The 128356-nt window shown below is 54.1% G+C and overlaps 1 long non-coding RNA gene across 2 annotated transcripts; it reads left to right on the forward strand.

The window, feature by feature from the left end:
• The first annotated feature begins 276 nt into the window (after positions 1–276).
• On the forward strand, positions 277–107585 carry LOC113969789. 2 transcript variants are annotated; one of them, XR_003534932.1, is made up of 5 exons: positions 277–389; positions 1059–1152; positions 30576–30634; positions 106887–107020; positions 107149–107585. It is a non-coding gene; the product is annotated as an uncharacterized LOC113969789 (long non-coding RNA). The 2 variants fall into 2 exon arrangements; XR_003534931.1 differs by lacking the exon at positions 30576–30634.
• Positions 107586–128356: the final 20771 nt, after the last annotated feature.

The following is a 128356-nucleotide window of genomic DNA, read 5'->3' on the forward strand; positions in this document are numbered from 1 at the left end:
GCGCGCTCCCGCCCGCCCCGCCCACCCCCGCTCCGGCACCGCCCCCGCCCCCCCCCCCGAGCCCGCCCGTACCTGTCGCGCACGGGGCACTGAGCGCCCGCCCGCGCGGCCCCCGCCTTTTATACCGCCGCGCCGGGCCCCTGCGCTCCGCCCCGCCCGGCGGGCGCGGCCAATGGGCAGGCGGGAAGAGGCTTGACGGGCGGGCGGCGCGGCCAATGGGGGCGAGGCGGGCGCCTCGCGCCGTTCAAACGGTGGCGGGCGCGGCGCGGCGCGGGAGGGCGGAGGGGGATCGGGGTGAGGGTCCCGGCGGGTACCGGGGGCGCCGGGGGTCCCGCCGGAGCGGCGGTGGGGCCGCGGCGGTGCCTCCCCCCTCCCCTCCCCTCGCACAGGTGAGCGGGGGGCGGTGCCGGCCCCGGTGGGCGGCCCCCGAGCGGCCGTGGGGGCGGGGGCGCGGCACGGTCCACCCCGCCCCGCTCTTCGGGTACCCCACGCCCCGCTCTGTGACACCCCTGTCCCCAGCGGGACCCCCGGTGGTACCGGCATCCTCAGCGCCCTCTGCGAATGCCCTCTCCGGGGTTGCTGGAGGCTGCCCCGCTCCGCTTTGGGCTGCCCCAGCCCCGGGCGTTCCAGGTTCAGGTGTTGGGGACACCTCAGCCTGGCCGGGTGGCCCCTCGGTGATACCCCCTTCTCCCGCTTGGAGAGCCGTCATCGTGACTCTCTCCGAGAGTCAGGGCTTTCCCCCGATGTAGGGGCAGGACCGCGCATCAGTCACTGCTCACAAAGTGCCCCAATCACACCTGATTTCCCCCAGCTGGACCTTTCACGGGTTGTTGCTAATTAAGGGCTCACCTGAATTAATTAAGAGCCCACTTTAGCACCTCCCATCCCACACAGCTGTGTTGGCTCTGCAGGGCAGTGCAACCTCTCCTCCCCCTCACAAGGGGATGTGATGGGAGGGGGCTAGGCTGGCTCCTGTGGGGTTAAGGGGTGCAGAAGCTCAGGGATGAATTTAGGGGGGTGCAAGGGCTAAGGGCTGTCCCCACGTTTGTTGCTGAAAGGATCTGGTCACAGAGACACCCAGCTGCCTGCCCGGGGAGTAGCGGCACTTGGGGAAGCTCACGTCACTGCAGAGCAGCAGCCCTTGGCCAGCAGGTGAGTTCTGGGGGTTCTGGGGGCAGGGGCTGCAGTGTTTGGGTGGGAGAAGGGACCATGAGCTGGGGAGCCAGGAAAGGACTGCAGTGCTGGGACAACGGGAACTACTTATGGAACAGCATTTTGTGTAGAAAGCAGAAGGCAGGGGATAGAGGAGGGGGTTTCCCCCTGGCTGCAGAGGTCCCCCAGGCTGGGTGCCTGCCCTGGGGCACGCGCTGGTGTACATACCTGAGCGGTGGCTACAGGCAGCCTCCTGTCTGCAGGTTGCAGAGAGCCCAGTGGAAAAAAAACCTCTGAAGCCCTTTCTCCTGCTGGTGCAGCCCAACCTCTAAACCACAGGGGCAGGGATACAAAGGGGTCACTTGGATCATCAGCAGTGGGCGAGGGCACTGTGCCAAGCCTGTGCTGTGGGGGGATTCTCAGAGGGCTTTCCTTGCTTCCTGGCTTGGCTGGACTCTGCTACCTTAGCTTGACCATGTCTTCCCCCCAAGGGAATGGGAGCAGACCCAGCACCACAGAGGATTTTGTCCCTGTGGAAGGGCAGTTGGGGCAGCTTGTTGTCCCCTGAGCAGCAGCTGGCTAAGTCCTTCTTGCTCATAGAGGAACCTTCTCCACAGTTTGCCTTCAGCCACGCAAATGGGGGTGAATGACACTGTGCATTCCCAAGCTCTTAAAGGATGCTCTTGACCTGCTTTCCTTGCTTGTAATGTGGGAAGTGATCACAGCCCTGTCCAGAGGGGCGGCTGTAGCTCCAGGCAGTGGGTACAGGCAGTGTTAGAGATGGAGGATTGTGCTGTGTCCTTCTTCTCTCCTCCACCAGTCTCTCTCCCTTGCAGTTCTTCTTGGCTGCAGGTTGGCTTTTCCAAGGCTGTGGCTGCATAGCAGTTGGAGGTCCAGGAGGCGATAACTGGAACTGGTCTGTGCAGATGCTATGGGGTGCAGCATGACTGGGGTTTGGCCACGTCACACAGACCAGTGCTGAGCTTTGGGTGCTTTGGTAGCTGGAGCCAGGCCTTGCTCCTGCCCAGCAACATCCAAGGCTCTGCCATCATGGAGTGTTGGGGTTGGTGCTTGTGGACTGAGCCCCAGCTGCGGCTCTGCAGCATTATCTGTGGCCTCATGAGCACTGGGGAACCAGGGCAGTGAGCGCTGCTGCTGCCAGTCTGTGCCACATCCTCCACCCAGCCAGCGCAGGCAGCGATTGCCTCTCTTGCTCAGCTGGCATTTGCTGCTCTCTGGCCTACCTCCAGCTGTAAAACTACAGCCTAGGTGGTCAAGATTAAGAGCCTGAATTGCCCATTGGCCAGCTGAGGTGGGGTGGCTGGAGGGCAGATAGTGCCAGCCACAAAGACACCCTCTGCCTCGAGCTCCTGCTCACCATCCCACCTCTGACTCGCAGCATGGCCTCAGGACACTGCCCAGTACCATCCCTCTGCTCTTTAATTGTCATCTGGCCCCACTGGCCTCAGGTCATGCCTTTCAGTGAAGGGTCAGGTGGACTTTGCAGGGCCCTGCTTGAAGCAGTGCCGGGTTTAGGGATGTGCAGAGGGTGGTGCGTCCTCGGGGCCGGCTGGGCATCACGGGGCAGCCCTGATGTGGGAGCTGCTGCTGTCTCTGGCTGTCAGAGAAGTGCCCTCTGCTGTAACTGCCTGAGAAGCTTCGTGGCACCAGGAAAAACCCGAGAGCACAGCAGGAGCCTCTAGGAGATGAAGACGGAATTAAAACTTTAATCTTATTTAGATTCTGGGTAATTAATATAAAGGCTATAAAACTTGGGCCTGATCCTCACTCTGACTGCTGGGCACTGTGCTCTGGATGGTGAGGCTGTGGCAGCTGCAGGCTGGCTCTCCTCCCCGACTGGCTCTCCTGGCAGGTGCCAGTGTTTTGTTTGCAGACACGGTGGCTTTAATCCCGGAGTTGGGACGGGCTGTGCACTGTGAGAGCTGCGCTGCTTCAGTTTGGCCCATGGACTCCAAAATCTCCCAGAGACAGGAATCTGGCTGATACCTGTCTTGGCACATGGCTGCAAGCTCTGCTTTTCTAAAGAGGATAACGAGTCCTGTCCATTTTCTGGCTCTGCAGCAGCAAGCTGGGGCAGGGTGGGTTTGGTGCCTTGCCTTTCACAGGAACACCGCTGTGTTCTGTCCAGCGCCCCTATTCCCTGGTCTCTGCTGGGGTTCACGTGCCCTTCCCATGGAAAGGGCCCTAAGGACCCTATTGCTGTAGTGGACAGTTCATGTAAAACCATCTCAGTTAAATGTAATTGCAGCTTTTAACTGGCCTTTAAATGGTGAGAACCATTACTTCCCCAAAGGAGAAGAGAGTGGGCCCAGGATTTGCTCTCTGGAGGGCTGTAGCTGCACATTTTCTGGTGTAGATGATGCTGGTCCTGTGATGTGGGGCTGGCCCTGGGCTGGGCATGGTGCAGCTGTACCACAGCTGGTCCAGCCCTGCTCGTGTCCTGGTGCCAGGGCTGGTTTCGCAGCCGTCGATCCTGCAGTGGGCTCCAGCAGCAAAACCTGGCGGTCCCCTGCTCTCAGCAGCAGAGTAAACAAGCTGGCAAGAGAAACCATTTTGCTTCAGCTAGTAGGAGAAACCCTTTTTAGGTAGCACTTCCAACTGGCAATGCTCTCCTTCATTAACCCCCTCCTTCCCTTTCCAATGAAACGTGAATTTGCAGCAATTGGAGATCAGGCACTTGCCAGTGCAGCTTTGCCACCCAGAGCAACGAACACAGACGTGAATTTACTGCTTGATCTCATAATTTCAGTGCAATTAGACTGGCTGCTATAAAGCAATTTCCCCTTGAGCCTCGGAGTCCTGGGCCTGGGCACTGCCCAGCTTTTCTCAGACGAGGAAGCAGAGGCCTTTGGGTATTGACTGAAACACGGGTTTTTTTGGGTGCACCTGGAACTTGACTCCCTGGAGACGCGTCTATGAGCTGGAGCTGCGGGTGCCTGGCATGTCTGAAAAGGAGCCTGCTTTTCAGGCTTACTTATTACAAGTCAGGCACCCAAAGCTAGTGGGAAAACAAGCCAGAACAAGGTTTTCAGGCTGAGCTCTGGGAGCAGGGCTGGCCTCTGCCACCCCCTCCTGTGTGCTGGGCAAGTGCAATGTTGCCTGGACCCCCAAGCTACTCCCCATCTTGGGGGGACCTGTAGGATAGACCCACAGGTTCTGTTGCAGCACATGGGGAAGGGGGCATGTTGGCTCTGGGAGCCAGCAGCCCTCGGAGCAGCAGATCCATCTGTATTGATCGAGTGGGCTGTGGGTAAGGCTGTCACCTCGCTGTCATAGCTGTTAGCTCTTTCTCACAGCTCTGGTATCACAGTCAAATACTTTGTATAAAATCCTGGAGAAAATAGGGATGTAACCATACTGAAAAATCACCCATTTAATTATTTTCTTCTCCATGCTTTTAGCCGGGGAGACGTGTAATGCCCCCTAAGCATCACCGTGGCACTGGGCATGGATGAAACGCTCAGTACTTCGATCTGGTCTGCTCCTACCTAAACTCACTGACTCATTTCCTACATTTCTTGTACCCTGGGCACTGCTGTGCAGGGTATGGGTGCTTCCATGAGCATCCCTGCCATTACTCCATGGCCTCTCACTTCTGCCTGGCCAAGCACTTGTGCCCAAGGTGTTGCTTACAAACTCTCCCGGTGCCTCCTTCCCAAAGTGTTGGGAGGTCCCCTTGGGTGGGAATTGCATGATTCTTGTTTTGACTAATGCTGGGAAGGTGGAATCCAGGAGGTGATTGCTACCAGGATCTTACTGCTAATTCTCTCTTCAATGGGCTCCACTTATCCTGCCATGAGCAGGCAAATGCTGGTGACGTGGCCCAAAGGAGAAGGGGGTCTCTGCCTGTGCCAACGTATTTCAGCCCTTTGCTGATTTGCTGTGCCCACAGATTGATCTGCAGTAGCAGATCTGTTCCTAGAGCTGGGTGGGGGGATGAGCTGCTGATGGTGTGAGCAGAGCTGTGGGTGTTCATGGGGAGAATGCAGTGTCCTAGTTGGTCTTGGTGTGATTAGTGTGGCTCGCCTGGCACCCAGAGCTGCTGGAGTGATGCTCTGTGGGGGCAGCACAGTAAAGCTCCTGGCACAGGTCTTTAGCAAGCCTGTCCTACTGTGCTGGTCTCTGCTGGTGCCTTGTCTCCTGGTTTCTGGCATTTGGAGGACACTGATTTCCTGCAAAACCATTGCAGGATGCTAAAGCTGCAAGATAAACTGGGTGCAGCAAGCTCAGGAGCTGCTTTTCTGGGGAGAGGGGATGAAGATGGTGTCAACTACCTCCTGGTCTGGGTGCTGCCTCCCCAGAGCATCACTTCCAGGAGCAATGAGATGACCTGGGCACCCAGGGCTCTTTGCTGGGATGTGGTATCTGATAGAGACCCTATTTAATTCCTGGGTCAGCTATCCCGATGTCTTTAGTGCCGTGTAGCCACGGGTTGATCCCTGGGCTTGGTCTGACCCTGGGTTATAGCTGTAAATGTGGCTGTGCTGGAGCACAGACCCAACCCAAACTGGGAAGTCTGTCTCCAGCAGCAGTGTGAATGAGAGACGTTACCTGCAAATCCCGTTCCTGTCTGTCCTGGGTGGAGCAGGACAGGACTTGCTGGGGACTGAGTGGGATTTGTAGTCATGCTCCCTGCTGGCAATGGGAGCAGGAGGCTCCCAGAGGAGGTTGGGCAGCAAGATGTTAAAGGGTGCTGGGAGGGTGAGGAGACCAGGCACTTGTGATCTAGGGCTAATCCTGTCTCTCTGCCTCTGTTTCCCCTCCCACCTCCCTTGTCCCGTGGTTTCTAGATATTCATCTGCGCAGGGCAGGGCCTGTCTTGGGTGACTCCTGTGACAGGCACTGCCCATCTCCAGGCCTTGTGGTGCCAGGTGATGTTTGGCATTGAGGGCAGGTCCTTCCCTGCTCCCTGTGCTTGCCCTGTCCCTGTGCTGCTGCAGGGAGGGCAGTTGGGGCAAAAATTACAGTAAAGTTGAAGCTGTGACTCCAGTGGGAATGAACGCTGGGATGGAGCATGGGAGCTGCCTGGGCTCCACGGTGGGGTCCCAGTGGGATCCCCCTCCCTGCTGAAAGTGCCCCCAGGGTGTGTAATCAGTGCTGACAGAGAGTGCGGGGCTCCGAAAGGGTTAAAGGCTGCTCGTCTGCCATGGAACACGCAGCCTTTCCCGAGCAGAGCCCCTCCGGCTGGAGCAGCGTGGCCTTACGGTGCCCAGCGGACGGACGGACGGATGGACGGATGGCGGGAGGACTACAACCCCCGGCAGGGAGCAAACCCCCGGGGCGTGCCGGGACTGGTAGTCCGGGGCCTGGCGTGGGGGTCCCCGCTGCCACTCGTGGCTGGGGCGGGGGGACCCGGAGGGAATGTGCCGGCTCGGGGAGGAGCCAGCGTGTTCACCCACTTTGTTGTTAAATACCTTAAAGGAGCAGTGGCTGTGCCCGAGCGAGCTCCCTAGCGGAGCCGCGCAACCCGGGCTGTGGGCTTTTTAAAGATAAAAATCGCTCGCGTGGCCTCCCTTATTAACGACATCTCCCGCTCCCAGTAACTCCTTCGGCGCCTGGGCAGCGCCAGCCGGCGCGGGGATGGGCCCGCCTGCCGCGGGGCTGCTGCGCGGCGCTGGACCGCTCTGGTCCTGCATCCCTGCCAGAGCATCCTCCTCCCGGCGCTCTCCGCCTGGGAGCCCAGTGCGGCCGGGGGGTGGGTGCCGAACCCCCCAGCGCTCTCCGTACCACGGAAAAATCTGTTTCCTCGCAGGGGAGACGTCCCCGCCCATGGTCGCCGCAGATAAAGAGCTCTGGAGAGGAGTGGGGAGTAGCGACGGCGTGGGCAGCGCGGCAGATTTCTCATGCCACTGTGGCACAGCCGTGACCTGGAGATTTCTTCCTCCCTCCGGCATAATTCAGTCTGGCACCCGGTGCCTCCAGCTAAACACCCTGGCCCGGCCCTGGCATGTGCCCAGCAGACACCCACATCAAAGCCACGGCGGCTCGCCTGGCCCCTCGCCAGCAGCTACCTCTAGACAGCTTGTGCAAACCTGGAGGGAGATGACAGCGGAGCATCCAGCCCCCAGCAGCTCCTGCCTGCTGCTGTGGAGCAGCCGGGGCTGGCTTGGGTGCATGGTGGGAGCCACAACTGGGTGACCCTGCACTGGGATGGTGATGGGGGTGCCCATGAAACCTCTGCCTCAGTGAGGCTGGCACTGTCTGCTTCTGATTGCTTTGTCTCTGCTTCCCTTTGCTTGTGGTCGTTGCCTCCATGCCCCTCTTAGCCTCGGTGTAGGGGGATGAAATCCCTCTGGCAGATGACCGTGCTGGAGAGGGGCTGTTGGAGTACAGCACAGGAACCTCGCTGACTGGAAAAGCAGGAACAACCACCAAAATGCAACTGGTGGGGAGGGCTGTGACACTGCAGGGAGCTGCAGCTGAGCTGGCTGGTGCTGGGTGATGCTCTGGGGCAGGTGGCCCAGGCCTGCCGGTGCTGTGACCCTGCCCAGGGTCACACACTGTGGCTGTCATTGGTGTGAAGGCAAGGGGAGGGCTTGGGTGGCAGGGCTGGGCCCGGTGCTCTTGGCTGAGCCTTTCACTCCTGGGCTGTTGGGTGCAGCTCAGCCTCCTCACAGCCCAAGGGCTGGCTGTTTACCTGCTGAGGGGCTGCACTTGATCCTTTTTCCTTCCTGGGTGTAGGTGTTAGAGAGAGCATCGGGTACCTGTGCTCCTGCCCGGAACTGGGCTCCAGCTGGTCCGTGCTTCCTGCCTGGTGCCTGGTCTGGCATGGCTGGCAGCGGGCAGAGCTGCTGGTCTTGCTTGGTTTTGGAGCTGTCTGGGTGAAATCCTTATCCAGAGCAGAGGAACTCTTCCCTGGGGTGCAGAAAGCTCCTGGTGCCTGAGTGGCGTGGTGGGAACAGGAGGGCTGAAGCCCATCAGAGCTCATGTCTGTGGAGGGACCTGCGGTGCCAGGACCCCTCTGCCCTGTGTGCAGGGACTCGTGTGGTTGGATGCTGGAGCATGACCTGTGCAGCTGTGACCTCCTGGGAACACTGAGGGCAGCAGAAAGACCCTTCTGGGCTGCAGCAGAGTCTGCATCATGTCCTTTTCTGAGCAGAAGGAAGCAGTGGAGTGGGAGAGGCTGCCTGTGGTGAGCTGCTGGCTGCTGCATCCAGCAAGGAGCCCAGGCTGCAGGGAGCCCACGCTGTGGATGCAGCCGGCCTGCTGCCTCAGGGATGCTGGAACAAGCAGCCTGAGGGGTCCTTTCCTGCCTGTGGCCAGTCCACAGCAGTGTGTGGGAGGACAGAGTGACCTCAGTGCATCCTTTGTAGTGAGGTGTGAACAGAGACGTTGTGGGCTGCAGGGAAGAGGGTGGGGGCTCAGTCTAAAACCTCCTGCTGTGCCTGGCTCCTCTCCAGAGTCTGTTCAGGGGCCAGGTGAGGTGGTGGGTGCTGTATGCTGGGCTGGACAGCTCAGCCCACAGCCATGCTGCCTCAGCTTGGTCCAGTCACTTACTCCCACTGCTCCTTGTGCTCCTTGGTGCTGCAGTGCTGACAAGTTGCCACCTTGCAAACAGCTCCTGTACATGTGTGTGTCATGCCTAGGCCAGTGGGGACCTGCCTGTGAGGCTGTGTGAGCCCTGATACAGCATTTGTGGGGGATTCATGGGCTGCATGGAGACCCAGTGAAGCTCTCCAGTGGAGAAGAGCACAGGAAAGCTCCCCTATAGGCCTGCCTAGCCCTGTTGCTTATTTCTTTTTGCTTTCTGTCCCTTGCCTGCCATTTGGGAGCCTTGTACCAGCAGCCTCATGGCTGCCTAGTGTGTTGTGATCGTTGTGTCGCAGCAGGTGCCTCAAGGAGCCCTGCACTGAGGCTGCTGAGGTGCACACCCCACCACAGCCCCTGAGCTGATTGCTTCTGACACAGTCCTGGTCGGACCCAGGCCGAGCTGGAACCCTTCCTGACGTGATATTGGAGCAGAAGCCCCAAAGGGTGAAACACAGCTGCTGGAGGAGGCAGCAGGATCTGTGGGTTGGGGGTCCTGGAGGTGAAGCTGTTTGCAAACAGCTGCTGGGTGCAGCAGTGCTTTGAGCACGGCGTGACTTTCCCACGTGCACAGGGATCCCCAAGGCCGAAGGGAACTTCGGCTCCGGCAAGGGTAGGAATGAAACGTGGATAACAACGCTAGGCTAGCGTTGCTAGAGGAATTAAGAGCCAAGCAACTGCATCCATAGGAACCTCAGTTCTTCCCTTATCCCCTTGCACATCGAAGTTAATTGCATTTCCAACTGACACATCAAGCTGCCCTGCCACGGTCGTCTGTGGCAAAGTCAGCGCATCGTGGTCGCTCTGGGACATAAACCTCACCTCTGGTGTCTCGCTCTCTTGGGGGATAACGTCTTTCCCAGGGCTGTTTGTGCTATGGTCAGGTCTTAGGAGCCCAGGGCTCAAGCTGAGTTGTCTTGTCAGGTCTTTACGGGTATCTCTTGAAGGTGAGACTTGTCAGGCTTAACCAATGGATGAAATTTTTTTAATGGGTGTTCAGCAGCCGCTGTGGAGATGCTTAAGGGCATAAATTTTTTAAGAGCATAATGGTTGTTAAGCTCTCAAAAATAAATCCTAAGTCTCTCCAGCCTGTGTTTCCCAAGGTACTGGCAGCTTAAAATGAGAGAGCAAGAGAAATGAAATAAAAGGCTTTTAGATGGTGCAGATCATCAGTGTTGAGCTTCTGCTTTCTTTGTGTGTCTGAATTAGCACTCAGATCTTTGGGATGCTGAGGGTCAGGACAGCAAGGTCTTAATCCCTGGTGGGTGTTTTGAGGTCCCACATCGGAGAGTAGAGTTAAGGGAGTTTTCCCTACATCAGTAAGATGGATTGGGCAGGGTGAGCAGGTGAAGGCTCTAAAATCTCCTGCCCAGAAGACTTGCCCAGATGGCAACCAGAAATTCTGGTCCAAAATTGCATGGAGGGTCTCCTGGTGAAGCACAGCCAGCAGAGTCTGGGTTTGGGAGATGGGCTGGTGCCTCCAGCAAGGGGCAGGAACACCTGGACAGAACAGCTCTGCCCAAACCATTCTGGGGAGATGATGACAAAGCTGGGAAGTGCCAGGGCCTCCTCTTCCACCCTGAATAGATGAGCTTTTCCCAGGGAAGTAACAGCCCTGTGTGGGGGTTTCCTCCGGTCCTTGTTGCACCAGGAAGGAGATGCTCCCTGCAGCACCCCAGGGCTGGGAAATGGGGAGGAACTGGCTTCATCCTTCTTCAGCCACTGTTACCCTGGGGCTGGGAAGCAGAGCCACTCCTTCTTTCTCTCCAGACTCAGCAATGGGAAGAGGTGGGAGCACGCTGTGCTGGCATGGGCAGCACTGCCAAGGGTGCCAGGAACCGACAGCCCGAGACTTGTTTGATGCTGTTTTCTTCTCCCACCAACAGAGGAGGGAGGACAGCGACTCCAGGAGCATGGAGCTGCTGCTTGTCTCCTCCTGCCCAGGGAGGCTGGTTTGGAGAAAGTGTGTGAGCAGCCCCGATCCCGTGCACAACCCCGGGAGGTGGCGGGTGAATGTGAGTCCTGGTGTCCTGCAGTGCTGCACCCTTGCATTGCTCCTGCCAGCTTCCCTCCCAAGGCTGGCTGGAAACGCTCCTGCATTCCCTGTGAGGTCAGCTCTGCTGTGGCTCTGCTCTCTGAGGTCAACTTGTACCTGCTGAGGGCTCAGCCCCATTTTATAGAGCTTTTCCATGAGGTGTGCCCTGTGAATGCCCTCCCCTGGGCTGTGGTGCTTGGAGATGAGCAATGCTGGTGCCTTCGGGAGCCTGAGGAAATTGGGGTGCTGAATGACTTGTGCCCAGACTTTCTGCCCCTTGCTTGCGTTTTGGGGCAGGTGTTGACCCTCTCTGAGGTGACAGGTCCTGAAGCATCAAGTCGTGAGTGCCTCGCTGGCAGGAAGAAGTAAGAGAAGTGGAATTTGGGAATGATCAGGGAAGAATTCCTCCTTGAAGCATGGGTTGATGCAGAAATGTTACCTGCTGCTTCTCTAGTTCAGCCTAACCCTGTGCCTCAGTCCTGGTAGTGATTGGTGTGTAACTATGGAAATTGGAAAAACGTATTTTTCTGATATGGACTGGATGTGCTCAAAGGGCTGTTTCTTATGGAGCCTGCCTGCCTTCCTTCACCCCAAAGGCATCCCTGGATTCTGTGTCCACATTGCTCCTGAGACTTGGGTGGCCATCACAGCTAAGCCGAGGGACAAAAGGCTCTGTCTTCCCCTTCTCCCTGAAAACTGTGACAATCAGGGCTCCTGCTGCTTCTCGAAAACACAAGGTGTGGCTGCACCAAGAGCCTCTGGCAGGAGGCTGGCAAGCCATGTGGCTCCTTTGCTCTGTTTTGCACATCCAGATTTTCTTTCCTGCTTCTCCATCCCTCTCCAAGCACCGCTCACCCCTGCTCAGGCTGGGAGAGTGTTTCTGGGTTATTGCTGCTCGAGTGACTGGAGGTGGGAGAACACCCTCCCACCCAGTACAAGTTTGCAAGTTCTCTGGGCTCCCAGCTGCTCTGGCTGCTGCTGCTGCCTCTTGGGGGAGGACAGGAGGGACTGAGCAGGGGGTCTCTGCTCCTTGGCACAGCTGCACCGGGGCTCTCTGTGGCTCCCAGGAACCAGGCATGGCAGCTCTTCCCCAGATGGAGGACAGGACCCTGGGGGTATTGGCCGTCTGCTACTTTGCTGCCCCAAAAAAGCCTGAAGGCTGTTTTGTGCTGCTGCTCTGCTGTTCTGCATTGAATTGCACCAAAAGCCGTGCTCCCCTCTGTTATCCCTGAAGATGGATGCAGATGACTCCCCTCCTGACATGTGCGTGATCTGTGCGCGCTTGGCTCTCCTCTTTTCCCGGGCAGCTGGCAGGTTATTTTTGGTCCTGGAGCGGCCCAGATCTGGTTTCTGCTGGGGCGAGTCCCTGCCCAGCGCACCTCTTGCATCCCCTGGGACTGTGGGAGGTGAGGAGCCCTGTCTTCCCTCGTGGATGTGTTGGCTGGAGCCGGTGGAGCTGCTCCGGTGCTCACCTGCTGAAGGGCTGGTCTGGCCTCTCTCTGTGGAATGGCTGAGGGAAGGGGGTGTTGCCAGGTCTATGGGGACTCACCTGGATGTAGCGGCCCAGGAAACCTGATCTGTGGGCCTCTTTGGGAGGAGAGGGATGGGCAGGAGCAGCTGGTGCTGTCGCAGGGCTTGGAAACCCAAGCCAACACCTAGTCACGTGTGTCCCTCTTGGCTCACAGGCTGGGGGAACAGCAGCCCCCTTCCCTCAGTTCCTGGCCTCCTGCCCACGTCCTGCAGTGAAAACCCCTTTGGAAGGACATTGAGGGGGGCAAAGGGTTTGCTGGGAACAGCCCTGGGGAGATGCTGGGACCTCCTGCCCTGTCCGTGTGCCTTGGGAAGGGCTCAGAGTGAGAAATAGGGATGCTGCTATGTAGCTACCTCACTTGCAAGGATGTTCCTCCTCTCATGTCCCCCTGTAACTCCAGGATGTTTGAGCCCTTTCTTAAAATCAAGGTTCATCCCAGCAATCCTGCAGCAGAGCTTATTCCACTGCAACAGGGTGCTGCTCAAAGCATTCTTTCCATATCTGCCTGGTGGGGTGCTCAGGGGTCCCCACTCACCTGGAGGTGGAGCAGAGGGCAAATACAATCAGAAAAGGGGTTTCACCATGATAGACACAGGTTAAATATTTTCTAGGCACCATGGGCTGTATGGGAAAGTGTGGCTGCTTGTTTCTCTGTGCCCAAATGTCTCTGTGGGCTGGTGGAGTTGAGGACCTTGCTGGAGGTGAACACCTTGGTGGAGCTGAGCCCAGAGGAGGTATTTTGAGAGCAGGTACCTGCAGTGGGTGGGTGTCACCAACTGTGTTGCTGCCACTGTATTCAAAAATCATTATTCAAGGCTTTTAGTAGTCTGGTGTCCTGTTTATTCCTGTATTTGATCCTGTGTTCTGTGCAGATGCTCAAGAGCCTGTGTGCCTGGCAGTGGAGGCGGGATAAGAGCCCATTCCCAGGCAGTGCTGGCCACCATGGATAAGGACACTGCATCCAAACAATGCCAAGGGGAGTGGGACTAAAATCGTGGTGCACATACTTGCAAGGTGGTAGCTGGCAGAACTATGCTGCCAAAGATTCTGAGGGTCAACCTGTGTGTCAGAGCTGCCCTGATGTACCCTGGGCGTCATGGGAGGCTGCAGCACTCCCTGTCCAGTGCTCCCCATCCTCACCAGTGCAGCTACCGAGCCAGGACGGTGTTTTCTCACTGAAAGCTGTGCCCTTTCCTCTGGGGAAGGAGCATCAACACATCCTCCCACGCTCCTGCTCATCCCCTTTCAACAAAATGCCGCTCTGACGTTTCTCTCTGCTCCTGGCAGGGAGTGAAGCTGTTTCCAATCTCTGACTGTGGGGCTCGTGGTGTAGGCTCACAGGTTTGGGCTCCCTGCTCCAAGCATCCTCGTTTTCCTCTCAGTGTGGGGTTTCTGACTCACCTCTCAGGACCAGCCTGGCTCCTAACTCTGCAGGGCTGGCTCCTGCCAGTTCTTCTGTGGGAGAGCTCATCTCCACATGAAGCCTGAGGGTCTCATGCCACCGAAAACAGAACCAAATCAACTGTGAATAGGCTTTAACTTACTATTCAGGAGTACAATAGAAAATCAAAGATAAGTTACATCTCCTTCAACTGTCTGGTTGTGCCTGGTTTTCTTTGTTGCAGGTGACTGAGGGAAAGAAAATAGGTTTGTTATGAAAGCACCAGGTCCAAACTGCCCTGCTCTGGTAATCTGGAAACCAGGAGATGTGAAGGAGGAGGTTTGTGTGGACCAGGGCTGCTGTGGGTGGGAACAACATGGGAATGAAGTTGCTGGCTCAGTTGCCCCAGGTTGGCTCTGCAGTGTACAGAGAGCACCCAAGCTCTGCACAGCACAGCAGGTTTGGTGTGGGTGGCTTTGTCCAGCTGTTCATCCCTGCCCGAGCCCTTGCAGGGGACAGGCTGCTGCCTTGTGCCTCCTGGTTTTTGGCTGTACAACACCGAGAACATCTTGTGCCTCTTTCTTTGTCTTGTGCTTCTTCCTTTTTCCAGCCAATCTGTTGGGGTGGGCACAGTCTTTGGCAAAAATCAACCAGACCAAGAGTGGAATTCAAATGCACAAGGCAAAATGTTTGGTGTGAAGCATCCCAGGGCTGTTCTGTGCCACTGAGATGTCTCATGGGACATGTGGCAGGGCAACATTGTGCCACAGAGCTGCTGTCAGGGATGTAAGGTGAGCAGGGAGTAGGTAAGGGGTTCCCTCTCCTTCCTGCAGGGCCGATTTGCAGGAGTTCTGCTTTTGGAGTTGGCTTGTTGCCAGGGGGCTGAATCCCAGCCCCACAACCCCCTGAAAAGGGCTCCATGTCCAAACCCTCTTCTCATCTTTGGCTTAGCTGGTGCACCAAGCCATGGATGGACAAATGGACATCTCCCACTGAACCAGGCTCAGAAGGGGAGGCAGCAGGGTGGTCACATCCTTTGGGAGTGCCGAACCTCCCCCGGGAGCTCCTGCCAGCCCCGGGTGTGGGTGTGGGCAGCAGCCTGTGGTGAGGCAGCGCGTTGGACATGAATGCGATGTGAGCTCAGGCTTCCCTTTTGAAGTCTGACACCCGGGATTTTCCCCACCCGCCAGGAGGACTGAAGACAAAAAAGAGCAGGGAAGAAAAAGGGGGTGGAGGGGGGAAGCCCTCTTTAAACTGCTGGTGAGGGCACGTCAAGGAGGCAGAAGCTGAAGGGGCTGTGGGGGAGGGCTTGGTGTGGGTCTGTCTGGCCGGCCAGCTCTGACTCACCCACATGTGCAGGTACAGCCCTGCTGCAGTTTTGGGTTGAGCCTTGCTCGCCTGGAGATGCCGAGAGGGGTTTGCAGAGGTAGGAGGGAGCAGAGGAAAGGGAAGAGCTGTCACAGCTTGGTGGTGTGTGATGGCCCTGAATTGTGTCCCCTCTCTTGGCCCTTGCAGTCATCCCCCCTTCCCAGCTGCCTTGGAGGAATTAAGGAGGGCCCAACCTTGGGGGAAATCAAGAGAGCTGGGATCTGGCCCCACTGATGTGAAGGTTGCAGGATTAGGCTGCCTTAAACAACAAAGCTTTGCTCCGCCTGTCAGACAGATACCCCAGGGGCAGACTGGAAGGGTGTGGAGTGGAGGATCCTCTTTGCAGAGGTAGGATGGGAATGTTTTCTGGTCCTGCCTGTCTGGTTTAACACTCCCAGCTGGGGCTTGGACGATCCAAAAGGGAGCTTGATCTGAGATGGAAGGCTATGACTTATTATTATTTAAAACTTCTAAAGCGTGAAGCTGCAAAGCTGTAACTTAGGCCCAGATTCACTTGATAGACCTGATCTACTGGGGATGGAGCACTGGACAAAGGCTGGATATGATGCCTGTTTGTGGAGGGTTGTGCTGGTGCAGCTCCAAATGAGATCTGCTAAAGCACCAGTGGGATCCCACCCTGCCCCTCTCCTCCACCCATCTCTGAGCCTCAGCTTTTGGTTAGAAGTCAAAACTTTAGGGAGTTGAAGGTGGCTGTCTTTGGCAAACCCAAACCCAGGCTTGACTCGCACACACCGTGTGCTTATCTCTCTGGAAAGAAATGGATGTTTTGTGTGGCTAAGTGTGACCAGGTGGGTCCTGTCTGTGATGAAGGATCCATGCAGGATCTGGACTCCACCAGAGCCCTGAGCAATGTCTGCACCCTTGCAAAGTGACACTTGGTCCTGCTTGTCCTTCAGCACTATGAAAAGAGGCAAACAAGTGAAATTCCAGTCCCCAACATCATCCTTTAGCCCATCCTGGGGGGTGGGAGGGGAAGGTGCTCTTGCCAGAGTTGTTCTCACTGTGAGTGAACGATGGGAGCGTGTGGAGGAGAGGGTTTGTGACCCGATGATGAGATGTCCCAGTGTGAGCTCACAGCAGCTCAGAACAGCCATCCTTTCTGTGGTTGCCCCGTAAGGTTAAGCTTTGTGGGGTGTCACAGGGAATACTTTCAACTCCTAGAGCTGCAAGGAGCTCCTGATGTATTCTATTCCTCAGGATAAATAGCTGGGGCATTGCCCATGACAGTGGTGTCAGGACCATGCCAAGCTCTGTATCTCGGTGGTCTCTATTTGGCAAGGTGAGCCCTCCCATCCATGGCAGGAGGAGAAGGGCTTTGTAGTCTTGAGGCTGTTGGAGCTTGGATCCCTTCATCTTCCCTCCTTCCTGGCTGTGCATGGCCACCAGAAGACCCTCCTGTTGCAGACTGTGGGGTTCAACCTCATGATTTTGCCCCTCCAATGTCGGGGTCCACTTATCCTTTGGAAACTTGTAACCTGCTGCACAACAGAGCAACTGCCTGGTTCTGTCTGAAAGTGTCCTGCCCTTGGTGACACAGCTGTGCCAGATGCTGAGGTCTGGAGAGCAACACTGAAATCACTTTTTCAGCTGGAGCTGCTTGCTCCTGCCCTCATGGGAGGGATGCCATGTGCCAAGTGCTGTCTGCAGGAGTGCACGGCCGAAGGAGAGAGCTGCTGGGATGCCCACCAAAGGGGAAAAACAAATCAGAGAATAACAGAGGGAGGGAGGTGACCATTCCACCAATGGAATACAATAAATGTGCCTGTTAGACACCCCTAGTTTGCACATTTCCATGTGGTATGTAGGCAACTGCTGTCTCTGTGCCATGGGTGCGTTGCTGTAGGTGGAGAGGAACTGGGTCCATGCTCCTGGAACGCTGTGGAATAGGGGAACTGATCTGGGGAAAGCTGCCTGCACTTGGCAGGTGGGTTGAAATGGAAGTCTCTTCCAAGACAGCCCTTGATGGAAATTAGCCTTGCACAGCTCTGGAGGTGGGCTGTGAGGGTGAAGGGTTGGGAGATGAGGCACACGGTGGCTGCTAAATTTAGGAGGACACCATTTTGTTGGTTATCTCCTTGCCTGGTGAGCTAGATCCTATCCATGGCTCATAGCCTGGTCCTAACAGTACTTATGAGCTCTGTGGTGCCTGTGTCTATGGTAGGAGATTGTTTCCTTCCACCATCCCTTGCATCCTTGGGACTTTTAATCTTTCTTGCTGTCTAAACCAAGCCCCTTGGGAAAGAAGATGGTTAATTAGCTCCTTCTCCCCCCATTCCTCTCTGCCCATGTTTTGCAGACCCCACTGGCTGGTGACCCCCTCTGCAATGTGGGTGTGAAGCTTGTTATCTGCCCTGTAGAGATTTCTCTGGCAGGAAGGGGAGGAGATGCTGCAGAGACTCCAACTGCCCTCGGGAGTGTTTGCCAAGGTGTGGGGGGCTCATCCCAGTGTGGCCCAGCTTGTGAAGGTGTTGGGGATGCACCCTGGGCCCAGATCCCAGATAAACTGGGAGGACATTGTCCCTGAATAGCGTGTGTCTTGAGAGAGTACAGGACCTGGAGGGGATGCTCCTCTTCAGAGTGGAAGGGAGGGAGGGAGACATCCCTCACTACGGTGTCACTGGCACTTACAGATGAGGCAGGATCCTTAAGAGCTGGGCTGTTTTAGGGTTTTCCCTCCATTTCCCTGGGGGATGCTGACTCTTCTCTGTCCTCATCTACTGCCCTGAGAAGATTCAGCTTATTGGAGTTGGGCCTTACCTGAAGCTAATCCCAATAAGGGATCCCCTCACTTACCCCTCCCAGCTGGCCTTGTGCCAGAGGGGCATTGAGGAGATGCTGCTTGCCTTGTTGAGGTTGTAACAGGAGATGGGGAAGGAAGAAGGGACTGTATCTGCAGGCAGGGGAGTACCCAGGCTCTGCAGTGCGTGGGACCCTCTGATCCTGCCAACGGGCCGTCACCATCTCCCGTGCGTGTTCCTCCCAGTGCTGTGGGGCTGCCTGTGTGTGCATGTAGTGGGGCAGCCCTGTCTCTCCATGTGTGATGCATGGGGAAACAAGCTCTGCTCTCCCTAGGCAAGGCATTGTCAGGCTCCAATGTGGAGAATGGGGTGCTGGGGAGAGGGGTGCTGCTGGTGGGCTGCTCCTCCTCCACACCAGGGTTAACCACCTCCAGCGGCGTCTCACGTGGCTGGGACAGATCTGCCTCCTGCAGCTGGGGTAGGGGAGGGAAGGAGGAAGCTGGTTGTGCAGTTGTTCGTGGAAATCAAATGTGAAAGGAGTGGAAATGCTGTGGCACAGAGGAGGGCATCTTGAGGGGGACCTGTGTGCTACCTTTGCAGGGTCCCTCAGCCTTCTCCTGGTTCAGATGCTGATCTCGGCACTGCTGAGACACAGGGAATGCTGTCCCTTGGACCCCCCTCCTTCTCCCCACACGGCGTGGTTGAGGGTTTGCAGCAAAACCAAAAAACGCCTCGTCCTAGAACTGTGCCTTCTGCCAACTTCTCTTATCAGACCCCGCGCGTTCGCCTAAAGCCAGTAGCTGTAGGGCTGGGGCTGGGGAACAGCCTGCTGTTAACGCTGCTCTCTCGCCTGCAGCCTGTTTGCATTCATGATTGCATCCGTGCATTAAAGTGCTTTGAGCTCCTCGTTACCAAAGTGCAGAGTCTGAGTTTTAACGAGCCACCCGTGGGAGCTGGGACTGGGAGAGACGAGCCGCCGTCCTGCTGAACCGCGGCAGAGCTTGACAACAGGCACCGCTGCCTGGAAACGGTGGGCAAAGGCTTTATTGACCACTGGAGGTCACTTTTTCAATAATGCAGTACAATCCAACTTTATTTTGTCAGTACCTTTCATGCAGGCTGCTTCCGAGCTGCTCAGCAGACCCAGTGCAAAGGGAGGGAGAGGAAAGGCTTCTCCCGGAGCTGGGGAGGTGGAGGCTGCTCAGCAGCACAGGGTGCAGGGAAGGCTCTCGTGCCTCAGCAAGGAGCCAGAAGAGGAGGAGGAGAGCAGAAAACGAAGCAGCCTGAACGCTGTTCCCCTGTGCTGTAGATGCACCTTCAGGCTCTTCATCAGTGAATGAGTGTTTGGTGCTGGGGGGCTGGAAGAGGGGTGGGGGAAGCAGGAGGGTGCCAGGGGGGTGGCAGGTCGGTGCAGGTGAATTTGGGTGTTGTGTGAGGAAGGTCAGCCGGTGTTTCTCTGCCAGACAGGCAGTTGTTGGGAAATGAAGGCCCTACAGCAGCATGGTCAGGGATCCAGCTTGCTGCAGCTGTTTGCTCTCCTAGAGTGAAGGAGCTTCAGAAACCCTGTGATTTCAGCTCGAGAGAGAGGTTGGATGAGGGCAGGCTCAGGCCATTTCTGAGCCAGAAATTGTGCCTGAATCATGTTCCTTTGCTCCCTGTGTGGTGCTGAGCTGTTCCTGGGAGGGGACTGTGACCTCCTGCCTGCACTGCCTGCCTGTTCCAGGCATCGAGGTGAGATTTCTGCCCAGGCTGACATCCCATAAGAGCTTGGTTAGGTGCCTGCTCCCAGCCCTAAATGTTGTCCTTGGACAGGAGGAGCTGTGGGGGACTAAGAGAGTGCCTTTTGTCACCCTGAAATCCCATGCAGGAGTGAGGAGGGGTATCCTGACACTCTCTGACAGCAACTGCTTTTGTGAAAGAACTGGGGAAGTTTCTGTGCTGGGGAGGAGCAGAGTCCCTGAACACAGAAAGGTATGGAGATTGGAGGTGGAAAACCCAGCAAAAAGCCTTTGCTAAAGAGTTAACAGCAATGGCTGGCTGTTAGCTGGCTGTCAGGCTGTGTGTTACCCTTGCGTGGTGACACAAGGTTTCCAGACCTGCTGCTTGTGCTGGGTGGCTTTGGGTGCTGGACGTGCCTGTCTTGGATGTGACCTGCAGGAAAGGCACCACTTGTGCAGCAAACCCTTCTGGTAGTTTTCTGCCTCCTCTTGAATTCACAGCTTTGGCTGTGCCACAGGCCAGGCTGAGCCCCATTTGCAGAGAAGGTCCTTGTCCTTCAGCCCAGGGTTGGAGCTGTGGTGGTGGATGCAGGGAACAGGCTTGTTTGCTTTGTGTGTCCCTCTGCCCTCCTTCCCATTGTCTCCCGTTGCTTCCATGCTGCCTGTCCTCTCTTACCTGAATCCTTGTTCTTTGCCCTTTTTCCAGCAGGAATGCGAGTGCTAACCTGCCTCTCCTGTGTCTTGGGATCTCCTTGCTCTGTGCCTCCAGCATCTTCTTGGTGCCCAGGCTGAAATTCTCCCCTTCTGCCCCAGGAAGTGGAGGTCTCCTCCACCTCGTCTGAGCCTGTTGGAGATGCTTGAAAGGATCGTGGAGTTTCAGCAGGACTCTGTAAAGCCCAGAGGCATCCGGCCTGGCACTGGAGGAATTCAGTCTTCTCATGTTTCTTTTTGCCATGCAGGAAGTCAGTTGGGAAGCTTGTGCCAGATCTGCCATGTGGGAACCACTTTTCCCTGCTGCCCTTTGGGAACCCGGAGTTCAGGCTCACTCAGGGCCACGAGTGGCCAGAGGTGGCCTGGTGGGTCCTTGGGTCCAGGCTGCAGACCCCCAGGACAGAGAGCAGGGTTGCCTCTTGTGATGATGTTTGTTCAATTCCCCATCCCCTGACTCTTTATTCTGGACTGGCTGGTTTAGACGGAAATGTTTCCATCATCACCAAAACGAGCAGATCTGGGTGGTTTTTTTTTTACTGACTTGACATTATCATTCCTCTTTGAGAGGTGGGAAAGGAATAACTGGTTTTCACATCTGTTTCTTTTACAGCTCAGGGAGGAAGGGGTTGGGTTTGCGTGGTAATGTCAGAGTTGTGCTCGGAGACCCTGGGTCTGGGCAGGGAATCTCTGCTGTCCCACAGCCACCCTCCCCAAACTGCTGCAGTACCTGGACATATGTGAGGACTGTGAGCGTTTAACTGCCACGGCAGATGGGACTCAAGACACGTCAGAGCAAATATTTAAAGATCCATTTTTATAAAGCTGCTTTTTGGCCTGTAAACCACCCTCCCCACAGCTCCCAGTGCCCATTGCTGTGAACTCCACTGTTCACTGCTCCTGCTGCTCAGCCCTGCTGCCAACTGGCAGGACCCAGCCAACGTGCTGCCTTGGGTTAGTGCCGGATTTTTCTCCTTTCCCCCAAACCCAGGGTTTTATTTTATTTGTTTGTTTGTTTTATTTATGGAAGGGATTTTCCTGCTCTTGGCAGAGTGGAACAGGAAGCGATTGCTCTAACAAGGGAGGGTGTATCTCGCTTGCTGCCCAGCCCCATCCCTCTCTCCCTGCTCATGCAACAGTTTTTACTGTCTTGGCTGTTGCTGGAGCAGCAACAGAATCTCTTCTGCTGGAGACAGGAGCTATTTCCCAGCCCCTGTTCTAGGACAACTTGGAAGATGGGGACAGGGGATGTTGCTGGAGGGGAACTCTGTGTCTCCCTTTTCTCCTGTGTTACCACCTGAAGGGGTTTCTGGGATCAGATAGACACCAAGGCTCAATCACACATGGCCAGATCCTGGTGGATGTCTTCCTGCTGCCTCAAATTCTTTTTGCAAAAGGCTGAACTGAGGAATGTGTGTCTCCACAGGGTGGCAAGGCTGGGATCTTGTGTCCCCTTTAGCTCCAGAATACATCAGGCACAGGTGCCAGATACCCAGAAATGATCCCTGACTCTTTTACACAACCATGGAGCGCTCTCCAGTTTGCTCTTCCCTTTACTGCTTCATCTTTCAGCCTGGGCCCCATGGAGCCAAGAACTTATGTGGCTGCTAACACGGGCAGCTCTGCTCCTGAATGAGCAAAAGAAAAATAAATAGCATCTCAAATTGCAGCTTGTGTGCAACGGGCCAGATTCCTGCTCTCTTTCCAGCCCTGTGACTTGGGGTAGTTACCTCTGACTTGCCTCTGCAGTGAAAGTAGGATGGTGGCTGGGCCCAGGGATGTTTTGGGATAGACCCAATTTAATCTCCCAGTGCTTTAATTTCTGCCTTGTGTTAAAAGCTGCTCAAACTCTCTGAGGAGAGCTGCTAACATAACTCACTGGTGTCTCTGCAGTGCTTGGAGATCCTCAGATGCGAGCGGTTAATGGTTGGACTTGATGATCTTACAGGTCTTTTCCAACCTAAACGATTCTATGATTCTATGGTTACAGAAGCTTTTAATAGCACTTAACTCCTCTGGAACGAAGTCCAAAGCAAGAGGAAAATCACAGCTGATAAGAAAAGCCATGTTGGTGCACTGGGTTAAACCCAGCATTGTGCCCTCTAATTATGCAGCGGTGGCCTGGGCTGCCGGAGTAACCGGCGAAGACGGGATGGTTGTGCTCGGCTGGAGGGAGCCAGGGCTTGATTTAGTGCCTGTTGAGATCAAGGGGCCTTTGATTTCAATAGGTATTGAATCAGGCACTGCAATATCAAATAGGCTAATCAGATAATAACTTCAGATCATCTGACATGGATTCGTGTCCCAGAGTTGGGGCAGGCGGAGTAAATTGGGCAGCCAGCTGGGCAGGGCTGTGTGAGCCACGGGCTGAGGCCCGTCCCTAATGAATGGGATGTTCAGTAACTGGTGGCAAAGATGGTCTGGTAGCTGGGATGGGGTATGGGCCAGGCACTGTCCTGCCAGGACAGGAGATCCAGCACCGGCCTGTGCCCCTCTCTCAGCTTGTTCCTGGGTGGGAGTTAATGTGGGGGCACAGCTGCCTCGCCATGGTCTTCCCCACAAGGCTGCAGGGAAATCTACTCCAGAGCACCTCCTCCCCCTCCTTCACTGACCTTGGGGTCTGCAGAGCTGTTCTCTCACATATTCTCCCTCCTCTCTTTGGCTGCAGTTGCTCTGGTTTTTTTGTTGGACTTTTTATCCCCTTCTTAAACATGTTATCCCAGTGGTGCTGCACCACAGGTCTGTCTTGGAGCTGGCTGGCATTGGCTCTGTTGGTGATAGGTGAAGCTTCCAGCAGCTTCTAGCAGCTTCTCAGAGAAGCACCCTTGCCATGCAAACCCAATACAGTGCTCCTCAGGCATGTTAGGTCTCCAGGATGCCTATTTGTGCGGTTGTTGCCCTGAGGCTTGAACTTTCTGACCCTGAATCTGTGTTGGCAGGAAACCTGCTCTGTAGCAAGGGGCATGATCCCTTTCCCAGGATGCCCAGGGAATTGTACCCTGCTCCTGTAGGAACATGAGATGTTTGTAATGTTCCTGATCTCTCCTGTGCTGTGTTTTTCTCGGTTGTTTTCATTTAGCAGTGCCTGGGAAGGTGTGTGGTGGTGAGCAGGGCAGGGGGCAGTACTCTGGGTGTCGGGTATGTGTCTAGAGTGATTGTAGCATTACCCACCTCTCCCCTGGTGGACCTCTGCTACCAGTGCTGTGGCTGCTCTGCTGGGAAACCCATGGCTGCTGTGATGTGGCAGCTCAGAAACAGCCCCTCCAGCTGTCGCCTGAAGCCTGGGGTCTCACATCGCTCCTGGCCTTGTAGATGAAAGGCTTTGGATGTGCTGCTTTGCAGGGGTTGGAGCCTGCAAAGCCCAGTTCCTCTGGCTTTGGGTTTTAAATCCAAAGGTCTCATTCTGAAAGCTTGTTCTGTTTTGTTTCTCTGTGGTTGGGAAAAAAATCTTCGTGTCCTGCTCTGTGTGCGTTATACGATGTCTAAGCCGAGTTTGAGCCCCAGCTTGTCCCACGATCTCTGTGGCTGCAGGAATGTTATCTCTGAGGTCTGCACCTGCCCCGACAGACTTGGCTGGAAGTGGGTCAGTAGGTTTAAAAGTTCTGGGAAGATATGTTGTGATCGTATCAGCGTCACACCATAAAAGAAACAGGCTGAAGTCAAATTCAAGGCAACAACAAAAACTCGGAGAGGAACGGAGAGAAGAGGCAGCGGATCAGCAGATGCAGAAATCCCTCTGGGTCCTATCAAGTGTTTTGCCAGTGTTAAATGCTGAGTAAAATATAGTGTCTGAGAGATCAGATCACTGGGTATTCCCTCTGGATGGGGAGATCCTGGGTTGAATATCTCCTTGGTGAATCATCTTCTGGAGCTGTCAGAGCAGAGACCTGGCATGGGGTTATCGCTGTGTCCAACTGGCTGCTGGAGGTGACGTTGCTTCCAGGCTATTTGGGCAATACTACTTGAGGAAGACACATAAATAGCATCATCCTGCTCTCTACTACTAAAGCTCTATTTCCTGAATGCTTGGATTCAGCAACAGCAAACAAAACCCTTCTGGGATGGCCTGAGCTGGGGTTTACAGGGCAAGGGGCAACCAGAGGGGTTTTGGCAGGAGTGTGCTCTGCTGCTGTTGCTTCCAGCAGGGCTTGGAAAAGACCAGCCCACAAAGCTTGCTTAACAAAAACATCTCCTGAATTTGCAAGGCCCATTGAAGGGCTTTTCCAGGTCTTCAGCAGCGTATGGCTGTTTTTCTAGCTCCTTCTCTGTGAGTTGAGGGGTGGGTCACTGGCAGCCAAAAACATAAGAGATCTATAGAGGGGAAAGAAGCAATGGCTAAATGACCTTCATGAAAGATATTGAAGAGCCTCTGTGGCACAGGGAGGTGTCAGGCCCATGTGAGAGAAATTCTACATGGAAAGCCTGTGAAAGGGGTGGTCTGGTTAGATTTTTTTTTTCTTGTCTTTTTACTTTAATCAATGGCAGAGACTCTTCCAAAGTGGGGTTTGGCTGTGAAAAAACTGTCTAATGTTGTATGAAGAACATGGTGGGAGGGAGAGGACTGTGCAGCCTTCATGACACTGTGGTGATGGGTTGTCGTCTCCAAGGCTGGTCTGGGGATATGCTGTGAGGAACCTGTGAGGTATCTGCTGCCCTTCTCCCTTGTTTTGGGGAGTTGTGTGAGCTGTAGCTGGTCTTGGGGACTGGTTGTCTGCATTCTTCATTTGGGATCATTTGAGACAGCCCATGTGGACAGCATAAGAGTTGCAGATGCTCCATTGGAAAAGCTGTGGGATTACTGGGAGGGGGAGTGGGTTTAAATTGTATCTCCTGCAACAAACAGGAGATCACAGGCTGGGCCTCCCTGCCCCTATGGGGGCATATGTTTGAGGGAGAATCCCAACACTCTCTGCTTTACTGGTCCCTGTTCATGTCTACCCAGCCTTGCACCAGGACAGCTGCTATTTAAACACCAAGAGCATTGTCTGAAGCGCTCAGTAAAGCTGGGCTTGGCTGTGCTGGGCTGCTCTGCAACTTCGCTGCTCTGAGTACAGACAGCAAGCTGTTCCTGCGCGTGGGCTACCGGCGCTGCCAGGAAAGCTATTCTCATTCAGGAGAGAGAAATGAGCTGTGCAAAAAGGAGGCACATCTCGTATCGACAGGCATCGCCTGCCAGTTCGACCAGTACATGATGGTACTGCTGCATGGAGCTGGCTCGGGAGGTCTGGTGGGGATGTATTTGATGCAGGTGACCCCTTGGATTGTGCCAGTATTGACAGAGGGTTGTCCTGGCTGCTGTGGCTAAATTGGTATGGCTGGCCCTGGGTTGGATGCTGTAGTGATTCCTTGCAACAGGGACAGAGTGAGACACTGTGATGTGACACAGTAGAGGACACAGTCCCTTGTGTGTCACGTGGGTGTTCAAAGCCGTGCCCCGCTGCTGCTCACAAGGCATTCTCACCTCTTCTGGCCCAGAAAGAACATTGGCGTAGAGATGCCTTGGGCTGCCTTTTGAGCTTCTGTAGTCGCTTTAACGTGTTTCCTCGGGTGGTGTTTGAAGCTTGCTGAGGATGCTGCCCTCACGCTGCACAAGGAAGGGATTTATTTCAGCCCTTTGCTTGCATCTTTCAGGAGGAAATTGCTGGGAGTTTACAAAGAAACGCCGACACAGTCCTTCCTTTTGGAAAAATTTCAGCTCCTGGTGGAGGTGTCTGTGTGTCGAGCAGAGTCCTTGAAGGGTTGGGCGGAGGGTGCTGGAGCCTCTCCACGCTGTAGCTCGAGGGCTCTGATTTTGGGCAGTGCTGGGCTGGCAGGGCGCCGAGCGCAGGGAGGCTCCCTGGGTGCTGGTATCTCCTGCAGATCTGGGATCTGCTCAAGTGTGTCTGCCCCGACGCCAGCCCGCGCTCGGGTCTGCTCTTGGCTGCTCTGATGGTTTGTGTGTCTGTGTGTGTGCCTGCCCTGCGATCCCTTGGCCTGTTTAAGTGTCGGGAGGTTTAACTGTGGGATTGGTTTCACCCCCAGTTCAGCATTGGGGAACAAGATAAGGGGAGCTGGCTCGGGAAGCAGAGAGATTTCAAGCCGTGTCTCTGAAGTGAGAGAGGAAAGCTCAACTTCTGCGTGTCTCATTATGCTGTATTCCCCTTTTCTTCTCCTGAAAAAGCCCCCAAAAGCCATGCAAGGAAGCGCCAGCCATGTCTCACCCTGTAAGCTCCCCATGACAGCCCTGGAGAGGGAGGATACCCCAACTTGGCTCTGCTTTGTGGGACACAACCTCCCTTCCCTCCCCTTTCGGGGGGCTGTGGGGTGCCTTGAGCCAGGGGCTGGCATCCCCCCTGGCCATGGTGGAGGCCCCCGGACCCTGCCGGATGTCAGGGAGCCAGACGGGCTGCCCCGGCCGTCGCAGCTGAGCTCCCGCCCCGAACAATGGGGCCATTGAGGGGCTGGAGCTGGGGGTGAGGCCCGGCCGGGCTGTGGGCTGCGGACAGGGAGGACAGCTGAGCCCGCTTGTTCCACCGCAGCCGAGCTACAGCCCAAAATAGGCACCTGGTGGCCATTTGGAGGCTGGGCCTCTTTGTCCAGAGGCCACGGCTTGTTTGCGCGTGGGGATTTTGTGGAGTATTTATGGCTTGGAGAGGGGGAAGGAAGGAGGGAGCTTGGCAGTTGTGTGACCTTATTTTTATTTGTTTTTTGGTGTTAAAAAGGCAGGACTGCTGGTATTTTTGTCCCCACCTCACACCTTCCCGTAGGTGCTTAGGCTTCCTTGCAAGCCAGGCACCTCTGTCCCGGTGCAAGGGCAAGAGGGTCATTCTGCTGACTGCCGTGATGACTGGGCAATGGGGACAAGGGACAGAGAGGAGAAGAACCTCATGGTGAGGTCGTAGTGCTCCCAAAAGCCCTCGACCATAGCGGGTAAGAGGGATGAGAGATGCCATCAACAGCTGGTGAAGCCACTAACGTGTTTGCCCATCTTCATGTGCCGTCCCAGGTTCCTCTGTGGCTGCCAGAGCCACCTCCTGCCCCATGGAGTGCACGTGGGTGTCTGCAGAGAGCAATTCCCCGTCCTTCCTTGCCAGACCCCCTCTGATCCTCTTTCATGTCACTGAAATGTACTCTGCCTGGCTCTCATAGACACTGAGCATCTGCTGTGCCCAGTGACTCTGAAAATTGTACCTCTTTGTACCCATGCATGGATTTAAGGGCTCGACGTGAGATGTCTGAAGAGGTGGTTGTGGTTTGAGCCCGCTTTGGGTTGTGCTGCTGAAAGCAGGGGTTATGTCTGAGTTGGGAAGGGTGTAAAATTAATGCAATGTTTGGATCAGCTCATTAACTAACTGTGCTGGTCCAAATCTTGCCCTTGGAGGCATGTGTGCTGCTGCCAGAGCCATCAACATAAAGCCTCTCCCCAGCGCAGCCGAGGATAGGATTTGGCCTGTTTATATTCACGGTGCAAAAAGAACCGAAGGATTAATGGCTGATTACTTCTTGGGCCAGCGGGAGCCCTGGGTACCCATCCAGTCTGCAGATAAAATGCAGGGCAGACCAAGACAAAGCTTTGCAACAGAATCCTCCCAATTACCTCACCGATCTCCCCGCGCGCCGTAAAATGCACCGTCAGCTCTGCAGCCAGCTCTGAGCCCGGAGATGAAACGCTCCCAACACTGCTCTGAGCTGCTCTCTGAGGCTCTGTGAGAAAAGCCTCCATCGTTCCCCCTTTGCCTCATCCTCTCCCTGACCTGGGCATCGTTTGGGGGTGGTTGGCGGAGCCTTGGCTGGTCCCTACCTGCCTGTGCATGTGTCTGAGCATCCTATCGGCCCCCCCAGCGGAGCCTGCGCGTTGGATGCAGTTTCTATGGTTACTGCAGCTCCCGGGCCCGGGAAGAGCAGTTGGATGCTGGAGCTGGCAGGACCGACGTCTCCCTCTGGATCAGCCAGAAACTTGACAGGGAGTCGGGTGTGTGCAAGAGAGACAGAGAGGAGGAGAGAAGGAACCCAGGGAAAAAACCCTTGTGTCTTCTGGGTACAGGGGTTGCCCCCAACAGGCTGTCCTCCAAACAAGCTTCAACACAGGGAGGGTGGGGGAAAAAAATAAAAGGGATGATGAGAAAATTGCAGTTCTGGTGCTCACATGAAGGTGACATTTGTTGTAGCATCTCTAACCATCGATTCGGGGATCTAAACACATGGAAGTTTTAACTGCTGCCAGAGCCTGATTATTCTACCCACATTTGTTTTCTCCCAGCCCTTCTTTCCTCTTATTTAATTCTTTTAGGGCTTTTTATCCTGATATTTCCCTCCCTACACACACAGTTTTCCTTCCTGTATCTATATATTTCCCTCCTGCTGGTTAGGCTAGAAGTTCAAGGCATGTTTAGCCCTCACCACACGTGATGTTGGTGGCACTTGGGAATCAACGGGAGTTTTTTGGACAACCCTGCTCCACCATTTCACCAACCCTGCCCCAAATACTCATGGTGCCTACCAAACTGGATTCAAACTTGCAGGCTGCACTTGCAAAGCCCTTTCCAACTCGGCCACTTCACCTCCTCTGAACTGCTGGCAGACAGGGCAGAGCCTCCGAAACGCGTGTGCTGTTTTAGGCATCTCCATCCCTACTGTTATGGGCAGGGTGTGGGGACAGGAATGAAAATAATTAAGCCAAAGGCTTGGGCAATGAAGGGCTCTCGTCCTGACCTGCTTGGGAGGTAACTGGGAGCACAGGTCTCCCTGGGCTTCCCAGGTGAGGAAGGCTGCTCGCCCAGGGAGCTCTCGGTGAGGCCTGAGCCGGTCAGACTGGCTCTCCCATCTCCCCAGGGCAGCTCCAAACACTGGGGCTCTGTCAGGCGAGGGGTTGCAATAGGTTATGGCCATCCCTGACTCAGAGAGGAGAGGGCAGGCAGGCAGGGGAAGGGTTTGCAGAGTTCTGGCAGTTTCCAGGGCTGGCAAGCTGGAAAAAAAAACAACCCCTGTAATGCCAGGAAACTGCACCCTGCCCTGTGCACCAGGGCATTTGTAACTCTGGATGGAGAAAGGATGGAGCATGAGCTGAGCAGCTCTCCTGGGTTTGCATCGAGGACTCTTCCTGCCTCAAAGCAACACTGCCTGGCCCTGCCCACCTTGTGTGTGGGGCCAGCAGCTCCCAGGACTGCAGGGGTGGCAAGTCTCCTCCTCACTCAGGGCCAGCCCAGCTCCTTGCAGAGGGGAGAGGCAGCCGTGCCTGGGGAGACGTTGCATGACTCCTCCTGAGTGTGGCCTAATTTTGAGGGAGCCACTGCCCTTCCCTGACTGTCCAGCCCTTTCCCCTCACCTGTCCCACGCGCTCACATCGCCTCTCACATTCCTGCCCTATGCTGGGCTGAGACCTCACTCACCCAGGCAGAATATTCTGGACTGGTTGGATGGGCAGGTTCCCAGGTCTCAGGCAAGGTTAGGGATGCTTTTCCAGTGAGGTGGTTGCAGTTGGAAAGGCTCTTTCCTCCCTGTGTCTGAAGCTGGATGGGGACCAAGCACTTGTGGTCCTGAGCCTTTCTGTCTGGAGCCCTTGCAAAGCCTGAGCTGGATGCAGTGGGGCTCAGCTCCAGCTTGGGTTTTCCCCATCCCAATAAGGGATCTGAAGGTGATATCTGTGAGACCACTGGGCACTGTGCAAGAACCTCATGTCAACAGTCATCAGCTCACATACCAAAAGCCTTCAGCCACCTTCTGGAGCAAAATAATCTTTTTTTCTTAATTTACCATGATTTTCTTTGAGTTGTGGGAAAGCTGATGGAAGGAAAGGCAGAAATGAGATTCCACCTAATTGAGATTTGTCTCTTTTTTTCAAGGGTGAGAAGGCTGTTGATGTTGGGACGAATTGGTGGCAAAGGCTGCTGAGCAGAGAGGCTTAGGAGGTAGTGTGGTCCCATGGAGCAGAGTAACACCAAGAAAGGTGGAGTCATGTCTGGGGCTATAATATGACTGTGTTTCTGCAGGGGAAACACTGTGGATGTTCCCAAGGGGAGGTCACAGCATCGCTGGCAGCGCTGGATGCTTTGTTGGTACCAATGCTCTGCCTTGCTCCTCTGGGATCCTCTGGGAGGTGGTGAAGCAGAGCAAGAAGGAGCAATTTACCCTAGACCCTGCAGTGTAGACTCCCTGTCCTGCCTTTGCTGGGCTAGCGACAGATGCTGTGGCCCCATCAGCTGTGGAACCATTGCTGGTTCCTGCCAGCAATTCCCTGGCTGCTGCCACCACCGGAGATGTCGGTGGGAGGCAGAGAACAGGGTGTCTGCAGGCCCCCAGCTCTCTGAATCACCTGCTCAGCCCTTTGGTTGCCGGGACTTGCAGCTGCCTAAGCTGTGTTTACCCTTCCCCAATCCCTTTTCTCCCTTTTCCCCAGGCAGACTGAAGCCAGACAAGAAAGGGCAGATGCGTCTCCCCCTCGACAAGTCGCTGCAGGTGAGGCAGGAGCTGCTTGGCACGAACACCTGAGCCACCTGGCCCTGCTGCCGGGTTCACCATTCCGTGCGGGCAGGCAGGAGCAGCGCTGCAGCGGCGCTGGGCAGCTCGCCAGGGAATGCGTGGGAGCAGGGGCTGGGGGATGCTCCGGGGAGAGGGAACGGCCCCACCGAGGATCCTCTTCCCGCGGCTGCAGGCGTCGAGTCGGGACACTCCCAGTCTGGATCAGTGGCTCACGGGCGGCCTTTGGAAACGCGGCATCAGGCCCATAGTTTTCATATTTCCCCTCCTCCTGCCTTACTCCTCGCAGAAGGGAGCCTCTGGAGAACCGGGTCCGTCTGGGAGCAGGGGACAGCAGGGAATAGTGTTTTGCATCGCTGGGGCTGGGCAAGACAGGCCAGGTCTGCTCCTGGCCCAGTAGGTTGAATGGCTCGTGTCTCCTCAGCTGAGCTGGACCCAGACTGGTCCCTCTAAGAGGTGTGTCCTGGCTTGACGTTGAAACTGGCCTCCCCAGAGGGCATCACGTTCCCTGAACGGGATTACACCAGCAACCCATCCACGTGCTTTCTGTGGGTTTCAGTGCACCTGCCTGGGTGGCAGCAGGAGCAACCTCTTGGAGCTGGGTGCAGGAATCCATCTTCAGGAAAGCTGCCTGGAAAGTAGCCTGGTTTTCTGAAAGAACAAAAGCTTTGCTGAAAATAAGATTTTCCCTCCAATCTATTTTCCTTGTCATGAAGGAGCGACCGTGACTTCTGTTGAAGGAAACGAAACCTAGTTTTAGTTCCATGTTCTGAGAAATGTTTGAAATACAATGGAGAATGTCTCTGGATTGGTTTTGAGCCCAGGTAAAGGGCAAAAGCTCTTGACTGATTTATATTTCAAACCTCTCTCGCCCTACTCGTCTGCCTGGAGTTCCAAACCTCAAAGTGCCCAGTTCCAAAGAAGGGAGTATTTGGCACAGGGGCTCATTTGGATTAAATTCAAGGCTGTTCTTATCTGTTTCGGGCAAATGTCATTGGGATCCTTTTGGTGTCACTTTACTGTTCCCAAGTAGGTTCCTCGAGAAACAGTAGGAAGCTGAACATGTACATACATCTCTGAAGCACTCGGGTATTTCCAAGTGATGCAACTTCAGATTCCTTTCCCACCTCCCCCCCTTCCCCTTTGCTTCAAAGCCCTTTTTTTGGCCTCAAAGATCAGCTTGGGTTTGGGGTTTTTTTTGTTACTGTTTTAGACTTCTTGAAGCAGAGCCTTACCTGGGAGGAGGAGGTGGGCAGCCTGGACTGAGGGTGGTGGAGGCAGGGTGGCTGGGGAGATTCTGACCCTTTGGGGAGACCTTGTTCTAGCCTGTAGGTCCATCTGTAACTCTGGCCTGACTGTGAAGTCCTCCCATGGCCAGGATACATCAGTAGGTGAGAAATAACACTAGCTATTTGCATGCAAGCTAAACCCATGGATCAGGCTGTGTAATGTGCTGTTTCATGCGTGAGACCTGTTGCCTTTCCACAAGAAGAACTCCTGATCTGTGTGTTAAAACAACAATTTAAGTCATTTTCTGTTTGGATGCTCCCTAAAACATGGGGTTTGGCCATTGCTCACTGGAAGATCCTGGCTTTCTACATGGCCATCACTTGAAATTGTGTGTGTCAGTGTGACAGTGCAATGTGACTTCTATCTGCCCGGTGTGTGGATGCTCTGGTGCGAGGTTTTGTTTGCTGAGGCTTTCACACAGGCTGCTCTCCCCAAAACCTGCCCTGTCACTGAACATGTGCCAATAAACCAGCCTGGGGAGGGACCATTCCAGTTTCGCTCATCCTCCAGACCTGTAACCAGCTGGCAGCGATGTCAAACATGACTTGTCCCTGCAGACAAAGTCATGCTCAACATCACTGTAATTAATCTGATTCCTCGAGGTCGTGGTTCGAACACAACCTAATTGTCTTTGGGAGGCAACACCCTCTGGGTCACGCGGTGTCTCCTCGCAGGGGTAGGTACTGTGTGAAACCTGGGGAGCAGCTGAGCTCAGAGAGGGCTCCTGACCCTGAGTTCTCCCCCCCAGTGCTGAGGACTCCAAGTGAAGGGTTGGGAGCTGCAGGGGAGCCTTGGTTTTATGTGGGGACCTGCCTTTCTGCTGCCCACCTGCCTTTGCAGCTCAGTGTCCCCAGGAAGGAAAAATGGAGTGAAAACTTTTTTGCTGCTGGGAGAAGAGGCAAACAGCAAGGCTGTGTCCTGTGGTTTACTCCAGCAGGGAAGGAGAAATGTTTTCCCATCTACAAAAATCTTCTGAAAAAAAAAGAAAAATCCTGCCCTCCTGCTGCATAGGACAAACCCTTCTGAAATAACCTGTCAGAAATTTCCAGTGGGGCTCAGGCTTTCTGAGACCTTTTCGGGAATAACCAGAGACAGTGTCTCTAGCCTTTGTGGGCTAAGGGGACCCGCATTTCTCCCCCTTGATGCTCCATATGGGACTGACATGATTTGCTTGCCCTGAAGGCTCCATCCTTCACAGGACAGACTGTGGTGGACTTTTCCTAGGGTCCCACTGTTCCCCATGAAAGCTCTTGTTTTCATTGTGCTGTAACAAGGCCATTGGGGTCATGTTCCCACCAGCTCTGCCCTGTGAAGAGGCAAGTGTGGTGGAAGAGATGGGGAACTCCACTGTCTTGGTTCTCTATTTCCTCTGCTTGGAGACAGCTCAGTTTTTATTTCCTGAGCGGCTACAGTTCATCGCACGGCGCTTTGAGCCTTTGGACTGATTTTGCACACCAGGGTAGGGCCCCAACCTCACAGTTCCTCCTGCTGCCACACTCCTAAAACCCTCTGGGGGGAAGGAGTTTGGGCTCCCTATTTGCAGGGAACAAGAGTCCCGGTGGTGAGGCTGGGATGTGGAACAAGCCGAGCGTTTTGTTTCGTAGCTCCGTACATGGCAGCGTGGCTAAACGCGGAGGCAGATTTCAAGGCACGGTCGTTTAACTACACTGGGAACGTCTGATTCCAGGCATGCTTATTTCACAGATTTTAGTTGCACATTTCCTGGGCAACAGTTTTGCAAATGTAATTCTGCAGGTAGGCTTTGGGGGGCTGAGGGCAGCGGATGCAGCTGGGCGAACGCTCGCTAGCGAAGGAACACGAAAGCCTCTTCCCCCTGTGCCTTGTGGGTTTGGTGTTGTTTTGTTTTCCCCCTTCAAATGAACAGTTGGAAAACATCTGAGACCAATACTGGGATAGAGTGGGAGGAAAGGGAGGTTTTTAAAGTCCTGGTCAAGTTAATGGGAGCAGTTTCCTTTATGGATTATGAATTTGCTTTTGTAGCTTGGCTCTGGTTTCTTTGCAGGGAGCATGGTTTGGCTCCCACTGTCCTCAGCAGAAGCAAAGCTGGACCAAAGTGGCCCTTGGTGCAAGACAAACTTGGGATTCAGGTTTATCTTTCAAGGGGCCTGTTTTGTTGCCTGTTAGTGGGTCAAATTTTGTAGCTCTGACTCAGCCTGAACTTTCAGTGGCTTTTGCACCTGGAGATTTAAATATCTATCTGCAGGGGAGGTGAGCACCAAACAGCATCCCTGGCTGCAACTCCTTAAGACGTTACTTCCCCCTTTACCCCCTCCAGCTGTTTATTATTTCCCTCCTGCTGCTGCTTACCACCTCCACGGTGAGTCAGAAGAATGGGACATGAATGCTCCCACCTCAGCCGCTTCAGCACAAAGTCTGGCAGCGGCTTCCTTCCAGCTGCTGGGGAAAGGGGGTTTAGGCAGAGCTGCCAGCCTTTGCCCAGGAGCCTTGGAGGAGAGTGCGAGAGCTGTTCCACCGGCGCTGCGCCGGCAGCGGGAGCCTCCGGCACAAGGGAGCAGATGAACAAGCTGCCGGGGGTGGCAGCGGTGGTGATAACATCTGGACCCACCCGAGGAGAGCACATCTCCCGATGCTGTAAGTGCAGGGTTGGGACCTTTCGCCGCTGAGCAGCCTCTGCTCCCACTGAGTTCAGCAAGAGTTCGGGGTGCTCAGCCTCTCGCAGGAGCGGGGTCGTGCAAGCCGCTGGCACTGGGTTTGATAGGAGCTGCACCTGAGGGAGCGCGCTGGGACTGCTGCCTGCCGGGCTGGGCGAGTCCCTTTGGGATGGCTCCTGCCAAGTTCGCAGACAAAATGCAAGAGGGAGTCCACTGGAGCCAGCTGTTGACTGGAATGGAATAGTTTTAAAAAGAGAATTGCTGTAGAAGCCAGGAGTCCCAGGGGAGCTGGAGCCTCTCCCCACCTCCCTTTGCTGGCTGGCGGGGGGCTGCGAGCAAAGCACCCCCATCGCTCCGCGCAGGGCTCCGCGGTACAGGCAGCCTTGTTGCCTTGCCGCAGCCAGGGAGGCATCGCTGCTCTGTCAGCCCCCTCTTCCCTCCCTTTCATCCCTCTCCTCCTCCCGTGTCCCCCCGAGTCCCCCCTCCAGCCTCAACCCGACTTGAAAAATCTCAAGGCAAATCCTGCTAAATAGGGAGATTTCGCCCGGCTGCGTCCCTGCCCTCCCTGGTCTCTCGCTCCCTTTGCCGTTTCTGGCCTGCTGGGTTTTGTGTTTCAGTTGTTATAAATAAAGCTCCAGGCACTGATTTGGGTATACAATGACACCTTGTGTTATTAGACAGCACAGGACAGACTTTGCAAGGGGAGCCTGCTCGCCCGCCCTCCCTCTCCTCTGCTGCCTGCGGTCTGCGGGCAGCCTCCGCGGGCTCCGGGGCGGTGGCAGCAGGTGCTTCTGCCTCCCTGTCGCTGCCTAAAATCACAGCCCCCCAGGAAAAAAACCCACCCCAGAGGATCCTGGCCCCTGCTTGGACCGGGTTGGGTTTAAATATAGGCGGCGGTGGTGGAAATTTCTGCACTTAAAGAAGGGAGTGTGGCAGAGAGTGATGCGGACAGTCTGCGCTTCCCCAGTTTTGTGCCTCCAAAAAAGTGGGTGGGAAGTGTTTGCAGGGGTTAAGCCAGGGATGTCATTGTCACCCCTCACCTCAGCCCTGCTGGGGGTGACCTGAGCTCACCCTAAATGCCCAGTGCCGTGGTGCTGGGCAGGATTTCACCCTGCAGCTGTGTCACCCGGCTCCTTCCCTGCCTGGCTGTTGGGTGCCTGGCAGAGGTGGGGGCTGAGCATCCTTCCACCCCAGGCTCACCCCATCCCCACATCGCATCCTCAGCCCCCAGGAAGGGCTTTGTGAAAGCCACCTCATGCCAGCCACCCTCTTGTCTCTTGTTCCCTTGGGCACTAGCACTGGCTGGAGTGGGAGAAACTGAGGCAGATGTTGAGTCACACGTGCCTGTTTTTTTGCTCTCCCTCGGTATTTCCTCCCTCACTTCGACACTGAGATTTGGGGACAGGACCCTGGGGCAGCTTTTTTGAGTGATATCCTGTGTTTCACTGGTCATCTCTCTGCAGGGAAACAGCGAGAGTCTTTAGGTGCCCATGTTGTGGAAAATTTGAGGCAGCAATTTAAAGGCTGAGAAATAAAAGTCCAGCCTGCAGAGTTAGGAAGCCTCCCATCGGGGCTAAGTTGACTTATCCAGATTATTTTAATTCTTTCAAAGACTTTTGGAAGGGGAGCTTTTGGGCACATTGCTAAGGAGTTCTGGTTATTGCAGTTTTACTGACAGTTTTGGGCACTATTTGAAGTCAATGAAATATCAAAGATGAATAATTTCCCCTTGAAAACTATTTCTGTGGGTTTTTTTGTTTGGTTGTTTTTTTTGTTGTTGTTTTTGTTTTAGTTGTTTGGGGTTTTTTTTCCCTTCTTTCCTGTCACCCCTGGATTTCTGCTGTGAAGAAAGGGTATCCCAAAACCTCTTTCTAGCTGGACGAATGGTGCTTTGCACTTGCTGGCCATGTCACCATGGCCATAAAAGCAGGCTGGGATTGCTGTTTACAAATTTCTCCTGAGTAAAAACATGGGATGGGGTTGGTGCCCGGATTACTGCTGGTCTTCCCCTTCCTCCCCACCTCTTGTAAAAGAAAGAACATGTAGCACATGGGGGTTTATTTTTGTGGTCTTTGTTCATTGGACTGGGGAGATGCAGACCTAAGGAGAAGGTACTAAAATACCCTCTTTTCATGGTTTGGATGCCCATGTTACTTTATAAGGTAAATAACCCAAACTATCCAATAAAATTCCAACACTGTGCATTAATAGAGTAATGGAGATATTTAACGTATGCAGTAAAGCTGCTATTCCAGAGCCCTAGGCCTGCTTTAGTAGCTATAACAGGAGTGAATAAGATCTTTTCCTGCTTTTATTTATACACATATAATATCAAATATTACTGAGTTGTTGCTTGTTAATGTTAGCCAAAGGGGTTAAGAGAAATAAAAAGGGATTTTGGAACCATATCAGGGGAGAAAGAGCAAAAGTAGGCCCATTAATAAATGAGGGAGCTGAATTCAGCAATGATATTGAAGTGACTAAGTTACTGAGCTGCTTTTAAAATCAGTCTCTGGTAAAATCAGTGGAGACAATTAGGAGACCTTGTCAGATACAATCAAGGGCTCCCAAACAGAAGAGCAGCCCATGAGGAAATAGAGAGGCCATGAGGAATAGGGGAATGAAGCCAGTGCCTGTTGAAGTCAGAGGAAAGGCTGATGCTGAGTCTGTGTGGCTGTCACAGGAATGTTGTGCTGACAGGTCAGAGATGTCCCTGCTGTGGGATGGGAGCTCACCTCTCACCTAGGGCATAGGAGAAATGTGGGATGGGGTAGGAAAGCCTGGGGCAAGGGGGATGAAGGGAGAAATATACATTGGACCAGGCACTTTCCATCTGTCCACGTGGTAGAATTCTCTAGTGAAGGAGCAGGGTTGGCAGCAGGAGAAAGTCGGTGTTTAACACTTCCAGCAATGCACCTGAAGTTGAAAATTTGCTCCTATGTTGTCTGAGCTGGTGCTGTTGGAGGTGTCAGGACTGTGGGAAGGAGCATGGCATGGCACATGAAGGGCTTATTGGGGGTCAGAGCAGCCCAAGGGAACTTAATGGACACAACACTCCATGGCTGGTTCTGTCCAGGGCCTCCAAACCTCTCACTGGAGACACAGAGCCATGGGTTGAAACGCTGCAGTGAGTTCCTGCAAGTGAAAGATGTAGGTGACCAGATATAGACCGAATGATGGGAGCACCCAGCACCCATTTGAGGGTCACATCCTCCATCATGGGCTTTTTTTCAGGATGGTCCAGGTCACTGTTTACATCCTTCTCCTACATCATAGTGAAAGTTTTCATTAGATGCAGAAAGGCAGTGAAGTCGAGGAGGAAAGGAAAAGCCTGGGAAGGCTTGCTCTAGGAGGGCAGAAATAACCATGCCACCTGGAAAATGCCAAGTGGATGTAACTGCAACAGAGATCCAGAGGGAAAGAACTTCTTACAGAACAGCTGAAGAAGGCTTGGAATAAATATCACCCCAGGACTGGAGAGCACTGGTCTAAATGATGTTCTTGAGGACCCAGCTCTGAAGCTGGCTGTGGTCTCACAAAGGCTAAAACCTTCTGTTGTGTACATCTTGTGTAAGTGCAAGATCTGCCTTTTGATATTTTTGGGGCAACAGATGCTGAGGCCACGTGTCAGACAGCCCTGGAGACTCTACCCTGGTTCCTTCTCTCTTGCTTGTGTTCACAGCACTTTTCCAGTGTCCAAGTCTGGGCTCTGCAATGACATCCAAGTGTAAACCCACTGGGAAGGGATTTGGAGTAAAGCACTGCAATGACACGGAGCAGGGGTGTCCAGGATGCAAGAGAACAACTGCAGCCCTGGGTGCAGTCCTTGGTGAATTGATGGATGGCAGAGACTGTAGTTGTTCTTTATAAAAGAAGGGTGTAAAAGCAAAGAAAGAGGCTTGGGGATACCCAGCCTTTAAAATGTCAAGTGAAGGTGGGAGTGGTAGGACTGAATCACACAAAGAAAAATGGAGACTGAATAGTGGTTAAAAACCCAGCAAATGAGGCAGCAGCAAGAGAGCAGCTCTCAAACAACAGGCTGGCAGTGCCAGCTTTGACTTGTTTTAGGCACAGTTATGAGAAGCTCTCAGATTTAGAGGTGTTTTGCAGGAATGTGGTGAAGGGGTAGGTTTGCTCCAGCCTTTTCTCATTCAATTGCCCTGAATTCCTTTGGCTAAACTTGTTGTCATGAGAGGAACTGGTTCTTGTGGAGCTCAGCCAGGGCTTGCAGCTGTGTGGAGGGTGGGAAAGCTCCCGTGGAGTTCCCCAGCTCCTCCTCGATGGGAGGCAGGTTGGGTGGTTGGTTTGTTTGTTTATTTTGGCGCAGAAGGATGAGATTTGGGGATCTGAGTTTGATTCCTAGCTTGTGGGCTGTTAAGTAAATAACAAAATCTCTGTTCCTTGGCTTTCCCAGCTCTGTAATGGGGTTAAGGACCTTCCCCCTCCCTGCTTTGTTGTCCCGTGGTCTCATCCAGTGCCCACTCCAAGTGCTGGGATGGCTCCTGCTTCCCTGGTCATGAGTTAGATTGACCTCCAGGTTAGAAACTCTGAGAGGAGAAAAACTAGGACAGTGCAGCCCAGATCTCTCTAAAATCTGTGTTCCTACTAACTGCCCAAAATCACCTGTTGAAGAATGCTGGATAAGCAGCTTCTGAGTGTTATGTGCTTTATTTGTTACAAAATATGAAGGAGGGGAATTGCTGGTGGGGTTTGAAGAGATTCCCCTGGAAACGTAAAATCATAATTTCTTGATTATTTTTTTTAATGATTTTGGGACTAAGAGGATCGTTGGAACAACAGCAAGACAAGCAATCCTTTCTCTGAAGGTATGAGACACAATTACGATTCCCATGTGGCTGAGAGCCCGTCTAGTCAATGAAGGGGTGAACACTAGAGAAGTGTCCACAGTGTTGGGGAGATGCATCAGCTCCAGCTCTGCTGGCTTTTACTGGAGTCTCATAGAGGTTGCAATTCCACACTCAGCCCTTCCCTCTGCTTTATCCCATCCGTGTTCCTCTTTCCTCTTTCTCTTCAGCTATTTAGTCTAGAAAAAATCCTAATGCATTTTTTAATGTGGCTTCCCTGCATGCAGATTTCCTTTCTCTTCTCTGTGCAGACACTTTTCATCCTCTCAGTGTCCCTGAGCTGTGCCCTGTGTCCCACAGCCCACACTGGCCATGGTGGCTTTGCCCTCCGTGCTGGAATGCCGACAGCCAGCGCTTTCCTCACACGTCACTTCTGAGCCTCAGTGCCTTTCCTTCCCCATCACGTGACTAGAGTTTGTGGGAATCTGTTCTGGTTTAAGTCGAAAATATGCATTTGAGACAGAGAGGGTGGGAGAGAGGCATGCAGACCTCACCCCTCAAAGCCCAGCCCATCCACACTCCCAGACTCCTTCCAAAAGGAAAGTCAGAGAAGAACCACCTGATCCCTGTTTCTTCCAATTCTCATAATTTACAATCAGCCTTTTGGGCTGCTCTTTGATGAGGGGCTGCCCCATGGGGCTAAAATTCTGTAGGACAACAATTTTCAGTGGTTTGTACACCTTGCCTCCTCCCTGGAGCTGTGGGAGCAGCTCATGGAGGACAACGGCATGTTGGCCTCAGTGGCACCAGACACACTCAGTCTCATGTGTGCCCATTTTACTGGTTGGAAACATCAAATAATGAGCTTTGTCTCTGCATGGGTGACCTGCCTGCAGTGCCTGTGTTCCTGGCGTTGTCTCCTCTTTCTGGGTGGCCCTGTGTGGGTGGACAGCTGGGGAAGCCACCCACCTCTGTGAGGTGATAAATCCTGGACTTGCAGAGCCACTAGCACGTGGCTGAATTTTGCCAGATTTGGTCCCTTTTCTCTTGGCTGGGTGTATGTGTGACCTGAAAATGTCCCCAGGAGAAAGTGTCCAGCTCCCCTACAAAGGAGTGCGTCGCTCTTTATGTCTCAGTTCACTTTCCTATTTAAACACCCCTCGCTGCCAGGGCTGACAAATTCCCTGGGTGACCCCAAAGGAGGTGGCTGCCCGGTGTCACCGTGGGGGGTACCCGTTCAGGACACCCAGCAGGAGCCCAGAGCCTGCCCAATCTGCCACCCCGTGCTGCTCCCTGCTCCAGCCCGGCTCAGCCGGGAGCTGGCTGGTGAGCCAGGGAAAAAAGAGGCTGCAGCAAAAGATGGAACAAACAGAATTTTTTTTTGCATCTAGAGGGGGAAGCACAGAGCTAAAAATAAAACGGGAAGATCAGTATCTGTCAGGCTGACGGCGGATTGGCTCTGTGGAAATGCATGTAATTACCAGGCTGTAGGTAGACATTTGCATGGAGCGAATAGCAAGCTACCGAGACAAGGTTACGCTTTAACCTTTAAGTCCTGAATCTGCTGGAAAACTAAGACAGAACTGCGGGAAATTAACTTAAATTAATCGAGTCGCTGTGGCTGAGCCACATGTTACTTCAGTGTGTGTCACTTCATGGCACACAGTGTCTTGCTGCCCCTGTGCCCTGGCTCCCGGAGGAGGGAGATGCTTTGGAAGCAAGTTTGGCATGCGTGGATCTCTCCCTTGCTTGGGGATTCAACTTGACTGGGAAGGGGAGCTGTGGATTTTTGTGGTCCGTGTGCCTCCTTTATTAGCATCCTTTGAGCTGGCAGTCTCCAAGTGGGTTGAAGGAATTTGGGCAAAGGGATCTGTCCTAGGGGATGCTGAAGGATTGAGTGGTGGGTGCAGGTAAAATGCAGCCATGCTGCTCCACGGAGGGCCAGGGAGGGGATTTGGTTGAGGGGATAGATATTCTGTTGAGTGCCTAGAGCCTGAGCTCTGTGTGCAGAACTCTGCAGGCACCATTCAGTGCTGAAATTGTACGGATTAGAGCAAAGATGGTTCTTTTGTGCGTGTTTGTGGGTGTGCAGCGCCTAACACAGTGAGTGCAGAACTGATCCGGTGAAAAACACACAGAGCAATGAAAACCATGCTTGCAATGCTCCCACTCTGAGTTCCCATTGATGTTCCTGGTGCTTTTGGGTTCCATGTTACCTGCTTCCCCTCTCTTGCTGCGGGCCATCATCCCCAGGTCAGACAGCACTGTAGGGCAGGAGCAGTCTGGGGATGTGTGATGGGAGGAGGGAGACTCCTTAAAGGAGGAAAGATGGAGATGCCATGGGTATATTTCTCATTCCCAGCTGGCACAACCACTAGTGCTGCTGCTGCTGTGGGATGCAGGTATGAACAGCTGAGTCAAGCTGAGGATGGAGGGGAAGTGGGCTGAAAAACACGCGGCTTTGAAGCCTGCGGTGACACTTTGCCTTCTGTTGTCATCATGCTGCCTTGAACTGTGGATGTGGTTTGGAGAATCCCAGTTTTTCCAGCCTCTTTGCCTCTTTGTTGGCCAGGCAATGCTTGTTTCCAAAAATGCTGCCTTCTTCCCTCTAGCTTGGGGACAATCTTGTCCAGTGTATCGAAGCCATTGCTTGGCTCACTCTGGTTGTGCTTCTGTGCTGTGTAGCAGAAGCTGAAAGTAGAAACAGTGTGGTGGGACCAGCTGGTGCAGAGCACGACCACTCACCTCCCCAAAGGGCTGGGCCACAGGGAGCTCAAGCTGCTCTGTTGGCTCCCCATCAGCTTCTGAATCCAATTTAAGGTTCTGGCCCTAATCTTCAAAGCAACTAATGGAGGAAGTGCCAATGGCATCAAAGGCTGAATTTTGTTCTGTCAGCAGCACAGGCAGCTCCTCTGAGACACTGCAGAGCATGAAGGCTGGGATGAAACCTGGGAGAGCAGTCGCAGCTGGCCAGGATGTGGCAAGGGTGGCCAGTGGTCAGGGCTCTTGGCCCAGATTCTGGGATTTTGAAGTTGATTCTTTGCTCTGTGTGACACTGGCCTGAGGTTCAGGTGCCTGAACACCATGAAATCCTCAAACCTGATGCTTTGAGGAGTTTATGCAGAGGGAAGCTGGGGCTTTGTCTCTCTGCCTCTAGTGACCCATCTGTGAAACACAGATAAGTGCTGCCTCATTTCTTGGGGTGGTCAAAGGATAAGCACCTTGGAGACTGCAAGACCTGTGAATTGGTGACATCCTAGGATGTACTTTAGGCATGAGAGGGAGCAGTCTTCTGGGTGAGTCTGGGCAAATCTGCACAGTCCTTATCGTTAGGGAACAACTCATCCTTTTGCTCTTTCATCCAAATGAGACCTTCATCCCCCAGCCAGCAGGTATCTTGTCCCCAAAGGCAACACTGCTAGAGACTGCACAAAGCCTGGAGGATGCTGTGGCATCTTATGGAAGGTACTTGTGCTCCAGCAATGACCTGGGATAAAGCCCACAGACTTTCTGCCTGGCTGTTGGGAGGTGGAGGATCAAATTGTGGTGATCAAGGTGCAAGGTTTGGCTCTCTGTGTGTTGAGTCCCTTTCTTGCCTTTATCTGCTGACAAAAAAGAGTTAATATAGATGTACATTAGCTCAGGGGAAGTTTTGCTTCGTGACTTCTTCAAATGAGAGTGTGGTGTAAAAGGGATATGAGGTTCAGATCTGCCATTGTCCTTTGTTCTGAAATCCAGCTGTCCTCTGCCTACTGTGTTGGAGGGATGGGGGAACTGAGGCAGCTTCACCCATTGACAATATCATTGTCTTAGAGTTGTCCTGGAGTCAGATCTTGGAAAACTTTCCCTTCCCAAAGAGCACCAAGCTCCTTGGAAATCTTGCTTTGATAGTTTCTTCCCCCCTTTTTTGGAAATCCCTCTCCTAGATGCCTTCCTGTTTGAACTCACTGTTTTTTCCAGCCCTTCAGCCAGTGGTGTTTTTAACTCAGGGTGCAGCCTAGGGAAAAAACCTGGAACACCCTGTCTGAACTACAAGCTTCCCCTGTGTGCAGGAGACAGACCTTGAAGGAAGCCAGTTGTGCCCAAAATTCACCCTCTTGTTTTTCTGGCTCTGTCAGTTGTCCTGATAAAAGCTAAGGCCTCTCCCTTCTCCCTCTCCCTGACTGCCTTCGATCCATGCTCTTTTCTTTGGATGTTGGTTCCTCATCAGTAAGCAGCAAGCAGGAGCCCTTCCCTCGTTACAGCAGCACAAGGCGGAATTTAAGGCAGCCGGATCTTTTGCAGGAGAAGGGGAGTCTGGAACAGTTTTTGGAGAGGGAGGTGCTGACAGTGGGAATGACCACCAGCCTTCCAGCATGCCTTTGTTGAGCATGTATGAGGAAAGGTTTGTCCCTGTCACTTGTCCCTCTGTGGTAACAGGCTGCTTGTTCCCACAGGCTTTACCATCATTTTGTCACCTCCTTCCTGGGTTCCTGCTCTTGTCGATTGTTCGTGAAGTCCTGTGGGAATTTAATTGTCCCTGGAGTCCCAGCCACAAGACAGTGCCTTGGGGCATGGGGGGACAGCAGAGGAGGCTCCTGCTATGTTCTCTCCATGGCTGCTCACATGCAGAGGGATGAACCGCTCATGATGCATCTCTGGAAACTGCTGTTCATGGTGCACTGGTCTGGGGCACCTTCCAGTTGACTTTTAAATGCCGGGCTGCCAGCTTGGTGTGGGGAAATCCTTTGGTCTGGTGTGCCCATATCTGCCTGAACTAGCTTTAAATTAGTCTGAGTAGCAGGGCATAAAGGACTGGGTGTCTTAGTTAAGACCAGGTTTACCAAGCTCTGTCCCTCTCTGAGTGAGCACGAGCTCTACCCCTGGCCTTGCTGCAGCTGTGCCAGGCAGTGCTCTGGAGGTACCCATTGCTAGGTGTACCCATCATTAGATCAAACTAGTCACCAGGATCACATTCCAGTGCTTTAAACCTGTGCCTTGACAAGCCTGGGAAAGCTGGAGTGCTGTGGAAGCACAGCTGGCTTGGTCTGAAGCACCCAGCTCTCAGTCCAGTCTCGTGTTGGGCGTCCTTGCGGCTTTGACGCAATGCTACATCTTTGTTTTTGTGGAAATGAATCAAAAGAATGAGGGGAAGTGCTTACAGACCCATTTTTAATGAAGATCCTGATGTGCAGGCTGATCCTTTGTCCAGATACGAACGTATTTATGCCGGTGGCACCTTGCCATTCATACAGCAACTTACACATTTTGTAATGTGATAGCAGTGTGTACAAGTGAGGCTGGAGCACAAAAGACTGAGGGATCAGGGTTTGGCCTTTCCTTCCCCTGTTCTTTGTGGGGCTACACGGGTTGATACCAGTTGGGGAGAGGGTGCCTTTACTTTTCCTAGACTTGTTTTAGAGGAACACTAAGTTCCAGTATTTGGTGTTGGTTGTACCCCCACAGTATCGTTGTGTTAGGGGTGCCTGTTGTGATGAAACCCTGAGCTTCACTGCAGCTGAGATGCTGGAAAGAGGTTGAAAATCCCAGCTTTCATCTTTTGTCACAAATAGTATCTGAAGGAATTTGGACTATTTTTGTTGTTTGTTTTTGTTTCTCCCCTCCCCTTTTAACTATGCACCTTAGCATTTTCTGTGGGCCCCGTCACTGGGATAGCTCCACTTGGACTTTGAAACAGATGACTCAGCTTCATGGTTATTTAGAATAGTTTTAAGTTATTTTTGCTATCCAGCCCCATTTTCTATCATCATGCTGCAATTACTGAAGTTCCAGCTCTGCAGGGGAACACTTACTTCTTTTAAACAAATGGTTTCCTTTGGAATTAAAAAACTTCGTTTATGGAAACATTTCTGTGGGCTTTTGATTATTAATTTATTATGAAGGGCCTAATTCTATTTTATTAAAAATACAAAATCTCAATTTTAGCAAACCTAAATTTGGAAGCGCCTTTTGAACCAAGGCAGCTCCTTCAACATGGATTTGGTGCATGTGTGTGTGTGTGTTTCTTTTTAAATGGTAAGTCTGCCTTCCGCTGGCGCTGCGATATGTGGTTAATCCTGTTGGGCTTGATCTGATCGGGCTGGAGCTGGAGCTGAGCAGAGCTGAGTATCGGCGTGGGAGATCCCATCTCTGCTGGGAGGGCAGCCTGGCCTGGGGCTGGCTGACACCCCCTGCCCCTGAGCTGCTCGCTCTGCCTGCCAAAGCCACAGGCTCAGCCCTGGGTTTCAGTGATCCTACCTGTGCTGGGAAGGGCTTTGTCTATAAAAAAAAAGGAAAAGTGTTTGCTGTCTTGTTGTGATCCATAAATGTGATTTTTAAGCTGTGGCAACTGTGTGTGGAGACTGCTCAGACCAAGTTGATTTCAAGTGGGGTGGCACAGGCATTTTTAGTCCTTTCACATGGGGTGATGTAACACCTGGTTGCTGTTTTCTCAGAGGTGAATGTGCTGGTACTGGCTCTGGAGGTGACGTGCCACCTCCTGCCCCAGCTCTTGGGGACTGATGTGCTGGTTGTGCCTTGTGTGGGAGAACAGAGCCCAGATCTCTCCAGGGGGTCAAGAGATCAGGAGATCAAGAGAAACCAGGCTGAGAAAGGGGCTGGGGAGAGCCAGGACAGCTGAGCTTTCTCAGTGCACCCCAAGGCTGCCAGCTGGCTCTTGATGGGTGAAAGCACCCGTGTGCAAGTCCTGCCTCTGAGTCGTGGGGGGATCCACACTGAGAGACCTGGGATCCAAACCTCATCCTGAGGAATTCCTCCTCTGCCGATGCTGATGAGAAACCCTCCTCACCACCATGATTTCAAAGGCTGTGAATGGAGGGACTTAACGTGCCCCCTCTCTGGGGTGCAGAATAAACCTGGCCAGGCTGTGGCTATCCCGGGGTCCCCCACGGGACCCTGCTGAAACCATTGTCCAGGGTGTGGGGCTGTGAATGGCAGGGGACATCTGACTCTGCGGAGCCTGGGGCTGTGCTGGCTGCCGGGAGCTCTGGTGGCTTTTGGCAAGCACTGAGGATGGTCCCCTGCCTCTCCATCAGGCCATGGGAAGGGGAAGAGAAGGGCTGCGTTCCCAGGGATTTTTTAGGGTATCGCTGTGATTTTTTTTTTTTTTTTTTTAGGGAGGGACGGGTGCTGCATTTAGATGCTTGGCCTTAGGGTGGATTCCTCTCTTCCCACTGTCTCTGGGCTCTCGAGGAGCCTCTTGGCCATAGCAAGGAAGGGGTTAAGGCTTCCTCGCCGGCCTGGGAGCTGCTGCTGGCTGCCTGTTGCCCTTCCGGGGCTGCCGGGCTGAGGTTTGCTGGTATGTGTGCAATGCGGCGCTGGCCGGCCAAGAGCACCCAGCCCTTGCCCCAGCGCTGTGAAATTCCCGGCACAGCCTCCCCTGGCTCGCTCCTTCAGTGCTGAGTGATGGGGCTGGGGATCAGGGACCTGCTGGGAGAGCAAAGACAGGGGCTGGAAGAGTCCAGCTGGAAAAGAGTCGAGCTGCAAAGCAGCAGCCTGCGCTCCACTGAGACTGCTCTTGCACAGGGGAGCGTCTCTGGACACGTCTTTGTGCCGGCCCAAGGTTTTGTAGCTTGTCCGTGCTCATGTCTTCACCTTCACAATGCCGTGGGCTGGGTGTGGGAGGGTGGCAAAGTGCTTTGGCCGCTCCCGTGGGATTAGACCCGATGGGGAGTTGAATTTCCAGCAGGCTTTTGCTTCCTGGGGCAGGGGAGAGGGCTTAGTGCCGACGCAGGCAGGAGCTGAAAAACTGCAGCAACAGCAGTAGAGTTCAAGCCGAAACAGGGTGAGAAGCCTTGGAGGGAGATGCAGACTGAGGGAGATGCAGATTGCCTGGAGTTCTCTCTGCAACAAAAATTTATGTCCCTTATATAACTGGGGAAAAGCAAACAAAGAAACTTGTCTCCAAGTGGGAACATGGTGTCACTGGGAGAAATCCCGCAGCAAGAGCAAGGACTCTGCTTCGCTCCCAGGGCTGTTAACTCTTTGGCAGGAGAACAACGCTTTTAGTGCTGAATTTTCAGCTAAATGACTCTTGAATATTCCTGAAGAATTGCACGAATTGCCTGATTTAAGCAAATCACGGGAATAATTTTTTGCTCTGGTGCTTTTTGGGGTTCAGTGGGGCTTCTTCTGCCCAGGGCAGGGGTTGCTGCTGGCTTGCTGTGCTGCCCCCACGCTCTCCCACCAGCCAAAATGTTTGCAGTCGCTGAAGGACTGTGCTTTTCCTTTGATCTTCTGCAGCACCGCCATTGACATTGGCAGGAACCATCCTGCAGACCAAGGCTGTTATATGGTGCTAATTTTGTAGTCTCAGATAACACAGCCTCTCTAAAAATGTCATTTGGGGCCATTTGCGGGGTGAGTTTGACACCGCTGAGTTCTGCTGGGATGAGTGTCCTGCGGGAGGACCTGCACACGTGGGAGGTGGCACTCGGTGTCACTGGGGAGGCTTGTGGACAAGTTTTTCGGCAAAAGAATTTCCATTTCTCTACTGCCTCCTGAACTAGTCCAAAATGACAAATAAAGGACTTGGTTGCTCCAGGCTCTCAGGCCAATGCCAAAATGAAATCAGTCAAAAAAAAGAATAAATGAGGGGGGGAGATTTTTGGATTATGGTTACACCATAACTTCCCTGTTAACTCAGATTAAGTTTAAAAAGGAAATTAATTTAACCAAGGAAGGTGTTTCAGATGCCAGTGGCAACAGACTTGATTGTGGTTTTTTTCTTTTTCTGCACAGGCAATTATCAAATTAATTGCTTTTGATATGAGCCTAATATCAAACTAATCACTAACATATTTATATTTGCCCACTGACAGTTATTCAATAGGTTGTTTTTCTGTTGTTTTGTCAAACTCCACTTTTTTTTGCCTTCATGTTTCTCTGGCAAGTCAGGGGGACAGTTTCTGGGTGGAAATCCCCAAGTTCCCTCTTCGAGATTCTCACCACTGCCCCTTTCACAGGGTCATTGCTGTTGCAAAAGAAATTCAATCTGAATATAATTAACAGCCCCAAATGTTCCCAAATTGTCACTTGCTATGGGTGAGGGAGCCACTCTTGTGCAGGGAGCTGTAGAAACACCCGTGAATGGGTGAACCAACCCTCCCCAGATCATTCGTGCCTGTAAATCCCCAGCAGCTGAGGCAGAGGGGTGGGATTGCACCGTGTACAAAGCAAGTCAACAGCTCAGCTGGTGCAACTTGCCACTGTAGTTTTACTTTGGATTTTGTTCTTTTTTTCTTTCTTTTTTTCCCCCTTTCTGTAAGGGAACAGGGCCTCTGTGATCCAGCCTGTGCCTGTGTGCACACGTGTCTCTCCTTCCTTCTCTCTCCATTTGTTCCCGCCTCCCCCTGTTTTTTACCCAGCGACGAGTTCCAATTACGTTTGGCTGAAGGAAAGAGCTCTCGTGTGGCTCCCACAAGTCTTGTGAAAATGGGTGGGTGGGTAAAGAGAGAGTCGAGCGCTCGATCGCTGCATGGGAACTCAGCCCTTACGAGACACCAGAGAATCCGCACTGGACAGGCTAATGGGAAGCCCATTTTGTTTGCCTTCCTACCCCAAGACTGCCTTGTTAGGAAGCAGAAGACAGTAAGGCACTGCCTTGCTACCCCGGGCTCCGTGGACCTGGAAAAAGGGATGTTTCTGGGGGGTGGTGAGGAAGGTCTGGCAGCGTGTTCCTCTCTGTGTCATTTGGGCTGTAGGTGCAAAAGCCAGGTGAGGGTGAGTCAACCCCAAAGAAGCAGGTGGTTAGATTAGATCTGGCCATAGGAGGGGATAGCTGGAGAGGGGAGGAGAAGGGAGGCTCCAGACAGCATTTCCCACAGGAGCAGTGGGGCCAAACCCTGCTGGACAGTGAGGCCTGGTCAGCAGGTATGTCCAGTTGTCTGTCTGCAGCTTTGGGATCTTCAGGGATAGACAGTCAAGCCTGGGAAGCTCCTGTCTTTCCAGAAGGAACCCTTGCAAGGAGAAGCTGGGAGGACATGATGCAAAGCAGCAGCTGCTGATGCACCCTGGTGTGACTCCCTGCAGGACATTTACACTTTGTGGGCTTGGAGCCTGCCAGGGTGTCCACACTGGACCCCACACTGGACCTGTCTGCTGCCCACCCTCACTCTCCATGTGCACCTAGTGGGTTTTAGCAGTGTGGTTGGGAAGTGAAACCTGACACAACTAAATACCTTGACAGTCTGTTTTCAGCTGGCAGGGAATGTAAATTATCTCATTTGAACAAGGCTAATGCAGAATCAAGCCGTTGGTCCCAAATATCCCTTATAAGTGCAGATGAGAAATATTCATGGCATCTTCACTCCCAGAATATTGCTTTTATCTTTGTAGTTCCTTGAGTGGCAATATAAAAGTTACTGATTTTGCACTTTTTATGCATGTGAACCTGCAGACTTTGAAATCAGTAGGTTTGCCTGCGTGATTTGCCTCGTCAGATCCGTATCCTTGCAGGCACCTAGGAATGATCTACTCTGTAAGCTCCACTGTACTTACTTGTTGACTTGGGTGTAACATCCTGTCTTGGGAATGTCCTCAACCGGAGCATTGGGACAAGTGGAGTTGAGGTTGGGTTGAGACATTCCAGGGCAAGGTAGAACCTGACCATGGAAATGCTTGTGTGTGCAGTGCTGTTGTTGTGACCCCTGTGGCTCAGTCAACCAGAAGTGGTAGGGTGAAAGATCCATTGGGCAAGTAAAGAGACTCACAAAAACTTTGGATCAGAGCCATTTTGGAGAGTCATGCCCTCCAGATTCAGTGCCTGCTTCCTGAGTTTACTGTGAATGGGATCACCCAGGGACAAAGCAGGATGTGCACAGTGAACTGTTCAGTCAGGGATGGTACTGGGATGCAGAGGTTGGGCTTCTTCATCATGTCCAAGTGCTACTTATTTCTTCCTTGGGCCCCAGCTCAGGCTGTTTCAGGGAGGTTTCTATGCAGCCCTCACTCGAGGGCTTGGTTGATGTGAGAACATCTTGCTTCAGCTCAAACAGGGAGCCATGAGCTCGGCTGGGGATGGGGGTCCCACCAACTCTCCTCCTGCTGGTGATAGTGGGAAGAGGGTGAAAGGCACCAGCCTGCCCTGCTGGAACCAGAGCAGGGGCAGCAGCTGGAGGTGGAAACTCCCACTGGGATCTCACCCTCCTTCATGACATGGCCACGAAGGTCAGACTGTCCTGAAGCCTCGACCGTGTTTGCGAGCGTTGGTCTCTTGGCTTCGCTCTTCGCTCCGTAGCGGGTTTTTCCCTTTAAGAACGCCGAAGATTGATTCCCTTGCAGGGCGCATCGCCGAGCCGAGCCATGTCCAAATGGTTTGCACGTCTGCATTTTTTACTGCTCTCGTTTAATATGTATGCAAATGCAGTCTCTCCTGTCCTCACTCTCTGTGTGGGTTTGCACAGTCAGGAGCACATTCCCATTACCGCTGCCCATCTCCTGCTCTGCTCGGCATTCGAGGAGACTGCCTTTGAAACGCTGATAGATGGAGGTGCAAGGGAAAAGGAGAGAATGAAGGATTTTTGTAATTTCTTTGCTGGGGAGGGTGGAGGAGTTGGGAAACCAGAGAAAGGAGGTTTAAATATATGCAAAATTGTTTATTGGGAGCAAAGAGGTGGGGGGGGCTCCAACTCTGAGAGTCAGGGAGCGTATTTCGTATGCCGTTCCATTTTCAGAGGATTTTAGCTGGAGGTTAGGGAAAAATCCAAGCACTGGCAATAATCTTGTGATAGCGGAAATATTCAGCTTTTCTCCTGATAAATAGACACGTGTTGTAACCAAAGTCGGCGTTCCAGGCCTGGAAAGCATTGTTGGCTTTTTTTTTTTATTTTTTTTTTTAATAAATAAGGAGCAAGATGTCCAGAGTTCCCTGCCCCTTTGCAGGGAACAACTACTGCTACTTTCTTTTCCTTTGTTTTTTAACAGCTGTATTTCTCCAAAGCACTTCATAAACAGCACCCGTGAAACTTGGACACTTGTACACCCAGAGCTACATTTTTATAGGTGAAATGGGAAACTGTGTGTTCTGGCTAAGGCCAAAGTGTGGGAGGCACCTTCAGAAACGTGGCCAGAAGTAGAGGAGCTTTTGCTGTCCCCAGTGATGGTATTTCTTTAACTTAGGCTGTTTGAAGTCGCAGATCTCCAGTTTCGAATCTGCTTGGAGGTAACTGTGAAGGCTGAGGAGGTCCCTGCTCTTGGTGTGGGAAGAAGGGATTGACACATCCCTTCATTGCCCAGATGACTCTGGAGGGGAAATGGAGCCTCGTGCTGCATCCCCCCTTCTGCGACGAAACTTTGAATGCCAAAGGGCCAGATTTGCAGGTGTATTTTAGGTACTTCAAGTCATTCAGTATTTTAATCTTTAACTGTGAAACACCTTTAAAATTGGCTATTTTTGAACCCTATTATGCAGTGCCAAGGCCTTACTGAGCTGCCATGGCTGGTTGAGGATGGAGGGTATGGAGTGGGAGGGCTGCCCGGAGCCAGGGGCCACGTACCCCAGGGCAAGGGTAGCCATGGGCAGCCTCCTGCTGACTGTGCCCTCCAAAAGCCTGGGGCTCTACGTGGAGCATGGATAATCCGTCTGAAGCCAGATCTTTTCCAAACTCTTCCAGAAGTTCATAGAAAAAGTTAACTTCTGTTTCTAGAAGCCAAAGAACTTTGCGTGCTGGGAAACCCCCTCTGCTGTGGCAGGACTTGAAAGATCTGTTTACTTTTGCATCTCCAAGTTGAGCAAGAGTGTTTTATGCCTCTAGTGCTGGATGTTGTGAAACCCCTTTCCATACAGTAGCACAGAAAAGTCCCTCTGAGGGGGGACAGGCAGAAACCACAGCAGTGCACTGACCTTATGCTGAGGCTCTGGTCCATGAAACTCAGAAACTCAGATCTTGTCTTTGCTTTTGGCAGACAGTTAGAGAGATCAAGGGGTGATGTTAGGAGGGGACCTGGTGTTTGAAGGTGCTCAGCCTCCGTGGTGATGTGCAAGAGTGGGTTTTCTTCATGCAACAGGCATGGAAAGTCTCACTGCTTGGAGATGAGCCCCACGGGCTGCCTTCTCTTGTCATTATCTCCCTGGGGCTGTGGGCAAAAGCCTGCCTTTGGCAATGCTGAGACATGCTGTAGCTGCCAGCCAAGGTGGGCTCACAGCCTGCCCCGCTCGCTGGGTGCACAGCCCGCACTGAGGGCTGGCTCTGACGCAAAGGGCTGCTCTTTCTGCCTCTTTTCTTTCCTGTCCCTTATCAACAGCCGTGTTGTTGGAGGGGGCAGGCACAGAGCTGCGTGAGCAGCTCCCGCTCTGCTGCTCCTGGCTGTCCCTCAGCTCCCCTTGCACCGTGTTCGCTGCGAAGTGTCTCGTGCTGCCGTGTCCTCACTCCGGTGGGTTTGTGTCTCCTGTGATCACAGGCTCCAAACTTCCCCTATTACCGCTGCATTTTGAACAGCGTCTTTTTATTGGCGAGTAGATTTGTGGAGCCTTTCTACTTCCTTCATCTGTAAATTGTCCTCTACGTAAAGAAGGAACCATTCTGACTATGTTTTGATGTGTTTGTCGCCCAACAGATGTCTGGGTGGTTAAAGTGCCCCCTGAGTACAAATATCCTGTGTTTGCGAGCTCTTTGATAGTTGGTTCAGGAATCTTTTTGTTCTTTCTTTCTCTCCTCCAGTCCTGGGGGTCTGTAGCAGATGCCTGCCGCAGTCTCTCCTTTGTTTTCTGCTCCTGATATCTGTGCCCACAGTGTTATTCCTCTACCCTCTCCCTTATCAAATTAGATTATCTCCTTCTCGTAAGTACTTTTGACACGTGCAGCAGTGCAAAGGCATGATAAGCATATTGGAACACACTGTTGTGTGTCTGTTTTTCATGTCTCTGGTTCTCCATTGCACCTTAGGACCCAGTTGGTACATCACCTGCCATACATACCAGTACCATCAAAAGCAAGACCAGCTGGCTCCTCTCCCACTTGCAGCTAAGTCCCCATGCCCCTTTTGGGCACTGCCACATCACCCTGCATGGGAACCCCAGACCTGTTTCATCCCAGTGCTCAGCACCATTTCACTACAATCCTCGTGTTCTCATTTTTGCTCCCAGCTGATCTGTGTCTCCACCATCTTCCCTTGTGTCCTGAACTTGGCTGGTGGCACTTAAGCTTCTTCTGGGTGTTACAGGTTGCTCTTTGCCCATTCCTTGGCTCACTGCCTTTCCACTGGCTTTCCTGGTTTCCACGTGTGATCCAGAAAAACCTCTTTGTTATTCTGTCCTTCCTCCCCGTCACAAACCTGTGTTTCTGTTCCATCTTTCATGAAAAGGTCTAAGACTGAAGGTGAAATGTGATAACAGCCTTCAAAAATATGTCAACGGCTGCTGCAAACAGGATAGGAATAAACGATTCTCCGTGTCCTACGGTGGGTAGGACAAGAAATTATGGGCTTAAACTGCAGCACAAGGGAGATTTAGGTTTCACGCTCAGATATCCTGGGGGTGAAGCACCGGAGGAGGCTGCTGGGGAGTCATTGGAGGGGCAGGTCAGATGAGCAGCTGTCAGGAGAGGCTGGAAGGGAAGTCGAGGGATAGTGGGGTGATCCAGAAGATCATTTTTCATCCTCTCCAGCCCTCTTACCTCCCCTTCCATATGCTGGAAGCCTCCAGCTAGGCAAGGGGCTTTTTGTGGTTTGGTCAGACAGACTCATGCCTTTCTCTCTCCTTGCTTTTTGTCTCTGTTGGAGCAGTTCTGGCAAATGCAATTGCAGGCAGGCCGGAAATAGCCATGGCAAGGCTCTCCTCCCCAAACCTTTCCCTTGTGCTTGGTGACTCTTTCAAACCTTGTACACTGGTGGATGCAATGGCAGCTGCAATCAGAGCACTGGGATGTGCAAAAGTGATCAAAACTAATGTTTGGCTGCACCCAGAAGGGTCAAGGGGTCTGGCTCAGAGATACTGCTCAAGGCCATTGATAGAAGCCTCTGCCAGCTTTGCAGAGGGGTGTGTTGTGCCCATATTAGTCCCAGATAGAGATGGGAAGGTGAGGATGGCTCCTGGAAGTGCTGTTCCAGCCAGTGGTGCGGGGCTCCCTGTCAGCTCAGCTCTTGGTCTGGCTGTGCGAGTGTGGGCAGGAGGGATGGGAGCTGTACCACTGACTGCAGGTGTGTGCCTCCCTCGGTGGGTGCACCAGCACACCCAGTAAGCTGGAGATTTGGGGGAGCCATGGGAGCTCCCCATCCTCATCTCCTCAGCAGGACACTGCAGGGTGTCAGCCAGCCCAGTGGAAACTGCAGTCTTTGCCAAAACCGAACTCAGAGAGCCCAAGACTCATAGAGAGCTCCATCTAAAACAAGTGCAGGCACAAGAGCAGCCACGTTGTTTCTGACACTGCTGTCTGGGAGGTCACCGACTGCCCTGGGCATCTCCAGCCGCCTGCTCCTGACACCCAGCTCTCCTGACCCTTCCCCATCTGGCACTGCCACGATCGTGTCAGGGTCCAGCTGCATCTGTGCCGTGTCCCTGTTTCCCTCCCCAAAACCCTCCTGCCTCCTCTCCCTGGGGTGCCGGGGGTGTCCAGGGTTCTGGTCAGCCGTGACCCCCTTCACTCACCCTGCAGCATCATCCCCTCCACAGCTCCCTACCACGAGAAGCGGGCAGGGAGAAACAGGCGGATGAATAATTTATTATAACGATGCAAAATAGGGTTTTAAAACTCTCTCCGTATAAATATTTATTTTTGACTCGTTAGCACCACCGCCGCCTCCGCCCCCCCGCACCCCTTCCCCTTCTCCTTTCTGAAGACCACCCCCCAGCCTGGCAGTTATCGCGACTGCTTCTCCCGGTTCTCGTGTCTGCCTGTCCGTCCATCCGTCCGTCTCTCCCGCGCTCGCTTTTCACACGATCCGAGCCCCGGTGCCAGATTTCCCGGGAAAGAGGGAAAAAAAACCCCAACTCTTTCTCTCGCGTACATGCACACAAAAAACAACAAGGGGAGGGGGGAGCCGGAGCAGCGCACACAGGCACACGCACAAAACCCTTTGAAGCCTGTGCAGGGTGAGGGTTGTTTCTGTGGTAACGGCGCGGGGATTGGCGGCGGTCGGCGAGGGCCTCCATCCCGCCGCGGTGCCGAGTGATTAATGAGCCATTGCTGGGCTGTACGGGAGCGCCTGGGCCGGGCCGGGCACCGCGGGGCTGCTCCGACACCTCTGGACCTGGGATGCCTCTTCGCCCTCCTCTACTCGCCCCCAGACTTGTGCCAGCAGCGCCCCGCACCTCCCTGGTGTGGGCTCCTGCGGGATGTCAGCCCCTCGAGGGATGGGGCGACCGGGCTTGGGACGTTCTCCTGGGGCTGTGGCTTTCATCCTGCCACCAGGTCTTGCTCCTCTGCGCTGTTGTTGGTTCCAGGGTGGGTCTGGCATCTCTTCTGGTGAAGGGACGGGCCAGAGCCATGGGGGTACATGGTGACATCAGTGGGGGCACAAGGCAGTCCCATCTGGGGGGTGCAGGTGAGCCCCCACAATATTCTGGGGAGCATCACTCACAGCCTCACCTCAGCGCCTGCCCTTGGCCTCCTTGCTGCCTGCAGCTGCCTGTCTGTCTCCCATCCTCATGGCTTCCCAAGGCTGTAGAGTGGCTTGTGACTGAGCAGAGACAAGGACTGTGCTCTCCCTGTCCCATGGGCAGCCTTGTTTAGTGGCACTACCCACTGATCCAGGTGTCACCAGAGTGCTGGTACCATCTCCCAGCAAGAGCTGCAGCTCCCAGGGAACCTCACACCACTGTGTGCTTTGAAACTCACCTCATTTTCCTTTCCATTTTGAAAAGGCAAAGGAGAAACAGGCATCATTCGCATCTCTTGGGCGAACAATAATAATGAGCGAGTTTCAAATCTCTTTCCCCCAAAATAGCCAAACCAGAACACGCACAGCTTTCCCGAGCCGCTGTCTGAAACAGATGTGCTGCCAGTGAGCAGCTATTTATAATGTGCAGCATTCCCTTTTCAGCCGCAGCGACTCCAGCCCTCGGCTCTCGCGCTCGGCAGCTCCTTTTGAAGCCTGTGGCTCTAATCCGGGGACTGTTCCTGGTGCTGCTAAAAATCTCCTCGTAAACCCGCCGGGATGCCAGCGAGCCGGAGCTCTGCCTGCTCTCTGCCTGCATTGGGGGTTTTTCACGCCCAGAGGCTGCAGGATGGGACTGTCCCATCTCTATATGTCCCAACTGGGATGGGACAGCTTTGGGATTTTTTTGGGTGCTGTGTCCCTGACATCCTTGCAGCTGCAGGCTCTGCAGAGCGCTGAGCACCCACTGCCTCAGGGCTGGGGTCTCAAGCCCTTTCCCAAGCCCTAATTTGAGAGGTTTTGACATGCAGAGGACAAGGAAGGGTCAAGACAGTGTTGCTGGGGATGGGGGAAAGGCTGACATGGGTTTGAGCCTGGTGGGTTTGATCTGTTCCTCATTGAAGGAAAAGCATGGTGCGATGGCCTGGAGGGATGCAGACAGTGTAGGATAAGGAGGAAAACTGGGGATCCAATTAAAATGAGATTTGAGGGGGTTTGCCAGTGCTGGTGCCCACACTTAGGGTGGGTGTTTGCTGGCCTGGGGGTCCCACGGCAGCCCTGGAGCTGTGGCACAGCTGTGGGATGGGCACCTCAGGCTACCTGCACCCCCAGGGACCCTGGAGGGCTCCCAGGACCCCGTCCCAGGAGGGGCTGCAGCCCACGACGCTGCCTCAGCCCCTCGCACAGGGATGAATAAGTGTGCTGCTATGTCGGGGCGGGAGGGTTCAGCACGGCAGGAGCATGTGGAAGCTGTTTATTGCCAGGGCTGCTGCAGGGCCTGCTCTGCCTCCCCCAACCAGCCGGGCCGGTGCGGCCGCTCCGTGTGGGGCCAGGCAGGGGCCGGGGCCCCAGCCCGGCGGGGGCAAGGTGATTATGGGAGACGGGGCTGCCTGGGCTGAGGGGTTTGCTTCTATCACATCCCCAGGGTTTCTGTTTGTTTTTCTCCCGAGCAGGGTGTTTGGAGGTGTGGAGATCATTCGATCCAAATCCTAGGCTTCAGGGACAGCTTGAAACCTTGTTCACCTTCCTGGTGGCCCAAAGCTTTGTCCCCAGCCTGTCACGGCAGGTCAGCCCTGCAGCTGGGAGCTCTGTGATCTCTAAGGAGCCCTTGGGAGAAGGAGATCCTGAAAAGCACTGCCCAGAGTGACCTAAAATGTGCTTCGCTGGCTTTGCTCACTTGCTATTTTGCAAATGCCAGGGGACAGGGTTGTGTATCAGAGACCCCCAAACTCTGTCCTTTGACCTCCAAATCCCATCTTGAGGGGGAGCATTAACTTGTCCTCCTGGCAGGCTCACACCCAGGTCAGCCTCAAGGAGAGGAGGGTGGAGATTTCAAAATGGCCCAGTGAGTTGTCTCTAAGCCAGAGTGGAATTTTGGGAAGGAGGTGAGGATGGGCTGCCTTGTCAGGGCTCTGTCACCTTGGCTCCAGCAGCATGATGGATCAGCTCAGCCCTGTGGGGACACGAAGTCAGGTTCCCATGAGGACAGCATCCCTGGGTAAGATCGGAGCCTTCCTGGTTTCCAGTGATAACAGACAAACCTTTGCTCCTGGAAGAGGGACTGCAACACAGCCCATGGCAGTGAAGCCTCTTAAAAGCTGCTCTCATTGCAGTTGTGTTAATTATTAATAGGATGTGGGGAAGAAAACACTGGAAAACCCCAACTGTTTGAGGCAAGCTGCCACTTCATCTATGTGCAGTAGTGTGGGCCTGGCTTTCCCCTGACCCAAGGGGAGATTTGGAGGTGTCTTTTCCAGTGGCTGGCATCATAAAGTACAAATGGAGAGGCTTGACCATCTCTCTGAAAACCACAACACTCACAAACTGAGGAGCTAAATGAGTTGTGCACATCTTAGCTTGGTCTTTAGCAAAGATTTTCCCTCCTGAAGGGATAAAGTCTCTTTTGGCAGCATCTCTGCCCAGCAAAATGCTGGAGTTGCAGGATCTGCTGGCACAGAGGCACTAGGGATCCCTGTCCCAGCCTGGGGCACCCTGCAGAGCTGTGTGGGCAGGATGGGACCCAAAGATGGTGCTTGAATGCACCCACATAGTGAGTCAGAGCTGGGGGATCTCTCTTTTCATGAAAAACAAGGTAATGGGGAATTTTCACCCAAAAGCCTTGTGGACCTTGAGGGTTTCTCCTGACTGTGGGTACCAGGGCTGTCCCATGTAGGGAACTGGGAGGTGTTTCCATGGAAACCAGCAGCGTTGCTGCAGGGGGGACCCCACGACACAGATTTGGGCCCACCATTGGTGCTGCAGGAGCGTTGCTCAGCATGGGGAGGCTCTTGGCACAGCAGTGCCCTGACTCCATGGTGTGCACCTGGGAGAACACTTGCTTTGCCCTCAGTCCTCCATGCAGGAAGAAAATCCCAAACTTTGGGGGCAGGCAACAGCCATAGGAGCTGCCTGCCCACCTGCCTTACCACCACACCCTCCAGGAGCCCCTGCCTCCCCCAGCACATTCCTCTCTCCCCTCTCCCTTCTCTTTTCCATTCACCGTTCCCTTTCTCTCCCTTTCTTCCCCTTGCTCCACCCCCCTCCAGACTCCTCTGTGGGGCATTGATTTTTCCATCCGTCAGTGAAACGCTTGAGGAAAATGAAAGAGCATCTTCGTGATCGATCAGGAGAACTCTTCAGCCTGGGGTCAGGAAGGGTTTGAATCAGCTGCTCCTCTGGCATATAATTACCCCCTCTCTCCCAAGCCAGGGCTTTTCACACGCCTGTGGGAGCAGCTGCCCCACTGCAGGGCCAGGGCATGGCTCGGGAGAGCACGTCCATGGGGTGCATCCATCCTGGGAGAAGCTGCCTGTGGATGTGTTGGGTTTTGCTGTTGCCAGAGCTCGGTGTTGGGCCGGGTGGTGCGTGTGGGGTGGGTGCTGCTCCCTCGCCGGCATCGACCGCTCCGTGCGGAGCTAATTCTGTGCGGTGCTTGGCGAGGGTGGGGAGCTACGAGGCTGAGAGCTTAAAGAAGCTGAAAGAGAACTAAATCCAATAGGAACTGGGTGCCCAACTCCCTTCTCCGTTTTGAACATCTCATTTGCAGGGAGCCTCGTCTGGGGTGTGCTGCACATACGGACTGCGTTGGTAGCAGCCTGGAGATGCCTGTGGAAATGCCAGAGTTTGCCATCTGGTACCATGCTGCCCTCTGAGGTCCCACCGCTCGCTGCCCTCCCCCAGAGAGTCATCAAATAGCTGAGGGAGGTTCTCATTCCACCGTGGGGTGGCTGAATGCAAATGTTGACTTCTTCATGGCAACCGGTGTGAGTCATGCTGGGAGCTGGAGGGGACGTGGCGCCTGTAGCTCTGGTTCTCTCTGCTCGTGGACTGTTTCCTGCTCACACTGAGGTGTCAGCACAGCCCTCCTGCAGCTCTTGCTGGAGCTCCATCCCTGCTCAGTGGGATGTGCTCCCTGCTTGGCTCGTGTGAGGTTTCCAGAGCTCACGTGTGCCACGGTGGGGGATCAGCGGTCACAGTGTGTCATGTGTGTGGGTTGATGCCTCAGGTCTTGTGAGATGGCAGGGAAAAGTTATCCTTTGGATTTGTCTGAAGGGAAGAGCCCTGATCTTGTGTCCCCACCAATCCCAGAGCCAACATCAGGCATCCCAGAACCTCATGGAGCTGATGGGTTCAGTATTGCCCATCTCCACTGACCCTTAGGCTCCCCACTCCCAAATTCCCCTTATTTTCCGTAGATATTGGTCAACCCATTTCCTGAGCTGGATGCAGGGGTTTCAGACCTGGGGGTGAACAACATATGGCTGGTTGGAGCTTGTTGGACCAGAGCTGGGGCACAGCAGCTTCCTGTGGCAGGCCATGCATCTCATCTAACACCTCTCCCTGGGCAGATGCAGCATGAAAACATCCTCTCCAGAGGGATGAGGAACAGTAAGAGAGCGAGGGGGAAATTCATTACTCATGGAGTTGTTGCCCCTGTAGTGCCACTGTTACCTGGGAGCTCAGAGCCAGTTGATTCCCCCCATGTTTCCGCACTGGCCTGGGAATGAGTATGCATGGAAAGAGATGAACACAAAAAAAGCAGTGGAAGGGTGAGAAACCAGAGCTGAAAGTTCCTGCTCCCACCACAGGCAGTTCAGATCAGCCAGACTGAAGCTCTGCTGGAGAAGGACAGTGCAAAGGCTCTGGCTTTTTCCCTCCAAACCGGCAGGGATGAGGCTGCTCCGGCATGGATGCGCTGCAGATGTGCTGATAGCAGCAAGCTGAGTGCTGACACTGCTGGAGGAGCCATAGGTAAGGCTGAACTGGGTTTATCTGCTCCACAGATAATGCCTCGTGCTGAAAGCAGCTGAAACAGCTGCATCCTGGCTTTGTTGCACAGTTTATTTTACAACATGCAATGGGAGCCTGGTAAAGCCTTGTAATGTCCCTGGTAAAGCCTTGACACAAAGCCCCATCTGAGCGGGGTCTTTCCCCTGGTGGGATTTGGCATCAGTTGGATAGTTGGGGGAACTTTGCTTAACCTGCGAGTGTTGCACCCCAGTATAAATGTGGATCCAACCCAGTTTTCTTGAATCTACATTGTTCCGTTCATAGCAAGGGAGAGAGGCTGATTTATGCAAGTGGGTAATATTGGATCTTCCTGAGCTGTCACCAGGTAATGTCACTGCTGGATTCAGTGCTGGTAATGGGGACAGGGAGGACTCCTGGCACCTCTCCATTGCCCTGCCACCATCTTGCTTGACCATATCCCTTGGTCTTCCTGCTGCCTCCTCACTCCCAGGTCTGTAAAATGGAGATGAAATACTATCTGACTTGCTGGGGAGCTTGCAGCCCAATTAAGAAGTGCATGCTAATTAAAGTGAGCTCCTCCGTTCCTGTTGATATCCCATACACATCGGTGGGGCACTGGAAAGCTCTGGGATGTGGGAGTGTGAGGTTGCGACAGAGACAAAACAATACACTCTCAGACTGCTGAACAGAAAGTGGATCCATGTGTTAATCTGGGAAAAGGAGTGTGAAAATAGCTGCAAATCCTTCACGACTTTGTTGTAATTTCTCCGAGATAGGATGCAGCCAGGAAAAATGCCTGCTCCACACTCCAGCCTCCTTGACTCCCAGGTTGTTACCGAGCTCAACCTGAGGCTGATGCCAGAGGAAGCCCTGTCCCATCACTGGGCTTCATGTGGGACTGCTGGAAATTCTGGGAGAAAGGGTTAATGGCTGCATTATGTGGGGGTGGCTGGAGTCCCAATGGCTCAAGGGTCAGCCAGGTCTGCTCCCTGGTGTGCCTTGGGCAGGTTCCTGGCTGGCTCAGCCTGGCTGCTGGAGGAGCTGGGAGGATACCCTGGCAGGTACAGTTGAGAGGTGCCTCTGACAGCAGCACAATCCTATCAAGTGAGTGACTGTGGGGTGCAGAGAGCCGGCCCCTCCCAGCTGCCCAGCTGCTTTTCTGCTAATGCTCATCTAATTAAACAGCAGCCTGGAGTGGCTGAAACCAGGGCAGTGGGAGAGCTGAGCTTTGCATTCAATAGGTTCCCCTCTCCAGCTCAGGAACCAGAAGAAAAACCCATTTCATATTGTCAGATCAATAAGCAGGTGGCAATTCCCCCTCCCTTCCCCTTCACCTTCTCCAGCTCTCCTTTCCCCTCCCGGGCTGGGGAAGCTTTTCAAAGCCAGAGCTGGGCTGGGGTTGCTACCCAGTGGATTTTGCACCTCATCCCCCTCCTGGCTGCTGTGCACACATGTGCTGAGCATCTGAGAGGTGCTGGGAATGGCAATCCCTGGGACCACAATCTCAGCAGGTATCTGGGAAAGTGAGTCTTGGCTTCAAATTGGGGCATGGTCCCTCCTCCGGGGTGGATTTTCAGTCAGTAAGGACTCCAAAGAGCTGTTGTCTCTTTGCTGAGACAATCAGCAGAGCTACATGACTGTGAATGTGGGCAGAATCTGACCAGCACCTTTTGTCCTGCTTGCTCAGGTACAGGCGAGGGTTAACAAGAAGCGACATTTTATTTTGCTGCATCTTTGGCTCTCTGGAAGGAGATGCTCTTCCTGGTGCTTCTACTGTTGTAAATGCATTCTTCTTCCCAAGGTGTCTTCTGAAAATGAGCTCCAGCATGTTGTCAGTGGTGGAGAGATGATTATGGAGAAGCAGCTGTCCGTCCCCTCCTGCCAGCTCCCGGCGAGGCAGCGGGAGGGGTGACGGCTCCTCTGGGTGCTTGCTGCTGGCAGCAGATTTTGCAGTGCCTGATCCAGGCTCTGGTGTAAGCAGGCAGCTTCAGGCTCTGGCCTTTTCCACCTCATCTCAGTGCACCAGGGCAAGAAACCATCACGCAGTGCCCAGCTCAGTGCAACCTCCAACCGTGGTGGTTTTTACCTGGTAAGAAAGTTGTACAAATCTTCCCCAAACGTCAGCCTGCTCAGGCAGACTGCAAGGGGTCGGCTTCAGCTCTTGTATTGTTTCTCTCTGCAGGAGAGAAATTACTGTCCTAATTCTTCATGCAAAAATGAGGGATTGGAAACAGGCTGAAGGGGAGAGGAGCTGGATGGGTGCCCCAGAGACCTCACCATCTCAGAGGATGGCAGCCCGGTCTTAGGTCACCATCTCTCTGTCCCTTCCCTGGTCCCTCTGTCATTAATGCAGAGCTGGATTTATTTGGTTTATTATCTGTGCTCCTGCATCAGGCTTCAAACACTGCCCAGCAGCATCTGAGCCATGCTGGATCACAAACCATCTCGGGATGCTCCAGCCAAGAGGGAAGTGAGCTCCACACCTGCTAGCAGGGGAGGGCTGTCGCAGCCAGATGCAAGCTCTTCCCCGGTATCTCCCCCTCTTCCCCTTGCCCTAGCCTCAGGCCAAGCAGGAAAAATCCTTCAGCAGACCCCAGCTGGGGCTGCTGGCTGCCGGCTTTCCATGGCAACGGTCCATCAGGGGGTCGGAGTCGACAGCAAAAAATGCTGCCCCCCTCCTTCCCCCGCCTGGGCTGCCGGTCGCTATTTTGATTGCATTCCTGGGGAGCTGGGCTGCAGATGTGGTCGCCTTATCTTGGGAAGGTCTGAGTCAGTTTTTCCCTGTGTGACAGAGCAGGCAGCTGAGGGCTGGAGGGAGGAATAAATAGCTCCTGAGGTATGCCAGGGACATCCGTCCCTGGGATCAGGGTGATGGGCCAGGAGCCTTCTCCCACCAGCGGTCCTGGACTCACGGTGCCCGTGTGGCACAGCACACACACAGGGGGCGAGGGAGACGCCTCTGCTGAGCAACCTTCACACATCCTTGACATCTTAGCCACAGGAAAAGGAGGTTGGCTTAGGAGCACCTCTGCTGCAGGCTGGATCCTGCCCGGGGAAGACCTGAAAAACATCCATGGTGGAGGAACCACACGTATGGGATGTGTGCGATTGCTGCTCCTTGACACTCACTGATGTGTCAGTTCAAGAACTGATTCCCTCCAGCTGTACATGAGTGTAACTGAGAGCAGGATCCGGCCCCAGAGACCAGACACATTTATTCATGGACTGTCCCCCACGCACTGCTGTGAGCAGGAATGGATCCAGGTGCTACAAGCAGAGCTCAGGTTGCAGCACCTGTGATGGTGCAACTACCTGGCTCTGACTCTGGAGGTGGGAGAGTCACTCTGGGTCCATGGGTTGCTGTACTGAAAGGGGAGCTGCTTTCTTCCCTTCCTCACAGAGATGATGTCCTCTGATTGCTTTTCTGCTGAAGAAGCTCACTCCTGGATGCTTCACCATGGAGATGTGGTGTTTCCATTCCCAGCGAAGCTGTTGGTGCAGCCCTGGTGACGGGTGCAGGTTTCATGCTGTAAGCTGAGCTCCTTCTGTAAAGCAGGACTAAGCCTGCTCAGAGCTGAGGGAGGGTCCTGTTAAGGTGCTGTTATCAATCCAAAGCATTAACCCCTCCCAGGGGTCATGCACTGAATAATTATCAGTCCAACTTCAGAAAAAAAAAAATCTACATTAAGTTTTAAACACATCGCAAATTTTCTTTCTGTTGGTGGGATGCTCAGCCTGGATTTTCCAGCATTTTCCCAATGTCTAGCAGCTCAGGGAGCAATTCTGCTTTGTTGTCATCTTTGTTTTCCTTTCTCCAAGTGAGAGCGGGTTTTGTCACACAGCCCCTGGCTCCAGGAGCTGGTGAATAAAGGCTTTCAGGAAAGGTGGCGGGCAGGGAAGACCCTTCAGTGATGGAGAGTGGGAAATGCAGAGCCTGGAGGATGACAGGACACGTGGGGCTGGCTGGTTGTGGTGGTGGCCACCACATCCTCCAAGCACCCCTGCTGCAGTGGGACCTCGGGCAGCAGTGCTGGGTTCAACGTGTGCAAGGAAAACTGGGCACCACGGGACGTCCCAATGGCATCAGGACTGGGGTCCAAGCTGGCTTCCAGTCTCTCATCTCAGAGCTGCAACCGGGAGCCAGGGCCCGGGAGAGGGTTTCTATAGCAACAGCTGCCACTCACTCCCCATCTTGGATGTAAATTAGTTAGGATTTTATTAGTGTGCAGAATTTCAAGAGGCCAGAGCTGGCAAAGAGGCCTGACAAATTTGGGACAGGAGTGTGCAAGGGGAGCCTGCCCTAGCACTGTCAGGCAGTGCCTGATTAGGAGCATCTTCAGGAGTTTGGACCAAGGCAGGGTTTGGGGTTTCTGAATTGCTGGAATGCCTGGCTCTTCACCCCAGGGACTGCAGCCACCTCTGAAATGGCTCTGGGTTTTCCACACCCCAGGCAGGAGGCTGGGTATGGGGCACAGGGGCAGAGAGAGCTGCACCAACCCTGGGAGAACTGAACAGGGTGGGCTGACTCACCCCAAAAAGGGGAGTGGTGTGGGGTGGCTGCCCTGTGCTGGTTGCTGGCTGTGACCCTGATGGAGACAACCCTGCGAGGCGTGAAAGCCTTAAAGCCCCTTTCTTGGAAACTCCAGTGGGAAAACCAACAAAGAGATATTGATGGTGACAGGTCTTTGGTGACAATATTTATTAGAAGCTCCCCTGGCTGCACTTTATGGTTGTTAGAGCAGCACTTCAGGGCCACAGGCAGCTGGACCAGTGCATAAGATGTTCCTTGTCTCCAGATCTTGTGCTGCAAATTGAAGCATAAAGTAAGGAAGGAAGTCCATGGGATCCAACATGGGGCTGCCTGGGCCATCAGCCTGCCAGAACTGGAGAGCTGCTCTCAGAGGGAAGCTGGGAAGCTCCAGGTCTTCAGATGGGACCTTCACTACCCCTTTACCTCCCTTTTGCAAAGTGGTTCCTCGAGAGGGCAGGTGGTATGAGATCATCCTGAGTGACCACAGCTGGTGCAGCTGCCTCTGGAGGGATTTCAAGTAACAGCTTGATGATGAAACTTTCTGGTGGGTCAGCAAGGGGGTTGATGGATACCAGTGACCTTCTGAACCAAAAAGGTGAGGAACTGGGCCTTTTTGAGAGCCATGGGTGGGGCTGTAGCAGTGATTTTTGCTTGTTCAAGGGGTCTGAGGAGCCCCTGGTGCATGGGACTCCTTATTATTGGGATTGTGGTTGGTTGTAGATGGGATCTTCTCCATGGACATCTGCATTTTTGCTGGAGCTGACTCTGGAAAAGTGCTCCTGGTTGTGAGTGCTGCTTTGTTGGGAACTACCTTTGTATGCTGAAATGTAAGCAAATAAGGAGAGTGATTGTAATGCCAGTTGCTGCCCCCAGATCAAAAGCCTGCTGTAAGACTTGTGTGAAAAATCCTGATTTCTATGTGCTTTCCGTTTTCTGAGCTGTATTTTCAGAACTCATATTTTTGAGTCTTTGCCTCTAACCATGAGGGCTGCGGATTTTCCTGTTTAATGAAAGAAGAGGTTTGGTTTTTCTTTTGTTTTAATTTTTCTTCCATGACTTCATGGCTCTGGGAGCAGGGGCTTTCTGGAAGTCAAAAGGTTTTGCAACACCTTGTGATGGTGCTGTGATGTTTGCCAACACTGGGTTGGTGATGTGTGAGGTTTATATATCTAGTGCAGATACAATATGAATGTGCTGTGTGCAGCAAAAAAAAAAGGGCTGGAAGCACCCTTGAAATACTAGAAATGTGGGGCTGGGCTGGCTGGTTGGCAAGTGTCTACTTGATTTGGAAGGGAGAGAAAAAAAGCCGGATTTGGATGTTTTGGGAGTTTGTCAACAACTTACAGAGGAGTGGCTGATGTTCAGCTTGGGTGGGTTGTGCTGGGACCAGAAAGGCAGTTTTTCTGCCCCATCCTGTGTGAGTGGGGCTGGTTGCAGATAGACCCAGTGCTTGGGGGGACCCTCTTGGCCTAATCCATAAATACTGACATTGTAATTACTATAACAACCTGCTTCTCTCTTCCTTCATGGCATTCATTCCCTGGCCTTAGGAAATGCTTTTTTGTTGTTGATTTGCTCCCTCCTTCACCCTCCCCCTCCTTCTAATTCCTCAACACACTGTGGAAACATCAATTAATTAATCTAAGTAATAGTTATTATTCAAGAACCGATTTGCTATCGTGGCTTGCACTGGTATGGTGAAAATAACCCACCCAGGTGATGAGAAAACGGGTGTTATTGGAGCTGGGGCTGTTCCCTCCCTGGCATGTGCCCCAGCACAGGACATGATAGGTGCTGTTGGGTTAAGCAGGACCCTTTGCCCTGCCCAAAGGCTGTGTTGGCACAACTGCTGCCTGTTGGAAAGGGCAGCCTCTAAGGCAGGGGTTTGCTTTCAAGATAAATTGGCCTTTTGTAGGGGACTGTGTCCTAAGCATGATGAAAATGCCAAATGTGCTGATAATGCAACTTGAAACAGATCCACAGGGACTTTGCACTGGTGTCTTGAATGTGATTGTGAGTAGAGAAGGAATTAGGTGGTAAATGGGGTAATTAGGTTGTGAACTCTGTAGGTGGGTCAGCACCAATGTGGGAGGTGCAGTATTGGGCTGAACTGGGGGTGCTGATTGATGCTCCCCCCTGATTTTGGGGAGGATTTGAGTCCTATGAGGAACTTAGCACGGGCTGTATTAGCCAGGACAGCAGGGCTCTGGAGACTCTATTTTTGATGCCCCAAGGTCGAGTTTGGGCTCCAGGTCTTGGGATGAAGTGGCCCTGAGGTGGCTGTGTCTGTCCCCCTCATGGGACTGAGCAGGAGTGTGCACAAAACACGAGAGATTCAGTCTGTCCTTGAGCTGAGGGAGACCATCCGAGTCCTCGCTGCCCTGATGGTTTCCAAAATTAGACCAAGCCCTTCCCGGGCAGCAGAGCTGGGGGCTTTGGGCAGGCGGCTGCTCCGCTCGGTGTGATGGTGACAACACAGACCTGCTGCTGGGAATGTGTGACTGCTCATTTCCTGGTGTTACTGGGCATTTGGGAGGATGGTCGCTCCCAGGAGCAGTGGATTTGAAATTTGCAGGAGGGGATGTAACAACCTGGGCACACCCAGGTGCCCTCCCCAGGTTTGGGTGGGGGCCCTGAGCAAGCCCCTGTTCAGAGAACTGACCTTGGCTGAGGGCAGTTAATGATGGGCAAACCCTTGAGCACGTCCTTCAGCTCCATTGAAGAAAAGAGACTATAAGTGCATGCTTGAATTTAAGTGCATGGTAAAGTATGTTCCTGTTCCCGGGCCTCAGACAGGGCAAAGATGGCTGGATAAAGCGGGAGATAATGTGGCAGCACAGCCACGACCTCGTTCCCATCCCACACGAGGCCGACTTTGGGGATTAACACCGGGCTGCTTGTTTTGCAGCCCCAGATTTGGGGCTTTGCAGCTGCCCTGCCTATCTGTCATCTCATGAAGCCTCTGCATCCTCCTCCTCCTCACGGGCTCCATCCTCCCCTTTCTCTGGCGTCAGCCCCTCTCCCCAAGGCTGCTCCATCCCTCTGCCTGCAGAGCAGAAAGCGCGTGGCCCAGATATTTTACTTCACATCAGCACAAACCCGGCCCAGCCCCTTCTGTGCGATGGCTCGGTCGGGCACTGCACGGGCAGAGCCAGCCCTGCAGCCGGGCAATGGGGGAGACCCCCGGGGTGCCCCTGCCCCTCTCCGGGGTTGCAATTCCCCCCTGTGGCCGTGCATCTGGGCTGGCCGGGAAGCTGGAGCCTGCGATCAGCTCGGGAGGCAGCAACAGCAGCCTCTGCTTTTCCACACGTTGGTATTTTTAGCTCTGCTGTGCATTAGCGTGCAGGAGCTCAAACTGCGAATCCTGGCTGAGGTTTTATCTGTTGTGACAGCCCTTAGGGCTGTAGTCAGACACTCTCTCGCTTGCTCGCTCCCTCTCTCCTTTTTTCTTTTCCTCTTTTTTTTTTTTTTTTTTTTTAAAGTTTGCAGCTCGGATCTGCTCTCTCCCTGTGGAGACACTGTGCAGCTGTCAAGACAAGGGACCAAGGCTGGGAAATAGGGTCCAAAGTGTGGTCTGAGCCCCTTTACAAGGGAGCTCTATTCAGCTCCTTTCTGTATTTTTCCATTCCTCCTTGCTGCTGCTGTCAGAGCTGGAGTGGTCGGAGCTGATGCTGCAGGATTAGGTGCTGCTTTCCCCTGCTGCCCTGCCCCAAAGGGTCCCCAAAAAGCTGTGCTGGGTGACAACTACACAGCTACTGAGGACAGCAAAGTGGAGAGCAAAGGCCAGTGCAGTCCAACGTGCTGGGGTTTGGCAGATCTAGTGCTCTGTGTGCTGCTGCTTTTTCCAAACTCCCTTTTCCAGATGTCACAAACATTGTCCCTTTTGGGGCAGCTTAGGGCTCTGGGCACCCCAGGGTACTGGGAGAAATTAAAGTCCCTTGTAAACCTTGCTGGACTTCAACACAGAAGGTTTTTACTCTGCCTGAACAGCGTGTTTGACCTCCCAGGAGAACAAGACCCGTGAATCCACCTTCCACCCTGGCTCTGTACAAACACCCAATGCTTTGGTTTGGTTTCTAAGGAGGGTTTTCTTTACTGCTTCTCTTCCTGGACACCTCCCTCCCACCCCCCAAGACATTTTCTATCTCGCAGAGAGCTGCACAAATTTGAAACATCTTCTTGCCATCCCAGTACCTCTGAAAAATAAGCTGGGAAGTGGGGTGGCAGAAGGGCAGCCTTGGTGATGCCCTTCAGAAGGGTGAAGAACAACGTGCTGACCAGGCTTTGGGTTTCCTGCCTGCTCAGAGACCTGCCTGCCGTGCCAGGCTCTGCCCAGGTAAGTGTGGGCTCAAATGGCAGCAGAAGTTCTCTGAAAATCTGGTGCCCCTGGAACTTGTCCAAGGTCATGGGGGAAGTCGGGGACAGAGCCAGGAATGGGATCTGGCTTCCTGTCCCATGTGTCCAGCTTTCCTCTCTGACCCTTAGAACACGCCTGCTTTGCGTCATTCCGCCTGGAGCTTCCTGAAATCCTGCACCCAGGTCTTGGGGTGTCCATGCCAACCCTGATGTCTCTTGGAAGAGAGCACAGACCCCATGCTGGGAGGGCTGATTCCTCCTGCTTTTCCTTCAATGGGAAGGGCTTCTTTAGAGTGCTTAACCAGACTGTGTTGATGAAAATATGTATTTAGGTAGAAAATAGTAATTTGGCATTTTTAAGGCTTTTAGTGCCTGAGGAGACCACAGTGGCACTGCAGTGGTCCCAAGGTGGACCAGGGCTGTGTGTTCCCAGGAGGTTGGTGTTCATGGATGCTGAGGGGGCTGGAGAGAAGCGGAGAGGGGAGAGATCTTCGTGATGGGTCACGGATCCTTTACACAAGTCTACCCACACCACATTTCCTTCTGGAGTCACACTGTTTACAAGTGCAGCAAGTTCAGCATTCGGCAGCTCCCACGCCTTTGCCCAAGCTGGTGAAGACTAAAAGGCTGCAGCTACAGGTTGGAGGGTGCCAGGAGCACTGAGGGCTGCTGGAAGCCAGCCCTGTCATCCAGTTATCTGTGTACAAATCAAAACAGTGAGCCCAGGATGCCTCCCTGGGCCCTCCTGCTTCATTTGCATTGATGAGGCGTGGAGGGACATCCCAAAGTTTGTCTGGCAAGCCCACATCTCGGGCAGCTTTTCTAATTAACTGTCCCCCCACTGTGCCTGCTCTGTTCTCCCCCCCAATTCCTCCTTCTCTTGCTGGCAGCAGCCAATGCTGTGGACCACAGAGATTCACTGCACAGTGCTGCCGGCTCGACCTGCAGCAGGGATCGCTGGAAATATCTCGTGTCTTTGCCCTTTTGCAGGGAGCACCCAGGGATGAGGGTTTTGCAGCTCGACTTACAGAGCAGAGCAGGGTGTGCCAGGCTTTGCTCCAGCAGCATTTCCTTTGTGCAGGTTGTTTGTGAGGTGTGTGTCCTTGGGAGCAGCCAGAACACGGCAGGTACCTTTGCACAGAGCTTTGGCCTCCCCCAAACAGCCCCGAGCAGCTCCATGAGGTTGGAATGACATCCTCATTCTCCTCTCCCTCAGCCTCATGGGGAAACCCCACTCATGGCTTCAGGGGACAGATGCAGACACTGTTCATTAGCAAAGAATCCCAATACAGCCCAAGAGCTCAGGTTTGGAGCTGCTTCATCTTCTCTGTGCTCTTCCTCTTGCTGAGGGAAGTGCCTAACAGCAGCTGGAGCTGGCTCCTGCTGTGCACAGGGCTTCCCACACCCTCTGCCATAGCACTGTGGGGCAGGAACCATCCTTCTTCCAGGGGCTGTGACACCTGATTAGCTAGGTGAGGTATAGCAGAAATTAAAACTCACTGTTTTTATTTCCAGATGTTAATCTGGGAAATTAAGGACTTTTTTGGGTGAGGGATATAGAAAGGTGGTATTCTAGGAGCTTTCAATCTTTAAAAAGACCTTGTGGCACCCATGTTAATGCATCTTCCTGCTCTAATAGTGTCCTTACACACTTCCAAACATCCTAAAAATTGGGCTTTAAGTCATTGTCTGATGTCCCCGTGGAAGACAAACAAAGAATTGAGGGATGACTGCTGCCACGGGGCACTTCCCTTCTTGATCCAGCTGAGCTGCTCCCATGCCATCAGACCAGTTGCTTGTGCACACCAGCATTCCCTGCCCTGTGTCCAGGCAGGGGCTGGGTACAGGCAGGTCTGTGTGGGGACAAACCCCAGTGACTTCATGGTGCTATAAATCAGATTCTTCCCCACTGCCTGATATCCTTGAGCTTCCCGGGCTGCGAGAGGTTCCTCTGCTTGCACCCAAACCCACCTGCTTTTCCCTCATCCCACTCCTTTGCCTCCTTGCTTCGGAGCTGTCTCGGGCTCCCGGCGCGGCCGATGCTTCGGCGCTGCCAGGAGTTTGATCTCCAACTGCTTCCCGGCCCCCTCGCGCATGTGGGCACCGGGAGGAGCTGAGAAAGCGGGGAAGAGATGAACAGCAGGAGGAAAAATTCTTCAGGGAGGGGATGGGGGAAGGATGAGGAAAGCAAGGAGTGGGGAGAAAAAAGTGAGAACAGGGAGGAGGAGGAGGAGGGATGAAGGATATGCTGCCTTGTCCTCAGGTTTATATTGGTTGAGTTGCACTGGGTTAGCTAAAAGTGGTGCAGAGCTGCCTTCCCCTCCCTTTTCCTCCAGGCACATGCTCCTGTTTGGAGCTGAACGCCTTAATTCACTTCAGCTTCAACCTGCTCCTAATTGACTTAAACCACATGGAAAGAAACTCAGCTTCCCCAGCAAGCGGCTGCAAAATTGCACCTTCGGTTAAAGTCAGTGTGATTCTGCATTTAAAGAAATCCAGAGCCTGGCATGGATGTGTGCAGGGATAACTGTGCCAGAGGGCCGTGCTGAGCCATCCAGAGCCCTGCTGGGCTGCTCCTCTCCAGTGGGGTTTTGGTCTCACTCTGAGCAAATTGGGATTTGGGGATCACGGGGGGCTTTGAGTCAGTGGGATTTGGCTGTTGGAAGAAGTGCTGTTTCTTCTCATTCCTTTCTCTCCTCTATCCCTCTTCTGCTGCAGATGTCTGCTATAAAAAAGAGAAGAAGGGGGGAAAAAACCCCACCCTCCCCAAATGTCGTGGTAACGCTTACTGGAGGGCTGTTTCTGCTGCACATCTGATATGTATGACAGGGTCAGATTAATCGAGCCTCTGATTTCCAACCACAGCTATTCCGAAGGCACCAAGACCAATGCAAAACACCCCAAAGGGACTCCTCTGTGCTGGAGAGGAGCTGGGCAGGCGGGATGAGCTCATGGTGCTCTGGGGATGTGCCAGCCTAGTGCTCAGCAGGGCCAAACACTGGGTGAGAAAGAGGAGAGCATGCTTCGGAGATGAATCTGGTCTCATCAAACTTGGGCTTTCAGGGGAGCAGAGAATTTCCTTTGTATTTAAGGCTGGGGCTTTCAAAGGCAGAAGGGGAGCAGTGATGTTAAACACAAGAAGGTATCTGGTGCTGGGGGATGTTCTCAAAACCCCTTCTCCCTTTGGAGGGCTCCTGTCACACCTGGACATGCTGTCTGAAAGGAGGGCAGGAAAGGCTTTTTATTCCTTCCTCCTATGCCCTGCTCTTCCAGCCTCTCTGCATCCTCTGTCACCATTTTGGCTTTGCTGTGTTTCTCTCCCTCTGTTTAATTCTAAACCCGAGGAGTTGCCCATGGTTCTGGCTCAGCTGGTTTTTTGCTGAGACATTTAGCCAACTTAAGCCCTAGAAAATGGGGCTGGAAGGGACCTTTGGAGACTGACACACCCTGATGGTGTTTAACCTCTCCCCAGCAGTGAGAGTCCACCACCTCGCACAGGGATGCTCCCTGGGTTTCCCTGGGTGATGTCTGTGTTCCAGGGCAGCCCAGTTCCTGTGGGATAACTGCCAAAACTCTCCACACTTGCTCCTTGCACTGGGAGCTGTTTGGAGGCACTGGGACTGAAGATGCTGAAGGGGAAAACCTTTCCCAGGGCAGGATATCCCTATAAGTGAGAGGTTTGTGGGGACCCCCTCGGCACAGGGCTCTGCTCCCAAAGCTGGTGCTGTTCCCCACCGGGCAGGTACCATCAACCTTCCCTGGGGCTGGTGGGGGCTGCACAGGGGGGTCCTGCCAGTACGAGGGACACCTTATGAGCACCCCTTGTAAGTCTCTGTTGGGTGCTGGCCGAGAGCTTCCCTGGGATGGGGCTCGAGCAGGAAGTCAGGATGAGAAGAAGGGGCGGAAGAAAAAGCCCCCAAAAATCCCCGTGGAGCGGGAAGCGGAGTCGGGAGCGGAGCCGCTCAGCTGATGGGGTTGCCATGGCGACGCGGCGGTGAGGAAGAGGAAAAGGCAGAAAATAGCCCGATGCTGGGCTGAGACCTGCGGGAGCCCGGCCCGGCAGCCCCCTGCATCCCCAGCCCTATTTCTGTCCTCCTTCCTTTCTCTTTTTCTTTCCTCCCCTCATACTGTTTGATATTCTCCAGCCAGAATTGCCCCTCTCTGAGGAGAATATGGGGGTGGTGGGGCTGAAGGGAAAGCATGAAGGATATTCTTCTGTAGGGCTGGTTGTGGCCAGGTCTGTTCCTCCTGGGGCAGAAGATTTGGAGGCAGCTAAGTCGCCCACAGAGGACCAAAATGGGTTCAGATTTATGTTGTTGTTGAAGGATCTGGGATAGTACCTGGAGATCCCAGGGGCTGGCACAGGTCTGGTGGAAATGCTCTTCTACCCATGCAAGTCAGGTTTTGTTTCCCAGAAACAGGTTGGGTCATCTGTTGTCTCCTGACAGGTGATGCCCAGTTTTAGGGAAGGACAGAGGTTTTGTTTCACGTGCTGGATTTTTTTCCTCTCTGGAAAAGTGATGCTTCATGACCACAGCGAGTCATCTCCCCTCTATGAGTCAGACTGGGGCCTCTTGCATGGTATATATCGGGTCTAACCATTGAGCCCAAGCTCACTGAAAAGGAACAGAAACCCAGGTTGGTTATGAGAAAAGAGAGTGTCGTTGTGACAAACCCCGAGGGATTTGCCCTACAGAACAGAGCCACCCACCCATGATATTTGCTTTATCACAAACACTTACTTTAAAGTCCAGGTTATGCAGTCTGATGGCCATATGCAAAAAGCCCCCAACTTCTGGGGCCAGAGCAAAAAGCAATAAAGAAAAATGTGACCTCCTAAAACACTGAAAAAGCAGAATATACACCGTAACCAGCCCAACTGAGCACACTTTGGACACAAACTCTTATAGACCCTCCTCATAATTCGTTTGGGGCTTGGCAATGACAGGTGAATGCCTGAAGCTGGCAGTGCAACAGATGGGGAACTCATCCTGCTTCTTCCTCCTCCTCCATCCACCTCTGTCCTTGCCTCTGCAGCAGATGCAGTGCTGTGCCTGGGTGCGAGCATCTGTGCATGGAGCTGTGAGTGCAGATGCACTCTGTGCACACCAGTGTGTTTGGGTTGCTATCCATGAGCTCCTGCACAGTGTCTGAGTGTGCATTTCCCTTTCTCCTTCCCTTTGCTGGGGTTTGGCTCCAGCAGAAACCTTCCTGGAGCTCCCACCTTCTTCTCACATGGGACGAAGCTGTTGCAGCATCTCCCTCTTCTCCCCACCTTTGTGCTGTATGATATCACGTGTGGCGGTGGTGTCTAATTCCTTGTGTTCATGCTTGGGATCCAGATGGCCCAGCTGATAGGACTTAGAGTAGTAAATCTCCATTGCTGTGGCCAGTGTTGCTGTCCCTTGCTGTGGCCCTGATCCTCACCTCACCCAGTCACTCCTCCCTGGGAGGCCAGGGAGGGGAATAAGCATCTCTCCTGATGCTGGTTGATGCTCCTGGCACAGAGGAAAGCATCAGGTCCTCCTGGCTTTGTGAGCTGTTATTTTGGAGACTGGCTCCTCTTGCAAGAGTCTAGGGCTGTTCCTCCCTTCCCCGTAATTCCCAAGGTTTTTTGCAGCTCTTCCTCCTAAAGGAGGTGTGTGAACAGCTTTATCTGGAGATCTCACACCCCTGTGTGAACCACCCCCTATAAACCCTCCCTGCAATCCCTTTTCCCTAAGCTAAGGATGGAGGGAGGGGAAGGACCCATGGGAAGGTTTCTAGGTGTTGGGGTTTTTAATGGGAATACAGGAAGCAGAAAGCTGCCTGGGATTGAAAAATGGCCTTAGAGCTGTGGCAAATGGTGCAGGATCAGCCCTTTCTGTTGACTTCCCCACCACAGCCTGCAAGTGTTTAGAACGTGTGCATTTCTCTGTGCAGTCTAAATATTAAGCATAGCTTGACTAAGAGTTCACTTAAACCAGGGATGGACAAATATCTGAAGGTCATAAACACCCAGCTGAGTAATTATTTAGAGTGGTCTAAGAGATATAACTGTGGGTAATGGGATGAAAGGAGGAGAGGAAAATGCAGTGTAGTTGTCAGAAAATTCTCCTCAGGTCCCTGCTTAGTGCTGCAGAGGGAAACATGTAGGTCCTTGATAAACCTGGAGGGCTGATTTATGGATTGATACATGAAATGATGGCAAAATCCCCAAGGAGAAGCGGTGAATGGCCCATCTCCTGAGACTCTGCAAACTCAGCTTTGCAAATCCGGTGGATGAGGGGCCGCGGAGCACCAGGGCGGGAGAGGAGCTGTTTCACTGACAGATATTGTTGGCTGGTGACCAAATGACTAGAAACTGTCCACGAATAAGTTAAGGCTGAAAGTGAGGAGCTGGTTTCTGGCAAAGAGAGGGATGAGGCTCTGGGCCAGCCCTGCTGGAGAAGGTGAAAAAGCTCTTGGGTCTGGAGATGGAGCGGCTCGTGTGGGGCAGAGCTGGTTGTGAAACCCAGCTGCTTACAGGTGAGGAATGTGGCAGCTTCCAGGTAGTCCTAAATTCCTGTATGATATGCCCTGTGAGGCCAGGTCCATCCTCATGTCTCCACTCTTATGCTACCAATAATAATCAGAGCTCAGGGAGGGCAGCAATCTTCCTTGGCAAACATCTAGACATTCCCCAGTGCATCTGGAGAGTGTCTTCTAGCTTTAGGGGATGATGCATCTTGTAGCAATAGAGCTTATGTCTGTATCTTGTGAAAACAAACCTCAAAAAATTGCTGGAATTGGTTTGAGGGATGTGCTGAGTTACCTTTGTGGTCGTTTCTGTCTGGGCATCAGTTGTCTTGGAGCTGGCTGCATCCTCTGCTGGGGTGAGGTAGGTAGCAGGGATCAAAAAGGACTCTTCTCATCTGATTTCTCTTTCTTCAAAAACTAACTACAAGAAAAATTAAATCACAGTGCTGTTTCTAGAAAGCCCTTTGTGCAGCTGAGTGTGGTGCTTCCAGAGGATCCTCCCTCCCCTGGCATGTCCCACTCCTAACACGGGATGGGCGTTTGCTCTCCTGGGGCTTTCTCCTCTCCACATGGACAGTTGAAAGATGTCTTGAAAAGACATGGGAGGTCAAGGACTGTGAGTATGAGGGGCGAGGCCAGGGGCTGAAATGGTCCTTTTTGGTGTCGTGTTCCACTTCTCTTCCCTCAGGTAGGTGTGAGGGAGAGTGGACGGGGGGGCTGCTCCCATCCCTGCTCATATCCCTGCCTGTATGGGGGGACAAACAGCCTGGGACAGACAGACTGTGAGGAGCTGCTTTGTGAAGGTTTTGTGTGCTCTGAGCATCCACAGTGTTGCCTTCCTGGGGCTCTCAGTTCCTGGCTCCTGCTGCTGGCAGGAGCTGGGCTCGGAGCACGGCCATGCTCTGGCTTCCCCAGCCTCCATCCTGGCATGGCATTAACCATCTCCTCTTGCACTGGTCTGTGCCACTTTACTGCTTCCTGCTCCCCAGCAATATTTTACATCTTGCCCAGTAATGCTTGGTTTCCTTAATAGCGTCTCATGTGGGATTTTATCAAAGGCTTTAGAACAATCCCAATAAATTATATCTACTGATTTCCCTTTATCCATTGTTTTGTTGATTCCATCAGAAATCCTCTCCCAGAGAGGATGTGCAGGCTTTGCCTTTAGAAGTCAGCCCAGCTTGTTCCATTTCTATCTTAGCCATTTCACGTTTCAATTAATTTTGAAACACTGAATTATTGTTCTCAGTAGCCCTTGGAAGGAACAATCCAAGGAACGACGCTGGCTTGTGCTGCACCTTGGATCTGCACATAGCAGTCGTAGCTCCTGGTCTTGGGCACCGAGAGGGGATGCTTTGGTGGGATGACTGCAGAAGTGGTACTCGTGTTGAGACACCAGCCCCACTTCCAGGAGCTGGAAAGGGATGCCTCTGAAATAATCCACACTCCAAAAGAGCCCAGCTCACCTCGGAGCACAAACGCAGGGGGCTGCTCAACCCCTGCGGTGCCGTCTGAGCACTGACTTGCTCCAGCTTTGTCCTTGAAACCCAAAGAGTGGGAGTTTGCCGCCGGGCTGGCTGCGGCGCGGAGCGGGGAGGAGGCGGCAGCGCCGGCCCGCCAAGGGTTAATAATTTCCATTGCAATTGTGTCATCTCTTTGGGGACCTCTCGCTCATTTCGCGAGCGGGCGCTGAAAGCCGAGGCGCGGGGGCTCGTTCTTATTCAGCTGCACGCAGCTCCAGGAGCAGCGGCCGGCCGCGCAGCTGGGCTCGGCCACCTCGGCCCCGCAGATGGATGGAGAGAAAGGATTTGTGTGCCTGCGTGCGCTCTGCTTGCCTGCGCCCGTGCGTGTGTGTGTGTGTGTGTGTGTGTGTCTGAAACCTAATTGTCTGCTGTCTAATCCGTCAGCCGGGGGGACAGCTTGCACAAGCCCCTTCCAGGCAGGCTGATAAATGCAGCGCTGCCAGGCCCCTCTGCGATGTAGTTTGGTTTAATTGGGATTGCTACGTGCGCGGACTTGGCGTGCGTGGAAGGAGTGCTGTGCATGGGGGAGTGCGTGGACAGGCTCCCCAGGGATGGACCCCCGTGTCCTGGTGGGATCCCGGAAAACAGCATTTAGCAAAGTGATGTGAGGGTAACCCAGTGCTGGACAGCTGAGGTTAAGGGTGGCTCCATGTCAGCTTAAACCAGTCACATTAATAGTGGCATGGTGTGATCCTGTTCTTATGGACTTTGTGCCTTGGGGGAGTTCAGTACCCCCAAGACTGGGCTGTAAATAGGCAGCTTGATGGGATTTTGGGATTGCCCAGGGTGTGACACAGAATGTATGGACATCAGCGTGCTGGCTTTGAGATGGTGTCTGCCATCTTCAGTGCAGCACCAGGGGCTGTGCAGGGCTGTCTCCTGCTCCAGCTGTCCCCTGCCCGTCCCCCTCGATGACCAGCACCTATGAATCTCTCGAACATCTCCCAGCCCTGAGCACATGGCAGCTCAGGGACTCCCCAGGCTGAAGTGGCATTTTGTCTTTAATACCCCTCAATGGATTTCCCATGAATTTGTCTAGTTGATTTTTGTAAACACGTAAGCTTTAATCATCCCCAGAGAGCTGTGGCAAGGACTTCACTGCTTAACCATGCACCATGTGAGGAACCATATCCTCTTGTTTCTTTTGAACCCTCTGCCTCTTAATGTTATTGGATATCTCCTAATTCTTTTATGGGGAGATACAGTGAGCAATCAATCCCGCTTCACCCTCTCGAGGCCACAAATGTGCCTCTCCGGCTGCTGCTTTTCCAGACTGAGATCCTCCTCCTTTGGACTAATTTTTTTTTGATCATCCTACTCCAGATCTTTTTCCAGCCTTGCTGGTGACGTCAGGGCTCCGCATGTGGCGACATCCTTATAGGTTGTGTAATTAAAGGTGATGTCATGATTACAACAGATGGTATTTGCATCAGCGTTGGTTGCTTAGTGCATGTTGACATCAGGAGATCCTTGTGTCCTGCCCAGTCATGAGAACTTCTCACAAAGCTGCTGATCTTCATCCTAGGGGTTTAATAATGATATTTTGCTTATGAGTTCCCTGGCTGAAAGGGGCAGGGACCAAGTATTTTTTTACCAGGAATCACTCACTGTGCTTTGTAAGATATTTCTGACATGGAGTGACATGTCCATGTTCTTTCATCCCCCACGTGCAGTCACCTCCAGGTTGGTACCCACCGACTCTTCCATCACAAATGTACATCACTTACAATTTGAGGGAATCATGCTTTTGCAGATGGGGGATTACAGGATGCCAGACTGGCTACTTGTGTAAGCATCTCCCTCATGGCTGGAAAATAACCAAGAGGCCAGAGCAGGGTGCCCAAGTCCAGGGCTGCCTTGGTCTGGGTCATGGTCTGGCACCTCCACCCTGTTCACCCTGTGCTCCCCTGCCCATGGCTTCCTCCCACCTGGCATGTGATCAGTCACCAATGGACCCCAGCCCAGCACCCTGCCCTCCTGCTGCTCTCTGCTTCCCCATCCCTCCTCCTCCTTCCTCTCCCTTTCTCTCTTTGCCCTCTCTTTGCTTCTCTTTCTCTCCACACCTGCTCCTCTCCTTCCCTCCCCTTTTCTCCTTCCTCCTCCTCCTCCCCTTGCCTCTCTCTCTATCCTCTTATCTCATCCCCTTGTTTTTCTCCTCTCTGCCTGTCCAGCTGATTTACATGCACGCTGCGTTGAAGCAGCTCAGCTGGATCTAATGCCTCCTGCTGCGAGGAGCGGAGCCGTCTCCGGACTCGGTGCAGCGCTTCCCTGGGCAGGGGATCTGGGAGGTCCTCTGTGCACCCCACCCACCACCTTGGCCCACGCTTTGGCCCCTTTCTGCATTGCCTTTTGCTCTTCATCCCCTCTCTTTCCCTTCTCCATCCTTTATCCAATGCTGCTGCCATTGCTGGTGTCTTCTCCATCTCTCCTACCAGGTCCCTGACCTATGTGCCTGCTCTGCTTGGTTTTCCTCCAGCTCCTTCCCGGGTGGGTGCATGAGCATAGACCAAGGCCCTGCAGCCAGCCTGGGAGCTGTTTTGCTGTGACTGGTGCCATTCCCACGGCCTTGGTGCTACTGTTGAGCTGAAAACCTGATGCTGAATATTCCCAGGTGGAGCCTGTGGGTTCCTCCTGCCTCCACCTGGATTCCAGTGCCAGCGTGGGAGCCTGGGGTACCTCTCCTGTGCCCTTGTGGCCCTTGCTGCTTATGGAGCCAGGATCGATGTGCCTGTGTTATTCCCTGGCTCTAATCACTCCCGTTTCCATTCTGCTGATTTGCATTTCCGCAAGAGGAAGATGCCCTGATTAATATCCCCTCAGAAGAGCTTTATTGTGATGGCTCCTGCCTCTCTAATTGGAAAGTGGTCTTAACCTTTCCTGCAACTGGCTGGGACATTCCCTGACTGCCAGAAACTCCAGGAAAAGTCTTGCTTGTCCTGAATTCCAGGGGAGTGGGCAGTTTGGAGGATCCAACTCTGCCTCTGAAGTGGGATAGGAACCTCTCTGCCCAAGGAGTGCTCTCCTGGGCATCATACCTCTGATACCAGGGATGGGACCATCCCCAGCACAGCAGGTTGTCTGAACAGAAGTCAAGGGGGATATTGCAGCTGGGATGATCCAAAACCAGCGAGCACCCAGGCAGCCCTGAGTGAGCAGCTCTGTGCTCCCCAGCTCAAACCAACGTGCCAAAGAAGGGCCTGTTGAGGAAAATGTTCATGTGGTGTTGATAGAGCTGTTCCTGTCGCTGGGAGGCAGGATCTGACCCAGCAGCTGGGATTCTACAGCTCTTGCTCCCCAGGGAGTCCCAGGCCCACCACTAACCCGCACTGGCAGCTTGAAAGCCTACCTTGCACTTAGCTGCTTTCTGATCTTCAAAGGCTCTGAATGCCCAAGGAAATCAGACCTTGTGCCTTTTCTTCCCGTGCAGTCCCCAGATCCGGACTCTCATGCAATTTATTATCCCTGACACGTGCCACTCCCTCCCTGGCTGTGCATGGGGAAGGAGCATCGCTCTGCCGCTCCTCCTCGGGTACCAGTGCTGGCCACGCCAGCCAGGGTGCGAAGCTCCTGCTCCTCACACTCTCCCAAAGGCTCCTTGCACACTCCTGATGGCTCCCCACCCTGTGATGCTGAAGACAGGGCCAGGGAGACGTGCTGGTGTTGGCACTGCCAACTTTGTCCTGGCTTCCCAGCGATGTCCCTGCTGGCCAAGGCTGGCGGTCGCCTGCTCCAGGCGGGTTCCTGGCTCTCCTGCCAGTGGGTTTTGCTGCTCCATCCCTCCAGCCGGGGCTGGCAATCCCCTGCAGAGCCTGTTTTGCCTGTGCCCATGGCTGTTTTATTAACACCCTGACTTGCCTCCCGGCTGCTTTTAACCTCCCCTTCCCCAATCCCTCTCCTTCCGAGGTTATGGAAAAGATTTTTTTTTTCTTTTTTAATTATTTTTTAATTTTGGTATTTAAGCTGGTTTAGCGGCTGCAGCAGTGAGTGTTCCTGATAAACAGCCCGGGAGATCCAGAGAATAATCTCTCTGCTTGGTGACGGCACAGGCGCCTATCGCAGCTGCTGGCAGCACGCTAAAAAGCCGTCCTCATCTGCTGCCTGCTCTATCAGCCCAGGGAGGGAGAAATTGCCTCCATCCTTAATCACTGAATTTGAAATCCCAGCTAGTCTGCACCTTTTATTCTTCAGGTTCACAGTGTTTTGCAGTATGGGCAGGGGGAGAAATATGCAGCTCTTAGATGGAAGCAGGAGTTGAAGAAGGGACTGGGAAGAGTTCGAGTGAGCAGCAGCTTTTTTCCCTTTGCCAGGTATCTCCTGGACTTTACATCCCATGATGCTTTCCTGGCAACTGTCTCTTCAGGGAGGTTCATTAAGGCTGTGTTTTTAATATGGAGTCACAAAACACCATCATGGGCTGTTGTGTGCTCCAAAGGTTTGTGTAACAGAGCTGTGTTTGGAGAGAGTGTGTGCAATGACAGGCACATGTTCTGGAGCCCCAGTGCTGGGGCAGGTCCCTGAGAGGTGTCGGTGAAATATGGCAACAAGGGCAGATGAAAGGATAGAAAAACACAGGGAAAAGCCAGGGAAAATGCTTCATTCTTGCCTCAAACACCAATGAGAAAGATGCTCAGACTTGCCCCTGTGACACAGACCAGGTCAAGTAAAGCAACTGGGTTTGTGGCACAGGAAGGGTCCAGGTTTATGGACGTTGTCCAGGCAGCCAAAAGGCTGGTGCTGGATGAAAGGTACTCAGCTGAGCAGGTAATGAGCCCCTGTGTAGAGAACGTGTTGTGCTGAAGCCATAATATCTGTCAGGGGGTAGTTCTGGGGCACAGGAACATACCTCAGTAATCCCACAGTGCCTGCAGAGCAGTGTGGGGATGGAAGGTGCCTCTGCTCCATGCTCAGCACCACTAAATGACAATGTGGCACCTGTGCACGTGGGCTGTCACTGCTGACAGTCTGCTCAACCCAACAGTGGAACACAAGCGCCCGCCATGCTCGGGACTGGCGTCGGAGTCGCTGGAGATTGCCTTTAATGAGACAGATAAAGCAAAATGAAAAGCAAATCAAGATGCAGGGCTGTGGGAGCTGTCTTGAACACACTGCTGTGACTTGCTCGGGGGGGAAGCTGTGGTTGCAAATGGTGGTGGAGGCACTGGAGAGGCAAGCACAGGAGTCGTCCATCTCTGGCTCAAACCAGAGAGCCCCTGAATCCTCTCCAGTGCCTTTTGCAGATATCCTGCTTTTCCTCATCCCGCTGTGAGATATGAAGCAGATCCCCCCATGTTGCACCTTTGGTCCCCATGAAGAACAGTGTTGCTATCATCCTCTCTCTGCTCCTCTGTTCCCCCCATCTCCAGTGGCTGGAATGGGTTTGGAAAGCCCTTCAGTCTCAGGAGGCAACTTTCCAACCACGTCCCAGTGATACTGATGGACATGGCCAGCTCCCTGAAGCAGGGCTGCTGTGGTCCAGGGCTGTCTGGGATGTTGGCAGTCCATCCCAAACTTTCCACTGAGCTCAGACCATCTGTGCTATTTCTGTAAAAATCCTGTGCTGGGTCAGGAGGCAGGAAAGGGGCTTTTGCTCCAGCCAGGTCTGTTCTTGAGCAGAGTGTGTTTAACACAAAAACCCCTCCTGTTTGTTAGCAAAAAAAACCTCAGGTGTTGACTATCAACGTGAGCAGCATTGCTCAGGCAAATGGTGTTTACACCCCGAAGCCTTCAGACTTTCTAGATTTTACCTGCTTCTCTGCAGAAACCCCTTGAGAAAATGTTACCGAACAAGGCAATACTTGGGTGGATAAATTGCCTGGAACAAACGAGCTGGAATTTGTACTATCCCATTCTTCATGTAAGAAAGATGTCACTCCTTAAGCAGTCCCCGGGGAAAGTGCCCACCCTGGGGGACCATCACCCTGAGCTGCCTGTGTTGGCCATCCCCTGCTTTGGACTGAGCTGCCTGAGTTTCCACTGCAGTGCTTTTTGCTATCCCTTCACGGGAATTGTGGGGGGAATCACAAACAGCAGCAAAGCAAGTTCTCGTTTCCCTCCACCCCCCTCCCCACCCCAGCTGCTGAAGTGGGGTGTCGAGAGGGGGCTTTGGTGCTGTATTTTGCTGGTGCTGTGGGAGCCCATCCCACTGCCAAAGGCATTTTGGGACACATCCCCTCCAGTCATCATTACTTGTCCCTCTCATGGCACAGCTATTTCTGCCTCAACTTCCCAGGAAACTGCCTCCAACGCTCCCCAGTCTAAAACCACGCTGGTTTAGAGAGCCAATTTCATCCCCGCTTCCGTGTCTCATTTGCATATATTTGCATAGCACACAGGTTTATGGGAGGGGAGGAGGCACTGGAGAGGCACATCCTTTATTCCTATTTTTTCTTTTTTCTTTTCCCCTTTCAGCAGAATTGTGTTTATTTATTTAAACCCAGCACTGCTGCTCTGAGGGGCTCACTCCTGGCTGGGTCCCACGGGTGACTCAGTGGTGGACAGGGGTGTCAGGGTGGTGTCCCCAGTGTGGCACCTTTACTCTTCCCTCAGCCCATTCCCAAAAGCTCTCCCTGGTCCCTGCCCACTGCAGAGCCACAGTCATGTATCCAAAGGTCCCCAGCTCCCATCACAGAGCACAGGTCATCACCAGTGCCAGTCCAGCATCTTTCTGGGTTGGAGACCTGTGGATTTTGGGGGAGGTGATGGGCTGGGGGAATTTGACCTTCAGGTCTGTATTTTTTCCTGTTTCCCAGCCAAACTGGAAATGCAAACAAACCTTCCTTTCCCTCCAAAATCTGGACAGGTGGAGCTCTTGTTTTTTTGGCAGAGAATCTTCCCTTCCAGAGATGCTTTCAATGTGAAACATCTCTGGGACCTAATGCAAGCTGAGGGTAATCTTACTGAATCTCCACTTCTTAGAGGTGATTGTGTGGAGCCTGTCCCTTGCCCACCTTCCCACAGCATATTCTCTGGCAGGCTCTGGTGCTGCCTGGCCTGGGAAGGGAGTAAATGCTTCCTCACCCCTGCTCCCACCTTGAAGAATGAAAAAAACACCTCCATTTTCCTGAGTTTACTGGGTTTTCCCTCTCCTGTCTGTCCCTCTCTAGGGGGGACACTCATGAAGGGCTGTTCCAGCTGAGGATCCAGTGGGATTTGTCACTTCTCTTGGGAAACAACAAATCCTTTCCCTTGGGATGGCTTTAATCAACCCCAGCAATGGCCCTTCCCATCCTGAGAAAGGTTCCTCATTTCCCTCCTACCATAGGCTCCCTCACCTCAGGATACTGGAAGGGCGGGCCCCTGGGGTAGCACGTGCTCAGGGTGATGTGGTGAGCCCCAAACTTCTCCATCCCTGTGAGCTTGTGCACCTTAGTGTTTTGGTTCTCATTTGCTGGTGGACCCAGAGAGATTCCAGATGGGGTGTGAGGTTTCCTTACTGGCCATTGTTTCTGATCTTCCTTTGAGTTATGGTACTGTGAACCCCTCCAGGGACATTCCATACCTGTCCTGTGCTGGGCAAATTCAGTGTATGGTTTTACCAGAAATTAAGAAGTGCGTCCCCCAACCTGATGTGTTCATTCTTTTCCACGTAAGCCACGTTCCTTTCTGTGTCCTTGTGCTGTGTGGGATGACTGTGTTGCATGGTGGGAGGGTTACAAACTGGGTGGGATCCCAGGCTGGCTGTCTGGGAAGGTGCCTGGTGCCCTCATCCCTGCTGATGCTCAGGGACTGGCTCTGCCTGAGGGCTGGGCAGCCTCGTTGCACTGTGGGGTCACCCTGAACAGATTGGTCACAGGAACACTGCTGGGGTACAGCTAACATTGCTTGTGGTAAAAAAAATTTAAACCAGTGGATCTAACCAACTCCTCTCTCCTCCTTGGCCCTGGGCTCATCCCTTCATGTGTCTGCCACACTTTGTTCTAAGAGGGGTGAGGTCAAGGTACCTCCTTGCTGGCCTACTGAGATAGAAGGGCAGATCAGCAGGACAACGTCATGTTGGGGTCTTGGTTTGTCACCAGTGGGGCTGTGCAGACACTGGGCTCCCTTCAGCTGGATTTCTTCCTCCCCCAGGGCGTGAGGAGGACGAGACACTGGCCCTCATGTGTGGACGTGGAGGGGAAGGTGACAGCAGCCATTGGCTCATGGGGTGGAGGGAGATAAGGTCTGCGGTTCCTGGAGCAGTGAGGTGCAGAGTATTGGGATATTGGGATGGGAGAGAAGCAGCCCCGGGCACGTGGAGCTGCCTGGAACATCTCGCACCTGGCTGGGGTTTAATTTTTTATGCGAACTCCTGTTTGCAGCGAACGAACGCGGTGTTGCAGTTCCCGGTACTGCAGGGTGCGGAGGCGAGCTGCTGAGCTGTGCTGAGAGCCGGCTCTAACTGAGCACGGGGGAGAGCTGGCTGGCTCTGACCAGCACGGCACGGCTCTGCCTGATGAGGGCTCTGCCATCCCCGTGCGCCGCGGAGGCACCTGAGCAGGGTGGCGTGGCCAGTGGGTTCTCGGCTGTCACTGGCCACAGCCTGGGTGTGCGAGATCTGGGCTGGCACAGCACAGCAGGGCTTGGCAGAGCTCCATGCTGGAGAACATCTCCTCTAAGACCTGCACTGAGGTTGTCAAAATCCAGAGCATCCCCCGGAGTGAGGGCCACAGAGCCCTCAGCCTGAATGAGGACAGGGAGGAGGCACAGGACAGCCCACTCCTGGCTCCCGAAGCTTTCCAAGCTGCCCAGCTCAGAGGCTGTTTGTCTTCAGCTTGACCGTTCCTCCGCCTCCCCCGCCTGTCTACTCCGCTTCCTCATTCTCGGTGTCGGGTTGAGCAAGAGCAGAGCGGAGCCTCCTCGGGATCAGGGTGAGGCCGGGGGGGGGCCTCCAGTTCCAAGTTCCTTTTTATTTTTTGTTGGTTTTTTTTTTCCCCTCTATTTTTTTGGTCTCCTTTGCTCTGCACACAAAGCTGGGCTATGATGAAACTCCAGCTCTGCCTTGCTCGCAGCATTCATGCACGGCACATGCTGGAAATAATTGTCCTTGGTGGAGCCCTGCAAACTGCAGAGCGATTTAACTGAAAAGAGGTGGAAAGGAGTTTTATTTCTACACACTGTGTTTCAGGCTCAGTGCAGTCGCAGGTTCACACGGGGGATTGGAGTCAGGCATGGGCTCAGGCTGGATGTGCAAGCCCTGTGACTGTGGCCATGTAGTGCCAAGCCTGAGTTAATGTATCTTGCCATTCAGCAGCGCTTATTATGTTGGGCTTGACATGGCTTTGGTCTGCTCAATCTCAAGCAGAGCAAACTGTGACTGCCTGCAATGCTCCCTGTAGTGTAGGCACTGCAACGGGCTCCATGTGAACCCTCCTGCTGGTTTCTCCAAGTTTGGGATCAGATGCTGCAGTGGGAATTTCTGTAGGTGCCAAGTCGTGCTGATAAGGGAAATATGTTGGGTGCTCGCTGCATGTAGAATATTCCTCACAACCTGGCCTCTCCTTTATGTGTCTTAAATAAATCACAGGTGATTTTGGAAGTCTTGCTGTACTCTTTTAGGTGTACAAACTAGCTGGGGAACACCTGGTTGGAATGTCTTGTCCATTGCATTATTTTGATGGGCAGGGGGAAGCGTAAGCTGAAAGAGGAGGGTTGGCTCCAGGACATTTTGGAAGTGTTTGGAGCAAGGATTTTGTCTGATCTGCCTTAAGGGAAGGGCCCATGTTTAGTGAGGAAAGACAGGGCAAGGATGGAGCAGCCATGGCCACCACAATACCTCTTTGAATGAGATTTTGTCTTGCCCAAGGAGAGCTCTCTGTCCCGAGCTCCAGCATGTGTCAGGAGGAGTTGTGTGTGGGGACCATGTACTCAGCACCATTCAGGATATAACCTGTTCTTCATTTCACTTGTTAGTCATATCAAGTCCTCCTTCTCCTCCAATTCACACAACAGAGCTGCAGTTTGTCAGAATCTGCTGTGGAATATCTGTCCACAAAACTGTTTTTCCTTCAAACTTCCTTTTCCTTCCAAATGGCAAACCCGTTCTTCTGTGACACTCCATAGAGTTCTGCTCTTGGTCATCAGGGCTCTCTGTTGTTGTCCATCTCAGGTGGCTTAGTACCCTCTCATTGGTCAAGGTCAGATGTGACTGTTTTCTGATCCCTTTGGAGAAAAGCCCAAATCCTTTTGCCATGAAAACTTGGGACTGGTGGTACAACCATCCACCCCCTGATGACAAGGACCTTGCCACTGCTTTTTTGGTTTCACCAGCTTCTGTTTTCTAAGTGCCAGCTGGCATGAGGAGCAATGCACAACCTCTAAACTGTTTTCTCCTACCGAGTCAGTAAGATGTGACCTCGCATGTGCTCCTTGGAGCTCTGCAGAAAGAGGCTTTTGCATTATTTACTCTGTTTTGGAGCTGGAACCAGACCTGACTCTGGGCTTGCTCAGCTAGCTGAAGGCAGTAGAGGTGGCAGCGAAGCCTTCCCAGTAACACCAACAGAGCCACTGGAGCTGGGCTCAGGTTTCTTCCCTGGTTCTCCTGGCTCAGCAGAGTCCGGCTGCGTTCCCTCTCGGTGCAACGCTGACACGGGAGTTTTTAGCTCAGCTCAGCTCAGCCCTGGTGTAGCTTCCCCAGCCACCACCCACCAGTCAGGCTTTGTGTTTGGGGCTCTCCATCTCAGCTGACCCGGGGCTGACCAGCCCTTTGCAGGCACTCGGTGGTGGGGCAGAGCCAAATTCTTGACTTCTGGCCCTTCGGCAGTGGCTGGGGTCTGTGTGGGGTGGGGAGGAGGAGGAGAAGGGCTGCAGTGTCAGCCCCGTTTGGAGCCCCCCACCCCCGCACCCATGGAAGAGGTCCCAGTGAGGCTCTTTGCCCGCTGGCAGCCAACTTTGCCCCCATCCATCCATCCTTTCTCAAGCACAGAGTCGGGAGTGGGGAACCCATTCAACACCTGCTTTACTCTCCCTCTCCCACCGCCCGTATCCCCTCCAATTCCCCCCAAAAAATCTTGCATCATCTAAAAAAACCCCCCACATTCTCTCTAGCTGCTTTTTCTTGCTAACCTCCGCTTGCTTTGCCTCTCCTCCCCTCCCTCCCTCCTCTCCATCTCCCTCCCTCCCTCTCTCTGGGGGGAAAAAAGGTCATTGCGCAAATGATTAGTCAGAGCTCAGTTGCTGTAGCAACCGGCTGCTGGAACTGGGACAGGCGTGCAGCGAGGACAACGGAGAGGTCGAGCATCAGCCGGGCTGGGGGAGCCCAGCCTTTGTATGTGTGCCCAGGAGCCGGGGAGCCGGGCGGTGCAGAGCCCCCGGCTCCACGCCACGCGCGGGGCCCCTCCACGGGCAGCCCCCGGGTGCGGGCACCTCGATGCCACTGTGGAGTCGGCACAGCCTTGGTGTTTCTCTGGTGTCTTTTGGCGTGGTGGCACCGTCCTTTGTCGGGAGAGAGGCTCCTGCCCCTGGCTGAGTGGCCACGGAGCGCGGCACGTCGTGGTTTCCTCCCAGGGAACTCACGCCGCTGGGGTTCAGGGCTCCTTGTCCTCTTGCAACATCCCACACATGAAATATGAAGCCAAGTTCCTCCTGATCCTTCATGAGGAACCAGCCGTTAACTGTGTCCTGCCCATTTCCAGTTCCAGAGCGCTGCAGTCCCTCTGCCTTCAACCCCACAGCAGCTTCAGAGGGAGACTTTTCCAAATCTTCCTTCGTTCCTCCCTGCCCTAAGCTTGAGGACAGCAGCCTGGCAGGCAGCATCCATGGGCTGCTTGGCCTTGAAGTACAGGGCAAGGGCTCTTCTGGGAATGATCGGGCCACACATGTGGTGGTTTTCATCTCCATGGTCATGATCTGCAAGTGGTCCTGTTGCCAAGACCATACAGTGCCAGCTCAGCCCATCCCAGCCAAGCCCCAGCCTTGCTCCTTGGGTGTTGAACGGGGATTTGGGGTCTTGCCTCCTTCTGGGGTGTATGTGGAGAGTGAAGGGACCTGAGGTTGCAGAGGGTTTTGAGACTCCCCCAAAGGAAAGCACAGGGGAGGAGTGATGTGGTAGAGATGCTGGAATTTGGTACAAGTCCTGTTGGGGAGGGCATGTAAAACCTCTGCTTTGGGCTCTGGGTAGGATTTTGGGGATGTCTTTGGTCTCTTGCTCAAGGTTGAGTTCTGTGCATCCATGTAGAAAGCTGTGGGCTGGCGTTCTCAAGCCTAGGAAATTATTTTAGTCTGAGTTTGTGGGAAGCAGCAGGAAAGGGCTATTTATGCAGAAAATGGCTTCCAATAAACACGCTTCCTTTGGGAGCGGAGAGAAATTGCTGAGATGCGCTGGAAGTCTTTTCACTTTCCTGGGACTGTCCTTATTGCCAAGAGCGAACCAGCCACATGTCACGGCCACGCTGGGGCTCAGTGATGTTCACTGCCCTGCTCCAAACCCCATGTCCCCAGCCCTCCCTCACCCCAAGGGTGGAGAGGGGCTTTTGAGGGCACGTCTTGCTCTGCATTGCCCACTGATGCTCCTCTCAGTCCTACGAGAGGTCCTCCAAGTGTCTTGAGATTTCCCTCAGTTCTCATAATTTCCTCCTTTCCTCCGTTTTTTCGGAGCTGTGTGATTTTGTGGAGCACTGGCAAGGGAGGGTTTGTTGGTTTAAGGGCCTCTTACCTCATGGTTGCAGAGACAAACCTAGCAGAGTGACGTCAGAGTGGCCTACAGGCTCGAAAGCCAACAGGGAAATAAAAGGAAGGCAACTGGTCCTCTTTCTTTTTTCTTTTCTTTTTTTTTTCCTTGCAAATCTCATTATTTTAAAGGCTCTTCCCTGATTTTTCCAGTGCCTGGAAATCTTTAGGAGCTCTCAATTTTTGGGGTTGGCCATGCTGTTTTCCTTTTTCCCTTGGAGGTGGTGTATAAACTCTGCAGATTTATACTTCAGGTTATTGAGAATAACAAAAGAAAGGAAAAATGAATGAAAATGAAGTCTCCAGGAGAGGGCCAAAAATCCCTGTGACTCACTCAAACACACTCTTTCTGAGCTTGAAAACACAAAATGGTGCTTGTTCCTTGCTGCCCCTTGCAATGGGCCAGGAGATGATCACCATCCAGAGCTTGGTTTGGGTTATGGGGCTGCCAGACCCACATTGTGGACTATTTTTGTCTACGTCTTTTGTCTCTCAGTTCCCTCCTAGCTCCAGAAGGACCCCCAAGGTCCAGGCTAGAGATGGCTGTGCTGGTGTTTGAAGGCATCAAGCCTGTCCTGAGCATCCATGAATTGAAAGAAGAGTGGAGAGGGCATTGAGGGTTTTTCCCCCTATGGATGATATCCAGTGTAGATGTCAAGAGAGGAGCACTGTCTGTGATGGTTTGGGAGCACACCCATGACTGTGTAAGAGCTTACTGCTTGGAAAGGACGTAGGAGGGGAGAGCTTGGGTACATTCTAATGGCAGAGATGATGCAATCCAAGGGGATGTGGAAGCTTTAAAGACATTTGGCAAAGCAAGCTCTCGAGGTTTCACCCATACCCGCACAGCACCGCTCTTCATTGGGAAGCACCTGCAGAGCAGGATGCGACCGGTTGTGATCCCTGGATGTAGAGGACTCCTGGAGCAGGGTGGGATGTGACCTAGGCTGGCTGAACTTCTGCTGGCAGGAGCAGCTGGGCAGGGGAGCCCAGGGGGGAAGGTGTGCAGCCCTTCTCTCAGCTCTCTCGTCTCAATAACCGTGTGCTCCTCCAAAGAAATGTCCTTGTGAGCATTTGTCAGCGACTGTCACTGAGGGAGGCAAAAATCTATAACCTGGGGTCAGGCCCTTCTTCCAGGCTCTCATGTCATGAGATTCCCCTCACCTCCTCCCTCAAACTGCAGGGAGCAGCCCCTCTGTGCTGTGTCTCATCTCGCTGGCACGACTCGGCTGTAGCCCATGTCCGGGAGGTCGCCAGCACACGTCGGCTGTCGGTGGAAAATAGCTGGAGTGGTGTCCTGGGGACGCCACGGGTGCAGGCAGCTCGAAGTGACCCCGTCACTGCAGCTGCCCTGATGGGCAAGCGCCGGTGCTGCCAGCACTGCCAGGCTCTGCCGCGGCAGGGTGGGCGACGCTCCTCGCTGGGGTCTGTCAGGGGAAATGCACCACGGAGTTAATGCATGCTCTGCTTCCAGCCCTCCTTTGTTAACGGGTTTGGCCCGGTGCCACGCGGGGAGCGCGGGCAGGCAGCGCTGGGGGCCAGCAGGGACAGTTTTTGTTCCACATTGTGGCTCCTCGGTGGAAAGGACGGTTGGCCAAAATGGGGCGCGTGCGAGCGCGGCAGTCGCTCCGCCTGGGGAGGAGCCCAGCTGCTCTCCTCGGCATTGAATTCCCTGGGGCTTTGTGGGAGCACGAGGAAGCTGTTCACTCCCAAACCCCGCTGGGGGTTTAGCTCGTGCTGTGGCAGAGTGCTGCTCCCCGTGCCAGCTGAGTGGGTGCTCGGGTGTCCCATCTGTAACGCCCGGGAGAAATCTGCCCCTACAAGAGATGTTGGGGTTTCCCTTGGTTCAGTGGTGTTGGGGCAGTGGGTGGCCATGGTAAGAGACAGCTCCTCTGCCCAGCCCAGGCCAGGGTCAGATCCTGCTCAGCTTTGGTTAAGCCCAGCACAGCGAGCAGACTGCCGGATTTGGCCATCCCCATCTGCTGGAAGCACTCCCTGTTTTGCCCAGCCTTTGTTTCCTCCCAGCTCCTCGTTGTTTTTCATGGCATTTTCCCCTCTGACTCCCGTGCTGCTCGAGGCTGTTGGTGCAAGCTCAGCGTTCGGGCTCGTGCTTGTTCAGCTGAACGTGGGTCTGCGTGAGCCGGGTTATTCCATGTGCTCCCCAGCACAAGTGGTTCCCGACTCGGCTCAGGGAACAGCACGTCCACCAGAACCCAAGGCCTAAAGCGGCCCACGGGGAATGACGCAGTGAAGGTGAAATTTCAAAGGGAGATGGGAAGTGCATGGCAGGAGCAGGGGAAACAGAGGAGAGAATAGCCGGAGCTGACCTCAGCAGGGAGGGGAGCCCGGCCACACGCATGGAAGGGAAATGGGAAAAGGATACAGCTGGGACTGGCTGTGACACCGTGTGCTCTGCCCAATGCTGTTCCGCTTCCTGCTTTTCCCCCAGGATGGGCTGGGGGAATGGGCCAGGTCAGGGCTAGCTGGGGGCAGACCAGGGCTCCCAGAGGTGAGCAGGGAATGCAGCAAACACACCCATCGGGGCAGCTTTGGAGCTCAGTTGGGAACCACCGAGCAGCCACCAGCACCCAGGGGTGCTCTCAGGCATCTGTGTCTCTGCATGCCAGGAGCTGGCAGCCAGGAAAGAGCCCTGATTTGGTGATGCCCAGCTCCCTGGGTGTGCTCAGAGGCGATGCAGGGCAGATCCCGTCCTTCCAACCTTCCCTGGCACGTAGCGGGAGCCGGTGGTGTCACCACGATCAGGGCTGGCTGTCGAGAAGCAGCACAAGCCGTCCCAGGGTAGCTGCTGTCCCTTCAAGCACTCTCGGTTTTGCCCAGGGATGGATGGCTTTTTTTTTTTTTTTTAACATGTGGAGTTTTATTTTTAGCTTGAAAAAAAACCTCCAGCCTTTAAAAAACAAATGCACACAAAGTTTTCGTGAAAAATACTCAACATAATGGGATTTTTTCCTTCTTCGCAAAACTGCCTGTGACATTTCTAAATGAAGGGTTCCTCCTGTCCTTCTGCTCTTCCCCCCTCAATCTTCAGTGAAATTTCTCCCTTCCCTAAGCTCCCATTTTTCTCCCCAAAACATGCTGTTTCAGGATGAGGCACAGCAACTATAAGGAATGTTTTTTTCTGGAATGCTTTATTTCAAAATTAATAAAATAGAAAAATGTAGCAGAAAAATTGTAAAAACATCCCTTTTGAACCCACTGCAATGGAATGAAATTAATATTTTTTTGTTGTTTCCCCCTTCTTCCAGCTAGTTCTCATCTGTCCTTAGCCTTTGGTGTGGGAGAACTGGGACAGTAAATGGCAGAGAGCAGCTCCTACTCTTTCTTTACTCAAGGGAAAGATTTTCCCATCCTAGTTGAACTCTTCCTTTGGAGCTGGAGAGGAGTTTTTGTAGCTGTTGGCACCCAAAATCCAACATCTGGAGGGATTCATGCTCCTGACCTTCTTCTCTCTCCAGTGGAGGGATGTTCAGAAGGCTTCAGGGGTCCACGGGGCTGTGGGAGGGCTGGGATTGTCCCAGGGGTTGACCAAGGGATGGGTGAGGGTGGAGCCGGACTGCAGAAACCTCAGGTCCTGGGGTTTTCCCAGGTGGCTTTGGGGAAGTCACTTTGTCCCTCTTCACCTTCATTTCCCTACCTGGGAAAGAGGAGAGCACTTTCTTTGTACCTGTGGGCTTGGACAGGTAGTTAATACCTTTTGATCACTCTGAGTTGCCACAGGGATTTGATCAGCCCCCACTGACTCGGTTGGAGCAGAGGACAGTACTTTTCCTTACAGGATGGAAAGGCATTGGCTGCTTTTCAAGAGCAGCTACTGGTTTCTCCAAGTTGAAGGCACTGGAGGTGGGGACGCTTCTGTCCTTAGACAACACAGCTCTCTGCACCCTCTTGGCACCCAGGAGCTTCCAAACCAGCATCCTCATTGCAGGAATTTATCCTCCGTGGTGACCTGAGGGTCTCACCTGACCCAGCCCAGGAGCCCTCAGACAGCTTGGCTGGGGATGTGGGGACATGGGGCAGAACTCCTGGGCCTTGAAAGAAAACCCTTGAGGCCAAAACAGGCTGAAGTCACACCTTCCACTGCAAAAGTCTTGGGCTCAGCAGGCCTCATTCTGCCACCCAAATTAAAGTAATTTCCCAGAGATCCTGTCGGAGTGGGTGATGCTGCTCTGCCTTGGGCACGTGTCCCGTCACTGGGAAGGGACCCTCTGGGGAAGTCTCAGGATGGAACTAGTGCTTGTTCCATCTGCATCTTGATCCATCAGTGCATCTGATGGGAGTCACTGCCTGTCTCTCTTCCCAAACTCAGGGGGAAATATCAGTGTTGTAGGCAGCGCTTGATGCAGCCCACGTGGGAGCCTTGGAACCCCCGGAGCAGGGAAGGGGAGCAAGGCAAACAAGCTTTGTCCAGGCTATTTATTTTGTGCTGGGGTAAGGGGTTTTGGGTTTTTTTTTCATTTCAGACATGCGATGAGCGTGTTACTCAGCCATGACTCGAGAACTTGTGAGCAATAAAGTCATCCTGAAGTCTGCCAAAAAAAATCTTCTTAGCACACCCACCTCATCACACGTTCCCACTGTAGCTACTTTGGTGAGATCTGCTGCTGAAAGGCGGCTACCTCGCGGGGAGGCTGCGGTGGCCATCTGCGAGCTTGCGGCAGTGGCCCGTGGATGAACCCGTGCCCGTGGGCACAGTGCCATGGGTGTCACCTGCCTGGTGACTGGGTCCCTCCGCCAGCACCGTCACAAAGATGGTGGGCTGGGTTTTGCTCCAAAATCCAAGAGAAAACAGAGCTGGAAGGGGCTTTGTAGTCCAGTGTAATCTTTCTCCTGCAGCCAGGGGCTGGGTCTTGGGTTTGGAATGTTGGGTTTGACCTTTTGGGGTCAGGACTGACCTGTAGTGTCCATGAAGAGGAGAGCCATGGACACATTCCTCCTCCTGCCCTGTGCCAACACAGCTCCATTGGGGTTGGCTGGATGTGAGGGTGGCCTGGGGCTCCAGAGCCCTGCACTGGCCACCGCTGCGGTCTGGGGTGGTGATGAGCAGCGTGGTGCATCCTCCAGGCTGTGGGAGAGGTGCCACGGAGGCATGCACCGGCAAACCAGGAGAGTGCTGTTGGAAGTGCTTGAGAAAATGCACACTGATACTAAAGTTTGCATTTTTGGGAGTTGACTGGTCCCTTGGGTGAGGATTCAGAGTGCAGGGTCCCCACGTGGGAGCCCTCACCCTCAGGCTGGCCACTCTGCCTGGGGGGTGGTGTAGCCCTCCAGTCAGGTACCGGGTCTGATGGCTCTGGAACTGGAATGCTTCTGGAGCTGGATATTGGGGTTCACTGTGAGAGGAAGCCCTGCTTTGTCAAAGGCAGGAAGGGCCAGGATAAGAAATAACCCCATGTGGGTGGGGTGGGATGCAAGGGGATGGTGTTGGAGATGATGGAGACTCCCCACCACCAGCAGGGAGGTGGGTCCGGGCGGAACCCCCTCGCCTGAACTACCGGGGTAAAATCCGCCTCTGCCACGGCCTCCTCTCTCCCCACCCCTTCCCCGCGCCGGGGCTCTAAATAATTGATAACGCTGATAAATAATAGATCTTGTATTTGCTCCTTCGCTGTCTCTGGCAGGGCGTGTGCGCTCGCAGCCTGGCGCTGCTGCATTAGGGTTACGGGGATGGGGAGCGCGGCTGTTGGGCCGGGGTAGGGAGCTCTGCAGCGGGGAGAGCATTCCGGGGAGATAAAGGGCTGGTTTGATGTGTGTTCATGTGGCGGGGCTGTTTTGCCTTGCATGCCTTTCTCTTTTGCTTTATTTTTTTCCTGGAGTGAAGCCTGGCGCCAGCAGTCTGGAACCAGCCTGACAAGCTTTTGAGTTATGGAAAGGGGGAGGAAGGGGGGAGGAGAGAGAAAGAGGGAGCGAGAGAGGCAGGGAGGAGGAGGGCGAAGGCAGAGGGAGGCAGCTGGGATGTGGATTATTAGGGGAGAACAAGAATACACACAAGAGGCTGGTGGGGTGAGGGCTGGGGGCTACCGGGGCTGGCGGGGAGGGGACGGAGCTGGCTTCGAGCAAACCTTTCAAAGGAGAATGATTTTTTTTTTTTTTTTTTTTTTTTTTTTTTTTTTTTTTTTTTGCATGGAGGGGAGAGGGGGAATTGAGTCATTTTGGGCATGAAACGCAAACCTCGCCGCGTCAAGGAACAAGGAAGTTTTTTAAAGCGCCAATTAAAGGGCTTGGAGAGGTCCGGGGCTTTTAAACAGCCTTGGGAAGGAGGGGCGGGGGGGGTCCTGGCCGGCGTTCAGGCTGCCGTCCCATCAGGACATTCCTTTCTGCTGAACGCTGCTGCTCCCGGCCCTCTCCTCCTCCTTTTCCAAGCTGCCGTCGAATCCTTTCCAACTCCCGCGTCCGAACCCAGGGAACTTTGCTCCGTTTCATCTCTCGCCGCCCGGCTCCCCCCGGCCCCGGCCTGTGCTCGGCGCTTTGATCACGAGCTGCCTGCACGGAGAGCCCCGGACCCCCGCACTCAGCACACCCGGGACGCAGGCGCCAGCAGCCCCTCCAGGGGCTGGCATTGCCAAAAATTCACACCACACCCCCCACCCCCGGTGATGGAGACCCCCCGTCTGCCATCACATCCCTGCTCCGGGAAGGCAGCTGCTCCAGAGAATTGGATGGGGGGAGGAGGGCTCGGTGCCCAGTGACAGGGAGTTGGCTCCCCAAAATGGGAGGGAGGGGGGAAAATGCCTCATGGGGGCTGCGAGGGGGTGGGTTGGGCAGCGTGATTGGAAAGGTCCCGTCGGGGTGCCCACGCCTGGGAAAGCCACGTGGTGCCCGTGAGCTCCCGAGCTGCTCCGGGGGGTTCGTGGCACTGGCAGCAGCGTGGCCAGTCTTGAGCAAATTCGCCAGAGCAGGGATATGGCAGGCAGAGGCTGGAGCAGCTCCATGGCATGTTTTCCCCTCAGAATCCCCCTCATTGCCTCCCATGGATGTCCAGCAGCAAGAAGCACAGGACTGAACGCAGCCTCCCTGCATCAGTCCGACGTGCCCACCTTTTGGAGCAGGGAGAGAGCCATGGCACACTGGGAAGTGCCGTGCTTGGGCTCGGGGGGAAATCCAGAGTGCTGGCGAGGGGATGGGGATTTGGAGCCGCTTTGCAGGGGCTTTGTTTTGTTTGGTTTCAGCGCAGCCTATTTAACTCCAACGACTGGCGAAGGCTGGGGAGAAAGGAGCTCTTTGTTATAGGCTGAACAGCCCCAGGTCTTTAACTCAGCTTGTGGGAAGAGCTCTGAGAAGTTGAGATAGCCCAGGGATAGGCGGATTTTGGGATGGGCAGATTTCACAGCGCTCTTACCTCTACAGTGAAGCACAAGAGCGAGGGTTCGAGCACTCACCTCCCCCCAAAAAAGCCCAGCACAAGCCCCGTGAAGCACCACCACCATCTGCCAAGTCTTTGTCTTCGCAGAGGAGGTGGAAGGGGGAACACCCAGTTTTTTGAAATCTCCATTACAGGTTGTCTATGAGCTGCAGCTCTTCAGAAAAAAAATACTTCTTTCTCTGGGTTTCCAGGAAGCAAAATGTTGCCCTCCTCTGTTTGCAGCGTAGCTGGAACAGAGAACTCGCTGCGTCCGAGCCCGGCCGGCGCTTCACTCCAGTGTCACATCCCTGGCAAGGGCCAGGAGATCTGGGGAGAAACAACTCCTACCCAGCCCACAGATACTGCAAAGACCTGTGAAAGGTCCAACCATCCTCCATCAGCCACCACAAATGATGGCCTTCTGCTCCCGGGGTGACCTGCTCCTCCTCTGTCACCTCATGGGTTTGGTTGTGTTGGCTTTGGACTGAGGTGGGTCCAATGAACACCAGTCTCCTCACACCTCGTGTTTCACAAGAAAACAATGCAAAGCAGCTCAACTGTGCACCCTTGGTCCAAATTCCTCAGTTTTTTCCGTTTTCTTCTCTTTCTCCTCAGTGACTGTTTGAGCTCTTCCTGGTAACTTTAGAGCTATGCTGGCAAACTTGTCCTCCAGCTCCTCCTTGCTGGAGATGCAACACAGATGGATCCATAATGCTGGTTATCTTTTATAAATCTCCAACATCTAAGTGTTGGGGATCTTAAACTAGTAGATGGAGGGAGTGACTATTTTTTCCCATAGATGTGGAAACTCAGGCACAGGCTACTTATCCAGGTGAAAAGAAGTCAGATTTTAAGGCCGGGTGACACAGTTTCACTTGGAAACCTTTGTTGCATCAACTTCCTTGGCATCTTTGGAGATGTTGCCGTGAGGAGGAGGCCCTTTTTCCTTTCTTTTTGCTCAGAAAGGGTCAAGAGCTGGGGACAGAGCTGATGACATGGCCCTGTGGCCCATCCCCGCCCGCCACCTCCCTGCTCATACAGGAGGCAGCAGGCGGAAATAAAACACAGTTCGGGGCTGGCGAAGCTGGGGAAGAGTGAGATGAGTCTTGGTGGGGAGACCAACCTCACCTTTCATATTCTAATGCCTTGCCTTTGCCTGATTTGTGAGCTCTCGGGAGTCCTGCTGGGAATTCGCTCGAACGGAGGCACACGCCGCCGTCCCTCGGTAAATTACACAGAGATATAATGAAGGAGGAGAAATCAGTTACTCTGTGACTGTGGCTCCCCAGGGGACCTTAATTCAAATATTTGTGGAGCTGAGCAAGTGGGGCGTTGGGGAGCCGCCGAGTTGGAGTGTCTCTCGACAGGTTGCTTGCAGGTGGTTGGTGACGGGGAGGCAGCACTCTGGGATACAGGATCCATCCCCAAAAGGGCTTAAGGTTCTTGATGGTGCTCTGGGTGTCATTAGCCAAGAGGAAGATTCTGGGGGAAGGTGGGACTGTGATCTGGCTGTAGCTGCCTGGTAAATAGAGGTGGGCTCCAGGCTGCAACTGGTGGTGGTTGGGATGGGGCAGCCCCGTACGTCCCTTTGTCAGTGACTTTGAACAGAGTGGGGTGATGGGGGCACTTACCCACCACCTGTGACCTGGTTCTGCATCGTCTCTTGGGGAGGGACTGTGACAGAGACCTGGAAGGGGACAGGGAGGAGCAGGGTTTGCAAAGCCAGGACATTTTCCTGCTGCCCACATGTCTTCAGTAATGGATATAGAAATGGTTAAACGCTGCGTGACAGCAAGGAGAGGGCAAACCCCACATTGCTCAATTTAGGAATGAGAAATCGATTTACCTCCAGCTCCATTCCCTCTGTGTGCCCTCAAGCCAGGCTTTCTGCCCTCTCTCCTCCCAGGCCACGCCAGTGCCTTGGACCTGAGAAAACAAATGGGATCCAATTTGCCCATCCAGCAACCTGCACCAGCAAACAGGGGCACAGCTGGGGGGGCCAACCCCTTTCTGGGTGTGTGCAAGAGCCATTTGGTCCCACTTCACCCTGATGGCCAAGGCTGTGGCTCCAGCAAGGGCACAGTGGCCCCTTGGCCATGCTGTGGTGGCCACTTCAGCAGCGAGCATGGAGAGCTGGGGTGCTGGGTGAGCTGGGTGCTGGGTGAGCTGGGTGCAGGGTGCTCAGTCTCCAAAGAGAGGTGGTGGTGTGGGGGCTGAGGGCAGCTGCGTTCCCCCAGTGCCATTCTGCACAGCCCTGTTCTTCTCCTGCAGGTCCTACACCATCACCCCAGCACTCAGACGCGATGCTGTTTCCAGGAGTTACATCTGCAAGTGTGAGCACACGCAGACACACTCCCCCTGTGCTCCTTGCACACCTGCTCACACGTGCACCAGCTCTCCCGCTCCCCAGCAGGCCGCTCTGCTCTGCTCTGCTCTCTGCTCGTGTGCCGGGATCACACCGCGAGTGCGCGGCAGTTTTGTCTCCCGGTACCGGGGGCTTGCCTGGAGCGGCAGCAGCAATCCCGCGCCCACCCACCCACCCACCCGTATCCCGAGCCCTGCCACCCACCACCAGCACCGAGCACGGGCGTCCTCCCCACACCCCACAGCCCCTCGCACGCCCGGCGCCTTCGGGGCTGCTGCGCGCACCCGCGCGCGGATCCGCAGCACGCCAACTGTTGGGAAGGGGAAAGGGAAAAAAAAAAAAAAAGAAAAAAAGAAACCCCACCGATTCAGCCGAGAGAGGTGGGGGGGGGGGGGGAGAGAGAGAAAGAGAGAGAGAATGACAGACTGCAATCCCCCTTGAGTGCCTAGCCTCATGAATATTAATAAGGTGGTAATTAAAATGCAGGGACACAGCAGGACGGATGCAGGCGCTGCCTTCGGAGCGCTGGGAACGGGGGGAGCGCGTCTTTCCAGGCAGGTTTTGATTCCGTTCTCTGATGAAAAGAAGAAAACGGAGCCTTCAACTTTAATCAGTTTAGAGGTTTTTTGACACAACATATCTTTAATTGCTGATATTTCTGCTCTTCTCAAACCCGGCTCCACCGACTCCAGTCTAAGCAGAGATAACGAGCCACGCTGAAGTGCCGTGGGTTCGTGCCGTATTTACGCCTCGACTTGTTTGCTACTTTCCTGGGGTTTCACCTCTTTGCCTGGGGTTGGAGGGCACAGCCCTGCTGCCACTTGCCTCTGCAGCCAGGCATGAGGCTGGAAACGCAGCCTGGCACCTCTTTGTCTAACACCCCCCTCCCAGCCTGCCCCACTGCAGCCTTTGGAAGACTTGTTTTTGGGGTGGTAAATCCCTCTTCTTGGCCGTGGCTGCGTAGTGAGCCTGGAGTTGGACATGATGGAACCTGGTCTGGGTGGCAGGGTTGGAGGTTGGGAGCATGGGTGGTGGCAAAGAGAAGGCTGGGTAGGGTTGGGTTGGGTAGGAAATCATGTCTCTTGAGGAGAAACTCTGTTCTCCTCCCCAGAGAAGGTTCCTCCAGTGTAAGAGTAGAGGTGGCTCTTGGGTTGTTGAGTTGTTATTGAGGAGGCTTAAAGAGATTCAGGGTTGGGCAAGGGTGCTGTGAAGGATGGACAGGGCAGGCCCAGAGGTCTGTGAGGAAGAAGAACCAAAGTGTTTGTCTTTCTTGGAGAAGGTAGTTACTCCAGAGGGTCTGGTGCAGTGACAGAGAGCCATGTTGCTGGGAAAATGAATGGAAAGTGTTGGTTGGTGCCCGAACGGAACGTCTTGGATGTGGGAATTGGACCATGTCAGCTCAGAACAAGGATTTAGGAGGCAATTTCTGGTAAAATGGAAAAGGACCCACAAAATACCCCATGCCAGTGCAAATAATTGTTTCAGATGAAGTTAAAATGTTTGGTTTGGCCTGAAAGGTTTTTGTTTTGTTTTGTTTTGTTTGGAGCTTGCCTAATTTACTTAGATCTCTTCTTTTACATTTCATCTTCTAGAATGAAAAAAACCCAGATTATTTTTTAAATTAAAAAGTCAAAAAACTCTTTTAGAAAATGCCCAAATAGAAGAGTTCATCATGTGACTGATGGGAGAAGGTGGTTTTTCATCTTCAAAGCCATTTCCCCTGCCCAACACAGGTATTTCTTTTTTTTACTCCAAACAATTTTTCAGCTTCACCCTGAGTTTCAGGATGATTCAGCCTTTTTGAATCTTCCAATTTTTGATGAATTTACTATTCGTCCAAAACCAAGCAAAGAAAACCCCCCTCAGCTCCTAGAAAGATGAAAGTGTGAGTAGAGCACAGTGCAAGTCCCCTCACAGCCTCACAGCTGGTGTCTCCCTGCCAGGGTTGGAGCTGGCCATGGAAAGGCAACGGGAGCACTCCTGGATCAAGGATGGAGGATAAAGGTTTTACCCCACCTTGGAGACACTGTGTTACCCAGAGAGTGACTGTGTGTTTCAGGGGGTTGATGTGATGTGGTTGTTTGCTCCTGCATCCTCCTGAGTCCAGAGGGATGCCCCAGGAGGATGTCATGGCCTTCAGGCTGAACTGCACTCCTGCACTCCCATTTCTCCATCCTAGGCTTTGGAATTTTCTCTCCCCTGGGAGCATGTCCTTGTGCTTTGCAGCCCTGCCTGGGGCAGAGGTGGAAAAGGAGAGCTGCAGCATCTTGGAGCCCTTGAGATTTTGTTGCCCACTGGACCAGGGTTGGAGCTCTTTGTGCAACAAGGTCTTTTCCATGGTGTCTTTCTGTAGGGATGTGGGATGCCCTTATCTACCAGGGGTTGGGTGTCCTGGGCTCTGATCCATGGCAGGCTGATATCTCCCTCTTGTCCTGCCCCACGGCAAGGAAGCAGCTGATCCAGCTGGGTTTGACAGCTGGATCTATCTCCTGTTGCTCTGTTTTTCCTCATCTGAGGCAAATAATTCCCTGTGTGGAAGGATGGCTGGTGAGTCCAAGTGCAGGTAGGGGTTGGGAATTGATCTGACTCCTTGGCTGGAAGGGCACTATCCCGGCTGAAGCCCTTTGCTGAGTACTGGCTTCTTGTGACACTTGTGTGAGCCATTGCCCTGCAATGCCCCTCTCCCTGGGGGCATTCCCTTTCCGCATTCCCACATCCTGCAGCAGCACAGGCTGGCCCCAGGAATCCCCAGGAACTCAGCTGGACCCTGATCCTTGCTGGAGGGAGTAAAATGGGTCCCCTTGCTCAAGGCACCAGCGCAATGCCAACTCCTCCACACTCATACCAGGGTGAGCCGAGACTGGGGTGGATTTGGGGTGAACTGCCACAAATCCAGTGAGTCTGTGTCTAGTCTTGCCCTTTGGAGTCCTCGGATTTTAACGGTTTTAATGTATTTTGTGGTGTGAGGGGAGGTTTTTTGCTTGTCCCTTCTCATGTTCGATTAGGTTGGGTGCCACAGTTTGTGCCTGGGGTTGGTGCAGGTCATTTTGCAGGAATGGCAGCTCAGTTGGCTTTCCTTAGCCATGCTGGAGCTGTGAAATGTGAGTATGATCTGGAGAACCCATCAGGGATCACAGCACGCAGAGGGGACAGGCAGGTGAGGGACCAGGAGAGGAGAGCTGCAGGGAAGACAACACCCATGGAAGGGGCCACCTTGGGATCAGCCTGGGAGGCTGGTGGAAAAACAAAGCTTTGGGTGTTAAATGGGGAAAAAATATTTATCCTGTTTTTTAGGTTTGTTTGTTGGGTTTTTTTCTTCTCTGCTTCTCCTCCTTCATCCTCTCCTTTCTCCTTTCCTGCAGCGCTACAACAGCTGGTTTGAGGCAGGACAAGGGGAAAGTCTAGTCAGTGTCTGAACTCCCCTTCGCCCCAAACCTCCCACTGCTGCCTTCCAGTCTGTGCTGAGCAAACGTTGGGAAATATCAGGTGTGCCGTGCAGATGGGGTGACAGGGCTGGGGCTCTGCGGTGACAGGGACAGCCCCGGGTGGAACAGACAGCCCTGGGCGACAGCCCCAGGCAGGGTGGCAGTGCAAAAGCCTGTGGTGGATGGAGGGAGAAGATATCACCGTGCTGCTAACAGAGGATTTAGGTGGTAAAACACGAGAGGGACCTTGTGTGGGAGCAGAGGCTGGGCTGGGGCTCGGCCCTGAGGAACGTGAGAGGGAGGGTACAGGATGGGCCCCCGGTGACGCTTCCTGGTGACACCCCTCCGGCAGTCCCAGTCACCCCCGAGTCACATCCTGCTTGTGCTGGCTCATGTCTCATCCTGCTGCCTGCAGTTTCTCAATCCCTCTCACTCCTGCCAGCGTTTCCTGGCTGCTGAGGTTGCTGCAGGGCCCTTGGGGCAGGCAGGGCTGGGGGGAGCCCCCAAGGCACCAGGGAATTTGGGATGGGAGAGTAAACAGCAGTGTCCTTGCTCACCTAGGGATGGTCAGAGCCTGGCCCTGCTCTGGCTCCTGCCTGTGTCCTGCCATCACTTGCTTCCTGCCCTGACTGTCAGCTGTGGGGCCACAAGGGCTCTGGCTGAGCATCTCCCAGTGTGCAGCGAGGGCTTACAGGTCCCCCATGCACCCATCCTGCTGCCTCAAACCCTGGCAGCAGGGGCAGAAAGCTGAGGTGGGAGTGAGCTGGGTGCTTATTCCCCTCCTCTCTCATGCCTTGAGCCCTGCACCGAGCTACAGCTCTGCAGGGGCGTTTGGGAGAGCCGAGCCGGGGCTGCAGATCGTGCTCCTGCAGGGCTGTCAGTGAGGAGCCCAGCCCGGCTCTGCAGTCCCAGGCTGAGCCGCTCTCGGGTCGTGCAGAGAAAACAAACACTGAGCTCCATCCTACCCTATTTTACAGCAGAACTGCCATTTAAGGGAGGATTTGGAGAGAAGACATCTTCCTGTTTCAGACCCCTTTTGCCCGCGCACCCCCTGCTCCCCTGTCATAAGCGGACCCTGCTTTGCAGAGCGTCCCAGCAGCTAAAGGGTGATCCTCTGGCAGCAGCTTTCCTGTGCTTGCCGGGTCCCTGCCTTGTGCCCAGTGCTCTTTCCTGCTCTCAGCCCCACCTCCGGAGGGGCCATGCCTGCAGCTCTCCCGGCAGCGGGCTCCGGGAAGGGCAGTGTCCTCCTGCGGGACGGTGTGTGCCCTGGCACCCGGAGCCGCCGGGCTGAGCCAGCCAGCGCGGGGGGTGAGCGCCGGCCGAGCCGGTGCCTCTTGGCTCAGCTCAGCGCTGGGGTGCTGAGCTTAGGATTTCTGGCCTTGAAGTCCTTCTGCATTGGCCAGGAGATTTCAAGGGGAGTTTTTGGCGGAGCAGGGAGATGCTGCAATACACCAGCGAGCTGGAGCCTTGGGGAGGAAGGGGGGGGTCAGCTCTTAGCTCTGCCACAGTCTGCCTGGGATAACCTTGGTCAAGGCTTTGTGCTTTGCTTGTCCTGCTGTAAAGCAGAGCCGTGGCTCCCACTCCTTCTGTGCTGCGAAATCTGCTTGTGCTCAGAGCCTGGCTGGCAAGGGGGGGAGAGTGGAGGGGGTCTGCACAAACTCTGGCTTTTTAGCATTAGGGTTTAGCCTCAGAGGAGCTTTTCCCCCCCGTGTGGTTTTTACCCAGGTGTGACACTGTCTTTGCTCCCACTTCTATCCCCCTGTGCTGAAGGAGAGGCTGTGTCCTGGCTCCTGCCAGAGCTGCACTGCAGCAGGGCTGAACCATGGATCCCCGAATCCCTGCAGACCTCAGGACTGTGGGTCTGGAGCTGCTGATCCCACTGTGACCCCCAAGCAGCATAGAGTGGGACCCCAGCTCCCACCCTCACCCGGAGCTGAGGCCTGTGGTGAGTTGCAGGCAGGGTTGGGGGTGCCCAGAGAGCACCCGTGGCTGGATGAGGAGCTCCCACGAGCCAGGCCACGGGGACCACGGCACTGGGGTGCTGCGTTTCCCCTACAGGAAAGCACTGAGGGAACCCACGAGGGTTATTGCACCCGCGTGGGGCTCGGGGCTGGGACCACCACTCGCCGTGGGGTGCTGGCACCGTGCATCCCTCCTCCTCCATCACCCTCTGGGAAGCGCCCAAGGGAGCCGGGCAGGAACCCCGCCCGGGGGTCCCGGGTGATGGGGGGAGGTCTGGGCTCTCCACTCCTTCCCTCCAGGCCAGGCAATGGTTAAATTCCTTTCCAGCTGAGCTGGCAAGCAGAGCCCAAGCATATTAGTCAGATCCCTGTAGGGGGTGGGGAGGAGGAAGGAGAGAGCAGCGAGGAGGGGCCGGAGCGAGCCGAGCCGAGCTATTCTCCGGGGCGCGAGTGCAGGGAGGCAGGCGCAGCAGGGCTGCTGCTTCCCAGAAACTTGATTATTTTTAACCCAGGAAGAAGAAAGGAAGGAAGGGGGGGGGAGTTGGGGAGGAGGAGAAGGAGGGGGTAAATCTGGAGGAACTGGAAAAACAGGCAGTTGGCATTTGCAGACAGCTTTGCAGAGGGGAGAGGAGAGCGGGAAGGCGAGCGAGGGTCCTGGTGTGGCACAGGGGTGCTAGGGCTGCCCAAGTCCCCCCCGCACCGCCCTGGCGCGGTGGTGAGGACAGGACGGGACAGGACAGGATGCAGAGCGGTGCCAGGTCCGGCTGGCAGCGCCCCTGCTGTGGCCAGAGAGCCCGGGCTACCCTGTGCCCTCACTTCCATCGCCACCTCCGGCCTCTCCCGGCGCATGGCGGTGCCCCCCGGGCTGGTGCTGGGAGCAGGATGTGGCCGGTTTCCCACCCACCCTCTCACACACACAGCACGTACACCAGCGGTTGTGGCTTCCCGGGTCCCTCCTCTCCCTGCTGCTTGGGACTGTGGCCGTTTCACAGAGCTGAGGGGATGCAGGGCACGAAGGGGAAGGTCTGGCTACAGGCACACATTGGCAGCTTCAGGAGCTGCTGGTGGGACTTCACATGTCTCTGCAGGGCTGGGTCTTGCAGGGCCACTGTGGGGAGTTGGGGCTCCCCAAATTGCTCAGGAACAGAGGTCAGGGTGCCTGAAGGAGGGACACTGGAGGTATCATGGAGAAGAAGGCAAGGTCTTTTTTCTTGCACTGCCTCACCACACTTCAATGGGAGTTCAACATCAGAGACCTTCAAAGAGGCCTTGGTGGCAGTCCTGGTGGCAGTTCTGGTGGCAGTTGTGGTGCATTGTATGGCTGTGTCTAGTCTGGTACAAAGCCCTGGGGCAATAGTTTAGAAGCCCTGCAGTTGGCAGGTTTTCGGGGAAACACTTCCCTAAGACCACAGATCATGTCACAGCTCTGGGCTCCTTGTGGTCCAGCCCCGGGTCAGGGTGGGCTGCCCAAAAGTTCCCTGTGAAGGTCAAACACTTTCTGTCCAAGCTCACAAGGGGAAGACCTGCCACTGCTCATATCAAGTATTTCTTTCACTTCAGCACCCACACATGTTGGAAGCTCAGTGTCCTCCATGGGAGAAGCGTTGCCAGCCCTTTCCTCCTCTGATTCTCACATGGGAAATCCCGCGCTGGGAAATGGCATCATGTCCACAGACACACCATGGCCAGACAAGGTAACGAGGGAATGAGTCTTGCCCCAGGCAGGTTTTGCCTTCCTGGTCTGTTGTGGGACTTGTGCTGTTGTCTCCTCTGCTCTGCCACAGCGGCCAGATCCTGAGAGAGGCTGATTTTATCCACACAGCAACATCAGTGCCGTGTACCCAGGGGAGGAGAAGTCCTTGATTCAGCAGACATGACCAGGCCTGGCCAGAAAATGGATGTTGTTCCTGAAAGGCAGAGAGGGGACAAGGACAAACAGCTGAGCTGTTGGGTAGCAGCGTTGGGTCAGGCACCGCTCAAAGCGCAGCCCACACTGGCAGAGTGTGCAGACTGCTTGGGTTTTCTACAAAAATGCCTTTTGACAGAGGTGTCCCTGCTCTGAGGGGCCCAAGTGGGGCTCACCAAAGGTATTTGCCGTGCTTTAGACCCCAGGACAATGTCACCCCATCCCAGCCAAGCAAGCAGAAGCTGGGGAGCTTCCCTGTTGCCAAGCTGGATCGCTGGTGAGGAAAACATGTCCAACCTGCTGGGTATTCCCTTGCGCCTCCTTTCCAAGCATTAAAAGTGCTAATTAAACCAGAGCTGTGCTCCGGCATCTGGAGGGATCGGCCGCCTTTCCCAGCAGACAGACTGTAAGCACCCACAGGGATGGTCCTCAGTGCCATCCAGCAGTGGAGAAGGTCACTAGGCCATGCTGCTGTTTGCACCCAAATTTTGAAAATGGGTGGCACAGCCCTGGAGCTGCGGATGCTCCCAAAGGGGATCATCTGCAGGGCAGCCCCACGGACAGCTGGGTGGGATCATCACCACCCCCAAAACCACAGATGTGGTGGAGACAGGGCGCAAAAACTCTCCTCCTCACCTCTTCTCCTCTGAGGTATTTGGAGCTGGCTCTCACCAAAGGGCTGGGGTGGGCACGGGGTGGGTGTTTCCAGCAAGAGGCAGGAATTCCTGACTCACAGCCAGTTCTGGGTGTTAATTCCCGCCTGGGAGTCTCAGCCACACCCTAGACCTCCAAAGGCACAAAAGCCCCTCAGAGGTCAAATGGCTTGAGAGGGGAAAGGGTAACTCCTCCAGTGGTGGTGGCGGGGCAGGAGGGAGCAGAAGAGAGGGACGATTTTTATTCCTGTGATTTTGCACGAGTGACCTCCCATCATATCCTAAAACCCAATGGAGCTGAGGAGCTGCCAGAACAGGGTGCAGTGGGGTGTCCAAGCAGGGGGAAGATGCCCAGCTCTATGGTTCACATCCCCACTGCTCAGAGGAGGCCTGTGAATCCCCCAGGTTCTGTGATGAGGCCAAAGTGTCTGTCTACTGCTGGCCTGGGGAGCAGCTCCACAGGCACTCACAGCCAAGTGCTGCCCATTGGGGAGCTGCCCCTGACCTCCCCAGGGGGCCCTTTCACCCCAGCCCTGTCCCCCATTCCCTGAGCCCCATAACCTGAGCTTGAAGGGAGAGCTGAACAGCAACTCCATCCCAAAACCAGCCAAAGACCCAGGGCTGGGTTGGGAGTTGCTCACAGTCCGGGGCTGCCTCCACAGCAACCTCCCCCCGGGGGAGGGCACCTGGGGCTGGGGCTCACGGGGGGCGCGGGCGATGGAGGGCCCGCCGGAGAGCCCCTTGTGCTGGAGGGAGCCCAGCTCACCGCCGGCAGGGTATTTTTTTTCTCCCTCGCTCTTTGTTAAGCCTCCTTTCAGCTGAAATGGCAATGCCTGGGTGTTCTGAGCTGACAATAATTGCTGCAGTCTAGACACTGTCTGGTATGAGGCACGGGGAATCAAAGAGGCCCCTTCTCTCACTGCGACTTTCACACATGCTCCCTCGCTCCGGCTCCTTCCTTCTCCCTCTCCCATGTTCCCTTGGTCTTTGCCTTCTTTTTTTTCCCCCCCTTGCTCCCCTCTATCTGCCTCTCGCAGAGATGGAGGAGAAGCGTCAGCATCTTCCCCCCCACGCTCTCCCTCTCTGCCGTCTGTTCCTCTCTCCCGCTCCCCCTCTCCCTCGCTCCTTCTCTCATCTGTCTCCTCTCTCCTTCCTCCACTCTTACCTTTATGCTATTCCCTTCCTCCCAAAGTTAGCAGAGAAGCAGGAAGGGGGGCTGGCAGTGCTGGGGGTTTAACTCCTTCCTCTCCCTCTCGCAGGCCCTCCTCCCCATCCCAGCCCCTCGCTGGGGTCCAGGGTGCCCTGGCTGTTTTGGGGTGTTTTGGGGTGCTGGGCTCCTCTCTGCCACCTGAGGCCACGGCATCAGTCCTGTGAGAGGCTGAGAAGGTTCTGTCAGGGTGGTCTGGTTGGATACAGCCTGGGCAGGGTGAAGGGGGCTGATGGACCCATCTTGCCAGCACCTGGATGAAAGGGAATCACCTTTGCTCTCCCTTTGCCTTCCCCACACCACGGGTGTCTCCAGCTGAAAGGGAACCCATCTTTGGGGACACAGGTTGCTCCTTCCAGTGCTCTAGCAAACCAAAGGGCCTTTTTTCCACCCAGACCACAGCAGAGCTTGCTGTGCTGCTGGAAGGGGAGATTGATCCCAGCTCACACATGGCTCACAGCAATGCTGCTGCCTCAGGCTGAGCTCAGCTGCCCCAGCGCTGCCCTGTGCCCACTGTGGGCTCCGGCCGGGCCACATCCCGCTGGTATTTCCATGTGGCCAGTTCCAGTCACACTCAGGAATTGAGCTTTTCCGCCCTAATGTATTAACAGATCATTTCCAGCTCAACCCTGGACTTCTATTAACCTCTGATCCCTGTGCAAAAGGCCCTTTCTCTGTAGAGCCCAACAAACAATGTCAAGTTTAATTCATGTGAGCTCTCATTGCAGAGGATGGACCATAAATGCTTTTACAAGTGGGGAAACTGAGGCAAGAGGCAGTGAGACCATTGAGTCGGTCCTACCAAGGCCAAAGCTGCCACAGGGCCATGTAATTCCCTTCTGTGGGACCCAAATTTGGGGCTATGCTGGCAGAGCCACTCTCTTGGCCATCCATGGGCACAAGTGAGCAGCTCTCCTTCAACTCCAGCATCTCAGTGCTGCTCTACCATGAAAAAGTCACATTAGGAAAGTATGTGATGTATTTTTAACTGTCTATAATGTGATTTAACAGCTGGAAGGGAGGAAGAACGCCAGCCCCATGCAATCTGCCAGATCTCTGCTGTCCACAAGAGAGGGCTTGGTGGACTCGAGGTTTTTCAGTGTGGTTGGGGACCTTGTTTGGGAAAAAGACAGGAAACAACCTCATCCTCAAGACAGGCTCTGACTCATGGAAGGCAGCGAGTTCAAGATGGAGGTGAGAGGACCCAGCAACTCCCGGCATGACACATTTGCCCCCAAAAGCCACCATGCTGAGTGCTGTGGCCAGATCCAATTCCCTCAAAGTGCTTTGATATTGGGATTCTTCGCATGCTCTGGCAATGGGGCCTGCAGTGGAGGTTGTTGGGCTCCCCTCTGCACTGGGGGCATTTAACATGGGCCACATCTAATGCCATTCCTAATCCTAGGTTCCCGTGACACTCCTAGGGCTGGATTTGCTGTGTAGCTGGGTGCTGCCAGGCTGCACCACCACCCTCCTGCCCCAGGGTGGGGAGGGCTCTGTGCCCCCCACGGGGTGTGCAGGGATGGAGCTCAGCAGGGCTGTGGTGTGAGGGGGACACTGCACCCAGGGTCTGAGGCATCACCTCCTGCCTCCCCTGCCTGCATCCCACGGGAGCCTCTGCCTCCTGTGCATTGACATCCTGCCAGGGAGGAATAGGAACAGCCTATATTTGGGTTCCTCTCTGTGCCAGTCAGGTAGAAATCCTCCTGCACTGCCAGTAATGGGTCTCTAACAGGGCTGAGCTCTAATGAGGACCCTCTGCGAGGTGGGGGCTCTTTGGGCAACCATGATAGGGCTTGTCTGGGGTGTTTGGGATGGTTTGCTGTCTCCAAGCAGCTGGATGCTTAGCGGGGCGAGTTTGTTGCCATCATTGGTGTTACTCCCCTGTGCTACTCCTTGGAGGACACCTCCCCCTCACATGATCCCCAACACTTAGAGGAGTAGAGCAAGACCATCTCCAGCCCTGTCCCAGGGGACACCCCTGTGGTGAGGTTCATGTGAGGAGCTGATTTTCCCTAGGGCAGCTTTTGGGGGCTGGAAACTGCTGGCAGCTGGTTCCTATATTCAGGACTTTGCACACACGCTGGAAAAATGAGCCACGGGAGGGCCCAGCAGGGAGGGGGCTTGGAGGGAGTGAGTACTTGGGGGATGTAACACCCACTGATGCTCGGAGCTGCTGCTGTTTGCACCCCTTTTTGGGGGGGTAATATGAACTCAGGTGGAGTCTCCTTGAACTGGGGGTTATCTGGCCGGGCAGAGGGTCGCTGGGCTGAGAGAGGGAGAGCAAGTGGAAACACAGGCACTGGGAAGGGAAACAACTTGCCAAAGGTCATCCTCAGGCCAGCGGCAGAACCAGGAATAAAATCCAGGTGTGCCAAACTGGTCCTTGTGTCGTATTCATGCACTGACACTGCTCTCCCCGAGCAGGGGCCAGTAATGGCAGAAATAGTTTCCCAAAGCCACTGGTGCCCTCCAGAGCCACAATTCAGGCTGTGGGGCTGGGAGAAGGAGAGGTTGGGATGTTTGAGGTCCCTTTTTCCCTTAGAGCATCTTTCAAGCCTCGCTGTGTGGATGGGGAATGCTGTTGGATGCCGGCTGATAAGGCAAAGTGGTTAAAAACACTGCCTTTATTTGAAAGCTTATCTCCAAATCCTAATGAAAACACAGAGGGAAGCCGGGGACAGCGGAGGGGGAGGACTCACACCCCAGCGTGGTGGGGACCAGGGCTGGGCGATGCTGAGCAGGGGGATCTGGTGGGCTTTGGAGTCTGGGTGGCTCTGGAAAAGGGGGAAGAGGGGATTTAAAAGCTTTGGGGCAAAAACCAAGGAACCAGGGCAAGACTGTTGGGTCCCACATGCAGGGAGGCAAGGGCAGCTGCAGCTCCACTCCAAGCACCCCAAATCTGAGATTCCTCCAGTTTTTTTTTAATTAGGGGCTCAGTGGGGAAGAAAAATCTTGAAACCAAGGAAACAAGGGAGACAAAAAGGAAAATGTCGGCTCCTGCAAGACAGAACGAGCTGGCTCCAGCACCCTGGGCTGAGGGTGGGTGCTGCCCCTGCTGCCCTGACCCCTCCTCCCTGGCTGGGGGGCAAAAAGGTGACCAGGCTGAGATGCAATAAAGAAATGAGAAGGTGAAAGGGAAGGTCTTGTGCAGAGAGGGACAAAGGGCATTGCCCTGGAGGGTGCTGAGCTGATTGGGTGACTGTGTTGCTGCAAGAGGAATGATGGAGGAGGTGAGCAGAGTTTTTTTGGGGATGCTGTGGAGCAGAAAACAGCCATGGTGGGCTCAGCGATCCCACAAGAAGCCGGGCTTTCCAGACACCAAAATAATATTCCCAGACCAAAAGTTATGGGGTAGCAGGGCTGGTAAAGCTGGGGATGAGACGTGTGCATGTGTGTGTGGATGTAGCCGTGGCTGTGCCAAGCCCCATAAATCACAGCAGTGCGGGCTGAGCCTCCATTGGAGGAAATTCTTCCTTGCCAGATTTGAACATTTCCCCTCAACACCCTCAGTTTTCCCCACCAAGCAGCAGAGATGTGGGATCCTGGTGATGGCAAGTGCAAAGCCCTTCTGGGGAGCCCGGCATCTCAAGGGAGAGGGATGTCACTGTCCCACAGACCACGGTGATGGGGGTGCTGGGCAGAACCCTGTTTTTCCCCACGTTGTGGCTGATCCGGAGCAGCACTGAGGGTGTGAGTGTGGACACCACAATCACCCCATCCCGTGCTCTCGTTCCCCCATCCACGGCCGGCCGGGCCCAGCTCTGCTGTGCTGGGGGAGTGTAAGTTGATATTTTCCTGCACGTCCCCAGAGGGTTTTTTCCATTACACAGGCAGAGCGGAGCAGAGCGGAGCGGAGCTGCCCGCTCGCCCGGCTCCCCCGCCTGCAACCTCTGGCACCGCTTTTCCAGCGGCACATTGTGCAAATGTAACCTTTCAGCGAGCCACTCCTACGGCAGGAAGCCGGGGGGCTCCGCTCCTGCCAGGAACGCAGCCGGCGCGGAGCTGGAAGGCAGCCCGTTAATCAGAGCCGGCTGACAGCGAAGCGCACAGCCTGGGCAACAGATTTCTGCTCCCTCTCCCTCGCTCGCTGCTACCTCGCCTTCCCGCTCCCGCTCGGCTACGCGGTCTGCCCTGCCATCCCACCTTCCTCATCCTCTGCTTCCTCCCCGTCCTCATCCTCTGCTTCCTCCCCGTCCTCATCCTCCTCTGCTTCCTCCCTGTCCTCACCCTCCGCTTCCTCAGGGTGCCAGCTGGGCTCGTGCTCCCAGGCACTCGCTTTCCCTCGCCGTTGCCGAGCGGGAGCTGCCCGTGCCACTTGGCTCGGAGCCTTTTGGGATCCCGGTGGGGACTCGGCACCCTCGGCATCCCTGGCGAGGAGGGGACCAGCTGTGACGGCAGCCGGGCCGAGGCGAAGCGCAGACTCTGGAGCATCCTGCCCGTTGCCAGCAGGCAGTGCTGTGCTCAGGGGTGCTGTGCTGGCAGGTGGGACCCCAGTGTGGCTGTGGTTCTCCTCAGGACCTTGTAAAGGGTCCCCCTGAAGTGACCCCCCCCAGCCAGGGGCTCCCTGTGACAGCCTGGTCAGGACTGTGCCCTTGCTGCTGGGTCACAGACATTTTCTTCTCCTTTAGGCAGTGCCTTGCCCACCTCCTGCCTGCTCTAAAAGCCGAACAGGAGTTTTATCTCCTGTGTGGGCAGCAAATACATCAGTGGGGAGGTCTGCTCTGCACCCACACACCGGCACATCCACACCAGCGCTGCCCCTCGGGGAGGGTTTATCCCTGGATCATTTCCATGGGGCCACAGACACTTGTGGCAGTACGATGAGGCCCAGTGTGGCATCCTGGGTGTGTGGGGCTGGGATCCTCTCCTGAGGGAAAGGGGTCGGCTGGATGGGAGCCAGACTGAGCCAGCCCACATGGGCTGTGTCCCCAGTGGGGAGGGCTGGGCTGGGACAAGGTGTTGGCCAAGGCAATGGCTTGGGTGATGTTCCCCAGGTGCCAAACACACCTTCATGCTGAGGTAAAGTCCAGAGAGGAGGAAAAGGGAGGTGAATAAATCCCATCATCACCTTCTCCCGTGCAACAGCCTCCCTTTGGTGCAGGCAGAATGCAGGGCAGTGTCAGTGTTGGGTGCTTCTGCAGCCTCACTTTGGGCTTGCCAGGAGCAGAGGGCCACCAAAAATGGTCACGTCCAGCCCTGTTCTTCCCCAGCTCCTCCCACCCCTGCAAGACCAAGCACTGAGGGTTTTTCTTCCCCAGTGAGGTCCTGTTGGAAGCACCAGGGATCCCTCTGGCCAGGGAATGATGCACAGTGCTGTGACTTTGGGGGAAGGATTTATCCCCCTCCTAATTGCACAAAAATCATCTGTCTAAGCCATGTGGGGGTTCTGGGCTCACAGGCATGGCCAAGCAGAGACACAGGGGGCATTTTTATCTGCTTCTGAGATGAGTTTGCCTTGCTGAGGATGAGAGATTTGATTTTCAGAGCCGCTGAGCCTGGCGTGGGCTGGACTGCGGGTTCAAGGGCTCTTCCAGCTGCCCTCAGCCTCATCACCAGGCCGGCTGGTGGGGCCGGCACTGCAGCCCCCTGCATTTTATTTTTCATGTCTGATTTCTTCCCGTGTTTGAAACACGAAATGTGCTGCATTGTAGCATCTGTTTTTGTGGTATTTCCAGCCCAGCTGGAAGCAGGAGGCACTCGAAATTCAGAGATGGAAAAAAAAAAAAAAGGAACTGGTGAGACTTCTTCTTCCTGCCAAACTCACCAAACCCAGGATGCCGGGAGAGCCCTGCTGCGGGCGCAACATCCCGGGGCCTCAACTCTTCCATCCTTTTCTGGTTGTCTGCTCTTTGCTCATCCCAAACCATCCTCTCATTCCCAAATCACTTTCAGGACGCTGCACAAAGCCTGACCCTGCTGTCGGAGCCGCGGACGGCGAGATAATACAGTCGCTGAATTTATTTCACCTTTTCCTCTGGTTGCGAATTGTCCGGGAGCAGATGGCGATTTTCTCAAGTGTATCCGTTATTCGAAGTCACTCACTGAGACAGTGATGGCTCAAACAAATCCCAGGCCCCCTGCAAAGCCATCATTTGGTCTTTCCATCTGCCCAGCCGCCGCTGTCGGCGTGGGCTCGGCTTCCGCCAGCGCGCCGGAGGGAAGCGCGGAGGCAGGAGAGCTGGTGGATGTGGTCAGCATCCACGTCTGCACCTTTCTCCCCCTTCAGCTCTGTGGAGTGCGGGGATCCAGAGGCTGGCAGGAGTGGCTGGGATCCACAACCCACCTCTACTGGAGTTTGGGAGGTTTGGGGTTGCGCTGGCTCGCTCGCACGGTGCCTTTCTGCGCAGTGAAGATGTGAGGGTAACTCGCTGGGAGAGTGCCCAGTTGCAAACTGGGAAGCTGCTTCTCAGGAGAAGGCACCAGATGCGGTTTCTGCTGCACCTCTCTGCTTGGCCCCGGAGGAAATGGATGTTTTTAGGGTGATGAAACACTGAAACAGCCCCAGGAGACCTCATGTGTGAGGTGTCCCTGGGGCACAGGCTGGTGTCACAGCCAGGGCTGGAGGTGCCAGGGGTGTGCCCAACTGTGAAGGACATGGAAAGGGGACCTTCCAAAGCAGCCTGAGGATGACTGTAGGTGGCCAGAGCCCTCCCAGTGTTGGTGACACCTTGCTGGAGGAGCTGGGCAGGTCCATGAGGGACAGGCTTTGCCTGGTGGCTTCTACCAACCTCCTCCAGTATCTCCAAGGAGACTTGTGTGCCCATGGCTCTGTTCCAGGTGCTGGTAGATTGGGAAGGGGCCAGGCACAGGTTTTGATCCAGCCACAGGATAACATCCCCCACCCCTCGAAAAAAAAACCCAAACAAACACCAAAAAAGCAACAGTGTAATTGTGAAAATGGAGAGAACCGGAGAAAAACACATGGATTCCCAAGCTCACTTTCAGCCCAGCAGTCAGTCCCTGGAGCTGGGGCTCCAACTTCCCCACCCAGAGAGGCGCTGAGCTGGGAAAATGCTCCCGCAGCGATCTGCTCCCTCCTCCTGGCTGAATTTGCCTTTTTTTTTTCTTTCCCCATCTTCTGTCTTGTTCCCTCCCCAGCAGAGACACGGAGGTGGCCGGTGTCCTCTCGCAGGGATACCAGGGCCATGCAGAGGGCACTGTGGGGGGCTGCAAAGGGTTTTCAAAGGGTGAAACACTTTGAAATGCAGTTTCCTCTCGCCTCTCCACCTCCCCCCCGGGCTAAACAAATACCCCCTGGCTGGGAGATGCCTCCTGCATCCCCCAGGCTTTTGTTCCCAGGCTTTTGTTTAGGGCTGGGAAAGGGGCCAGTATCCCCCAGCCTCCCCAGGGACACCCATGTGGACAGGGTCTTGCCTGCCTGGGATGCTGAGAGGGAGGCAGGAGGGGAGAGCTGCCTGTGCCTGTAGCCACAGGGCTTGGGGACATTCCACAAGCCATCTTGGTGGCCCTTAGTGGCCTCCAGCTGCTGTCCCCCTTGCCTACCACCCCACTGGCACTTTCTACCCATCCCTGGGAGCTACTCCTGGTCCATCCTGTTCCCTCTGTGTCCCCTCTTGGCATTCTGCCACCAGCACAGCCTGCAGGCTCTGTGCACTGGCGGTGCCACCAGCTCATGCCCCTCCCAGGGACACCCCAAAATGCTAATTTACATCCACCACCCATGGGATCCTCCAGGCAGAGTCATCAGCTACATCCTCATGACAGAGACCTCAACAGAAGCCCAAGAAAAAGTTACGTGGGTTTTACAGAGACCTCTGGCCCCCAGGAACCCATCATGTGGCTTTTCACTTACATCCCAAAAGCCACTTTAGTTACACCCCAGGGAGGGATCACTTTAGGGAGTTACTTACTGGGGCAAAATGTTGGTGGAAAAAAATCCTATGAACAGTCAAACAACCCTGAGGTGACCAAGGAGACTCGAGTGCCAGGCTCAAACCTGTCCCTGCCAGTGACACCCATGTTCTGTGCAAAAGAAACACCTCGATGAACTCAAAGCAAAGGTGAGACTCCAGACAAACCCTCTGGAAACCAAACCCCAACTTCACCCCAGGACAAAGCGTTTCTCCGGTGACCACGTTTGGAGGAAAACAGGATTGTTTGAAATGTTCCCTGTTGTTCCTGCCTCCCACCAGGATTTACAGCAACAAAATAAATACCCCATTTTTGTTATTGAAACTGTGAAAGTTCCCCTGGGAAGAGCAGACACCGTTTGCCCCAACGTCACAGCCCCTCCATGTCCGGGGCCGGGCAGCCGATGTTGGTCCAGCCTGTCTGACTGGCTGCAGCCAGGGATGTGCAGAGCTTTTCCAGACAACAAAAGCTCCCTGGCTGCCTGATTTTCCCGCTGCCTTATCTCCCTCCGCGATAGCCAGGTTATCAGGAAGTGGAAAAGGGCTCAGGGCACCCTGACCCCAATCCCTGGGGGGTGGTGGGTGGGGGGCAAAGCTTTGGGAAGGGTGTAAGTGGGGGGCTGTGAGCACTCAGGGGTTCCATCCTGCGTGGGGCAGAGCCCTTTTTCTCCCACTGATGTCTTCGTTGTGTGCGGCGGGGTAAGCAAAACCTCCTTGGGGAGCAGCTTTGGAGCAGGGGCGAGCACCAAGACCTCTGGTCACCTCCTCGACACAGGGACAGCCGGGGATGCTGAGCCCCAGCAGGGTGGGCAGAGGAGCTGTGGGACCAGCCTGTGGGAGAGCAGCCCAGCAGCCCAGCGCTGTGCTTGTCACCCAGACAAGAGATCAATAACTAATTTCACTGCAGCAGCAGCGCCGGTTTTTTTCCAATAATTGTGAGCCGGCGGTGGGGAATGAGGCTCTCAGCACCGCTCCACAGCAGCCTGCACCCGATCAATCGCCACACCGCTGGGGCAGCAGGAAAACTCATTTTTCTCCTTTTCTTCCCTCTCTTTCCTTCTCACATGCCCTTCTCCCACTCCATTCCCTCCTCCTCCTGCTGTGGCGCTGCCTGAGCTGAGGGCAGTGTCCCCACGCTGGGTGGGATGTGGGCTTGGGTTTTCCCATGGCTGAGCCTCCTGTGCTGCCTCAACAGCCCTGACTGCTTCAATCCCTGTCACCCACAGGCCAGACCTGGCATTTGCTCACAGCACTGGTCCCAGTAGCTCAGGTGAAGGCAGCAAAGGAGTGGTTTCTCCTCTCCTTGGCTACTGGGCTGTGACTTTTGGTGGCCTGTTGGTGCCTTTATGTGATCTAAATGTGACTCGATTTTTATAGCAATACAGAGGGAAATATCCAGGTTTTCATTCCCTGAGTGGTTGTTGTCCAGGTCACAGATCCTACTGAGTTTCTCCCAGAACTATCCTTTACCCCTTCTGCTTCCATAACCCCACGGTGCCTCAGTTTCCCTCTACATATCTATAATAGACAGGGCTGAGATCATCCCCTTCTGCCCCCTCCTACGCTGTTACAAGCCACCATGAGCTCCATTCCAGGGCAGAAGCTGTTGCTGGCTCCCAGCTCACAGTGTACCACTTGGTTTTGGGGTCCCCAGGCTGACCTGTGGAGTGCCACGACCTGTACACCTGTGAGCCAGCAGGGAGTGGTGCTGCACGCTCAGCATCCCCAGGATTGAAAGATGCTCAGACAAAGGTGGAGTCTGGGGGCACCTTTGGATCTCTCCAGCACCTCCAGTGGGTTGTGGGTGAGGTGCCTGGGAGGAAGGCTCACCTGTGAGTTTGTCACTGCAGCATCTTCCAAGCCTGTCCAGGCACTGTACACTCTGTGCAGACGGCAGCAGTGCAGCCCCTTGCTCCTTCTCTCTCATTTAAGACCCCTCTCCCTGGTTCCCTGGGAGCATCCCCATGAATTAAAGACTGTCTTGGCTGTGGAGCACCAAGTGCTGCCTGCATAATTGCTGAGTTTTATGACTTGCCTTGAAGGCTCTATTGATTGGGGTCCTCTCTGGCTGATGGAGCTTTTAGTATGGCCTGGGCTGAGCAAGCAAGGCTGGAATCTCAGCCTGTCCAGCTTAGCTAAGCTGTAGCTTAAAACCTCTGTGGCATGAGCACCAGGACACCAGCACTTCTGGGAGTCTCCATGTGCATGTCCACTGCAGAGCTGTTTGCACTTTGAGGTGCTTTTTGGCTTCTCAGTCTCAGCCCAAGAGCTGAGACTCCCCCCCAGGCCATGCCACATCCCACATGGGGTTTAACCTAGAGAAGGATTTTCCTGGGAGGGTTTGAGGTGCATTTGGGAATTGGGGTGAGGGCAGTTTGGTGGGGTTTCTGCCCTGCTGAGACTCCAGGCACTGCTCACCTTCATGGGGCACAGGGATGCTTGTGGGGTTTGGGGTTTACATGCAACACCCACTGCTGGGTGGAAGCAACAGCTTCCCAGTGAATCAGGCTGTGTTTGCACACGTGTGTGCACACATGTGCTCACAGACACACGTGTTGTCCAGCAAGGAAATCAGGAATATCTCTCCGTGGTGGGCAGGTATTGTCTGCCCTGTGGCTTGGCTTTGGAGAGCATTTGGGAGCAGCTGGCATCACCTTTGCTTTCAAGCTCTCCCTGCCACAGCTGGAGGCTGTGGGGCTTTGAGGGGCACCGTGCTGCCAGCAAGGGCCACCCACCCACCTTTGTGCTGGGAGGTGGGTGCACCCCACTAGCCCAAGCACCCCCACACCTCCCCATTCCTCTGCTGGCTCTAGGTACCACACTCAAGTGGGGGCTTTGCTCGCTCCACCCCTCATGCAGTGCTGAGTCTGGTGACCAGGAACTCCCTTCCCAGTGGCTGTTTGACCCCTGAGAAAGTGCAGCAGTTGGTGGTGAGTGTGGCCAAGCTGTGACTCTGTGGCCACAGAATTGGCCACTTCCACTCTCTCCAAATTTTTGTGGCCTTGGGGACCCCCTTGCTGTCACTCCCTGTTCCCCCCCACCCCCAGGCATGGGTTTGCTGGACTTTGGGGCAGCAGGAGAGGGGTGGCAGAAGACCCCATGGCTCCTTTAAGAAACCCACAACCGGCTCCAGAAACCAGCTCAAGGTCACAGCGGGAACCTGCGGACTTGGCAGCAGCCAGCGAGGGAGGAGGGATGGAGGGAGGGAGGAAAGCAGCCCGAGATCAAAATGAAATCACAGCCAGGGAGAGGGGATGGCTGGCGGCGCAGCAGAGGGGGGCAGAAAGGTGGGTGCTGCAGAGCAGGACATGCAGGGGAGTCCCACCCGTGGGTGTGCCCCTGGGGTTGCTGCAGTCCCAACCCCAGCACAGACTCTTGAGGTGTCACTGTGCCCCCCAGCAGAGAGCCCTGTGCCCTCCCAGCTCCAGCCCACATTGGTCCAACCCAAGGAAAGTCCCCTTGTGCCTGGAGAGCCGCCCTGGGAATGCTGGAGTCACCTCCCTCCCTCGGGACTTCCCAGGCTCCACAGGAGGTTTTCCAGCTCTGAGAGGAGCAGAGCAGGAGGAAGCTGCTGGCTGGGAGGGTTGGATCCTGCAGCTCATGGCATGGCCCACTCCCAAACTTTTACCTTATTTTCCTTTTAAAGCAGCAGGTCCTGGAGTCCTGTGATCACTGCTCAGTCTCTGCCTTCCTTTCAGGCCAGGAGGACCTTCTGCCTTGCCAGAGAGCAGAGCGGGGAAAAACAAGTCTTTAAAGGCTCAAAACACAGGAAGTTAATAAAAAATTAATTAAAAGCCCTCAACATTTCATTTTTTAATCTTTGGTACAGAAACGAACCTCACAACTCTGGGTGCTCCAAGTTGCCCCGTGGGCAGATAAAGCTGGGTGAGACGAAGGCACCAGCGATGAAGATAAACCCTCCTGGATCTCACAGCTGGGTTGGCCCATCCCTCCCCGGTGCTGGGGCCTGATCCTGCCCCAAGACATGCAGGGAGCCACTGGATCAACACATCAGGGAGCTCTGGGGGGACAGGCAGAAGAGAGGCTCAGGCAGACCCGACCCTGTGGGGTGGCTGTGGCTGGGCTGGGACTGAGCTGTGGCTCCAAAGCAGCTTGTTCCGGGGTTGGATCAGCGATGCCCAATTTTAATTTTCATCAGCAGAATTAGTATGTGGAGTTATTTTCCCTTCCTCCCCCTCCCCTTCCTCTCCTCCCTGCTTTATTCAAAGAATTTGATCATTTCTCCCAGGAGCTTGGCACCATTAACATTCACTCCCCACGTGTGTGAGCTGTGCTGCATCCCCAAGCACCGCTGGTGCTGCCGGTGCTGGTACCCGACCAGGCTCAGAGGGGACCTGGGCATCAGCTTTTCCTTCCCACAGCCCGGGCTGGGAGGTCCCCTCTGCCCCCTGAATCCTCACCAGGCTACCCCAGCACAGCAAAGGAGAGTGGGATCCTGAACTCCAGCTGGAATCTGGGCTTCTTCAGCAAGTTAAAGCCAAGGGGCTCATGGAAGAGCACCCAAAGCAAGGGCATGGCCAAGTCTTGCAAGATTTGATGGTTTAAGACACACGAATTGGTGACCTGGGGCTTTCCCGGAGTTATGTAAATTTGCTGGCTTGTTTTTCATTAATAAGTGTTAACTAAGAAATTATTGCTGTTGTTATTGCTATTATTACTGTTATTATCGTTAATGTTATTAAATATTGCAGATCAGGCTGCCTTCCCCAGCACCAGGGAGCTGCAGCTGGCACAGCCCCATCCTGCCGGCACCGTGCCGGCCACGCTCCTCAGCTCTGTGTGCTCTGTAGGTCTGTGTGCTATAGATCCATGTGCAATGTATGGAAACGATATGGGAAGGAGCCTGCTCCGAGAATTTCTGTTCTTTGCCCAGCTGAGGTCTGAAGGGGGCCCAAGAGCTTGGGAAATTGGGAACAGAGGAAACATGGAGCGTGGCGGGTTTAATGGTTGGCTGGAGTGTGGTGGGGAGCACCACTGCTTGTGCCCAAACCCAGTCGGGTTTCACCTCTGCGGTTCCCCAAAAGCTTTTTTGACCCCTGTTTCAGACCCTTTTCTCCTCTGCAGCTGCCTCAACACACATGCACCCACTGGCTTTGCATCCAAAGGGATGCTGATGGGCAGCAGCGGTCCCAGGCAGGAAAAAGGGGCTTTTACAGCAACTGCTGCCCATCAGATGTAGTTGAAGGCAGTGGTGGCAGCACTTGTCTGTGTGCAGGCACTGAGCCCACCTGTGCCCACCATGATGAACCATTTCCTTCCTGGACATGAGCCCTCCCAGGATATCCCGCCTGGGAAATGAAATCAGCTCCAAATGGGAAGTGCAACTAAGATGGCCCAGCCCGGGAGGAAAAAGAGCAGCAAAAGAAAAACAAACTCAAAGCTGGAACGGGAAAAAAAAAGAAAAAGGTTAAATGCTGTGTGTGCTGCTGACCCTGTCACCCCTGGCTCATCCCAGGCGGGGGTGAGGGTGATCCTCACTCTGTGCACACCTGTAGCCATGGCTGGAAAGGCCGGTTTGTCCCACCAAGGTGGTGCAGAAGGGGGTGATTTTTGCTTTAGCAGGATTCCTGCTTCAACACAGTGCTTTAGTTCCCTCTGTTCTGGCTCTGGAGAAGGGAGCAGTGGGTGCCACAGCCCAGCCGTGCTGCCGGGCGAGGGCAAAGAGGCGTTAGCTGAGACGGGGAGCCGAGCGCTTTATTTTTAGTCTTGGTTTAACAAGTATTAATTAATAAAAGTGCAAATGCTAATGCTGAGATGACACAAACTGCGTTGCCTGAAATGAATGTTTGGGGCTTGTCTGTGCCAGGATTTACAGCCGGGTGGGTTCGCAGGGGCTAAATCATCGCTCAAACTGCGAGGATAAGCTGAGCCGGCTTGTTCCCACCGAGCCCGGCATGGGCTGTGCCGCAATGGGATGTGCCGGGGGCTCCGGGGCCGTGCCGGGGGCTCGGGGCTGGGCTTGGGGCTGGGCTCGGGGCTGGCTCCGCAGCAGCGCCTTGTGGTGCCACACCGGCTCATTCCCTCCCTGACAACATCTCCCTGGAAGTTTTGCAAAGTGTGCATCATTTTAGTCTCTGCCTGTAGCGGATGTGGGATCATGCCTTGCAGAAGGATTCATCTGCCTAGTGAAAACTTGGATCTTTGGAGAAAAAGCCTTTTTTCCCTGGTCAAGTCCCTCTGTCCTGCCCATCCCCTGCCTGTAGCTTCTTGCCCTGAGAGCTCAGCTTGGTTGGAGGGTTGGGAGGAGGCTCTGGAGAATGAGGAGCTGAAGCAATATTCCTTGGCAGTAAGACACAAAGAGTTTTTGCCCATCAGCACCAACACTCTGTCTGGGTTTGTTGGCATCACAGAAATTACGAACTTGATGCTCCATCAGTGGGATTTTTAGGATGTGAGGGTTTCCAGTGGGCTGTGGCCCCTGTGCTGTGAGTAAGGGAGAGAGCAGCTTGGGGTCCTATCGGGCTCAGTGGGTCACACTGGGGCTTAAACATTTCCAGTGGGGCTCTTGAATCTTTCCAGAGAGGCAGGAACTCAGTCAGGCCAGATCCAGGCCAGGTTTTCCTCCTTCTTTCTCTTCTCAACTGCAGGCAGGAGGGAGCTGCTACCTGCCTGACACAGCTGCTGCTGCTGCTCTCGAAGCTCTGCCGCCTCCAGCAAGCCCTGCTCACCTGGGATGATGGGAATGGCAGAGAGCGGGAGTCTGAGGAGTGTGGCCAGTGTGAGTCAGGCACGTGCCACACACTGGGAGCCAGAGAAACTGGTCAGTGCACACACACTGCATCCTCCCACTGTGTTTTCTCAGTGCACACCTCGTCCTCCCGGTGCACACCTTGTCCTCCCCAGAGTGCCGGGGCAGCTGACAGGATTCCCATGGGGGGACTGGGTCTCACATCCTTCCCATGCCAGGGGGGGTCCTCTTCACCTCAGCTGCCATTTTGGGAAAGCCGGAAAGGGTTGAGTTGGTTTTCTCCAAAGGGCTGGAAGGATACAGTGCTGTGAGTGACACACAGGGAGGTCTCACAGACCTGGGTGTGATGGGTGATGTGGTGGTTCAAGGGTGGGACACTGGGGTGCTGCACTGGGGCTCAGCAGTGCCAGAAAATCCCTGGTCTGGTGATTTGGGCGATAGACTGGGGCCACTGGATCTTTGGATGCTGCCACCTGCAATGGTGACAGCTTGGAAATTAAAGCAAATTATTTAGCCCTCCCTCAACCAAGTCAGCAGGTAACCCTATGCCAGGGTTGCCCCTGCCTGCACAGCCAAGTTGTGGGGTGAGGATGCTCTGGTTTGGTCCCTCTCAACCCCTCGCCACCCTGCAGGGACCCAGTGCCACACAAGAAACCCCCACCCATGGCCTTGCCAAACCCACCCTCCTTCCCCTGGGCTGGGCTGGGCTCTCTGGGGAGGGATGTGCGGGCAGGATGTGCCGTGGTGCAGGGCTGCCTCCCCAAACGGTGCTGCCACGCTGCTGCTCTTCAGCGGCTCGGCTCGTATCATCGAATTTTAATTTAGTTAGTTGAGTTCTTTAAACAGTGTGAACTTGCTAAGTGCTTTGCATATTTTATACTCATGAGTAACATTTATCAAACAGAAAGTACAATTAATCAAAGAGGGGAGCGTTTGTAACTCAGAGTGGTTTGTATTCTCCCTCCTTCTCCTTGCTGTGCTTTTCCTCCTGTTTCCCTCCTCTTCCTCCTCACTGTCCTGCAGTGGCCACGGAGCCAGGGCAGCTTCACTGTGCTCTACACACGTGTAAATATGCCCTCTCTCTCCCTCTTTCTCCTCACCACAACATGTAAACCATACATAAATATATAAAAATGTTTTCTATATATGTGTGCATATATATATGTGTATGCATATACCTATATCTATCTATCTGGTATGTAAATATATGTGTATATCTGTATATCTGTATGGTGTATATGACATGTTGTATATAATAAATATATATAGGCATGAATGGTCCATTTACACTATATATGTGTATATACACACACATATACACAGTTATATTCACATTATACACACATTGCATAGTATTTATTTATATATATATATACATTATCTACTACCTAGTATATAGCATACAGTTTCTAGTCTATTAACTCTATTACACTATATGTAATAAATATATTTTTTTATATTTTTGACTGCTGGGGGAGTTCATCAGTGTTGGTGATGATGCTCCAGCCCCCTTGTGAGAGCCAGTGACAGAGGGAACAAGGTGGGTTGGATGTCCCAGCCCCAAACCAGGGCTGGCCACCTGGCCAGCAGAAGTGCCCAACCAGCTCCAGATTGTTTGGGGACAATGACCAGTGCCTGGTGGCAGGGACATGGGAAGCCCTGACAAAGGCACGAGCCCATGCCCTCTCTCCTCACATCTTGGGATGTGGGTTGCTTTTGGGACAAACCACAAAGGGACAATGACCTCTGTCCCCAGGACATCTGTGTTTGTTTTAAGGGCAGGATCACCCAAGCCATGTCACCTTTTGGCTCCAAGGGCCCCAGGGCAACACAGGTGAAGCCTCGTGCTGGTACCTGGAAAAGGGCTGGCACCGGTGCTGGAAGACAAGAGGTGATGGAGCATGGCTAGCACGAAGGGACCCACATCTCTGTCACCCCTCTGAGTGCCTTGGCAGCTCTCAGCAGAGCGAGGAAAAGCCCTGACCTAATTTATTCCGACTTCCCAAGGCTTGGTCATGGCACAGCAGAGGCAGCTGAAGGAGCTGGGCAAACATGGATGTAGGGACAGGTTTGTCCGGGGTCAAACCCCAGTGCCACAGCAGAGCAGAGCACGTGGGAGCAGCCCATGTGGTTCCCAGGAAGGTACCTCAGGGCTCTTCCCAGGGCCTTGGAGGTTTCAGTGCTCAATTAATTGCCACTAATGGCAGCAAACGGGGCAGCAGGTGCCCGCCCAGACCTGGGTTAACCACTGAGGGAAGGGCCGTGCCGGCACCGCAGGACCTGCCTTGCAAATCACCTGCAACAACATGTGCCGTCCTGGTCACCTCTTCTCAAAAATGATAGTGCAAAATTAATTAGAATTAATTAATCAGAAAAGGGTAATAAGGGTGATTAAGCACCTGGGGAAAAGGAAAAAAAAAATATTCCTAAAGAGTGATCGCAGCACCGTGATTACCTTGGAAAGGCAGCGAGGGAGCGGGAGCAGGAGGAGGGTGTGCAGGAAAACAAATGGGCTGGAGAGAGGGGTCTGGGGGGTGTTTTCTGTCTCGTCACACAAGGAATTACTGAGTGACAAGATTGAAACCCGTCAGAGGAAAAGCATTTCCCGGCAGCAGTGACCACGGGGAGGCAGCTGAGCCGAGGAGGGCACGGGCGGCTCTGTGTTGTGGCTGAAGATGCCACGTTTTTTGCAGATTTGGCTTTGCACAAACTGTCCCCAAGGCTGGACCCATCTCCAGCAGAGAGTGGGACTCAACAGGGAGTCCTCAGTGCTGGGATCCTCATCATCAGCTGGGCTTAGCAACATGGTGAACCAAGGGATGCTCAACTGATTTAGTTTTCCTTTTAATTTTCAGCCAAACTCTGTTACCTTAATAAAATTAATAATAATAACAATAATAATCATAATCATAACAACAGCAACATAAAATCAAAGGGAACATTTGCAAATGAGATTGGCCTCTGGGTTAAGGTCACCACTGCAGGTTTCATTGTAATCTGAGGGGCCAAAGTGGAGACCCTGCCCCAGGGGGGGCAGGAGCATCATTCCCTTCCTGCCACCATGAAGGGCTTCAGTGGTGGTAAAGGATGGAGGAGGTGGCTTGGATTTCATGGAAATGGTCTTCAGGAGCCCCAGTACAGCACAGTGAAAAAAAATGATAGAAATGTCTTTTTTGGGGAAGCAGAGGGAACAAATTCTGCAGGCACCCATGGATGCGATGCAGGTGCCCATGGCCTGCTTGAAACACAGGTGACAACCGGAGCAATGCAATGGCTGCTGGTGGCTCCAGTGAGGGGAAACTGGTGGGTTTTGGTCATTCAAGTGCCTGGGCATGGGGACACTCACTCCCCCATGCACCTCCCAAACACCCCTCCTGCCTGTGAGCAGTGAGGTACTGCTGCCCTGTGCTCAGTGTCCCCTCCCTGGTGACAAAGAGCCATGTTTCTTTAAAATCTGAAAAGCAAAGTGGGTTGCAAGCAGTGCTTTCTGTGCGTAGAGATGCTCTCGCCGTGTCCCCAGTTCTGCCTCGGCTCAGGTCACTGCTGTCCCCAGCACACTCAGGTCCTTTCAGAGGGACTCAGGGGACATGGAGGCCCCAAAGCTGTCCCAGAGTTACAGCTGCTTGCCCAAAGGTGGGGTCTTCCTCTGCTTTCTGCATATGCCCTGTGGAAAGATGGCAAGGGGCTCTGTCCCTGATGTGGCACAAGCACATCCTGGTTGTGCCATGGATTTCTGGATGGCCGTGGGGTGAGCAGCTCTGTTCTGGGGACAGCAAGTCCTTGCTTGGGCCATTAGGACATTTTGGGGGGCGGGTGGGTGCTGAGAACAGGCCCTGCTCCCCCTGTGCCTGTGCAGCTTTGCCTCCATTTTTGCTGCCTTCTGACAGCTTTGGGTGACTTCAAGCAGATTTTGTTCCAACAGATCTTGTGCAAGGTGATGTTTGAGGAAGGCAAGGGAAGGATTCACCCCATATTAGACACCAGAGAATCCACACCAGCCTCCTTCCCCCATGGACACAACTGTAGCCAACCCCATTTTGTCACTGTCACTGCCCCCATAGCAATCCTCTTCTGGAGGCCTTGGGCACCCCAGGTCCCATCAACCCCGTCCTGCTGGGGTGGGGGTATGAATAGGGTGGGATGAGACCCCAAAAGGGGATGGTCTCAGCTGCAGTGGGGAGGGGGCCACAGCTGTGATGAACCCATCAGGCCTCAGCTCCCCATGGCTCTGCAGGACCAGGCAGGGAGGGTAGAGGAGAGTTGGGGACACCACTCAGGAGCAGTGCCCCTGCCAGGCACAGGGTGGGCACAGGCAGGTGAAGTGGTAAGTGAGGTCAGTGCCAGTGTCAGTGCCAGGGTACAAGTGGGGCGGGTGGGGTGTTGGTGCCAGGAGCATCGGTACTGGGGGTGTCAGTGCTGGAAGGGTGTCTGATGGTGCCGGGGGTCTGTCAGTGCTGGGGGTTTCAGTACCGGCGGGTGTCTGTACTGGGGGTGTCAGTGCTGGGAGGGTGTCTGTCGGTGCCAGGAGTCAGTCGGAGCCGCGGGGTGTCAGTGCCAGGGTCAGTCAATACTTTGGGTCACTTGGTGCTGGTGTCAGTACTGGGGGTCTCTCGGTACCGGGGTCTCTCGGTATCGGGGGTCTCTCGGTGCCGGTGTCAGTACCGGAGGTGTCAGTACCGGG

This window comes from Neopelma chrysocephalum, unplaced genomic scaffold, assembly GCF_003984885.1.
Source record: "Neopelma chrysocephalum unplaced genomic scaffold, ASM398488v2 Primary Assembly neopelma1_74, whole genome shotgun sequence".
Taxonomy (NCBI): domain Eukaryota; kingdom Metazoa; phylum Chordata; class Aves; order Passeriformes; family Pipridae; genus Neopelma; species Neopelma chrysocephalum.